General features: G+C 45.3%; 2 protein-coding genes across 11 annotated transcripts in view; both read left to right on the top strand.

Annotated features, from left to right (window-relative positions):
* ZW10 (zw10 kinetochore protein) overlaps positions 1-13123 on the top strand; it is a 20008-nt gene extending 6885 nt beyond the window's left edge. The window contains exons 3-8 of one of the 2 annotated variants that reach the window (XM_040483051.1): positions 1092-1193; positions 1387-1464; positions 1618-1777; positions 3587-3739; positions 4211-4402; positions 9950-13123. In XM_040483051.1, the coding sequence (XP_040338985.1) occupies positions 1092-1193; positions 1387-1464; positions 1618-1777; positions 3587-3739; positions 4211-4402; positions 9950-10026 (762 nt within the window). In that variant the 3' untranslated portion in view covers positions 10027-13123. Of the gene's footprint in view, positions 1-1091; positions 1194-1386; positions 1465-1617; positions 1794-3586; positions 3740-4210; positions 4403-9949 lie in introns of those variants that run through there. The other variant, XM_040483052.1, reaches the window with a different exon arrangement.
* Positions 13124-24580: 11457 nt separating this feature from the next.
* On the top strand, positions 24581-117154 carry TMPRSS5 (transmembrane serine protease 5). Of its 9 annotated transcripts, none has more exons than XM_040483041.1 (17): positions 24581-24751; positions 46990-47113; positions 47442-47540; positions 48034-48120; positions 48520-48655; positions 48964-49122; positions 49836-49879; positions 50582-50744; positions 51924-52102; positions 54125-54223; positions 54663-54805; positions 55080-55232; positions 56170-56646; positions 57916-58136; positions 63987-64110; positions 67361-67495; positions 116767-117154. In XM_040483041.1, the coding sequence occupies exons 1-15, from the start codon at positions 24689-24691 to the stop codon at positions 64066-64068; spliced, it is 2229 nt and encodes a 742-aa protein (XP_040338975.1). In that variant the 5' UTR covers positions 24581-24688; the 3' UTR covers positions 64069-64110; positions 67361-67495; positions 116767-117154. The 9 variants fall into 9 exon arrangements, with proteins under 9 accessions (XP_040338975.1, XP_040338984.1, XP_040338983.1 ...); XM_040483042.1 differs by lacking the exon at positions 24581-24751 and adding an exon at positions 43458-45256 and having other exon boundaries at positions 48034-48156; XM_040483048.1 differs by lacking the exons at positions 24581-24751; positions 47442-47540 and adding an exon at positions 43457-45256 and having other exon boundaries at positions 47941-48120.
* Positions 117155-143315: the final 26161 nt, after the last annotated feature.

Raw genomic sequence — 143315 nt, 5'->3', positions numbered from 1 at the left:
GCCAGTAGAATTCCTTCATTTGTTACGACCCAAAACGTCTCCAAATATTGTCAAATGTCCTCGAATGGGAGTGGGGCAAAAAAAATAAAAATAAAAAAAAGATTATTTTTTGAGAACCACTGGTTCAGAGTAGGAAGAGGGCCAGGGAGAAAGGAATATCAATATGTGTGAAGTAGTCAGAGGGCAAATGAAGTGACCCAAAGAAAATGAATGGCCAGAATGGCCAGAGAACTAGTGGAGAATAATTTCAGGGAATTAAGAGAAAGAAGTTAACTGTACTGATAGATAGTTAAACACTGATGACGTATGCTTTGGATTTAGCCACAAGGAGTTGATTGGTGTTTGGACATATCTTGCAATAGTTTTGATGGAAACCAGATCTCAGCGAGTTACAGAATGAACGATAGGTGAGAAACTAGACTGTGAGTATGGCTCACTTTTGAAAGAAGGTTGGTTTTATGAGAGGGAGGAGACAAATAAGGTAGCTAGTGAGAAATATACATGGTTGCTGAGGTAGAGGAAATTTTTTCTCAAAGAGGGGGGAGATTTCAGCATATTTAAACCTGAAGGAAGGAGCCTTGCTCTAGTGGGTATTCAATCAGTGTATATTTTATAAATGAAGAATGAATTAGGAAGAGGTAAAGGTACAGAAGAGAGGAAATAATTAACAGTGCAAAGTCCCTGAAAAGGCAGGACAGGATGGGAGGTGGATTCTGATTTAACATAAAGTCCTTCTAATAGAGCTATCAGCTGTGGAATGAGTTGTCACTTGGCAACGGGGATACTGCTCTAGTCATCCAGGTAGATGAGCTCTCTGATGAAAAATACTGCTTAACTTAAGGATAGATGGTGACCTGAGCGTATTAGGTTGCCGGGAATAGGTATTGCTGCAGAGGGTAATGGTTTGGACTAAGTGGATGCTTAAGATCTCTTCCTCATACATTCTGTGTTTTTTTTTTATTCCGCGCTTAACCAGCATTTAAATTTCAACGTGAATTATGTTCGCCTACGAAAGCTTATGAGTTAGCCACAAACGTCTTGTTTCTTAGATACCGTATAGCCTGAAAGTACTTTTCTTTGATGTGGATTAGGTCCGCCGGGATCTTCATGTGTCAACTGCTGAATTTACAGATTTGAAGCAACAGTTGGAAAGAGACTCGGTAGTTCTGAATTTGCTTAAACAGCTGCAAGAGGTCAGTAAAACTCAACTCAAACTTCAGTGTTTCAGGGGCGAGAAAATTATTTGTTTTCAGTTGGTCTCATTTTTAAATGTGTATCCCCTGGTTCTTAGGGTTTTTTTTTCATATTTTAAAAACAAAAGCAGACAGACTTGAAATAATAGGATGTATAAAATGAAATACCTAATAACCATGCTTATCTTTTCAGTTTTCTTCTGCTATTGAAGAATATAACTGCGCATTAACAGAGAAGAAGTATGTTACTGCTGCTCGGTGTCTGGAAGAGGTATTAAACTCTTTCTCCACAGTATAAGCAATTAGTACTCTTCTTGTTTTCAGTAAATTTTGTGTTCTGTGTGTTCCTTATCATTATACAAATAGATTCTAATTGCCCTGAGTCCAGATGGAATGTCTAACGATGATTCCATTTCACTGCCAGGCACAGAAATGCTTGAAGTTACTAAAATCCAGAAAATGCTTTGATTTAAAAATGTTGAAATCTCTCAGCATGGAGCTCGCAATACAGAAACAGAACATACTCTATCACCTTGGAGAAGAGTGGCAGAAGCTGATTGTATGGAAGTTCCCGCCATCAAAAGGTGCTGCTGACCTCAGGTGGACTGCTTTGCTTAATCTGCCTGAACCAGTTTGGCCTCTGAATATATTCTAAATATTTTATTTTGGTGGATGAGGAGGTTTCATTTATCATTATTCAAGTCTGCACTGAATTCTCATATCAAGCAGAATGCTGGTTACGACTCACTCCTCTGGATTCCTGAAGTGTCCTCATTTTACTTCCCTTACATCCTTCTCTCTGTCGCCATTATGAGGAAGGAGCACAGAAGAGGAGGATGATTGGGTGGGTGGGATTCACGTGATGATGGTGTGGTAGAGGAGGTCCCAGCGGTTTAAAACCACACCGAGGGGCGCCTGGGTGGCGCAGTCGGTTAAGCGTCCGACTTCAGCCAGGTCACGATCTCGCGGTCCGTAGGTTCGGGCCCCGCGTCAGGCTCTGGGCTGATGGCTCGGAGCCTGGAGCCTGTTTCCGATTCTGTGTCTCCCTCTCTCTCTGCCCCTCCCCCGTTCATGCTCTGTCTCTCTCTGTCCCAAAAATAAATAAAAAAAGTTGAAAAAAAAAAAAATTTAAAAACCACACCGAGTTTCCACTGCATTGTAGGTACACCCATTCCCAGCAGCCCTACTCCCAACAGTTTACCTTGACTAGAAAGCTTTGAAAGGCTGTTCTACCATTTTCTCTCTTGGTGAGGAAAGAAGACAGGGGGTCAGTGGGACAGGGGTCTGGCTTAATTTTTTTCAGTCCTTGGGGAAAAAATAGTGGCAAAATCTTGCTATAGGGGATGCTTTATAAGATGAAGAAATAGGATTACTTGGCCCTGGCTTTGACTTATGTTGTTTGGCTCTCAGTCTCTCTGCTCACTTGTAGGTGTGAGCCTTCTTGGAAGTCTTGTTTACACAAAGTAAAACCTCGGAGAGTAGATGTAAGCGACATGCCATTACCCCTAGTATGTTTTTCTAGTATTGAATCTTGAAAATTTTAGTTTGTTTCAGGGGAAAGGTCACAGTCTCTCCCATCCCCTGGCCCATGTCCATGTGGGGCCTCCAAATTCACTGTATATGTATGTGTGTACATAGACATACACACAAACATACACATATGTATTTTATACAAACAAAATATTTCATATTTTGAAGGAAGTAATCGAGAAAATTTTGGATTCTATTTCCGAGCAGAATGTAAAATTAAGAGAAGATAGCAGGCGTGTTAATACTTTGTTATAATACAACCTTCTTGTTAAACTTGTTAGGCTGTTCTCTATACTCGGTAAGAAAGAACATTAAAGAAGATATCTTGAGACCAGGACCTCACTTTTCATTCCTTACCTTCACTCCATTCATATTTAATAAGCATTTATTAGGCACATCATGTTGCTTTTGCACTTAGTTTGATTCTTTGAATATCCCAAAAACAGTCATTTTCTGTTTTAAAGTGATGCCAAGGACATGTATGTCATAATTAAAATTTGGTCACAGGGGCGCCTGGGTGGCTCAGTCGGTTAAGCGTCCAAAGTCGGCTCAGGTCATGATCTCACGGTTCATGAGTTCCAGCCCCACATCAGGCTCTTTGCTGACAGCATGGAGCCTGGAGCCTGCTTTGGATTCTGTGTCCCCTCTCTCTCTGCCCCTCCCCTGCTCATGCTCTGTCTCTCTCTCTCTCTCTCTCTCTCAAAAATAAACATTAAAAAAATTAAATAAAATTTGGTTACATTAGAAGTGTATTATAATAAAACCACATATTGAGGAATCTCAGTAGTGAATGAGCTCTGAGGAACAGAAGTGGGAATATATTGTATTGCTGAGATAGCTGATGTTTTTCCCCTTTCTCTTAGATACCAGCAACTTGGAATCTTGCCTACAAACAGAACTTCATTTATGCATTGAACAATCTCAGAAAGAAGAGAAGACCCCTGGGCCACCAATCAGTTCGGTGCTCTTGGCATTTTCTATTCTTGGGGAGCTACAAATGAAGCTTAAATCATTTGGTAAAACATACTACTTTGTTTCATTTACATGAAATCTTAGAAGGTTCTGTGTTTAAGGAATAGCAAAGAAGTCTAGAGAAGAAGTCTAGAGAAGTCTGTTCTCTAGATAATATTGATGATAGATGTAGGGTTTGGCCTCATGATTTATCAAATGGAATTCTCATAAATATAACCCTTTTTATTAAGGGGTTGGATCCTTTCTTGTCTTTCCTTTTTTCCTTGTTTTAAACTAGCTACTGCTATTTATTTTACTGGACTGTTTTGAATAATTTAAATAAAGACCTGTAGACAGTCTGGGAAACTTCAGTGGTAAAACCTGCCATGCATAATGAGTGGTGTGTGATGTCACATTATATGTATTTTTATTGTTAGGTTCAAAGATTTTTTTTTTTTTTTTTGGGTGGTGTGGTATGCTTGCTTTTTAAAGGTTTCTTCCAGTGATTTCTGATGAACGTTCATAAAATTTTTCAGGTCAGATGCTGCTGAAGTATATCCTTAGGCCTCTGGCATCTTGCCCATCCCTTTATGCTGTGGTAGAAAGCCAGCCTAACATCATTAGTATTCGTTTTGAATCTGTGATGACTGACTTGGAACATCCATCACCTTCTGAAGTTTTTGCAAAGATCAGACTAGTACTGGAAGTGCTCCAGAAACACCTTCTAGGTATGTGTCCCCAAGGTAGTGCTCTCATATTTTTACGTTTGGGAAAAAGTCAATATTATTTTTAAAAGTAAATAGTATTTTAAGGTAGATAAACATGCCCCCAAGTTGAATGTATAGAGGATTGGAGGTGAGTAAATTATGCCATAGGAGTAAAGTCATTACCTTCTTGTTTCCTGCTCTGCTTTACGATCATTTTCCTCCCCATATGGAAAGTAGGGTCACCAAGGGTACCCCAGATTCTGTACTTGTAATAGTTACTTAAATTCTGGGATATGCTTCTCTCACTAGACTTGTAGCATCACATATTGGGACTCTTGCTTTAATTATGGGCGAAGCAGAGATGAACCAAGTACTGCTTTACATATTTCATTGGGAAGATCCCATTCATCTGGTAGAAACAAACTAAATTTAAGAAATAAAGTACATTCCATCTCAACCAGTTGGGTAGATCTTTATATATTCACGATCGAGATAGCCATTTTCTGTATTGCTCTGAATAATTATTTTTAGTTGTAATACTGTGAAAAATAACATGTTCTTCTGGTGTATTAATACTGTTGCTTTTTAGTTATTTGACTTCTTTATGCTGTTTTCAGTTGTCTGGCTTAATAGTCAAATCAAACAATCTTGATGTGGACAAAATAAAAAAAAAATGCTGGTGTTGTTTGAATGCCTTCCTGGCAGTCCTTTAGTTTATTAATGTAAAATAATTTCTGTGTAAAGCAAGGAAGGAATTGGTTCTAGTTTTAACAGTAGCAGAGAAGAAAAGTCTTAAGACTTGTATAAACTGCAGAAATCCAAGGTAGTTCTTTTGTTCCTTCACTTAGGGAGATAATACATAGCAATAAACAAAGTTGTAAACTAAGTATCGAAGGATTGGGAAGAACCAGAGATCTCTGATGCTTGAGTCTCCTCTCTCACACTCCCATCCATGGATCACATAGCCACTCTGAGCACTGGTAGTGAGAGCGAGGTCACTTCCTCTTGATGCATTCTGTTCTGTCTCTGGGCAACTCTTGAGTTTTATGGAGTTTTTGTTTGTTTTTTAAAAATCATATCTTCTATGTCTATGGTAAATACTACTGGCAAAGCCTCCATTTTGCAGATTAAATCTTTAAGGTAGTCATTTAAAAAATTTGTTCAAAATACATTGCTCTGTAATGTCTGCTTCATGGATGCCATTTCTACTGTGTGGAATTACATATAACATGTCTAACTCCTGTTACACATGATGGACTTCTAAGTTCTTTACAGTAGCTGTTATTTCCCCTGTATCTTACCACCAATATAGACATCCTTAGGTTTTTTGAATCACATAGTTTTAAGTTCCTATTTTTATTGCTCTTCTGTGAATGTATTCCATTTCTTCTATAGTCTTATTCAAAGTATGGTATTCAAAACAGAGCAAAGTATTATAGGTATAGTGTGAAACACTTCAGAGTAGTTTGCCAGTACTCGTGCTCTCATTCTCAGTTCCATGCTTCTATGAAGACAGGCTTTTTGTTTTTATTTTTTAATTTTTAAGAAATTAATTTTATTTAAATTCTAGTGAGCATACAGTGCAATATTAGTTTCAGGAGTAGAATTCCCTGATTCATCCCTTACATATAACATCTAGTGCTCATCACAAGTGTCCTCCTTAGTACCCATCACCCATCTAGCCCATCCCCCACCCGACTCCATCCATCAGCCCTCAGATTGTTCTCTATTTTTACTAGTCTCTTATGGTTTGTTTTCCCTCTCTTCCCACCCCCTAACATGTGTTCATCTGTTTTGTTTCTTAAATTCCACATATGAGTGAAATCATATGATATTTATCTTTCTCTGACTGACTTATTTCACTTAGCATAATACACTCTAGCTCCATCCACATTGTTGCAGATGGCAAGATTTCATTCTTCTTGAATATTCTGAGTGATATTTCATTGTGTATGTGTATGTGTGTGCACATATTCCATTGTGTGTGTATATATATATATATACACATATATACATATACATATATGTATACGTGTACATGTGTATGTATATATATACACACACACATACATATGTACATACATACATATATACACATACATACACACACACACCACATCTTCTTTATTTATCAATGGGTGGAAATGTGGGTTCTCTCCATAGTTTGACTGTTGCTGATAATGCTCCTATAAACATCAGGGTGTAGGTATCCCTTCAAATCTGTATTTTTGTATCCTTTGGGTAAATACCCAGCAGTGCAGTTGCTGGATCTTAGGGTAGTTCTATTTTTAACTTTTTGAGGAACCTCCATACTGTTTTCCAGGGTGGCAACACCAGTTTGCATTCCCACCAACAGTGCAAGAGGGTTCTCCTTTCTATGCATCCTTGCCAACATCTTTGTTTCCTGAGTTATTAATTTTAGCCATTCTGACAGATGTGAGGTGGTACCTCATCATGGTTTTGGTTTGTATTTCCCTGATGATGAGTGATGTTGAGCATCTTTTCGTGTGTCTGTTAGGCATCTGGATGTCTTCTTTGGAGAAGTATCCATTCATGTCTTCTGCCCCTTTTTTCACTGGATTATTTGTTTTTTGGGTGTTGAGTTTGATAAGTTCCTTATAGATTTTAGATACTAACCCTTTATCTGATAGGTCATTTGCAAATATCTTCTCCCATTCCATCGGTTGCCTTTTAGTTTTGTTGATTGTTTTCTTTGCTGTGCAGAAGCTTTTTATTTTGATGAGGTCCCAGTAGTTCATTTTTGCTTTTGTTTTCCTTGCCTCTGGTGACGTGTCTAGTAAGATGTTGCTCAGCTGATTTCAGAGAGTTGTTGCTTGTTTTCTTCTCTAGGATTTCAATGGTTTCCTATCTTGTATTTAGGTCTTTTCATCCATTTTGAGTTGATTTTTGTGTATGCTGTAAGAAAGTGGTCCAGGTACATTCTTCTGCATGTTGCTGTCCAGTTTTCCCAGCACCATTTGCTGAAGAGACTGTCTTTTTTCCATTGGATATTCTTTCCTGCTTTGTCAAAGATTAGTTGGCTATACTTTTGTGGGTCCATTTCTGGGGTTCTCTGTTCTGTTCCATTTATCAAAAAGAAAAAGGACCCAAATAAATAAAGTCATGAATGAAAGAGGACAGATCACAGTCAACACCACAGAAACACAAACCATAATAAGAGAATATTATGAGTAATTATGTGCCAACAAATCAGGCAATCCAGAAGAAATGGATAAATTCCTAGAAATATATAAATTACCAAAGCTGAAACAGGAAGAAATAGAAAATTTGAACAGACCCATAACCAGTAAAGAAATTGAATCAATACAAACAAGAATCCAGGGCCAGATGGCTTCCCAGGGGGGATTCTGCCAAACATTTAAAGAAGAGTTAATATCTGGGGTGCCTGGGTGGCTCAGTCAGTTGGGCGGCCGACTTCAGCTCAGGTCATGATCTCTTGGTCTGTGAGTTCGAGCCCCACGTCGGGCTCTGTGCTGACAGCTCAGAGCCTGGAGCCTGTTTCAGATTCTTTGTCTCCCTCTCTCTGACCCTCCCCTGTTCATGCTCTGTCTCTCCCTGTCTCAAAAATAAATAAAAACGTTAAAAAAAAAAATTTAAGAAGAGTTAATACCTATTCTTTTGAAGCTGTTCCAAAAAATAGAAATGGAAGGAAAACTTCCAAACTCATTTTGTGAGGCCAGCATTACCTTCAAAACCAAAGACCCCACTAAAAAGGAGAATTACAGACCAATTTCCCTGACCAACATGGATGCAAAAATTCTCAACAAGATACTAGCAGATCAAATCCAACAATACCTTAAAAGAATTATTCACCATGATCAAGTGGGATTTATTTCAGGGCTATAGGGATGGTTCAATATCCTCAAATCAATCAGTGTGATACATCACATTAATAAAAGAAAAAAGGGGCGCCTGGGTGGCTCAGTCGGTTAAGCAACCGACTTCGGCTCAGGTCATGATCTCGCAGTTCGTGAGTTTGAGCCCCACGTCGGCCTCTACAGCTCAGAGCTAACAGCTCAGAGCCTGAAGCCTGCTTCGGATTCTCTGTCTCCCTCTCTCTCTGCCCTTCCCCTGCTCATGCTCTCTCTCTTTCTCTCTTTCTCTCTCTTTCTCAAAAATAAATAAACATTAAAAAAATTAAAAAATAAATAGATTTGGGGGCGCCTGGGTGGCTCAGTCGGTTAAGCATCTGACTTTGGCTCAGGTCACCGTCTCATGGTTTGTGAGTTTGAGCCCCACATCAAGGTACTCTCCTGTCAGCATGGAGCCTGCTTCGGATCCTCTGTCTCCCTCTCTCTGTATCTCCCCTGCTTGTGCACACTCTTTCTGTCTCTCTCTCTCTCAAAAAGAAATAAACATTAAAACAAAAATAGTTTGGAGGATTGCCAATAAAGATTTAAAAAACATTAGTGGGAGAAATTTAAAATTAAAACTGTGTTCTTGGTACAAGGAAATCAGTGGAATAAAAAAGAGTCCAGAAGTAGAGCCAAGAATAAATGAGAACTTGCTGTTTGATCAAAGTCACGTTTCAGTTTTGTGGGACTATAGATAGTTCATTTAATAATGGTGCTAGCAAAATTGGCTATCTTTGCAGTAAAACAAAGTTAGATTCCTGCTTCATACTCCGCACAGATGTAAATTCCAGATGAATTAAAGCCCTTTATGAAAAAAACCAAAACCGGGGCGCCTGGGTGGCGCAGTCGGTTAAGCGTCCGACTTCAGCCAGGTCACGATCTCGCGGTCCGTGAGTTCGAGCCCCGCGTCAGGCTCTGGGCTGATGGCTCAGAGCCTGGAGCCTGTTTCCGATTCTGTGTCTCCCTCTCTCTCTGCCCCTCGCCCGTTCATGCTCTGTCTCTCTCTGTCCCAAAGATAAATAAACGTTGAAAAAAAAAATAATAACTACTTTAAAAAAAAAAAAAGAAAGAAAGAAAAAAACCAAAACCAATAAAAACGTTGGAAGAAAAGTTAGGAGATGTGAATAGTCTGAGGACGCTCAGAATGCATAAAGGAAAGGATGGACGAATTTGACTACATACAAATGTTAAGTTCTGTGTGGTAAACAATACCATAAACAAAGTCAAAAGACAGTAGTGGGTTGGGGGAAAGTCCTTGCAATAGCTTTGGCAGACAAGGTGTTAGTATAAGGACTTTTATCCAGAGAAAAAGAAAACATAATAATAGAAAAATAGGCAAAAAATATGAATAGGCAATTCATGGAAGAAAAGGTGCAATTTGATAATAAACACAAAAAAATGTGTTGCTTGATCTCCCTAGTGGGGGGACGGAAATCACACCACCAAGGTAGAACTTTCATCCGTAGGGCTGACATTAAAAGGTCTGTGTAAAACACTTCTGACAAGAAAGTGGAAAAGTAGTCTCCTTCATTGCTTTTTGGAGTACTTTGTAAAATATTACGAAGCTCTATTATAGTATATGTATAGTAAAATCCAAAAAATGCATCCCCTGTATTTCAATTTTTAATTCTTTATGGAAGTGATATCAATCGGTTATATCTTTGTGTGTGTGAGTAGTAGTATATACTTCCAGACTGGACTGTGCACCCATCGTTTGAGGAATGGTTGAGCCATACTATGGTGCATTATGTAGCCATGAAAAAGAAATGAAGGAGACCTAGATATGTTGACTTAAGAGATGGCCATGGTCTACTTTGAAGTCATAAAAAAGTTAAGTGTAAAATCTATGGCATGAATCCTTTTTTGTTGTTGTTGGCATGAACCCAATTTATAAAAAAGAAAGCAGTCCCTTATGTGAGGATTGTGTTAGTTTGCTAACACAATGCCACAGGCTGTGTGGCTTGAACAACAGAAATTAATTTTCTTCCAGTTTTGGAGGCCAGAAGTTCCAAGATCAAGGTATTAGCAGATTTGGTTTCTCCTGAGCCCTGTCTCCCTACCTTGCAGACAGCCTCTTACCGGTCTGTCCTGTGTAAGTGTGTATCCTGGTGTTTCTTCCTCTTCTTATAAGGCCACTAGTCATACTGGATGAGGACCCCTCCCTTATGACCTCATTTAACCTTAATTACCTCTTTAAGGCCAGACCCTATCTCCAAATCCAGTCACATTGGGGGTTAAGGCTTCAACATATGAATTATCAGCGGGGAGAGTATACAGTTCTGTACAATTCAGTCCATTTCAAGTGTGTGTGTGCATTTGGCAATTCAGATGTGTGTGTGTGTGTGTGTGTGTGTGTGTGTGTGTGTGTGTGTATGATTCATATATATGTGTGTGTATTTGGCAACTCATATATAAATATATGTAATATGAATGTAAGGGAGGAAGAAGGCAAATCAAACTTAACGTTGGTCACTTGGGCGTGGAGAGAGAAGCTTATGGATATGGAGAGGGAAGATTTGGCTTTTTCTTTATAAACCTTGGTGGTTTGGGGCTTGTCATAATAAGCAAGTTTTGCTTTTGATGTAATGATTTTCTAGAAAATGTCAACTACAGATTTCTACCAAGGAGCGGAAACTCTGAACATACAAATAACTATAGAAGAAGTTTGAAAGATTGTTAAAGACTTGCCACTAAAAAGGCTACCATCAGGCACAGAAAGTTTATGGCTAAAAATTCTGTGGATTCTTCAAATTATAGATAATGCCTGTGTTAATCAAGCCCTTTTGGTCAATAGAAAAAGATGATTATGTCCTACTTAATTTTTTAAAAGCCAGCATAAATGTAGTACGAAAATGTACATTTTGTGATAGTTTACACATAGAGAAAACACTATAAAATGATTTTACTTTTGACTTATAAATGCAAACATTTACAAAATATAGTAAGTTAAAGCCAACAGTACTGTTAAAAAGGACACATTGTTTATTCTAGGAGTACAAAGGTAGTTTAGCATAAGAAACCTATCAACCAGTTTATTATATCAGCATATTAAAAGGGATTATATCATTAGATATGGAAAACATTATGATATGTTCATTCAGTACCCTTTCCTAATAAAAAACTAAGTAAAGTAAGAAAAGAGTACTTTTTAATAGTGTGGTGAAATATTTATGATATTTGCTGAAAATGTCTCTTGTCTGTTTTATTATCTTCAAAAAAAAGCAGGTTCGTTTGTTTTGCTTTGTGTTAGTGAATTGCAGTTACCATTTATTGTGAAATTTGTGACGTATTTTCTCCAGTCTCCTGTTCCAATGATTCTATTGGCTTTTGCATCTTCACTTAATCCTGCATCGGTAGTATATCTTGTCCATAGTTATCTCCTTTAAACTTAGAGAAATAATTATGTCATAATTAAAATAGTTATTTTGACTTAATTGCCTTTTACAATTTATATAGGTATCATTGCAACTTGTGCTGTATGCATAAATATTCAGATAAACATTACTGTGTTACATTGGTGCATAGTCAACAAATAATTGGAATGGAATGAATCTGTTTACACCAAGTGGATTGGTCATGTGTGTGTGCAGTGCTGGAGGGGATCCATGTGCCCGCCACAGACACAGCAAGTGTGACAATAGCTGACGCGGCGCAGTGGTTCAAGTGAAATGAAGTCTTAGCAAAACAACGAAGTTGTGTTTAATAGAAAACTACACTTTTTTTTTTTAACTTTAAAATTTTTGTTCAAACAATGTTCAGAGGTCCCATGTCCCCTTCTGCCATCTTCCCCGGTGTTAACATCTTGTATACCTGTAGTACAATATCAAAACCAGCAAATTGACTGTGGTCCGATTCACAGAGCTGATTCACATTTCACTGGTTTTACCTGCAGTCATTTGTATGTGTGGATAATTCTGTGCAGTCTTATCACGTGTGGATCCACGTAGCCACGCCCACAATCAAGATACGGTACTTTGCTCTTGCCACAGGCTGCTCTGGGTGACCCCTTTATAATGACACACCCTTGCTTCCATTTTTAAGCTGAAATTGAAATCAATTAAAAAAAAATTATTTCCTCAGTCACACCACCATTCAAGTGCTCAGCAGCAAAGTGTGGCTGGTGGCTATCATATTGGGCAGTACAGGCCTAGACTTTAGACATTGTAAGGTTCTCAAGGCTCTAAGATAATATGCTCACTTTCTTTTAAGGTTCTTATCCCCTAAGGTCTTCCTTGGTGAATCAGAACTAGGTTAAAAATAGCTGGTCTCTTTTCTGGTTCCTCTTCTCTCTACATTGGTTCCTGATTCTTCACTAGTATTTAATTAATCAATAGTTTATTTTAAATATAACCCCATTAAAACCCCCCACGATACACTTCAGAGAGGTATTGAGGTATTCTGTTTGCTAGGCTAGATAGTATGCTGTAATGTAAGGGATTTGCTGATATTTTACTTAGGACAAACACGCAGATCCTAGGCAGAGATGACAGAGGATGTTTATTCATTATTAAAGGCCTGGGATTTTATTCTAAATGAGTTTCAACTTGATATGCAGAACTTCTCAGTGCTTGTCATGTAATCAGATCAGTAGATTAGCAGTAGGTGGTTACTGTATAATGTAGATGGCTGAATACTTTACTGTTGTGGAGTACGGGCAGTAATACAGTGCAGACTGTCCAGTTGAGCAGTGAAAGTAAAGTAATAATTGTATGCCATGCTGTGTCCCACGTAGGCAGTTGAGATGGCTGTAGGATTATCTGTGCTGTTTTCTTCCCCCTCATCCTAAAATGAAAGAATTCTAGAAAACGAGGGAACTTGAGAATAATCTGGACTGTGAGTGGCTTCTTGTTTAAAACTTTTTCTTATGATGCAGATTTACCTCTTGATACTGATCTAGAAAATGAAAAACCATCTGAGATCATATTGGCTGAGCTGCTCGGTGACATGATCTGGGAAGACTTGTCTGAGTGCCTCATTAAAAACTGTTTGGTTTATTCTATCCCAACTAATAGCAGCAAGTTACAGCAGTACGAAGAGGTAAGTACAGAGACGTCACACAAGGTTTTCAGAGACTGTAGGTGCCTGTCGGTGTCTTTTGTAATTCCTTAGAGACTTTTGCTCTTCAGAGACATCTTTAAGGAAATTATAATAGGAGGTGGAAGCAGCTTTTCCTGTTACTTCATTTCTCTCCGGGCTTTCTACCTTTCGACTGGGAAGTAGGTTTTCTTTTTAGGTATATTTTCTTTAGTGAGATACTTTTGAAAAACAATTGTTCTTTTATACTTGTATCAGCTCTAGTATCTCTTATGCGACACTGTACCTTTTTGCTTCTTTTTAGTGTTTCCATGAACACTAAAATAAATGTATTTGTTTTAGAGATCTTTGCTCTTTTACTAAGTAGTGTAAGAAATTTATATTGAAGGTACTATTCTTAGTGAATTTAAGGCTGGAAAAATATATAATATATGTATACCTGCTAAGTGCTGGTCTGCTCTAAAACTTAAATGACCAGCCTGGGGGCGCCTGGGTGGCGCAGTCGGTTAAGCTTCCGACTTCAGCCAGGTCACGATCTCGCGGTCCGTGAGTTCGAGCCCCGCGTCAGGCTCTGGGCTGATGGCTCAGAGCCTGGAGCCTGTTTCCGATTCTGTGTCTCCCTCTCTCTCTGCCCCTCCCCCGTTCATGCTCTGTCTCTGTCCCAAAAATAAATAAACGTTGAAAAAAAAAAAAATTAAAAAAAAAAAAAATGACCAGCCTGTCCTTGTTACTTTTTGCACATTGGATTTGAAATTTTAATATTGGAATGGAATATATGTATATAATTCTTTTTTCCCCCATGTCTCTCTTTCTCAGATCATACAGTCCACTGAAGAATTTGAAAATGCCCTAAAGGAGATGAGGTTTTTAAAAGGAGATACTACTGATTTGCTGAAATATGCCCGTAACATCAATTCTCATTTTGCTAACAAGAAATGTCAGGATGTGATCGTGGCAGCTAGAAATCTAATGACCTCTGAAATTCACAACACTGTGAAGGTACTGGGGCTATCTTGTATTACACTGTATTTAGGAAGCCGCTCATTTTTGAGAGAAATTTGGCAGAGTGGAACAGAGCACGACAGTTGCTGAGCTCCCTGGGAGAAGTTACTCATCTTCTGACATTAGTTCTCATCTTTCAAGTGGTCCTGCTCTCTGCCCCTCTCATGGAATGCTGTGAGGCCCAAATAAGTAGTGCACCCGAAAGCATTGTATACATGGGAAAGCCCGTGTAGATTAATTACCTTTGTTGAAATTAGACAGTATACCAACCTATGTAGATTTTTCTTAACTTTATTACTTGAGATTTTAGTACACAATTTTGTGACACATGTAATTGGGCTTCATTATGTCCAGAGATTATACTCTATTGTGAACATGTTGACTTCATCTGTGAGGCTACTAGCGGCCCTAGTTTTGAAGTCAAGATAATAAAACAAACAAAAAAGATAGAATCTTTTTAGGGCATCGACAATTATCCGCAGTCAGTGGACTCTTTAATTTGCATAAAGGGGTAATTTTGTGTATTTTCTTTTCTGGTTTTTTTTTTCATATTTTACACATATAAAATAATATTTGGTAATTGGAAGGTGTTACTTAGATTAAAGTAAAACATAAATGAAAGTAGTCCCTTAATGTAAAATTCCTCAGCCAGTTTTCTCCTGTCCCATTGTTAGGGATTAGGCTCTCCCTCCCTCTGTTTCTCCCTTTACCATCCTCCCTTTTCCTTGGGGGTAGTCCATTCCTTGTGTCCACTGAGAAAAACAGTTAATTAGCCATTAGAGGTGCACAGATTTTCACACACTTTGAGGTATTTTGGATTGTTAAGGAGCTGCAATTCACTCGGTCCCAGGAACTGTGCTGTGGGGTCTTATTTACTTTTTTACATAAATATCACTTATTATGTAACTCCTGCCCCAAACCAAGTGGCTTCCCATCTCCTATAGAATGAGACCCTATAGTCTGACAGCCGCCTGCAAGATTGTACAGGGTTTGCCCTGACATTGCCTCTCTCTCCCCGTCTCCTGTTATTTTTCAGTCACCACAGCATACGACTGCTGGACTCCTTGCTGTTACCTGGATGTGTTGGGCCCACTTGTGGCAGAGCCTTTGAATCTCTTGTTCCCTCTGCTGGGGACATTTTTTAAATCTTTTTTTTAATGTTTATTTTTGAGAGAAATAGAGAGAGAAGGAGACAGAAGCAGGCTCTAGGCTCTGAGCTGTCAGCACAGAGCCTGACGCGGGGCTCGAACTCACGGACTGCCAGATCACGACCTGAGCTTAACCTACTTACGATCACTTAACCGACTGAGCCACCCAGGTACCCCTGGGAACATTTTTACCATAGATACCTACATGACTTGTTGCGTTTCCTGGCAAGTCTTAAAATTGTAACTTCCTCCTATTCCTACACCCTTTCCTTCTTTATTTTTCTTCGTATTTCTTATTATCAACAAACATTCTGTATGAATTATGTATTGTTTTTTTTCTCTCTAGAAAATTAGCTCCATGTGGACTTTTTTTTCCCCTCCCCCCTCTTCTGACTACTGCTGTATCTCCAACATCAAGAAGATACCCGTACATGGTACTGTGTACTTAGTGCTCAGTAAATATTTGGCAAATGTGTTAATATGTGTCCCACTTTCCTGTCTCCTAACTCCTTGATGTAAATAGGATTGTCAGTGGATTGCTCTGTGACTCCAGGCTAAATCTTTTAACCTTGTTGGACCTCATTTTCCTCTTCTGTCATGTGACAGAAGTGAACCAGCTGATCTCTGACCTCCCTACTCAGCTCGTTCTGACATCCCGTAAGACTGCATTATCTTCAGGGCACCTGGGTGGCTTAGTTGGTTAAGCAGCCAACTTCGGCTCAGGTATCTCACGGTTTGTGAGTTTGAGCCCCGCGTCGGTCTCTCTACTCACAGCTCAGAGCCTGGAGCCTGCTTCGGATTCTGTGCCTCCTTCTCTCTCTCTGCCCCTCCCCCACTCATACTCTGAATCTCTCTCTCTCTCTCTCTCTCTCTCTCTCTCTCTCTCTCTCTCTCTCTCTCAAAAATAAATAAACATTTAAAAAATTTTTAAAAAGATTGCATTATCTTCAGGAACTCAAATCCTAGTGGTGGCTTCCTCTAGGTCAGGGTTTCTCAGTAGTGGCACTGTTGACATTTGGGACCAGGCCATTCTTTGCTGTGGGGGGCTCTTTTGTAGGATGCTTAGTAGTAGCCTCTGCCCACTAGATGCCTGTCTCCCCGTTGTGACTCGAAAAATGTCTCCAGACATTGCCGGATGTTCCCCTGAGGGCAAAATTGTCCCTACCTGTGAACCACTGGTCTAGACTCTATCCTGGTTCTTTCCCTGGGCATCTAGGCCGTGGGATTAGATCTTCTAAGCTGCCCAACTTTAAAAAGATCCTCTTTCTTTCTCTAAAAACCATTTTCAGCTTAATTGCCTTTCATGGGCTTCATCTAAATTGTCTCTAGACAACTGCTTGTGTGTACCCACTATTTTCCCCAAAGATGTATTTTGTTGCTGACGTCGGTTCTGTTTGAACATTTTGACCTGACCATTTACCAGATTAGATCTTCCATACTTCCGTCTGGGGTTCTCTCACTCTCCTCAAGAAGTCAGCGTTTTTTTGAGTCCTGTGTATTTTGGGCCCATTATTTTTCAGAAAAACATCAGCATTTTTAAATCATCTTTATAATTATATTTTTCTTCTACTTTCTGATCTTAGTCATAAATTTGACTGCGAGTTCCCTGACATTTGTATTCTCGTTTAAACTTCATTATCGCCCTCTGAGGTAGATATTATTATCTACCGGTGTATAGATTAGGAGGGCACAATTGGTGTTTAAACGTTTGTATGAGACTCAGAGCTTTTCCTGTGAGCAGCGCGGTGTGGAAACCCAGCGTGTGTGGAGCAGGACCACTGCTCTTGCCGTGGAACTTCATTATGTTTTGGCCCCTGTGGCATCTTTGGGAAGCAGGGTTTGAAGACCATTATTGAGTATAATTCCTTCATTTTACAATGAGAAAATTGAGGTCCAAAGAGGTTAAATGACTTTGTTAAAAGTTAGGGTAAAAAAATGGTACTGATGTTTCCAGACTAGCAGCCTAGTGCTCTTTCATTTAGTCTTGATGAGACTAGGAATTTTCATTCTGTATAAATGTTAGGGAAGCTTTGTTTTGTTTTGTTTACTGGAGGATATGCTAGCCTGAATGGGTTATTTCTTTGACTAAGCCAACACGTGTTCTTGGTGGAAATGATTTCAGACAACGGAACACAAAATTATACAGGTCTGCAATAATCTAATAGTTTAGTCTGAGAAAGATGATTTTTAAAAAAAAAATATTTATTTTTATTTTTGGGGGGGAGAGAGAGAGAGAGAGAGAGTGAGCGAGAGTGAGGGAGGGGCAAGAGAGAGGGGGACAGAGGATCCAAAGCAGGCTCTGTGCTGACAGCAGCGAGCCTGATGTGGAGCTCGAACTGATGAACTGTAAAATCATGACCTGAGCCGGGTCGGATACTTAACAGACTGAGCCACCCCGGTGCCTCTGAGAAAGATGACTTAAAAAAAATTTTTTTTAAATGTTTTTACTTATTTTTGTGACAGAGAGAGACAGAGCATGAGCAGGGGAGGGGCAGAGAGAAAGAGAGATAGAATCCGAAGCAAGCTGCAGGCTCTGAGCGGTCAGCACAGAGCCGAATGCGGGGCCCGAACTCATGGACTGTGAGATCACAGCCTGAGCCAAAGTCAGATGCCCAACAGACTGAGCCACCCAGGTGCCCCTGAGATAGATGATTTTTTAAGGTCCTTTGATTTACCTGAAATCTTGGGCCAGTTTCAGAGCTTTGCTCTTTCCACCAAGATTAAGAATACACAGAAGAAATGGAAGAATTGCACAGGAAAGGAGATTATTTCTTATGACATGCTCTCACCCAAGATTGAGTAGTCATTAAAATACTGCTGTATTGGGGCACCTGGGTGGCTCAGTTGGTTAAGCGGCCGACTTCGGCTCAGGTCGTGATCTCACGGTCTGTGAGTTCAAGCCCCGCGTCGGGCTCTGTGCTACCAGCTCAGAGCCTGGAGCCTGTTTCGGATTCTGTGACTCCCTCTCTCTGACCCTCCCCCATTCATGCTCTGTCTCTCTCTGTCTCAAAAATAAATAAACGTTAAAAAAAAAAATTATAAAAAAAAATACTGCTGTATTTCCTCAAATCCTTTGATTACTGTAGAGCCACAGCTTTATTATTATTATTTTTTAAAATGTTTATTTATTTATTTTGAGAGAGAGAGAGAGAGAGAGTGCCCAAACGGGAGGGGCAGAGAGAGAAGGAGAGAGATCATCCCAAGCAGGCTGTGCACTGTCAGCATAGAGCCTGATGTGGGAATTGATCCCACAAACCTTGAGATCATGACCTGAGCGGAAACCAACATTGGATGCTTAACCGACTGAGCCACCCGGGAGCCCCTGTAGAGCTACAACTCTATCATCGTGCAGGCAACCACGTTGCCCTTCTCTGATGCTTTCGTTTGAATTGTTCTGAGGACAGTGCTTTTTCTGTGTTTTATGTTTCAATCTTAGATTACTGCTGATTCTAAGATAAGTGTGCCAGACTTACCCAGTCCTCAGAAGGATGACAAGTCAGCAGTACAGAAAATGTCCACAACTCAGTACAACGAGGTGGTGAATTTAGAGCCTGAAAATACATTGGACCAACATTCCTTTTCTTTGCCCACGTGCCGCATCAGTGAGTCTGTGAAGCAGTTAATGGAACTCGCCTATCAGACTTTACTAGAGGCCACAACCAGCAGTGATCAGTGGTAAGATTTCTGAAAATGGCAGTGACTTGGTTAAATGCGTATCTAAACTAGACGTTTATTAAGAAAATTATCTTTGGGTTTTCCTATCCCATTAGCTTTTTTTTTTTTTCCTGGAAAAAACAGTGTAACACAGAGACCTATATCGATAATTAACTTTTATTTGTAATGACGCATGCTTCTTACAGCATATCTAGGAAATGGAAGCATGTGCATGGATGGACGAATGGAGTTTCTTTGACATTAAAGTTGTTAATCACTTTTTTACAAAAAACTCTTTAACTTCTGTTTAATTTGTTACTTTTTATTTGAGTTGAATGATGTTACGTGAGGAAGCACTTGCAGGGAACTTCGAATACTATCTGAAAAATCATCAATACTCAAACGTCTGTTATTACCGACGGTGGTGGTAGCAGTGGTAGTTATGCCTTCTGCTCCAGCCTGCCCTGGCCTTTTAGCTGAACATTCGTTTTGCCTTTTGTGAAATCCAGGCCCTAATTATAATTAATTTACACTTTAAATGTTTGTTTTTAGCGCAGTAGTAGTTTGTTGGAAGGCCAAGGTAGAAGGAAAAGCATGGAATGTTCGAAGATCTCATTTTACCCTTTGTAGGTGATTTCCCTTAACATACACCATATTCGGGGTGCCTCACCCTCGAGTCCGCATCTCATACCGAACTCTTTCTGCTCCGCGAGCTCCTCTCTTACTAAATGGAGGAGGATGCGGCATGCTGGAGCCCGAGCTGCGGAGCAGACTGGCAGAAGCCTCCTAGTGTGTCTGTGGGTAGCGGTGCCTTATCTCCTCCTCACGGGAGAGAACAGTCCTGGTTAGGGCCTGCCTCAGCCACACCGTATCTCAGGTGGGCTTCCAGAGTTTTCCTTCTTATCTCCACGTGCAAATAGACCCTTTGATTTTATTCTGCTCTAGAAAGAACATGTTGACTAAGATATTTCCATGACTTCAATGAATTACGATGTTCACAGGTCCATCCTGTTCTAAATATAAGTAGGAAGAAAAATACAAACGAAAAGTACATACTCTTTTGGCAAAATAAATTTTGGAGTAACTATTTTGTCACATGGCTGTCACATGAATGAAATATACTAACCAGAAGTTAGAGCTGCAAGGCAGTGTTTCCTAAGTTTTTTGATAATACAGAACACTGTAAACAATGAGTGTCTGTGTACACACTGCTTCCTCTAAAAGAAATGGTTTTAAACAGGACATACAGAAACACAACTCCATTACAACTCACTTCCCCATTACCAAACCTTGAATAGCAACACGTGGGGCAAAACTGAAATGACATAACTTCATCAGGTCATTGTAGTAATCGAGTAGTAACCGTGTTTTGGGGTGTAGGAACCATGACTTGTTTTTCTAAATATTTGTGGAATTCCTTTGTATTCAAGGTACATAGTTTAAGGTATTCTTATGTGGAAGTAAGCCGTACAGACTTTATATTTGCTCAAGTGCATTTTAATAGTAATCTTTAGGTATTCTAAGGCCAGATTCAAAGGGCAAAAAAAATTTGAGGTTGGATTCTGTCCTAGAAATGTTGATTCATCTCCTTGCATTGGAGTAAGAAGGAGAAAAGGTGAAAGCTGACAGTCAGACTGATTCTAAGAGAACAAGTGAATGCCTTTATGGACACCTTGCCCTTTGCAGAGTGCGTCCGTGAGTAGGTGACATTTGCTTGAGGCTTAGCTCCATTTGTTACTGAAGGGATGGTCTGGGTACCGGCAGATTGATAATGGGAAAGAGGCTTTGGGTTAATGCTGTTCTTCTTGAAATTATTAGCAGATCAAGGTTTTTACAACTGCAATCTAGTTAGTAAACACTGGTTGAGAATATATTTGCATCTAGATTAATGGTGTGTTCAGCAGTGACCAAGGCAGGTGTTTAGGTGATGACTAATGTGCACTTGACCTGAATTTTCTTTCTCATTGCCACTATCCTTATGCATTTCTATTGAAACTGTTTTTTATTAGTGCTGTTCAGCTTTTCTACTCAGTGAGGAATATCTTCCATTTGTTCCATGATGTCGTGCCAACATATCACAAGTAAGTGCCCCCGTAAGTTGGACTAAGACCAGTCATTTTATATTTCCACCAAAAATATTTTGGTTACTAAAATTCACAATTAAATGCAGTAAGCCATTAAAAAAAAAAACAAACATGTTTAAAGAATATTGGTCATTTGTTAATAAAAGTCTAAACATCTATATATTTAAAAATTTCCCAGGTGACTCTAAACTGTAGCCAATTTGAAAGCTAGAGCATTAGAAAAGAGTTTAGTGCTTCATTACATAGATGAAAAAGGAATTTGGAGGAAGGGCAGGTGAGTCCTTCAAGGGAATTATTATATACAGCTGTGCTAGGTTTACATACAGAGTCGACACAGGTCAACACTGGGTTCCCTGGCTCGCTCTTTTTTGTTACTCCCTGGGATAGTCTTACTGGATCAGGCTGCACTCAGGCGGGACGCTGTCACTCTGAACAGGGTCAGGGTGATGAGGCCGCATCTTGTTATGCATTTGTACAGGAGACAGTTATTAAAGCCTAGAAGTACCTTAAAAGAGAAGTAACATTTCCTCCACCTCAATCCCAGTAACTTGTGATTTCTTTCTTTTTCTACCCCTCCTCCTGGCATAGGGAGAACCTTCAAAAACTGCCCCAGTTGGCCGCCATTCACCACAACAACTGTATGTACATTGCTCACCACCTGCTGACCCTCGGACATCAGTTCAGACTGCGTCTCGCCCCCATTCTTTGTGATGGCACTACCACTTTCGTGGATCTGGTCCCTGGCTTCAGGAGGCTTGGTAACGGAATCCTTAACTTCAGGAAATCGTATTGATTATGCAGTCCCTCAGCCTAGTGTCTTTGTAATTAATGAACAAGGCAGCTAGAAATTAGGTGGTGGTCCTAGCTGTATTGGAAAGTGGGAGAGCATTTCGTTAGCAGTCGTTCCCCGTCACTTAATTTGCTAAAGTGAATGCAGTCTTTGTGTAAGTGTGTTACTTTTCCATGACACGACTTCATGGTACATCAGAGTTCCAAACTGCATTGCTGGTGTGCGGTGAATTTGCCAAATCAGAGTCATGTCAGTAGAGTGACACATAATAAGATTTGTATTGTGATAATTCTGTTAGCATTGTCGGTTAAGAGCTTACTAGCGTAAGTGCCTGTTCTTTTGCAAAACCTCAAGATAGCTCCCTGCTCTTCCACCTAGCTTTACTTGGGGTTATGAAAAATGAAAAGAAATGAAATGTGGAAGAAGTCAATATGTTTACCATAATGATAGCCTAAGAAAAGCAGAGGACCCATATGATTCACTTAGTTTTTTACTTCCTGACTTTCCCCTTAGGTGGTGTTGATGTAGTCAAAAAATAAGTAGCTGCTGCTTTTGAGTAAGTGACGTTTCTTATCTGACCCTGGACAGACTATGGGGAAAGACATTATCCTGAGATTGGGTTTGCCGGAACTGGCTGATGTATTAGAAGCTATCATTTCTGGTGACCTCACAGCAGCTTTATGATGTTATCTTGCAAGCAGTTGTTTTCAAATGAGCAGGCTGATGCGTGATTCATGCTTGTCTCTCTCCTTCCACCCTGGCTTTGTACTGTGTAACCTGACAACAGTGGCAATTCTCTATTCTGTTTTTCCACCCCAGGGACAGAGTGTTTCCTGGCCCAGATGCGGGCACAGAAAGGAGAACTTCTGGAAAGATTATCTAGTGCTAGAAACTTTTCCAACATGGATGACGAAGAGAATTATTCTGCAGCAAGTAAAGCAGTCCGGCAGGTGGGCAGCTGCTCCTGGCGCTGCGATTTGTACTCCTTTTGTACATGAGCCCCCCATCCCTGCTCCCCCACAACCAAAGAACGTGTAGCAGTTAGCTCTATTAATCCCCACGCCCCCCCAGTGGAAAATATGGATACCTTCAACAGGAATGTTTACAGACTTGCCCTTTCCTTGCTCCACCAAGCCAGCAGCAGGCTATCTTTCCATCCACCCAGTAAGGTGACTAGTTATTGATAAGTCTGTCATGGCAAGGTTTTGACCCATGAACTTGAGTTTGGGAAATTTGAAATACTAGCTTTTACCTCAGTGCCCCTCTCTCCTACATGATTTATCCTTTTTTTTAAATGAGCAAATGGTTTTTATGTATTTATTTTATTTATTGAAGTAAAAATGAACATGCAGTGTTATATCAGTTTCAGGTGTACAATATATTATAATTCCACAATTTTGTACATTTCTCCGTGCTCCTGGTTTAGCTTCTCACACTGGTTTTCCCATCCTCAGCTTAAGTTCTGCTTTTCATCGAGCAGGGATATCCACTAGGGTTTAATAGTCAAGAAGCTGATATTTGTGATCACTTTACCTCCCCTTCTCATAATGCCTCTTCTCCCAAACACACACAAATGATGCACGTGAGTGTAGAAAATAGGAGTTGCGATAGTCTCTCTTTCGTGTCAACAGCTGTATCCTCCTGACAGGTTCTACACCAGCTGAAGAGACTTGGAATTGTGTGGCAGGATGTCCTGCCAGTGAATATATATTGTAAGGCTATGGGGACTTTACTCAATACAGCAGTTTCTGAGATCATTGGCCGAATCACTGCTCTCGAGGTAAGGACCATTAGATGCCTCACCAGGCCTGGGATGGCAATTCGTGTCTCCGATTATTGCTCTTCTGAGCAAATGATGTTGGTATCTCATTTTCAGTCAACATAGTTGCTAGAAGAAATTGTTCATGTTTCCTGTCTAACTCATTGTAGGGTTATTTTTTTTTTTAGTTTTGCCTTCATTCTGTTTTGCCGGTGACTAGCTAATGTCTCTCCTTTACGCGTACCTAAGAGTAGGACGATCCTGCTTCTCCATGTAGCATCTGTGTAGATTATGAACGAAGAGGCCGGAAACTGGGTAGCCCTTAGATGTATTGTAAAGTATGAAGTTACGTATTTTATTTAATTTGCAAGTGAGCTCAGTAACTTAGTAAAGAGAAACGCAGCCTTCCGCAGGAGCCCCTTTTCCAGCGCACTGTGGTAGTAGAGATTACATACGTGAGTTTACAGGCAAGGGGCCCAGGCTCTGCCAGCTGATGTCTCCAAAGCATTGATTGACTGAATCCTTGTTTATAAAAATTTCCCCTGCTTTTCAGCAAGCGGTACAACATTCTTCTGGATAAATGGGCTCTTTCATGCAGGCACACTAAATTATTGACAATGTGTTGAAACATACTTTGTGTCATTCTAGCTTCAGGAGTATTGTCAGAGCTGATGAAATCTCATGTCTAATAAGGTGTGCTAAATTGCTTGGAAAACAACTTGCTGCAGCTGACCGCTTAAACAGCATTCACTAAAGATTTGCCCTTTCCTTACTACTAAGGTGGCCCAATTCTATTTTGTGTTCCCTCTGTGCAAAACCAGGACATCTCTACTGAAGATGGTGATAGATTGTATTCCTTATGCAAAACGGTGGTGGACGAGGGACCCCAAGTGTTTGCACCTCTCTCTGAAGAAAGCAAGAACAAGAAATACCAAGAAGAGGTTCCAGTCTATGTGCCCAAATGGATGCCATTCAAGGAATTGATGATGATGTTACAAGCCAGCCTGCAAGAAATTGGGGATCGGTAGGTATTACCCTTTTACAGAGGAATGTGTCTCTCTAAAGATAGCTACAGAGTGCGAGTGCCACTGAGAGCAGTGCTTTTCTCTGTTTCTTAACCAGTTGCTCAGGAAAGAGTTTCATGTTGAGTAACAGTAGTTGGAGCCTTGCCATGATCTCTAATCGTGTGGGTCCCCATTACCACTTTTCTCCTGTTTGATAACATAAAGACTTCTTGTTTCATACTATTTTAGTCTTCAGCATGTTGTTTGGCATGCTGTGCAGATGGTCTTTCATTTGTAAGAAGTACAACCTTCTGATACCTGGATGGGAAGTGTTGCCTGTTTTAACCCACGGTGGATACATTTTACGACTGGCTTTGATTCGCTAACAGAAATTGACTTTTATTTGTATGGAATATTCCACATCAACCACTGTTTGATGGACCAGCAATTTTTCTGCAGGGAGTACAGTGGTTTTAGAGATTAAGCATCATACACATAGAGAGGATTCCTCTTGTCTTAAATGTAGCAGATGATGGTTTTCCCACCCCCTGACACCGAACACCATTAGTTAACATTGCTGTGTGGGGTAACTGTATGCTTTATTGTATCATACTTAGTATGCAGAGGTCATTGATGCCGCACAAAAAAGGATAGACACAGGTTAGTTACACATTCATGGATGCTTTTATTATTGTCTTGGTAGATATTAATAATCAGAGTATGCATACCTTGCATAGGGAATCCCTGAATAGGCCTCAAGGTCTCTCCCCATCCTTATAGCTACTTGTCTGCCTATTTTAGCCTGGTTCTTTAGTGAATTACAGGTGCCCCGTTGTATTAGACCAGTCACCCCAGATGTGTCTGAGTTTTTCTCAGCATATATTGTTCATTCTAAAACAAAGAAAATGACATTTCTGCCTGAAAAAAGTCACATCAAAATACTTCCAACCTCATTATTACGAGATTTAATGTATTTGTTATTTATAAGTCCTTAGTGGATAATAAGATGTCTTTAGGTAAGACTCCAGAGGACAGCAGATAAGAAAGTTTCTTTCTGCTGCTGCAGCCTAATAATAATTCTTTGTGTTGAGAACAGTCACAATACTGGTGTATCTTCTTTTTTTTTCTGCCTAGGAAGAATTTTTCTCCTAGAGGTTTCAGTAAACATGAGGATAGTAGTTAATTGGGAACATTTTTTACTGAAGAATCTACCTCCGATGGTATAGTTTAAATGCTTTAAAATCATAAAACAGACATACAAAGGAATACAACATGTAACGTATTTACACTTAAAAGGAAACAAGTAAAATGTTCATGTACCTGTTACCTAATATAAGAAAAATATTACCGATCCTGCGAAGACTCCTGTGTTTCCCCTCTCCAAATGTTTGTCCCCGCAGGCAGCCACTGTCTCGAATTTTGTGTTCCTTCCTTATTTCCTTTGCTTTCCTTCATAGTTTTGCCACTTTTGCATGTGTCTCTGAACAGTATAAAGTTTAGGCCTGCTCGTGTTTGAACTTTCTGTAAACGGAAGCGTCTGTAAGTTGCTTCTTTCGGTCAATATTGGGTTTTTTTGAAGTTGACTCATGACTGTGTAAAGGGCTGCGTGCATGTTTGTCTTCAGAGCTGTAGCGTGTTCTGTTTTACAGATATTTCATTATTGAGTCCTGCCGCTTCATGGTTTCACCAGTATTTGGTATCGTCAGACTTCAGAATTTTTGCTACTGTAGTTAGTGTGAAATGGTAGTTCGTTGTCACTGTAACTTACATTTCCCTGAATTCTAATGATGTTGAGCATCTTTTTATGGATCATTTGTTTTTCTTTTGTTGTAGCAAATGACCTGTTCACATTTTGCCCTTTATTCTACGAGGTTGTTTGTGATTTCATTATTGACTCATGGGAGTTCACTGTGTATTTTTTACGCCAATCCTTTGTTGGTTAAAATTTGTTGCCTGTGGCTCATTTTTTAAAATAGTCACAGATCCCCAGACTCCATGTAACCATGTAAGGATGTGGCCATAATTCTCAAGTTCAAACAGGACTTAGTATAGAATAATGGGGAAGAGTCTTACCTTCCTAACTTGGTCTCTTCATCTGACTGTGCTGATAGCAAAATGCAGCCAAGAAGCAGGAGTTAAAGAGATTGAGTGGAGGATCCAGAAAGAAGGGGAAGGATGCCAGCCTTTGTTTTACTTCCATTTAAAACCAACTAGCATGTGGGATCCAGTAAGCAGTTTTAAAATCTTGCTTATCCAGAGACATAACAGGAAATAGAATTTTATCTTTTATTTTGCAGGTGGGCAGATGGAAAGGGGCCCCTGGCAGCTGCATTCTCTTCCTCTGAAGTAAAAGCTTTAATCCGTGCCTTGTTCCAGAACACAGAAAGAAGAGCAGCTGCCCTTGCTAAGATTAAATAGCTGTATCTTCCCAAGAAAGCCATGTTTTGACTACTTGGATTCCTCTCTTGGCATAATGACTCCTTTAAAGACTTCTTGGAATCATCTGTTAGTTTTGGTGAACCAAGTATATCGTGGAAGTCTGATTTCACCTAAGAACGCCTTACCTCCTGGCTTGTATGAGGCTTTGTTGAAGAACTGGATGTTAAGATAAGCTGTCAAGTGAAGCACCTCAACTTGTTGGCTTCCTAGCCATCCTCCTTTGATAAGACGCTGTAGGGTAGCACTAATCCATGTTGCTTCTGGGCCTTCTGGGGACTGTGTCTGTTGTGAATGTAAGGCCTGGTCTTGGGTCAGGGAATCCAGGGGATTCCATGAGTCAGGGTAAAGAACTCGTGAGCAAATGGTACGTATGTTTTGGGAGACGGGAACTGTGTTTGTCCTCGGAGGAATTAAGGAGACTTCCTTTAATAGTTCTTTCCAATAAATAATGCTTTTCAGAGTTCAGGATGAGTGTCTTTAATAACATGGTGAGCTTTGACAAAAGACACCAACAAGTTTTCTTGTCTTCCACACCATTCTTTTTATTGACAATTATGATCCTCGCAGAGGACTCCCTGATGTATCATCTTCTTGCTTCTTTCTTGGAAGGCCTAGAAATCCTAGGACTTCCTTTCAGTATAAGTTTTTGACCCTTTCTGCTATTTCAACTAAATTCTATTTTCTTGGTTGGATTTTTTTTTTCCCCCACCTTCTTAAGCTCCACTGTTTCTGTACCCTACCAAATGACAGAAGTTTTCAATTGATAATGTTCCTTTGGCATGTATATATGCCCTGAGATCTAACTCTGGGCTCTGGAGCCCAGCCCTTTATTTGCTGGACATAGGTAATTCTTCAGTTCGGCTTCATCTGTTTCTAACTCTTTTCAGCCATCGGACGGAGGTATCCTATCAAAGTTATCCTCGGCCTCTGCAGTCCTTGTTATTCTTCATACTGAAATACTGTTTCCTCTCATGAAAAGAGGGCGAAGGGTGTGATTTTTAGGTGCTGCTGAAGCAGATGCTGCCTGGAAGAAGTTTTCAGTCCATTGGGCATGGTTCCTGAGGCCTTAAGCCCTTGATTCCTGGCACACAAGAACAATTATTTTTTCCTCCTGTCTTCAAGTGTTCTGCCTTCACCCCCTCTCTTCTGGTGCAGCTCCTCGTCATTCTGGTTGCGTAGTGTTTCTTTTACCTACTAGAAGAGTCACAGGATAATGAATAAGAAAGAAGCCTGTTTCTGTTCTTAATAAGAGAAATCGGCTGGTTAGTGATAAGCTGTTTGTCTATGCTGAGCAGGTCCTACTATGAGAGCTCACAGGAAAAAGAATGGCCTGAACCCATGTTAGTTTTTTTGAGAACAAAGGAGTTGTCTCTCCTGAGAGAGGAGGGAGCCATTTTCACAGGTGAAAAAAATACCTGCTTTGGAAACTTTGTACAATTTCAGGGAGCAGTCTTTTTTCTCCTCAGTCGAGAGAATGGGGAACTAAGGACAGAACTGAAATAAATGCATCCCAGGACTATTACACAGAATAGCAGATTTCTTTTGTTCGTAGAAGCTATTACGGTCGCTTGACAGGTACTGCAATTTGGGGGTGGGATCTCTTGTAACTGAAAAGCACTTCTCACTCTTTCCCTCTCCTCAATAACACAGAAAATTGCATTATAGTTCTCCTGAGGCTGTGTAGACGGTGTCAGGACTGTGTCCCCTCATGAATAGTTTGAAGACCGTGGCACACAGAGCAGGCACAGTCCATCTTCCTCCCTGGCCAGGGCTGGGGTTGGTGGATGATGAAGTGCATGTCCATTTTGGTGAGAGCCGAGCCATTTGATCAGGCACGTGGGAGCTGGGGTTGTCTGGCAGCTCTTGCAGGGACCTTGAAGGTACCTGTTCTGATTGGGAACCTGAGCTGGAAGTGAGTAGAACCTTCTTTTGGAGAGAGCACGCAGGTGATGGGAGGAAGGGAACTTGAGGACTCGTTTAATGGGCTCCATGGGCCACCCAGAAGGAACCTCTTCCCACATAACAATCAGAACTATACAAATGACTCCTAAGAATGAAACTCATAAAAGGGTCCCCAGGCTTTTAGGAAAAAGGAAAGTTTTTGTTAAAAAGGCAAGACTGCAGACAGCTTGAATCCACTTGATAGTGGCTTCTGTCCCCACATGGATCCTGAATTGTTGGGAACTTGTTCCATGTCAGTTTTGCACAAGGTTTCTCTTTAAAAGGGAGATCCTCCAGATGGCACTCTCACCTCATTGCTGCGAGCATTACAAGGCAGCTAGGTCTGGTCTGTGGAAATTTTGCCCTGCCCCTGTATCCTGACCTGGGTTAGCCCACGAAGGTCATCCAGACTGTGAACAACATCTGTCCTGCAAGCTGCAAAATGTCGCCAAGCGATCACTTGTGAATAGATCAAACGGTATTTTCTTTGATCAATACCATTGTTAAGGAAGATGTGGATAATTGACTTCCCATGCTGGTGGATACTTACGCTGTCACTTAAGGCCATGATTCCCAGCCTTTTTTAGGGTTTCATTCTGTTGCTTATTTGATTTCCCAAGATTTTGTCCAGCTGAAAGTTATGACGTGTACACACACACACACACACACACACACACACACACACACACACACCATAGTTTTGTCATAAGAAAACCAGCCCAAAGATATTTGCCCCAGCTCCACAGCTACTTTGTGCCATGGATGTGTGAAGCTGTGTATAGGAGTAACTGCCTTGTAAGGGGAGATAGTTCTACATGCAGGAAGTGGATAAAGCTATTGGAGATTATCAAAGCACTCTTCCTTTAAAATTGGGTTTTGGTGCCCACATTCTTCCTAATCATAGACTTGATTTTTGAACATTTGTTTTGTGATGACTCCCTCCTAAAAATACTCATCATGCTAATAGCCTAAAATCTCCTGAAAGCTACAAAGCCCCAATTTTGAGTTGTTCAATGATCATACGGTTTAGACCGAATTCCTCACTTTGTCATGAGAAGTTTGGTTAAGGATTTTGCGATGGCACGTGATACAACCCGGGAATAGCCTTAGAAACCAAGTTATGAAACATCTGCCTGGAGGTTGGGAGGAGGGCAATAAACCTGATGAGCTATGTATGAGTTCTTCACTCCTCCTCAGAAATCAGGTGCCCTAGATTTCTTGTTTGGTGGGGAAGAGCACCATGGGGGACTGGTACCAAGACCAGAGAGAGACACCTGCCCCCTCCCTGGTCTCAGCCCTCTGTGCAGTTCTAAAACTCCCCGCGTTTATTCCACTTACATTTATTGGGTGTCGAGCATCGCCCTAGTCACTGAACAACCTCCCCCCACCAAACAAAAATGCCCTGTCCCTCTGGCGATTTAAATTCTAGTGACAAAGACGGGTAAGAAACAAAGTAAATTAGGCAATATGTCTGAAGATTTTAAGTGCTGTGTAAAGAATACATGTAGAGTGAAAAATGTGAACTCCACTGGAGATCCAGAGAAGGGGGAAAAGGGGAGTGAGCTGCCATTCCAAATAGAGTGGTCAGAGTACGTCTCCTTGAGACGGTAAGTAAGCTGTGTGGCTACAAGATGCAGGTAGTTCTAAGCAGAGAGAGCAGCCCTTGCAGAGCCCTAAGGTGGGAGAAGCGTGCCTGGTGAACTCAAGGAATAGCAGAGAGGGGGGAGAGAGTAGGAGGCGGGGAGGTTAGCAAAGTAACAAGAGAAGGTAAGATTGTGTTGGCCATTATTATAAGGATTTGGGTGGTTCCCCTCCCCCTTTTTAACTTAGTAAATGGAAAAGTTTTAGTAGCTTCCAAAAAAAAAAGATAGGGGGGGAAACATATTATAAAAGTATAGAAAATATTACACCCCTAGGTACCCATCACCCATCTTCAACAATTATGATCACCCAGGCAACGCAACAGCTCTGATCATCTGTACCCCTCCGTCCTCCCTGCTCCCACAAACACACTGAATGTGGAAGCAAATGCCAGGCAGCCTCTCATTTCAAACCCAGGGCTCATTTCTATGTAAAGTCTGACTCTTGTTTCCTTTGAAGCTTTTTCTTGTTTGCATCCTTTGCCTCTCCTCACTCCCCCTCTCCTCTGCCGGCAGGCGGATCCCCCACCTGCCTGCCACCCTCCCTGCTTCCCCAACCATACTTCTCCACTCAGGCTCCTCCTGTTCCCTGAACATTGGCTGTGAGGTAAACACCTAACTGCGCCTGATGGCTGACTCATGCCATCACTTCCCTTTTGAGCCTCCTCTCTGCCCTGGCCGCTTGCTCCAGCTAACCCAATCCTGTAGTTTCTGGGTTCTAAGGGTGCCCAGCAAAGACCTTCTACTTGTTGATTGTTTCATCAGAGAGGATATCCTCTGATGAACCAGATTTTAGAACCCTCTTAGAACCAGATTTTCCTGGTTTTTTTCCACAGAGGTTGTCTTCACAGACATGGTGACACAGCTCCAGCTATTGGGTCCAAGGTCGGGGTATTGGCTGGAGTCTGCAACTGGTTTGGTTTAAGGCAGGGCAACCCTCTTCCCTAAGGTCTGCCTGGTGGAGTGTGGGGTGTAGAGTGGCCACTGCCAGGTTTCTGTCTCCCATTCCCATTCTCTGACTTTAAAAGAATAGTAACTGTTTTCGTTTGCACGAAGGGCTCCATTTATGCTTGATTAACATGGAAGATGATAAAAATGATGCATGACATTAAGTATGTCAGATTAACTTTGTTATAAATTTCATTTCATTTCAGCACCAAGCTGTGTTCCTAAATGTAAAGCCTAAATAGTTTGCCACATCTGTATCTGCATTATTATTACTTAAAATGAAAAAATTAGGACTTCTTGCTCACCAACTATCTATTTAGTAAGGTGTCCTGGGATCTTCTGTAAAATTAACTTCGATGGCATTGGTCCAAAGTAGCAGTAGATCTTTTGCCTCCTTTTTCAAAGTTGGGGCCCTTGCTGTTGCTCACAAATAATAGCATGGGTTTGGGATTACATGTGCACTTTCATTTTTAAGTCCTGTGGGGTAGAATTCATCCGAGTCTGAAATTATGAGCTCATTGGAAACCCAGCTTTGCTTTTTCTGTCTTTTCACCTATCTTTGGCTTCATTTTCCTTTCAACGATGTCTGTTCTATCCTTTCCAGGCCGAAGATCATTCTCCTTGATAGGGAATATGGAAGCATAACAGTGTTGGAATAGTTCAGTGTTCTCTTGGTTTTCAACATCACACCATCAGCTCCCAGTGGAGCTGAGCTCTTTCGATTCTTTCCTTTCACGGACTATACTCCCTCCCCCCCCCCAACTCCCCCCCACCCCTGCAAGCTCCTTGAAATAATGTTTCTTATAAACTTCAGCACATTCTGGGCTTTGATCTTTCTGAAGCTGTTTTTCTGTGTCCAGGCCATTTTGAGACTTTTGCTTATGAGGGGACTGTTTGTTGTTGTTTTGTAGAACTCATTGCTGGTTTCCATTTGCAGCCAAACTGCTGCTTTTGTGTGTGTGTGTGTGTGTGTGTGTGTGTGTGTGTGTGTGTGTGTGATATCATCATATTTTATTATATTGTCAGATTTTCACTTTCGAACTCCCTCCCCCTCCCCTTTCATCCATAGTGTGATGTCTTTCTTTTAAAGTCTTTGGCTGTGAGATCATTTCTGGCAACTGTCTGTGATCTCTGAAATACGCTTCCCTAAAGCCAGGGCCCTTGCCTAGACCACATCGTTTCTTCCTTGCTTGTTGTGAAATTTGCAATTGTCCTCTATCTGACGTTTTGGATAAAAAGTGCCTGTTTGCCTCTTTGACTTTCTGAAAAGCAATTATTAGCAAGGCTAATAGTTAAAAAAAAAACAAAAAAACAAACACTGGGCATTCTGGGTTTTAGCAGAGTGGGGCTTCTGGGAGTCTTACGGGAGAGTTGAAATCCCCTACCGCCTGGTGTCAACTTCTTGTTCATTTTAGAAAAATATCAGCCACCTCTTCCATCTGGCTGGGAGGAGGCAATGTTACTTATTCTTTTTCTGCTTCCCTTTACCTCACGTGCCTCGTTGCTTAACGTTCACTTTATCAACCTATGATAATTTAACTTGGGGTCCCTGAGAACTCCACAGAATCTTAACTTGTGGCTGTTGTTTGTCTCTTACCAATTTCCGCCAGCAAAACAGTAAGAAGGAAAGAATAGTTCAGTTAGAGGAGAAGCAGACCTATATGACAGCTTTCTTTTCATAAAGGCAAAGCCACAGTCTCATTAGGAAAGCAATGCTATTCTAACACGAAGTGAAGACAAGTAAACACCTTTGAAAATTTGTATTCAAGTGTGTTTTGCCTTGGAGTTTGCTTTAGAGTAAAAGAAAGGGGCTCCTGAGAAAGCCTCCAGGCTGAGATTTCTGGTTTTTGGTTTCATCATCTTATCTTGGGAAAGACTAGCAGGAGCTATGGGGACAAAAAGGGCAGGGAAGAAAGACTGAAAGGGACTCCATTCTGGTCCTTTGGAAGATCTTCTCGGTGGCCAGCTGGGCCGGCTGGCCTTGGGAGGAAGGAAGGGTGGAAGGGGCCTGGTTGGAGGGTGGAGGGCTAGCACAGGCTGCGGGGTCACAGGGACCCAAGGCTGCACTTTCTCAGCTCTGTGACCTTGCATGAATTATGTATTTTCTCTGACTCAGAATTTGTAAAGTGGGGACAATCGTGTGACTGAGCTCACGGGCTTGCGAAAAAGATGAAGTGACTTAATCTATGCTAAGTACACAGCACAGGACCTGGCCCCGAATAGTGATCACAGACCTGTTAATTCCAGTGTCCAGTGCTTCAAACTCAATGCACCCAATTTAGGATTTAATTTTGTAGGCAGTTCCCCAACTAAACTGGAACTCCTTTGAGGGCAGGAATGGTGTCTAATGCTTTTCTTGATATAGAGCTGGGCAGAGTAAGCCTGAATATTCACTGAGTGGTTTGAAGTCAACCCCACACGATGTGTGACATTGTAAGCCACCTAAAGAGAGTAGCGGGGGGTGGGGGGGGTGGGGAGGCACCTTTGCTGTGTGAGCTGGAGTGTCATTTTTTTTCTTTAAAGTTTTTATTTTATTTATTTTTGAGAGAGAGAGAAGGAACAAACGAAAGAGGGGCAGAGAGAGGGAGACGCAGAATCCAAAGAAGGTTCTAGGCTCCAAGCTGTAGCAGAGTCCAACATGGGGTTTGCTCCCACAAACTGAGAGATCATGACCTGAGCCAAAGTCAGGATGCTTAACCAACTGAGCCACCCATACACCCACTGGAGTGTCCTTGTAAGTAACCTGTGAGGCCTCTAACATGGGAAGGAATTGATCTGGGGACCCAGGGGAACTTCTTCCCTTGGCTATGTGTGGATATTTGTATTTATGTATATGTTTAAAACATGTTTACAATTTATATAACCTAGAGACACAAATTATCTTCAGTTCTTCTTATCAAGAGTCTTCAGCACCAACTATAGCCCTGACAGAGTCCCTGAAACACTGCCAAATTCTGTAAGACTTTCAAACTGGTGAGGATCAAACCATCCCAATGTACTTGGAGTTTAGCATACATGATTGACATCTAATTCTTCATAGGGTGACTTTTAAATAGCATAGGCAGTTAACCAAAATAGCCAATTTGCCAATAATTCTGTACAGCTAGGGCTTTATTATATGAAATGCTACTGGAAGTGGTTTTCCATTTGGTTTTGTTATGATGATTATTTTTGGGTGGAGGTGGGATGATTTAAGTAAGAAGCTTTTTTTTTTTCCCCCAAAGTCTATATGGCTGTCTCCAGGAGTGAGCATGAGAGGGAGGCGATGAGAGAGAGGGAGACCTTGGGGGCTGAATACACTCCCCTTCTGTTCCAAGGCTGCCAGCAGAAATGCAGGAGGGGACTTTTTTTTTTTTTTTTAATTTTTTTTTCAACGTTTATTTATTTTTGGGACAGAGAGAGACAGAGCATGAACGGGGGAGGGGCAGAGAGAGAGGGAGACACAGAATCGGAAACAGGCTCCAGGTTCTGAGCCATCAGCCCAGAGCCCGACGCGGGGCTCGAACTCCCGGACCGCGAGATCGTGACCTGGCTGAAGTCGGATGCTTAACCGACTGTGCCACCCAGGCGCCCCAGGAGGGGACTTTTAAGCAGAGAGCTGAAGTCCCTGGTTGGAGAGACAAAGAGCAAGTGTGCAATAAATTCAGTGGGGCAGAAGGAACCGAGTGAAGGGAAACATTCATCATAATGTTCACAGAATCCCACAGACGGTGTGGTAATAATCAGGTGAACGTGCACTTTGCAGTTACTTTACAAAAGCGCCTTGTGATCATCACCGTCAGTATTTGCTGGATGGTCAGAAGTTCCACTGACGGCTCTGCCTACTTGTTGAGGGGCTGGATCTGTGCAGCCTGGACCTGGATAAGCCAAAGAGTGTGTTTCCACATTTACTCCTAAAACCGCTCCTTTGAAGAAGATATGTGTCCCTTTTGCAGACGAGGAGTCAAGGCACGGACAGGTCAACTGTCTTGCCTAAATACACACAGTGAGTAATACAAAGTCAGGGTCCCAACCCAGGTTTGTTTTGAGTCCAGAGCTGGTGTTGTTTTTACTGTTCTCATGAAAAGTCCTTTCCCCCAGGGGTCTTCCTGCCTCTCATATGTGTCCAGAGGTATTAGTTGGCCAGAGCTGCTAAAACAGAGTACCTCAAACTGGGGGGCTTCAACAGCACAGATGTATTGTCTCAGTTTTGGAGGCTGGAAGTCCAAGATCAGGTCTGTTCCAGTCCTGTCTCCTTGGCTTGTAGACGGCTGTCTTCTCTTTGTCTCTTTGTATCATCTTTTCTCTCTGCATCTCTGTCCAGATTTCCCCTATTTTCAAGGATACCAGTCATATTGGATTAGGGCCCATCCTAATGACCTTCTTTGAACTTGAATACCTCCATGAAGACCCTGTCTCTAAATACAGTCACTTTTATTTTATTTTATTTTTTATTTTAATTTAATTTAATTTTATTTTATTTAAAAAAATTTTTAAAGTTTATTCATTTCGAGAGAGACAGAGAGAACAAGGTAGGTAGGTACAGAGAGAGAGGGAGAGAGAGAGAATCCCAAGTAGGCTCTGCACCGTTGGCACAGAGCCCAATGCGGGGATTGAACTCATGAAACGTGAGACCACGACCTGAACCGAAACCAAGAGTCAGACACTTAACTGACTGAGCCACCCAGGCACCCCCATAAATACGGTCACATTCTGAGTTAAGGCTTCAACATATGTATCTGGGTAGAGGGAATACACAACTCTCCCCATAGCAGGTCACACACTCTAGCAGCTGTGCTTTAGACGCTTTGTTTACAGGAACAGGACTTTTCCTATTGCCCATCATTGTCTTTGTCTATTTTATTTAATCTGTTAACTAACAGCCATGAACATAGTCACCTTTGAAGTGGGCCTGCTCACTGGAGTGAGTCTCAGGTCAATAAAGCATTCAGTGGGCTCTAATTTAATTAGTCAAGTTACTGTGACAGCTGCTTTGTAACCCTGGTTCACAGACTGGCAGAGGACAGAGACAAGACTGGCAGAGCTCATTGTTGATTCCAGGCATCCCTGATGCGGCCCCAGGGCCCTCGGAACTTTGCTTCTGTTCCGGCAGGAAAAGAGAGGGGAGCTGAAGTGGCATTAGCATTTTTCTAGCCTGGGTATATCTTTTAAAACTGAACGGGAACCAGAATAAAAGGAAAGACCGTTGTGGTTTTGTGCCCCTCCTTCCTCATCTTGCCACATACCAAGTCAGTTCTCCCATAATTTGGAGGGTTTCCGAAAATCACCGCCGCGGAAACTTCACGGGCTCATGCTGGTTTTGTCAGCTGCTTCCACCCCACCTGTCCGAGCTGGCATGGTTCCTCAAACCTCTCCCTGTCTCCCCCACCTCAACCCCGGTCTTCGGCTTGCCTCTCGCTCCAGGGACCACTGACCTTGGCAGTCTCTCACTGGTCTTCCCAGATCTGCAGGGGGCAGCCCTGGAGGGGTGGGGGTGGGCAGAGAGCGCTGATGTAAAATCAGAAGACATGATTTTCTCCTTGCTCCTGTCACTTGGCCTAGCCGTGTGAACTTGGGCAAAACAGTTAGCTCCTCTGCTCTCTATGCCTGGTCACTTACCAGAGATAGAAATTCCTGTGTTGCTCACCTTCTGGGATGGTCGTGAAGACAGAATAAACATCAAAGACGCTGCCCCTACACAAGCTGATGTGAAAACAAAACTCTCACTTTGCTTATGTTGATTTTATCATCCGCCATATTACCGGGGTCATCGTGTGGTCTCTGTGTTCTGCATGTGTGTGTCTGAGCTGGACTGAGTTCCCAGAAAGCAGAGCACCTTGTGCAGTGCCCGACCCTGCACCATATACTGGCAGGCATGAATGGGCTTTGGGTGACTGATGAGAGCAAGTCTTGGAGAAGAAAGGAAAGACCAGTGGGTGACAAAGTGGGTATCCGAGAAGGTTGCACATGGAGAGAGTGACTTATTTTCTCTGAGTCACAAAGGTTTTACAGTCATATCAGTTGTTAGATACTGATTTAAAATGTCAGGTGGCTATTGCTGAACTAGAGCAGATGTTTGGGAAGTTATTTTTAATCAACCACATGATTGATATCTTTTGCTACTCCTTTTTGTCTTAATTAAAGCAGGTGAAAAATGCCCTTTGTGTCCAATAGTGACACCACTGATTCACCATGTGGGGAAATCTCCTCGTAGTCCATGTTTGACTGAGTATTCCACAAACTTGTCTTTAGACAGAAATTTGAATGACTCCCAAAGTTGACCTTTTATTTATTTATTTATTTATTTTTTGAGACAGAGCGCAAGCAGGGGAGGGGTAGAGAGAGAGGGAGACACAGAGTCCGATGCAGGCTCCAGGCTCCGAGCTGTCAGCACAGAGCCCGACGAGGGGCTCGAACAGGTGAACTACAGGATCATGGTCTGAGCCAAAGTTGGATGCTTACCCGAATGAGCCACCTAGGCGCCCCCAAAGTAAACGGCTTTTAAACAAAGTTAAAAAAGGAAAACGTAGTCGCTTAACAAAATGAACAATTGTTTGAACAATTTGACTATAGTTGGTATTTTTATTTATGGTATGTAAATTATAAACTTCATATTTTATCCCTGAGCTTGAGAAGTCCTCCAGAAACCATGGATAGTTCCTTCCTTGTAGGCTTAGAAATCATTTCCTAGAATACAACTTGGGTAAGTTTTTGTCTGAATATTTGAACAAGGGAGGCCTTGTTTCCCTATCCTCTTGGGAATGCATGCTCCTGCGTGGGGACAAGAGAGTTGTTTTTGTTTTTGTTTTTTTGTCCTTCCCACTTTTTATGGCTGCCTTAGTGGCTGATGCAACAGGAGTGCAGGGCAGGACAGAATGGAGCTAATTTTTTTTTTTTTTTCTAATTTGGGGACTATGATGTGCTGCTTACTGGGCAAAGTGCTAGGAGTAACTCTATGCAGACAGACATACCTTGTTTTATTGCACTTCGCTTTATTGTGATTTGCAGACTGTGTTTTTTGTTTTGTTTTGTTTTGTTTACAAATTAAAGATTTGTGGTAACCTTGCATCAAGCAAGTCTGTGACACCATTTTTCCAACAACATTTGTTCACTTCATGTTTGTAATGTCACATTTTGGTAATTCTTGCAATATTTCTAACTTCTTCATTATGATTGTATTTGTTAGGGGGACCTGTGATCAGTGATTGCAGCTTGCTGAAATCTCAGTTGATTGTTAGCATATTTTAGCAATACAGTATTTTTTAAATGTTTATTTAGTTGAGAGAGAGAAACAGGGAGAGACCGAGCATGAATGGGGGGGGGGGGAGGGGCAGAAAGAGAGGGAGACACAGAATCTGAAGCAGGCTCCAGGGTCCGAGCCGTCAGCACAAAGCCTGAAGTGGGGCTCAAACCCATGAGCAGTGAGATCATGACCTGAGCTGAAGTCAGAGGCTTAGCCGACTGAGCCACCCAGGTGCCCTGCGCAATACAGTATTTTAAAATGAAGGCATATGTATTGCCTCTTTAGACATAATGCTGTCATTGCACACTTACTAGACTACAGTATAGTGTGAACATAACTCTTATATACCCTAGGAAACCAAAAGATTCATCTGACTCACTTTATTGTAATATTTACTTTATTGCTGTGGCCTAGGACTGAACTAGCAATGCCTCCCGGGTGCGCCTGTATAAAAAGAAGCCAGTAATTTTGGATTTAGGGGATGCAGTGAGAAGTTTTGCGATGGGTTGACAGCTGAGCCATATCTTGAAGCATCAGAAGCTTTCTAATTATGAAAACATGAGGGAAGGACATTCTAGCCTGAGAGCACAGCCTAAGTGAAGAGTGGAAATGGCATCCACTTGAGGAATATTCTAGAAATTTGACTATAGTTGGAATATAGTTTACGGGGTATGTGTATGGAGGGGGAGGATGCAATGAAACATGAGGCCAAAAAGAGGAGGAATCCTGATAGCCATGTGGAGGATGTGCTATGTGGGGCTGAGAAGAAAGGCAGGGAGATTGTTTAGAAAGCAAGAGATGATAGGAGTCTGAACTAAGGCAGGGGGGTGAAACGTCCCTGACTGGACAGGATGGTAGAAGAGAGGAAATAAAACAGACTGGCAAGTGCACATGTTGATTGATTACATCAACAGACTTTACTGAGCACTTGCCACATGCCAATCACTGTGTGCAACTGAAAAGACGAAGATGAAGAGACAGTGTCCCTGGTCTTGGGGGCTTACCACCAATTAGCCCTCAGCCATGTCCCATATGCATGTGATGCATGAACTACAAGAGGAGGCTCTCCAATGTGGAGGCTGTTGGAGGAGGTGGAGGGACATTTAACTTAGGTCTTTTTCTTTTAACTTTATTTATTTGTTTTGAGAGAGAAAGAGAGAGCAGCAGAGAGAGAGAGAGAGAGAGAGACAGAAAATCCCAAGCAGACTCTGTACTGTCAGTGCAGAACCCAATGTGGGGCTCGAACTCACAAACTGTGAGATCATGATCTGAGCCAAAATCAAGAATCAGACGTTTAACAGACTGAGTCACCCAGGTGCCCCAGGCATCCCTTACTTTAGATTTTGGTCAGAGTAACAAGATGTAAGAGAGTACACAGAAAGCAGTGTGCTAATGAATAAACAACCGATTACTATATGAGATCACATAGCTATTCTTTTCCTTCTAAATACACTTTCATCCATTTCTTTGTATTCAATGCAAGCAAAATGGCAACAGTCAAGGTTTCTTGGCTGCCTATTAATACGCAGTAATGGTCTAGAATAAGTTAACTGGATCTCGCATTTTCCCAATTTTCACTCACTAAAGCTTTCTTTTATTAGATTTAGGTATCATTAATTTCTTCATTGAGAAAATTACTCTGCAGAGGGTTGGGTGGAAGGAGGTATGCCGTTGGGCCTCGTTAGACTGTGGGATGGCATTAGAGGGTCCGATGGCTTGAACTAACCCCAGTGGAATGAGCCAAACTGAACTGGGAGGGGGTGGGAGTTATTTGAGGGGACCTGGGGATATTGTAGATACAGATGGATGATGAACAGATAGAGGCTGGATGAGAGCGAGAGAGGCATTCCTGGTACAGATGAAGCCACAGAAGGGCATGAGATGGAACTGAAGGGGACGTACAGAGCCTCTCGAAATCTTGATCCTGCATTTCCCCCCACGTGTGCTCTCATGACCTACACTGGGAGTGCCAGACTTTCTTCCTCTGGGAAAGAAAGAGAGAGTGATTATGGGGGCCATCTCAGCAAGTCTGAAATCGGTAGGGCAGGCAGTCGGGAACAGAAGATCGTGGGCAGGCTTAAATCCACAAACAAGAGCTGAAGCTGTCACCCACCGGTAGACAGGAAGGGGACATCAGGAGCAGGATAGAACTCCATAGGCGCTGGCCAGAGCTGTGGTCCACAGGGGGACCTTCTTCTCGCTGAGCCCACATGTTCTGTGAAGACATGACGTGTGGGGCATGTATGTGGTAGGAGTGGGGGGAAACCCTGGACCAGACATCAGGAGACCTGGGCTTGGACCACCTCCAGTTTCCTGTAGCATTAATGGTAGATTCAATGGTAGATCCTTTCAACAAAGTTTGTAAGTCCGAGAATTCTGTATAACTTGAACTTAGGTATTTTTTCTCTGTCTGAAAGTGCCAGGGCCCCTCTGAAGGACAGCTGATATTTTTGAGAATAGTCACTGTAGAAGGAGAGAAAGCAAAATTTCAAGGTTCATGAGTTGAGGCTTATCCATAGACATGGTCCTGGGAGTCAGGGAGTTGTCAGGGGGAAGAAAGTAGAGGAGCAGGGTCAGAACTAGGATGAGGCTGTATTTGAATCACCATGGTAAAAATAGAGATCCCAGGGCCTTCGTGCAGAGGGGTCATGCTTCAGCTGGTTTTCAGATGGCACACCCTATGGCACAAAATTTAAGGAGGCATCACTCTTAGAGTAGTCAGGTACTAACACTCCACTTGCTAGTGACTACCTCCTTACACTTTGCACCGTAGGCTCCTGCTGCCTTACCCTGGTGGTGGTATTCTGTCCAAACCAGGGAAACAGCCAGGGCCCTCAGAATAGCTCATCTGGGATGGAAGGAGTAGCAGAGAGAAAGAGAAGGGAGCCTTCTTAGGTAGCAGAGCAGAGAAGGATGGCCAGGAAGAGGCCGGTCTCAGTGTAATCTAAAACCCACGCTTTTTTTTTTCAGTTTTATGGAGGCTTATGATTGATAAACTTGTGATTGTAAAATTAAAGTGTGCATCTTAATGATGTTGATGTCTATGTGCATTATGAAAGGGTTCCTCTCATCGAGTTTATTAACACATCTATCACCTGTTTTAGACATATTTGTTTACTTACTTGTAGACATATTTGTTTACTTACTTTTTGGTGAGAACATTTAAGTTATATACTCTTAGCAAAATCTAATCATACGTTGCAGTGTTATAAACTACAGTCACCGTTTTATAACTTACATGAGTTGTAAGGTGAACAGGATGCTCAGGCCTTCCATGGAAGGAACTTGGAAGCGAGCTCCATTGCTCTGTGTGTAGCTGTAGGTTTGCTGTGTCTGTGGAAAGAAGTGAGTTCAGGAGCTTTTTGTATATCATCATCTTGAACCAGAACCCCTTTATTGATTGCTTCCCTACCCCCTGAATATGGGCCATACTTTCTTATTGTGTGTGTGTGTGTGTGTGTGTGTGTGTGTGTGCCTCACCATTTGTTGTTGGAAACTGGATTTTAAATGATATAATACATCAACTCTGGAAATCAGATTCTCCCTCTTCCCTGGTGTTTATTGTTGTTGATGTTGTTTGTTTAGTGACTTTTCTGAACGAATTCTGTAATGCCTATGTATTCTTTGTCATGTGTGGCCACTGAAGTCTCTGCTCAGTCAGCTTAGTGGTCAGCTAAAGATTGGACAGAGATTTGCTTTAGATGCCTAGAACCAATAAGTCTCTCAGTCTGTGCAGAGGCTCTAGGGGCATGTTGGGGCAGGCCTTCAACAATCAGCCAGGAAGTTTACAACTCTGCCTTAGCCTTCACTTCCTACTTTTTTAGAGCATCAAGGTTAGCCAGAGATGAAAGCTTAGGACCTTCCTGAAGTCTTTCCTAAATAAGTACACAGACCTGGGTATGTGCACATTCCTATGCATATGCATGCTTTCTAGATTCTCTGGAATATTTCAAAATCCCCTTATGGACACCTTATTCCCCAGCTTTTTATTTTAAGGTTTTTGATTAGCTTATTGTTTGCCCCAACTGTTATCCATTGCCTCAGGCAGCCATAAAGGCCCACAATTGTCTTTGCTTGTTTTCAACAGACCTCCTTAGGGAAAAAGCTCTTCATCCTGGGCAAGCTCAGAGGCCAGTCAAAGTAAGATGGCCTTGCAAAAGGGATCTTCCAGACAGTTCAAATAATGACTGCTCTCTGGAAATGAGGCTTTTTGAAGGAGCTCCAACCCTCTTCTACCTCTGACTACCAAGCTGCTGATTTTCCCTGTGATCATGGGATGTTGGTTCCTAAGGCTACTTCAGCGCTGGAGAGAGGGTGATGGAATTAGAGCAAATTAAAATGCCATAAAGCAGGGCGCCTGGGCGGCTCAGTCGGTTAAGCGTCCGACTTTGGCTCAGGTCATGATCTCACGTTTTGTGGGTTCGAACGCCACGTCGGGCTCTGTGCTGACAACTCAGAGCCTGGAGCCTGCGTTGGATTCTGTGTCTCCATCTCTCCCTGCCCCTCCCCTGCTCACACTCTGTCTCTCTCTGTCTTTCTGTCTCTCTGTCTCAAAAGTAAATAAACATTAAAATGCCATAAAGGCTCACTGTTCTTACCAAGATTGTGTCCTTTTTCTTGAATAAACACTTTCCATATTAAGCCCTTGGTTAATTTCCAGACTTTTGAGGAAGTTGATTCTGATAATTTTTTGTCCGTTTTCTCCTTGCTTTTGTGAAGAAGAGAATTTTCAGAGGGCTTTACTCTGGCATTTTCACTGACATCACCTGTAACATATTTGAAATGCCCTTCTCTGTGATTGCCTTCTCATTTCTTAAAACACAGCTCAAATGTCTCCTCTATTATAAAGCCTTTTCTGTGTCCTCTGGGCAAAGGACTCGGTTATTTCTTTATCTTCCTATACATCTATGTTGATGCCCCTGTTATTTCACTTTTCACAAATAACAATTATTTATACCTGTTCCTGTGTCTTCCCTCAGCCTGCAGTTTCCTAGTTTGTGACGTATTCATTCTCCATGCCCAAACTAATTCCAGACACAGTAACTATTCATCTATGTAGGCAGAGGGGTATTTGTTTTAGGGGATCTCAGAGCCTAGCCAGGGAATTCTCAGCTCCCGCCAACAGTTCTTTCCTCCTCCTTCTGTGATTCATAGCTGACCTCTGTCTCTTCATTGTATTAGAAGTGTGGGGTGCTGTGTGTGATTACCATAAGCTCAGAGTTGACACACTGAATGTAAGAGGAAAATAGCAAAAATAAAGGCTGTGTGGATGAGGTTCAACAGTAATAATCATAATAGTGATAGCAGCTAATAGTTACTGAGTAGGTTCTATGCTAGATATCAGGCTAGGAGCTTTACATTCAGTATCTCCTTCATTTCCAACATCAGTCCCATGAGGTGGGTACTGTTTCCTTATTTTACAGGTGAGACAGTAAGGGAAGTGGCAGATCTGGGGTTAGGTGAAAGCCCGTATTCCTAACTGTTCTATCTGAGGGGTCCGTGGGAAGCATTTGGAACAGGGGAAGCCACACAAGTCTTTTTTCTTCCTTGGGACCTGTTCTGCCTCTCTGAAGAGCTGTGGTTCCCAGGCGTGCTCAGCTCAGCCGGGCCGCTTTGTGCTTTGAAGCAAGATAGCACTGGGGGCTCCTGTAGTAACTGGTCCCCAGGGCAGCTGGGGGGAGAGGCCCCATTTCCTCAGCATTGGGGCGACAGGTGTAGCCCTGAGGAGAGAAACGACTAAGATTCCTCATTATCATCCCAATTCCAACATGGTGACAGCCCCACACTGCTGGGAAAGCCAACCCACACAGAGATGAGATGTAATCCAGAGGGCTCAGAAACATTTCAACAAATGCTAATATCAGTCTTTCCAATACAGCCCTGTCAGCAGGAAGGGGGAATGTGCTAGCATGCATGGGGCACACTGTTTGGCGCAAGGGACCTGGTTGCTAAGCAACAGTAGCTGGCCTCCCCTCCTCCCTATAACCTTTTTCTCTGTTTCTAAGCTTCTAGTTAGCAGATGGGAGGGCCTGAGGCTGCCCAGCCCAGCCCAGCCCTTGGCCCCTTTCCCTGCAACAAGGGGTCTATTCATGGTTTCTGAGCAGATTCATTGTCTCTTTGGCACGCGCGTGCGCGCACGTGTGTGTGTGTGTGTGTGTGTGTGTGTGTGTGTGTGTAGTGGGGGGAGGATAAAGGGAGGGGCCCTATGTGAACTAGGGAAACCTCACCCTCCAGCCAAGCTGGCTGGGCTATTTAATCAATGCTGATCCAAGAACAGGAGCAGAACCCTGACTAGCAGACCCTGAGGCTTTACATTGGTGCCACTGACCCAAATGGTAAGGCTGTACCTACATCTGTGCTATCCCTGACCTGGCCTCTCTCTCTCTCTCTCTCTCTCTGTCTCTCTCTCTCTCTCCCCCCCACGGGGCATCTAGGGATGCCTAGACCAGTGAGGAAAGGCAGAGAGAGAGAGAGAGAGAGAGAGAGAGAGAGGTAAATGAGCACAATATAGGGCCAAAACAGGTGCCTTATGGGTTGAAGGAAACTTCTTAGAGCAGTGATGTCTAGCTATGTCTTAAAGGGTCCTAGGAGTCAGCTACATGGGAGAAAGGACAGCAAGTGCAAAGTCTGTGTGGTGTGAGAGCACGTGAAGGCCTGGAGGACTGGCATGTGTGTTAGTATGATCCTGAATTCCACTGAGGAGGGACTCATGCTGGCAGCTGGGGATGGAGAGGTGAGGAAGGGTGAGATCACAGGGGATTTTCTGAACCATGTCTTAGGACTTTGGATTTATCAGACTACAGAGATTCATTTGGTACTTTATTATTATTATTATTATTATTATTATTATTATTATTTTAGAGGGTGGGGGGAGAGGGGCAGAGGGAGAGAGAGAGAATCTTAAGCAGGCCCCACACTCAGGGAGGAGCCCATGATTGAGCAGGGCTCGATCCCATGACCTGGAATCATGACCTGAGCTGAAATCAAGAGTCGGACGTTCAGCCAACAGAGCCACTCAGACGCCTCTCATTGGGTCCTTTAAAGATGAGATTAACTTGCTCATGTTTGAATTTTAGGATTGCTCTGACACGGAGAATGAATGGAGACAAGAACTAGAGGAGGGAGATTACTTGTTGGGTAGTAATGGTGATCACTCTTATTTTACAAATGAGAAAACTGAAGTTTGGAGAGGTGTTAGGCTGCAGACCTAGCTTTGAACTGCTCTTCCAGTGTTTCCCCCAAGATCGTATTTTCCATTACTCTTCTTCACGGCACATGAACTTCAGGCAAACATATAACTTACTCTGCTCTGTGCTTTTCCACCCCCATGCTTTTGCCTCTTCAGTCGCCTAGAACACCCAATGCCCATATATGTCCATGTAGGCCCCGTGCGTCTCAGAGGGCCTGTCTCAGGCTGCCTTTTCTGGGAAGCCTTTTTTGATCTCCCCGGTGAGAAGTAAGCCCTGCTTCTGAATGCCATTGGTGGTGAAACTGAACTTCCCTTCTGTCACTTAACATATTCTGCTTTTTTTACATGACCTATTGTCAGGACTCCACTGCAGATTCTTTGGGGGCAGCTGGGGAGTGTTCCATGTTGGTTTATTTTGAATTCCCTACAGTGTCCCCCATTGTGGCCTATCCACCTGGGCTAAATATGGTGCATTGTGCAGGGGCACTTCCTACTCTGACACAGGAGGGGAAGAAGAAGGCTGGGGTCTGGAGGCCTGAGGAGGGATGTGGAGAGGCTCAGTGGATGCCCTTGATAGCTGTGGGAGGCAAGGGGAGTGGGTGGTGAGGAGTGTGGGTTTCAGAGTCAGCCCAGTCTGGGTTTGAATACCCGCTCTGATGCTTACTGGCCTTGTAAGAATAAGGTGGGTGAGGTTAGGGGATCCAGGGGAGCGGAGAAGGCCTGGAGGGGCATGGGCATCAGTGGGAAGACAGAGAGAGTGTCTAAGATGAAGAAGAGGCAGTGAGTGCACAGCCGAGGTTAGAGAGTGGGGGCTCGTAGTGGGCTGTGACTTCTCACCGTGGTGTGGGGATCCTGAGTGACCAACAGTTATTTTCCCAGAGCCTGATGCCGGATGGCCAAGCCCACATGGAGCCTCAGTATGCAGAGGAGGGTCCAGGACCTGGGATCTTCAGAGCAGAGCCAGGAGACCCACTGAGGAGGCCTGAGGCCCAGCAGCAGCCCAGTAGGCGAGATTGGGCTATAGGGGAATGATAAGGTGGAGACAGTGAGTGGATAAGCCGTCCACATTCCCCAGACCCTTCATGGGCCAGTCCCAAATTACCGATGGCGAGAGGCAGCCTCACTGCTCCTCCCGGAACCGCTTTGGCCGTTTCCCAGTTTGGGGACTGAGTGGGCTCTGTGGTGATGGGGCAGGGGGAGGTGGGCAGGGACAGTGGGAGCAAACTCCCGCCACAGCCCAGTGGCTGCTGTGCCCCATGGAGGTGCCTCAGGGCAGAGTGAGGCTGGCAGGCAGGAGCGGGGCACCCAGACTCCTCTGCCCTCTCCCACAGCCTCTCAGGCGGGGCGCTGGTGCTCAAGGCGGCGCGGCTGCGTGGGGCTGGGCGCCCTGGCGCTGCTGGCTGGTGCGAGCGTCGGCTCATGGCTTCTTGGTCAGTGCTGGGGCCCGTCGGTGCTCTGGGGAGGGCTGGAGAACAGGATCTGGGGGGTCCTTGTTGCCAGACACAAGCGGGTGTAAAGGGCAGTCGGGAAGAGCGTCTTTCTGATCTACCCCGAGCTGACAGCAGGGGAGAAGGGATGGATTCGCAGCTGGAGGGATTTAGGCTCCGCGTAAAGAATGTTTTAGTCCTACAGTGATAAGTGTAAGGTACTTGAATGGATGCCCCGGGGAGGCCCAGGGCAGACGTTTTCTAGAAATCATTCCCAGTCAGAGAGAGACGGAGACAGGGACAGACAGAGTGTGCTCTCCTCGGGGTGTTAGTTGGGGGACCCGCCTAAGGCTGGGTGGTGCGTGAGTCCCCAGGCAGCTGCTTTTGTCTCCCTCTGTTGCAGGGGTCTTGTTCTGCCCCTTGGCCCTCTCCTTGGGAATCCCTCCCTTCTCCTAGCCTCTTCTCTGTGACCTCTCCCTGTCCTTGTCCTCTGAAGTGCTGTATCTGTGGCCAGCCGCATCTCAGCCATCTCCCGGGAACTTGCAGGATGAGGAGATGCCTTTGAGCTGCTCAGAGGCCAGTGGTGAGGAAGCCCTGCTCCCTTCGCTTCCCAGAACAGGTGGGCCACACCCCCAAGGCAGCAAGACTGCCCTCCCCCCAGCCCTGAGCCCCGTCAGAGCTCTGGGCTCCCCACTTCTGGCCAGGGGCAAAGAGGACCAAAATGGAAGGCCATGAATCCACTGCCTGCATCCGGGTCTCCTCCTCTGGTGGGAAGGGAGTGACATGGTCCAGCCTCAAAAAGTGGATCTCTGGTTCGGAGCATCCAGCACACCCTGGGGACTGTTTTGATCTCTAGCTGAGGCACGGACAGGGGTCATTAAGGCCTCTTTGGGTCCCCGCACGGCCAGGTCCAGCTCCCCCTGGCCACTCTGCCTCTCTACCCCTCAGCAGGTAGGATGTGACTTTTATGCTGTGCCTTCAGTATCTTTCAGAATCCACCCTGAGGGCTTCTTGCTGGCAGTACAGGTGAGGGCTCGGCCAGACTGGCTCCTGGTCTGCCACGAGGGCTGGAGCTCTGCCCTGGGGCTGCGGATCTGCCAGAGCCTGGGACATCTCAGGTAACTGGGGCCAGGCTAGGGGCCCGGGGAGGGTGGCAGGCTGGTGGTAGGAAAGGGGGAGTTGGAGACCTCTATCTGCCCGTCCCCATCAAAGTGCTCAGGAACTGGCAAGAGGTCACTTTGGCCATCTCCTGGCCTCCGGACATGATGGTACCCCAGCCTGTTTCTCTCCTTTGAGCAATACTGCTTTTTAACAAATATAAATCCCAGAAGTCATTGTCAAAGTCTTGCTCAGTGAGGGTACTGTTGGGTGGATTGTATATCACGTATATCCCGGTCATGATTAACTGCCATCTCCTGTGCTACAGTGCAAACCGATTTCCTCCCCCGTTCTGTTCCCCTCTTCTGCCAAGACTCACTCACTACAAGGGAGTGAACCTGTCTGACATCCAGCTCAACAGCTCCCAGGGGTTTGCTCAGCTCTCTCCAGGACTGGGAGGCTTCCTGGAGGACGTGTGGCAGCCCAGGTAGGGCTTCTGAGGAGATTGAGTGGGGTCCCTTACTTCCTGGTGAACAGTCCGGCAGAAATCTTCCTGTCATGGGAGGCTGGTAGCAAAGACATTGGCCGTGTGATATAGGACACAGAGGAACATTTCCCAGTCTGAAATCACAAACTCCGTTCCCATGAGTGGGGATTCACTCTGCCAGGAGAGCCGGGATGCTGTGGGTTTGAGACACTAGAACGATCGAGGCATTAGGCTGCTGGGGCCAGTAAGCAGGTGAGTGAAGAGGGCTTTGGTCCAGCAGGAATGGAGGTTTGCTAAGAAGGAGGAGGGGGAGAGGAGAGCAAAGGGCGGGGGATAGAGAAGAGAGAGTAAGCCCAGGAGGGGCATGGGACAAAGCTCCCTGTTCTTCCTTCAGTCCCTTATCCACTCATCCACCGAAAACACGTCCATTTGGGGGCTCTTAGTGGGCACAGTTGGACTTTCTTGTCTGTAACTTGGGGCCCTGTCTAGGACAACCCTCAAGGGCCACGACCTCCGCTGGTACCCTGGGGTGGGGCAGTGGGCCAGGGTAGCAGTGCTGTCCTGGGGGCCTGTGAATGAGGAGGGGCCTGGAGCTTGGGGCGGGGGTGGGAAACAGAGGGGGGCTGCACCGGAGGCCTCCTCTGTCTCCACCTGGCCTCCATGCCCTCGGGTGGGCCCCTGTCCAGCTTCTTGCTGCGATCTCCATTTTGCAGGGACAGCTGCGCTTCTGGTCAAATCGTTTCCCTCAGATGCTCTGGTGAGTCATGTGTCCAGTCCAGGAAGGCGGCAGTGGGAGGAAAGGGTCTCCCCACTGTCCTGAGTGTGGAGAGCCACACAGCGTGGGTGTGGGATGGGGTTCCTTGCCCACCTTCCCCTCTGCCTGCCGGTCACCTTCTTGCAGACACAGTTCCATCTCAACAGAGCCCCGTCCACTCCTCTGTCGTGTCCCCCACCAGCCACCGATCTGGTTGGATAATCTTGCTTCTCTTCCTAGCACTATCTGTCTTGACTTCTGAGGCTCCTTCCCGCTTTCCTCTGGAGAGCCCCCAGGGGGATTACTGTAGGCCGTTAACCGGTGAGCAACTTCAGGAGACTAAGGCAGGTGGTAAACCAGGGGCTGCATGGGAGACAGTCTGCAGAGCTCCTTGCATGTGACCCCAATCATCCGTCTGTGTCTTCACCTCTCCTTTTGCATGTATCCCTCTACACACCAACATTCTGACCCCTCCTGTGGGACAGGCATTTGGTTAGGTGTCGGGGCTCTGCACACAACACAGGCCTAGGTGTGGGCCTCCGTGAGCTCGCAGACTGATTTCTGCCTTCTCATACCCCCAATTCAGGGTCGGGAGAAATAAATCAGAGCCGTCCACACTGGACCGTGCTCCCCGAGAGTTAGGACCAATCTATCACCCACCTCTCTTCCCTAGTCACCATCTCACTCATGCTTTCCTGTTTGCAGAGTGTGGGACGAGGCCCCTGGCTTCCCGGATAGTTGGTGGGCAGGCCGTGGCTCCCGGGCGCTGGCCCTGGCAGGCCAGTGTGGCCCTGGGCTCCCGGCACACGTGTGGGGGCTCTGTGCTGGCCCCACGCTGGGTGATGACGGCCGCGCACTGCATGCACAGGCAAGTCTCGGGGGCTGCTGGGGAGGACACGGCCTCAGTTTCCTTTTCCGTTTGGCCGTTGGTATGTCCATGTCGAGGGCGCCTGGGTGGCCCAGGTCATGATCTCACGGTTCTTGGGTTCGAGCCTCTCGTCGGGCTCTGTGCTGACAGCTCGGAGCCCGGAGCCTGCTTCGGATTCTGTGTCTCCCTCTCTCTTTGCCCCTCCCCACTCGCACTCTGTCTTTCTCTCTCTCAAAAATAAATACAAACATAAAAATTAAAAAAAAAAGTCCACGTCGAACAGTCTGCCTCCCCATGTGCGTCCTCAGGGGCACGGATTGCGAAGTGCTCTCCCCGTTCAGTGCCAAGAACAATTTGCATGAGTAGCAGCAGTAAGACAAAGACTGGTCCTCTGTGCTGGCTCAGTTTTGAAGTTTTCAAAATACTTTCATATTCACAGTGCTCTGTGCTTCTTAATGTTTATCACAAGTGTCATTAAATCACCTTCCGGGTAATTATTTGTTTAATGTCTCTCCTCCCCTTTAGACTGGAAGCTCCCCAGGAACGGGGGCTCTCAGTCTTGTTTACCCCTGGGTCCCTTTCTTGATTTGTCCACGGCCATGTCCCCATGGCCTAGAACAGTCCTGAAATACAATAGGTGCTTAATAAATACTGGTTGGAGCAAGGAAGGGATGAATGACGAGCAAATGAGCTCTTTGGACCTCTTCTTTTGGTGGCGGGCAGGGCAGTAGCACACTTCTCACTTCACAATGAGGAAACTGAGGCTGGGAGAGGTGAGGTGTCTTCTCCATGGTCACAGGTAGTAAGTGGAGAGGCAGGACTCCCAGAACTTTTTCTGACTCAGAGTTAGGAGGTCACACAAGCCCCTTTGATGTTCGTCACAAAGTGTGGAGGGGGCTCATTCAGGACAGAGGGGCTGGGGGGTTGCAGATGACCCCCAGTGTCTCATGTCTCTGGCCGTTCTGCAGCATTTATTAAGCACCTACTGTGTGCCCAGTATCTTGCCAGCTGCTGCAACGATACTAAGAGGCCTGGCCCCTGGGTCCTGCGAGTGCCCAGCCTGGTGATGGGGGCTTCCATTAATGGTTTCTCTGGCCAGCTTCCTCCATCCGCCGGCATGCTTATGTCAGCCTCTTCTGCCCCTCCCTTCCCTGGGCTCAGCACGGCTCCTGTGTGTAGTTTTAGGCTGTCCCGGCTGTCCAGCTGGCGGGTGTACACGGGGCTGGTGAGCCACAGTGCCGTCAGGCCGCACCAAGGGGCTGTGGTGGAGAGGATCATCCCTCACCCCCTCTACAGCACCCAGAATCACGACTACGATGTCGCCCTCCTCCAGCTCCGGACACCGCTCAACTTCTCAGGTGAGGCACCAGCCAGGAACCAACAGGCTGCGGGCCGTGGCGGGAGCGGGGCAGGCCCTGGGATGCCTGAGAGGTGAGCTCCCTTCTGAGTTCTCGCCCAGCGCTGTAAACCTTAACACACTCAGTTCATCGGATGAGCTCTGCCATCTCCTGGACCTCAGCTTCACCCAGGCTTGCGCAGGCTCTTTTGGGGACAAAGGTTCTGGCCCTTTTTGCAGCTGGACTGCAAGCGGGTCTTGCCTCCAAGTCCCCAGCGGAGCTCCTGGCTGCTCTGTCTACCAACAGACCGCCCCTCCCCCGTCCCCATGCCACGGCGTGACATGCTACACAGTTTTCCAGATGTCTTTCCTTCACCTCTCATAACAACCCTGACAGGTAGATGAGACAGGTATATACAGACAAGGACAGTGACACTTAGTGAGGAGAGGGACGCTCTACAAGGTCACACGGCACATGGTTCCCGAGCCTGGTGTCTGGGCTCCAGGGCTGCTTCTCCACAGCACCTGCCCTCGAAGAGCAAGCCCCCCCAGCATGCACGTGCATGTGCGTGCTCACCAGCACACACACACACACACACACACACATGCACACACACACACACACACACACAGAAACACGCACACGCACTCACCCAGTGGTCACGCAAATACCCACGTGCATGCTCTCTCACACACGCACACACTCACATACACTCAGCGCTCCTCTCTCCCACCTCCACCCATGGCCTTGGGTTTCCCAAATCCCAGTGTTGCTACATACCCTTGGGCCTACGTGACTCTGAACTTTTGCTCAACAGTTCATATTTCTAAATTGACTTAAGTACATTTATTTTTCCTAATGTTTATTTTTGAGAGAGAGGGGGAGAGAGAGACAGAGCGTGAGCAGGGGAGGGGCAGAGAGAGAGGGAGACACAGAATCCGAAGCAGGCTCCAGGCTCTGAGCTGTCCGCACAGAGCCCGACACGGGGCTTGAACCCACAAGCAGCGAGATCATGACCTGAGCCAAAGTCGGATGCTTAACCGACTGAGCCACCCAGGCGCCCCTAAATTGACTTAAGTACCTTTAAAAGGCGAACTTCAAGCTACTGCCTAACTGGAGAGCCCACATTACTTGTAGCAAATAGGTAACAACCATGAAAACACAGAGCGAAAACGAGCCAGGGTTCAAGTCCTCTGCAGAATTTGGCGTCTGGGCCTGCTGTCTCCGTATTTAGGGGGAAGTTGACAGGCACTGGGAGAGCCACACAGGGGCACCCCATGGAATCTTTCTCCATGATGTAGTTCGAGGGACTGAAGGAGAACCCAGAAGAAAACCCTTCCTCCCCTCACGCATCAGCGATTATTATTATTTTTTTTTTAATTTTTTTTTTCAACGTTTATTTATTTTTGGGATAGAGAGAGACAGAGCATGAACGGGGGAGGGGCAGAAAGAGAGGGAGACACAGAATCAGAAACAGGCTCCAGGCTCTGAGCCATCAGCCCAGAGCCTGACGTGGGGCTCGAACTCACGGACCGCAAGATCGTGACCTGGCTGAAGTCGGACGCTTAACCGACTGCGCCACCCAGGCGCCCCCATCAGCGATTATTTAATGGCATGTCTACGTGCCACCTGACAAGTGTGGGCCCCAACCATAGAACTTGCCACACTTTTGGAAACAATTCCGGAAGAGGGATCCAACACCCCAAGTGAAGTCCCAAAGGAGTACAGATGCTCAGAAGGAATTCTCGTTCTCCCTCAGTCCCCGGGTTGGAGGTGTGCACTGCCCAGCCTAGAAGGCACCCTGCACACTGCAGTTTATACATTGTCCTCTGTGCGAATGGTGCCCCCCCCTGCAATGTGGTACGGTGCACGACCTGCACAACCTTACAGGAGACCTGGTTGGTGGAGGCCGGGAACCAGGGTTGTTTGAGAAGGGGGTGAGGAGGAACTGCCAGGCCTGGTTCTTCCCCGAGGCTGAGGGTGAGGTGGTGGGGAAGGGAAGCTGAGCCTGAGTGGAGCCCAGAACCAACTGCTTCTCTACAGACACTGTGGGTGCTGTGTGCCTGCCAGCTGAGAAGCAAGATTTCCCAAGGGGCTCACAGTGCTGGGTGTCTGGCTGGGGCCACACCGACCCCAGCCACAGTGAGTCAGCTCCCAGGGCCCTGGGTACAAAAGGGGTGGGGGAGTGGGGGAGCATCCTCCCCCAAGGTGACGCACCTCTACCTCCCATGTCCACCTCCCCCCCTGGGCCAAATGGCAGTGCCAACCCCCTTTTTCTCTGGTGTCATCGTTGGCCTCAGTCTCCCCTGCCTGGGTCTTCCTGGGAGAACACCCCCTGAGTTTCCCCTGAAGCCAGGCCTTTTATACCCCTGCCCTTTTTCTGGCCTTCTTCACTCTTAAGTCTGACAGACCCCTGCCTCCTTCCCGGGGTCCACAGCTCCCACCCTGGGCTCTGCTCTTTGGGTCTCGTGTCTCCGGGGCCTCTAACCACCTTCCCTCCAGCTGCTGTGTCTTCCTGGCCTTGCTTTGTGCCCCACGGCCCGGCTCTGTATCCCTCCATCTCCATGTCTGCCTCCCGCAGCCCACAGCTCAGACACGCTGCAGGACACGGTGGTGCCCCTGCTGGGCACCCGGCTCTGCAACAGCTCCTGCATGTACAGCGGGGCCCTTACCCCCCGCATGCTGTGTGCCGGCTACGTGGACGGGAGGGCCGACGCGTGCCAGGTGCAGCAGTGAGCGGGACCGTGGTTGGGGGCGGGGATGAGGGGTTTCCTGCTGGGGCTTGGCCCCTAGTCTGAGCAGCCTCTCTAGGAGGATGGGTGTCTAGGCGAGTTGAGTAGTGCAGCTAAGGATTAATGGAGGGACGAGGCGAGCGGAGATCCATGCTGGAAGCAGAAGGGGCCTAGCGTAGAGGGTGTGCTTTGGGGAGTTCTGGTGCGCCTCCACCAGGAAGGACTAACTGCCCGCTTCTCTGTGTCTCTACGTCCGGATCCCTCAGGGTGACAGCGGGGGCCCCCTGGTGTGCCTGGACGGGGGCACGTGGCACTTGGTGGGGGTGGTCAGCTGGGGCCACGGCTGCGCGGAGCCCAATCACCCTGGCGTCTATGCCAAGGTTGCCGAGTTCCTGGACTGGATCCATGACACTGCGAGGGTGAGTGTGGGGGCAGGGGTGGGCGGGCAGCTTTATAAAGGACCCAACCCTTGGGTGATGCTCAGCTCTTAGGTCTGGGCGCTGCTCGGGGCTGAAGAATGGTCCCTAGATGGGGAGGAGGAAGTGATGCTTATAGCACCGAATGCATTGGATTTCTATCAATTTAAGTATTAGCTAGGGAAGAGTGGACCTGAGTTTGTAGCCCAGATCTGCCATTTACTGGGGGAGCTTTGGCCCGTCCCTAACCTTGGCAAGCCCCAGTTTCTTGGTAGTAGCTCACGGCTACCTCGAATGCTCCTGCGGCGATGTAGTGAGGTAAGATTACCACGAGACAGCCATGCAGCCCTAGGCTTGTGGTGGGTGGTCCTCATGTTGTTCGGGGGCGTATTTCCGACCATCATTCGTTCCTGCTTTCTAAGGCAGTTGTGAGTGCCTGCACTCCCTGCACTTTGGAGAGAGCTCGGCATTTTGCAGTGTGGGTTCAGCAGGGGATTAATTCTTGTGTGACATCAGGCAAGCCACTTGGCTTCATCTGTTCAGTGGGAGGGCCCAGGAGGATAATGTGCATGAAGACAGGTCCTCTGTGTAAAGTACTTAACAGATGCAGGGCGTGATGATGAGAAGCATCTCTCCCCAGGGTTGGGCACAGGGGCAGGTGGCCGGTAGTACATTTTAGAGTTTCAGGGGACACATAAACCCCTGTTCTCATTCAAGCCTTACAGAAAACCTAGAGAAATAGTTTTAGCTGCATTTGATAGAAGTGGAAACCAAGGTTCTGAACGGTGGTTTCCTCAAATGGAAATTTCTCGGCTGGTAGGTATTGGGGCCATCATGGGTCTGGCTCCTTCCTCCGTCACCCCAGGCCCCCCTCTCCCAGCCCTGTTCCTCCTCCACCGCACCACACGCAGCCTCACACTTCTTCCTGGGTCTCTGGCAGGCCCGCCAGGTGGAGGAGGAGCTGCAGACCCAGGTGCAGAAGGCACGGACCTCCTTTCACACAAGACAGTCATCGCCCACAGGCCAGCCTCCGGGTCCGGGCCTCTCCTCTCGGGCCCTGGTTTTGAGTCCCTCTTTCTCACCAGGGAGCCTCAGTAACAGGAGAGCCGATGGGGCTGGGCTGGAAAAGTGGGGGGAGGGGCGGGGGAGGAAGATGCTGCTGGCGGCAGCTGGGCACCCGCCCTCCCCCCTCTGCCCTTCCCTGCACGCATCTTTTGGGAGGATGCTCGGGGATGCCCTGGGACCGCTTTCTCCATGTCTCTCAGGCAAGGAAAGTGCCTCCTTAGAGGAGCCCCTGGCCCCGAGGCTTCTGGGCAGATGGGGTCAAGGCTGGGCAAGCCCATGCAGTCAGGATCCTCCCCACTCTGCGTGTTCTCAAGTGGCTGTGGCTGACCCGACCGGGCAGGGTCGGGGACATGTAAGAATGCTCTGGTTGGCCTTCAGTTAGGACTTTGCTTTTATAACGACAGTTCTGTGAACTGGTTCAAGGACTCCTGTCTTGGAGTGAAGTGATATAGGGTCTCAGTCCCTCATTTTCTCTTGCTCTCTGTGTCTCTCTCTCTCGTACACACACACTCTCTATCTGTGTCTCTGTCTCTGTCGGTCTCTCTTTCACACACACACTCTTTGTCTCTGTCTCTCTTTCTCTCTCTCTCACACACACACACACACACACACGCTAAAAGGATAGAATTACAGTTTTCCTCCCATACGTGTTTCTTAAATCTCCGGATCTGACTCCTGCTCCTCTCTCTAGAATCTGGGCATTCACTTATTCAGTTCTTTACATTTCTTGAATCTACATGTCATAACCTGCAGCAAAGAGCGCCCGCCGTCCAGATGGGCTGATGCACAGGTTTGAGGACCTTCCCCCCCACCCCAAGTCAGTGCTGTCTTGGGAGACCTCTGTCTCCTTGGCTCCTGTTCCAGCACTGGGCCTTCTGTCTCGGGGAGATTTCTTTCTGAGTTTATGCCCAGTTAGCATTTTCCTGGTTAAGCTTCTCCCCGACTCTCTTCTCTCTAGCAATTAAAATGCACTTGGCATCTTGTTTCTAAAAAGTGCAATGAATTTTTTTATGGTGCTTACCCAAGGAAATGCAATTAGCGTTTAGCAATAACAACTTTTTCATGAATTTATCAGCATTTTTTTGGAGGGGTAGTACAAATGAATATTCATTCCTGGAGGGTCTGCTCACTTTTGGTGAAGTGCACTAAAAAATAAGGACCTCGATTTACTGTCGCTGTATTACCTGGGAGGGGTTGCTGGGAGTTGGCTCTCACATTGGAGAAGTGGTGGGGGAGAGACTCTGGCAGGTGACAGACAGCCTCATCCCCCCCCTCCCCCCACCACCCAGCTCTTAGATCTCCAGCCTCTTCCCTGAGCTCGAACATTTACCACCTGACTCTGGTGAGTCCCCATCTCAAGAGGCAGGTTCAGGGCAGCTGATCCCCCTGGGCAGGAAAGAGTTACCTGCAAATCCATCAACTATAATCTTTTCAGTGTTTCTCATGACCCTGTGAGTGTTTGCTTATTTAAAGGGAGGTTTTCCTTTATCATAGTCATGGTAGCCGGTTAATAATCAGTAACATGGGGCTATTACACTTTATCAACACAGCTCACGTGTACCTCATTGAGATCTCACACTAGCTATGCGGTGAAGATATTATTATTGTGCCCACTTTATAGGCAAGAAAATTAGTTCAGAAAGATGAAGCATCTCCCCAAGACCAGCCACTAGTAAGCGCCAGTGAACCCTGGATCTTTTTATTCCACACCCACATCACCGTTTGGCACATGGATGAACGAGATGGTCCAGTGTTGCACAGCAGTGTAGACGTGAAAGGTTCTTTATCACCTAGTGGAGTCACCTGCCTACACAAATGCATCACCATCCCTGCTTTTTATAGGTGAGGCAACCAAAACCTGGGAAGAAGTTAAGTGGCTCCTGCCAGAGACCCTTCTTAGGCAATATTCTGACAGATTTCCAGTTCTCCGTGAGATTGATGGCCTGACTTAAACGTTACAAATGAGTATCTTCCACAGGAGGACGATAAAGAGAACCCTAATTAGAGAATTTGCTAAAAGTGATTCCCTGTTTACCTACAGAAGATCCCAGGATCTTTCATCAAGCTACCAGTCAGATCTGCAGACTCAGAGGCTCCCACCTGCTCTTCCTTTGTTGGCTGGCACCCGCCAATCCAACTCTTAGGAAAATGAGGAGAAAGAGTGCCTGGGCTCTTTCTCCTGGGCCAGCTGCTGGAGTGCAGCAGTGGGGATGGGGGCAAGGAAGGGTGGGAAAATTCAGGTCCAGAAGGATTTTAAAGAGGACCAGCTGGGTGCCCAGCTGTGTTAAGCTCTGTAGGGAATTCAGAGGTTGAGAAACTGACTGCCTTATTGGAGCGAGGAGACTTATTTGTAATAAATTATTAGTGGCCAGCCAGGCACAAAGCTGCGTGGTGAGGCAATAATTACGAAGGGAGCTCTAGGGGACTATCGTGGAATAAGTCAGGGCATTTCCGTGCAGGAAACTTGTCTGTCCCTTCCAAGGATTCAGCATCCCACCTGCCTGGGCAGAGCTTGTGAGCCCCAGGAGACTTCATAAGCAGGTTGCTCCTGGCTGCCATGCCCAGGGTGGAAACGTTCTCCTTTTCTGTGCTTTTGGGGTCTGGAAGGTATAGTGGGATGCAGGCTCTCTCTACTTGTTAGAACTTCCGTGCTTTTCCTAGAAGGGCTGCTATGAATGAGGGGGCAGGCCTGCCATTCCTGAGGAACATTTCTCAAGCTCTTTCCTACATTTTATTTTTGGAAGTGCTGGGCTCACCCACAGTAGGACAAAACTGGAAATGCTATAAATGCTAAAAGCTGGTACAGCAGCTGTCAGGGGATGGTTTTCCCCAGTCTCTCTATTGCCTTCTGTGCTCTGCCCTCTCCTGGCCATGCACTTAGGACCCTCCAGGCTAGTGAAGAGAGAACCCAGCTACACTATTCAGCCTCTCTCAGCATATCTGGTCCGGATCCCCCCACCCCTCTACTCAGACACATCAGAATGCACTCTTGGGGTACACTTCACCCTTGGGGCTCTGCCTCCTGCTGACCCATTGGAGCCCAGGGTTGCTCATGGCTGTTTAAACTGTCTTGAATACCATTGCCTCTAGAAGAGTTCCTAGCAGGAGGCCTGGAGTAGCTTCCTACTCCTGAGGACAAGGCTGATCTTTCTTACACATTCCATTACCTGGACAGGAAGACGCGGGGCAGGCGGGCACACTTCTCGTGCGCTGGAGGCCCCGGGTCAGAGCAGCCCAGGGGAAGCCACTGGAGGGTTTATACCTGGGGTTGGTGCTGGAGCAGACCAAGCTGGGGACTCAGACAAAACAGAAAGAGGAGTCCTGGCTCCAGAAGGCGCCGGTCTCGCCCTTGTGTGCCTCTCCCAGGGCGGGGTGAGGGCTGCAGGAAGGCAGCGGGGCTCACAGGGCCCGGCTCATCTCCTGAGCCTCCTCCCTCCCCAGGAATCTTTGGCTGTGGCCTCTGAGGGTGTAGAGTCCCAATCTAGGTCTCCAACCACTTGGGAGTTTGCTTTCCTGAGCTAACGACTCAGCCTCCCTCAAACTTGGGCTCTCACCTGTCAAATAGGGAGTCTGGGCCAGGTGGTCTCCATGGCATCTGCCTTGTCAGGTTTCACGCAAACCTCTGTCACCCCCGGAGACATCTGCCCCACACCCTGTAGTTGGGACACAATGGGCAGCTGCCTGTTCCCTGGGACAGATCTAAAGGACCAAGACTGTTCTGGCTCCTCGGGCCCATAAGAGGAGGGCACTCACAGCTGCTCTCCCTTGAGGCTCGCCCTCTGGGTCCTGGGGGAAAGGGGAGAGATAGCACCGGGCAATTTGAAAAGCCGTCTTTCCCCATGTCCGTCTGTCCAGCGTTTGTATAGGGGTGAAGGGTTCCAGGACAGGCTGAGCCCCGTGACTGGAACTGTTTCAGCTGCTCCTCAGCTCCTTCCCGACACCCTGGGCTCTGTGTGGGGCCTCATGGGCTGCAGACTCCTAAAGACACTGAGGGAATTTCCTCCTTACCTCAAAGACCCACGGACACTTCCCTTTTGCCCATTTTCTCTTGACAGCTCCTGAGCTGGCCGCAGGACCCCCTCTGCTCCCCAGCCTCTCCCCGTGCATGAGGACGAGTAGTGAGGAAAAGTTTTGGCTACCAGAACCATTAACAGGCAGCTTTGGTTCAAGCTGTCCCCGTTCCTGGCCATGTTACCAGCCTCACAGAGGGAGAATCCTTTCCCATGGCCCTTCAGTCAGGGTGACCCTATCTTCCCAATTTGCCTAGGATTGACCTGGTTTTATTTATTTATTTAATTTATTTATTTAATTTTTTTTTTAACGTTTATTATTTTTGGGACAGAGAGAGACAGAGCATGAATGGGGGAGGGGCAGAGAGAGAGGGAGACACAGAATCGGAAACAGGCTCCAGGCTCCGAGCCATCAGCCCAGAGCCTGACGCGGGGCTCGAACTCATGGAGCGCGAGATCGTGACCTGGCTGAAGTCGGACGCTTAACCGACTGCGCCACCCAGGCGCCCCTGATTGACCTCGTTTTAACACTGAAACTACCATCCGGGCAAACCAATGGGTCACGCTAAGTCTGCTGCCTCCCTTCTGTATAAAAGGCATTTCTGTAAACTCTAGTGCCCCTCGGCCTCCTCCAGTCCAATCGGGCTTAAAAGAAAGCTTCCCTGGTGACCCAGAGTTGGAGGAAGAGAAGGTTCCCTGGAATTCTCGAGGTCTGGATGGTTTTGTCAAGGCTGCAACGTTAGCAGATAGTGCCTTGGCCCTGAGGCCCTCGGAGCAAGTCTCCCACAGACCTGGCTGTCCGTCCTTCCCTACGGTGGTCCCTCAGATGGCAGCCAGGACAGCTGTCGCTTCACCTAATGTTCTGGGCACATAGCCTGATCCTTCCAGGCCCAGAAGCCCTCCTGCAATTTGGGGGAGGCAAGGAGGGTGATGTACATGTAGCACTGCTCCCGGAAGCCATGAACATCGCTTTCCCACTTTGCCCAGGTCTCACTCATGTCTGGTCCCCAGATCCTGGTCTGGGGCTTGGCATGAGGTGCTCACTGAGCCCCCTTGGGAGGAGGATAAGAGGGGGCTATCGCCCTCCTGGGAGGCGGGTGGGTCTCTTCTCCAGCCTCTGCCCTCCGGAGGGGAGCAGAGAAGAGCAAAGAAGAGACTGCCAGACTGCTGGAGCCCACAGGGATTTTGTGGGGTTTATTTTGCCTCGGCACTGTCTGCAGAGGTGAGGGCATGAATAAAAGAGCGAGGCAAGATTTACTGTTCCCACACTTGGCGGTGGCCCTGTATTTGCACAGCGGATCCTGTCTGGGAGGGGCTGGAGCAGGTGGAGGCCAGGCTGGGACTCAGGGAGAAAGCCAGACTCCAGGCAGTCTTTTTGAAGGGACCCTGGGGAGGAGCGGAAGGTGAGGCTGTGAGGAGGCTACTTAGGCCATCTCTGTGACCCCCCCAGAGGCCAGAGCGTCCCCTCCACTCTTCTGCTCTGTCCCTTACATGAACCAGTAGCCAACAGCTTGGGTCCAAGAACCTCTTAAACCCAGGGGCATGTGGTGGGCCTGGTAGGGTGCACTGCCAATGAGGACCCCAAAAGAAAGGGCCCCAGGCTGCACTCATTTGTATTCATGGCCCTGGTAATGGGCACAATCATGAAGTGACATTAGTCGTGGCCTAGCCTAGCCTGGGGCTGGGACCTGGAACCTTTCAGCTGAGAGTGACCTTGGACAGGGTCCAGTGTCACCTCTGCATGCACGTCCAAGACAGTACAGCATCGTAGTGTCCTGGGGCCAACAAAAGACGGACCACTTTTTGTACACTCAATCCTAATGGGTCAAAGCTGGTGGCGGGAGGTAACAGAAAAGAGGAGAGTCTGAGGGACTGGTAGCGGCTTCTGGGAAGTGATAGGATCCATACTGTGTGTGTGTCTATGTATCTGTGTGTCTGCCTGTGTATGTGTATCTTTGTGTGTCTGCATATGTCTGTGTGTGTGTGTGTGTGTGTGTGTGGTCTCTGTGTGTTTTTGGGCACATGTCTGTGTGTATACTGGTATGTATATTCTATGAAACTTGAAGGTCTGGAGGGAAGAGGAGACATAAAGGGAGTCTGCGATAAGGCTCTACAGAATTTCTCCCCTAACCTTGAAGAGGCAGATCGAACTCTGGCCAGTTTCCATGTACAGGGCCCCCCCCACCTTTAGCTTCTCCCTCCCCATGACACACACACACACACACACACACACACACCACCTCAACACTACCCTGGCAGATGTGATCATAAATAACTAGGAAGAATCACAGTGGTCACATATAAGAAACACAGACCTCTGGTACTAGCTTGTTTGTATATATGCGCATGTGCACGTGTGCATATATGTGTGTGTGCACGTATGTGTGGTCATGTCCTCATGGGAGCTTCTGAATCTTAAGTCAGCCTCTCAAGACTGCTTCCCCCAGGTCCACTTGAACATTTGTGGGGCTTGGGCAGGAGCATGGATGGAATATACCATATGTCTAAAGAGTTAAAAGTAACACATCAAACTAGCAGATCATTCAATTGAAAATGTCTTGCCATGACAAATATACCTCCTTAAAGATGTGGAATACCAGCTTCAAATTTAGAATCCTAGAATCCTTGGATTCTTTCCTGGGGCATGGCAGGATGGGGAGAACTGGCGTGTGGCTACCTTTTCTTCCCACCTCCTGATCCCTGCCCTCCTGCACAGGGCCTCGTAGGCAGCCAGGAGGGCATTCCTCCTGCCTAGGGCTGTGCCCACCAGTGGGGTCTGCCCTCAGGGAAAGAGGCGAATGCAGCCTTGGGGCCACTTGAATTCCAGGGTCTAGAAGGGGGCACATGGGCTCTGAGTGGTCATGTGACCTCAGCCCTGCGAGCTCCTCCTTTGAGGGAGGGTACGATCAAAAAGGTCCAGGACAGCAGGGTCAGGCCTAGGGTGAGGTTAAGTGAGGCATGGCTCTCAGGATCTCACAGGGTGGGCTGGCTCCTGCCTCATCCTGGTCCTGGCCCTATTGGACAGGGTCTTATTAAGTAAGAAGACCAGAACGAGGCTGGCTTCTCTTTCTGGTCTCTGTGGGGGCTGATATTTACTGTAGCCCATCATGTGAGACAGAGGTGAGATGACAAAAGTAGACCCCCACCCACTCTTCCAGATGCTATAAAGTGCCCCTGGCTACATTTCAAGGGGCTCCACTTTACATCAGCCACCCCCCCCCCCCCCCCCCCCGCCCCTCATGGCAGTCCCCAGACTCATGCTCAGTGGAAAAATAGAGTGATTCATGATTCCCACTCACTGGCCCTCAGAAATTAACTGAGATAAACACAGGGACAAAACTCTAGTGAACAAATGAACTATATTCCAGAACTCTCTCACAGACAGAATTCGCTAAAACAAAGGCAAGCCAAAGCTAATTAGAAAAATGGATGTGTAGGGTCAGGGGAGGTCTGTGGGAGAGGAGCCAGGATACAATCTGTATGCATTTTGGAGAAATCTGGATTGAACTTGTTATGGACAGAATTATGTCTTCCCCAAATGCATGTGTCGAAACCCCAACCCCCAATGTGACTGTATCTGGAGATAGGACCTTTGGGAGGTAATTAAGGTTGAATGAGGTCTTCACTGGTGTCCTTATAAGAAAAGGAAGAGACACCAGCACTCTCTCTCTTTCCTCACAAGCACAGAGAAGAGGCTATATAGGAGGACACAGTCAGAAGGTGGTCATCAGCAAGCCAAGAGGGGAATTCTCACGAGAACCTGACCGTGATGGCACCTTGATCTTGGACTTCCAGGCTCCAGAACTGTGAGAAATAGATTTCTGTTCTTTAAACCATGCAGTCTGTAGTATTCTGTTAGGGCAGCCCACAGCAATTAATATACAATTAAATCACTGTAGGGACGCCTGGGTGGCTCAGTCGGTTAAGCCTCTGACTCTTGATTTCGGCTCAGGTCACGATCTCATTGTGAGATCGAGCCCCAAGACAGGCTCTGCACTAGCAGTGTGGAGCCTGCTTGGGATTCTCTCTCTCTCCCTCTCTCTCTGCCCCTTCCCGTCCTTGCACACATGTGCGTGTGTGCTGTCCCTCACTCTCAAAATAAACAAACTTAAAAAAATAAAAGAGAATCACTGTTGAAGATGCTCATAAAACAGGAGAATAAATAGAAGAGGACGTCCAGGGTGTTGCAGCCTGATGCTGGAGCCCGTGGTTTGGGTTTCCATCACATGATACATGGGAGGCATTTAGGGGAGGCCAGGTCCAGGACCCCTGGAGCTTGGGTTCCGAACTGGCCTTCATCCCTTGTGATTGAGCCCAGCTGTCTCTGACTTTGCGAAGTTCCTATTTTCTCCTCTATGTAACGGGACTAATAACATATGTTCTACATAACTCACAGAGTAGATGGGGAGACCAAGTCAAATGAAATAACCAGAAGGCCTCGGAGATTGTGTGGAGCTAGGCAAAAGTAACAGGTTATTGCTTCTAATCTCTATTGGTACATCTGCCACTTGTCACATTTATTGTCACCATTTATTGAATGTCTCCTTGCTATCGTGCCCCATCTTGAGCCTGGAATACCCAGAACTGAATAGAAGAATAGCACTGTCTTCGAGGGGTTCATGGGCTAGGTGCAGGCAAACACTAAAACACGGCTATTATTATTTGCTGAAAGAGCACAAATATGAAATACTTTGAAAGAGTTTGCTACAATTACTGTACAACCATTTACAGATAGTTGCTTGTTGCCAAGAAAGAACTGATGTGGCAAATGTAGAAATTTCCCACCTACTATCAGCATGTAAGGTTTTAAGAAAACCAATGGAGGCAAATGGTGTTTCGATCATAACCTCAGAAATGTGGTTTCCATACCAACGTATTTGTGCAGAATAAAAAGCCCAAAACAAAATGCTGCCTCTGATTCACAATAAGGCGAGCCTTAGTTGAATCATGTTTTTAGTAGAAAAGACTAAGCCCCCAGCCCCCACAGTGCCTTGCCAAATTGTCTGTGCTCCCGTACACATACGTGCAAGCACACAATGGGAGGTAAACTGGGGCCCTTAGAGGGATCAGATCAGGCTCTCTGTGGAATCCTGGGTTCTAACCCTGGCCTATCACTTTACATGTCTGGGTCTCAGTTTCCTTGTCTGTATAGGAGGAGTGATTCTGTCTCATTACTTTTATTGTCATGGAACTGAAATTACACCAAAGGTACTAGTATCTTGAAAGAGCAAGTAACAAGAGTAGTCACATAGGTAGTCCAGCCACAGCTTAATCTGGAAGGTCTTTTATGTTCCTAGGAGGTGAGCAGTGTGGCATGAGAAGCCGTGTTTAGTTTTGTGAGGATGATCACTGTGGAGGATCAGGTCCTCCCCAATCTGTCCTGCTAACCCCTGACCATCCCTTCCTCCCTCCCTCTGTCCTCCCTTTTCCTGTCTCCTCTTTCCTCCTTCCCTCCCTTTCCCCTCCATACTCATTCCCTTCATTTTTATTGAATGCTTGTCATATACCAGAATGTGGAGATAAGTATCTCACTATTTCAGCAGAAACTCATAATCATGTGGGGGAGATTAGAGATGTGCACCAATCATTTCAATAAGGGCCAGGTGCAAGGTGCTTCATTCTGGAGCATGAATAAGGTGTGTGGCTGGGTAAGGAGACTGCTTGAGCTGGGCCTTGACTGATGAATGTCAGCAATGAGCTGGGGCAGGGGCGTGGATATGGCCAGGAGGGGAAGAGAGAACAAGGCCATTTGGGACCAAGGGAACAGCATGAAACACCTGATATTTCCTGGGAAGCAAGTAGTTTTGTGATTGTGGACCTAGAACAGGGTCTGACACCTGTGAATAAGTGGCAGCCAAGCCAAGAAGTCCTCCTTTGTCTGATGAGAAGTGTGGGGGGAGCTTCTGAGACCGTTAAAGCAGGAGAGAGTCACAGTTGTGTATAATGGAGAGATTACCCTGGAGGAGATACGCAGGTGGGCTTTGAGGGGAACTGCGGCATACTAATATAACCATTAGTGTAGGGTCTCAAACTCCTTTTAAAGATAAAATCTTTATTTGGAGCCCTTAAATATTTGAGACAAAGCAGTGTTTTATTAGCATGCATTCATTTTATAATTCCACATTGCCGATACCTATGTAGGATAAAATCAGTCAGTGTGAACAGTGATGCCATTTTGATGAGCATCAGCAGTTGAAGTCAGGAACCATGCATCAAATTACAGAGTTATATTCATTTCACGACCCAGCTTAATTCCAGATTTTGGTTTCAGTTGCATAGCACCAAGGAATCCTGACTTAACACAGTTAAGTCATTGCTAATAGCAATGGGGTTTGCACAGCTTGACTTTTAGTCTCAGGGCATGCTTTAATTAAAAGAGGAAAACTTCATTCAGAGGTCTGTATAAAAATGAGTTAATCTCGTATCCTAAGTTAATGGGGTGGTGGTCTCCAAGTACCAAAATTGGGCATGTTACACATTTTCGTAATGGTCTAGATGGCTAAAATATGTTTTAAACGAAATGTAAATCAAATATTTGAGAACCCCTATGCCACTTGCAGAAGGTGAAGGCATGAGTGAAGGGTATTATGTGGTTTGTTTGTGTTGATCCTGCCATGGCCGAAGTTGGGCAATTAGGGTTACGTTAATACATGCTTCTTCAGTTGGATGTTGATGGGGACTTCTCTCAAAACTGGCAGGAGCAGTGCAGTGGGGTAGCTACATTGGGTTCATCTTCCCTATAGACAGCGTGTGGCACTTCTATAATCTTGGTACCTTTGTGACCTATGATTTGTGGGAGTTGGGAGAACCCAAGCAAAACATCAGGGTATTGAGAGACCTTATATTCATTTGCAAACTTCTACCTGTGTATGCTCAGGGAACTCACCAAGTACAAAAGCACCCCCCTCTACCCTCCAAGAAGAAACTGATAACAAATCCTTTTACTGAATACCTGCTATGTGCTGCGCACTGTTTTATGCAGTTTATATGTACCAACACTGTTAACATTTGCAGCAGTCCTATGAGATGATTGCTCTTATTTTCTCCATTTTAAAGACGAGGAAATTGAGGCACAAAGAGGTTAAGCGTCTTGCCCAAGATCACACAGTTAGGAAGTGACAGAGCTGGGATTTGAATCCGTAGCCTGGAGCCTGCGTACCTAATCACTATGCTGTCTTGTGCCTCTTCAAGGTAAGAATTTACATTAGACCTCTGAGGTCACATATCTTTTCATTGGAATGAGCATTGCATTTGTCCCTTAATTTTCCCCAGGAATATCCTCAGTGCCGGTCATAGCACGTAGGTTCTTCTGCTGATGTTGAGGATGGGCTTTCAGTGGAAATTGTGCAATGGGCAGTGTAGGTGGGGAAAGGGACTTCACACATATGTGAACTTTTTGGAAAAGTATTCTTTGGAGGTGGGCTTGGGCCCTCCATGGTCTGGATTCATGATGCTAATATGAAGCATCAGGTATCGTGAAGTCAGGAAATAATGCTAGGGGGTCTGTGAGCCACACAGCCTCTGTTTCTCTGTCAACTGCAGGATCCAAGGTACCAAGAGGGTGGGACAGACCCAGTACAGAGAGGGTGGTGGGAAGCTGAGGCTTGGGGTGACCTGTGTTCCCGGCTCCCAGGTCTGCCTCAGATCCACCCTTTTCTGGCATTGGTCCTTCCAAGTGAAGAGAAGCAGCCGGTTAAGCCTGCACTGAATGTAGGAGGTTGAAAAGCTTAAGAGGAGACTGTAATGAGAGTAAGTTGGCAAAGCAGCTAAATTGATAGGAAACAGCAGGGTGGGATCAGCCATCGCAAAACCAGTCTATTAAGAGAAGGTCCCAAGAGGCCAGGATGGCTTTTTCTCCAGAATAAATGCTGAGCTGAGCAGACTGAATAAATGAAGGCACATCAGTCAGGGCTGCACGGATGGGCAGGAGCAGCACCCTCTAGAGTCAGGTCATGGTCAGGGTGGCCTCTGACCTGTTTGCCGGATCTCAAAGTTGAAGTTGGAAAGAGTTTATTTCAGCATCAACAAAAGGAATCTCCTGTTGGGAGAGCTTGTAATCTGTGGTGTGAGCACCAGGGAATGGATATACCATCAAGGAAGGATTTAATGAGTTCTTGGAGTGTGCAGAGCAGAAGGCCTGGGGAGGGGTATAGAGAGGTTCAGGGAAGCTGCTTGACCTTGTGGAATGGCCACCGGGAAGTTCAGCCTCCCCGGGCTCCTGGTGGCACTGTGCAGCCAAGTGAACACAGACCATGATTGCTACCTGACCTTTGAGGGCCTCTGCTCAGGTATCCGTGGGCTGTCCCCACCCCTGGGTTAGTCTGAGCACCGTGCTCAGAGATCTCACAGGCCTGCTCACAGCCCACAAACCTCAGGGTGTCAACTCCTGGGGATCACACCGAGCTCAGGTCTCTCCGTGAGCAGGGAGCTGGTTCCAACGCAACCACAGCTCTGAGAACAAGTGTGTGGTCTCTTTCCATGTGGCCAAACCACTGCTCCTGGCTGAAAAGAGCAGGGAGGGAACCACTGCTTGTGGGACACCGCCTTTGTATCAAGTACTGAGCCATGCTAAGTACCTTGGTTCACAGAATTTGTACAAAACTGCTTCGAGGAGGTAGCCTGTTCTTTGTGTAAACGAAACTGAGGCTCAGCTATGTTAACACACACAAGTTCACACACCTGGAGAAGGTGGGGATGGGGTTCAACTACACATTTTTTTGGGTTCCAAAAATCTGTGGTCTTTGCACTAGCCCTGCCTCCTGAGCAAAAGACAAGAAACTCACCGCTTTCAGTGACGCCCAGGAGTGGCCACCATGGTGTCTCCCGGCAGGGCTCGAGCCAAAATGTTCCCCATGGGACTCGCAGACTCTCAGCTTTTGCCCTTGGGCAAGTTATTTGACTTTTTTGAGCCTCAGTGTCCAACTCGGGTACGACAGAAATAATATGCTCCCCTTCCCCTTGGAGGGTTGTGAGATAGATGAAAGCAAGTATGCAGAAGCCGTCGTCACGGTCAAGGACACATTTGGTGACAGAACAATCAGCACTCAAGTGTCCAGTGAGTTCACTCTCCTCTTCCCCATTATGTGCCCCTGGGGATCTCTGGCACAGCACTGATCTCCAAACATTCTGGGCTTGAACGGATGAAGATCTCACTGTTCAGCCAAGAAGTCATTTATAATTCCTCTCGGGGTCTGGTCACTGTGGGGCAGAATTGGGGGACAATCCATCTAAAGGCAAAACTTTCTTTTGTGCTGGCACCAGAAAGGAAGTAAGTCATCTTTGGATTCGAGGCCTGGGTAGCCAGCCAAGTCCAGGGAAGGGTGGAAGATGCCCAGGCCGGAGGGGAGGGCAGGCCCGGAGTCGTTACCTGGGATGAGGATGGTGGCTCCTGCCAGAACCCCAGGCGCTTCAGGTCCTTTAAGACTTGGGTGGGAGCAGAAGGGCAGTGCTGGTAAATGCGAGAGGGCACTTCCGGGAAGGCCTACGGGGCTCGGCTTAGCTCTGCAATGGAGGCCGGGTGGTTTTGGGGCCCTGGCTCCCCAGCTGTCCCATTTCTGTCCTCCTTGCAGGACCCCACTGACATTGCCCCTCTCTTCAAACACTTCCTGCTCTGAAGAGCCCTCATGCATCCTTAGAACATCCCTCTCCTGCCACCTGTCTCTCAGGCCTGTTCCTCACTGCCTGTCAGGGATAGGACACCATCTGATCAGGCCCTCCCACACCCACCTTGGGTGCCTTCAGAGACAGAAATGCTTCTCCTATGCTGCTTGTCTCTTCCGTGAGCATCCACTGAACATCTGCTGTGTGCCAGGCACATGGGAGCGTGCTACATGAATTGGCACTTGTGCTAATCATACCTTTTTATTTTCTGATGCTTTGATGCCTTAGGCCTCAGTGACTCTGGAGGGACTGGCCCTCCCAGGGCTCGCTAGTTCTTATGGAGAGTAAAGGACTCCCCTGCAAGGGCACCTTCCATATGCAGACCAACCAATCCAGAGCCCAGACTCCCAGCCACCTGCTTTATTGGGCTCTCAGGGGGCCACTAATCACCCCTGGGTTGGGCGCCACGCAGCTAGGGCAGCCCCTATACCCAGCTCAGTGAATGGAATCATCCTGCAGCCAGCGCCTAAGCCAGAAACCCAGGGTTATCCCTGGTCCTCCCTCATCAATCCACACAGAGTTCCGTGAACCCGGCCTCCTCCACATCGTCTTCCTCTTCTTCCTCCTCCATGCCCCTTCCTTCACACTCTCAGCATCTCCCCTCAGGCTTTCGGCTCCAGTCCTCCACACCTGGTCCTCCCACTGCATCACCACCACACTGTGACTTTTCCAGATGTACACGGTGCCATCTCAGGTCTGTCTGTGGCTGTCCAGCGTCCTCAGGATGGTGTCGGAACCCCTGGGTCGGGCACACACACCCTCTAGCAGAATGCAGGTCCACCTTCTTCCCTCACTCCATCTCTTGACCCTTTGAGATTCCCATCACCCCAGGGTGCTCCTTCTATGGGGCAGGAGGATGGGATTCACAAGGAAACTGCAGTCATCACTGGTTCTCCACACTGGATGTGTGTTAGAGTTGCCATGGCAATCACCCTAAAAATACCAACCCATTCCAGAAATTCTGATTCAGTTGCTCCCAGGCTCAGGGTCAGACTTAAAAAAATTTTTTTTGAAAGTTCTCTTATTGATTCTAATGTTGAGGATCAATAAACTCTGTGGTCAAAGCTGCTGAAGGCTGAGGAATGAGCTGGCTTTGCACCAAGGCCTACCATTGAGGTAGGAGTACAGGTAGAACCATCTCAGAATTGACCAAGTCAGTCCTGAACATTCTAGTCCCAGATTAAGGGGATAAGAGACATAACCTGGGGGAGGACGATCACTCTTCTACTTCTACAATATTGAGTTTATGTTGAAGTCAGCACAGTGTAGCTCTAATCAGCTGGAAAACTAAAGTGGGAACCTAAAATGCTAAGATAAGTCTGGATCTAGGATATTCTGGATTCCTCCAGTCACTGAAGTGGCTCAAGTTTACTGCCCTTAGCACATGCAATACTCCCCTCTGTCTCCTTCCTCCACACTTCCACCCCAAACCACTGATGGGGATGCAGATTCCTGTGACCAGAAGTGAGGCCTCCTCAGTCCTGGCCACATGAAGGGCTCATGAAACGTGAATGTTTCTCTTCGTCAAGTTCTGTGTACATGTGTTTCTCTAATTCTACTTGGGCTTCTCCTTCCTGGGTCCATAGACCTCTCTCAGCTCACAGACCTGTAGTTCTTTAGCATGTATCCGAATCACCTGGAGGGATTGTTAAATGCAGACTGTTAGGCCCCACCACCAGAGTTTCTGATTCTGTAGGATTAGGGTGCGGCTTGAGAACTTGTATTTCTAGCAAATTCCTGCGTGGTGCTGATGCTGCTGGTCCTGGCAGCATGTTTTGAGAATTTCTGCTTGAAAGGACAGGCCCTCTTTGGTCTGGATTCTCTGGGTATTAACCCAACTTAGGGAGAACCAAACCCTGGAATATTCCTGGAAATAAAAGATATAAAGCTGTGCACTGCCCTCTCCTCATGGAAACTGTAGCAGACATTTTCCAGGTTTCTTTAGCATCAACTTTAACCACCACAAAATGCAATCCTTGTCCTCCTGACTGTTTCTTTTCTCCTGCTTCTCAGCCTTTTCCTCTTTTCTGGCTCTCATTTTCATCTTTTCAAACATTCCAGGCTGTTTTATGACTTGGCTGTGCCATCACATATGCTGAGTTCTGAGCCTGGAATTTCCTTCCCTTCTCTCTGCCTGTTTTATTTGCCTCTTTTGGTTTGAAGGAACAGGTACTCTCTCAAATTACTTCATTTTATAGGAACTTTATTTTAAAGATCCCAAGAGAGGCAGACCAGATCTCAGGAAGAGCAGGAACAGATGGGCGGTTCTGATTTCAAGGTGTCTGAAGGGATATCAGCCACAGAAATTTGTGTGCATTTCCTCCAATGTTTGGCCACTAAGTGACTCAGCAACTCTGGGCATCTGCTCTTAACTCTGCTCTCTTCCAACTAATATATGCTTCCCCAATATGTTTTGGTTTTTTTTTCCATCCAGTTTATAGCTTCTGCTTGCTCTTCCTCATCTTATGTAGTTTCTGTTTCCTTATAACTATGGCTTGAGCCATGGCTCAAATTCTGCCTCATTGACAATCTTTCAGATAGGGCTACTGGGAGGGTGTTCAGGGCCCTTGTGTATGTAAACAATTTAAAGCACTTATAACAATGGTGGAAGAGGGTCCTCCAAAAATCTTCTTCATTAAAACAATGAGAACACTGGCAAAAATAGTCAAAATCAACTTTCCTAGAATGCTGGAATTTGACCACAATATACAACAATTTGAGGATCATTTACTCAAGAAATGGCCAAATGTCAGCAAGAACATCATGTTTTCATAGTATTTTAGCTTGCCCTATTCCCATTCCCCTCTCCCTTGCTCCACAGCAACCTTGGAAACGAGCAGCCTCACAACTATGGTTTATGTGAAAATTAGCAGCTTAATAGCTGCCAAAAAGGGAAGAATAGGCTTGGACTCTCCAAAAAACCCTATACTCAGAGAAGAGCTTTATTTGAGTTGTATGGATGCTCCCTGGAAGAGAGCCATTCTCAAGGCTTGCCTTTGTTTGACCCAACTCAGGGCTCAGACATGTAGGACACCATCAAGTTACCAACATATAAATAATGGGAGTCCCAGAAGGAAAGGAGTTAGAGAAAAGGACAGAGAGAAAATCTGAAGGAATACTGGCTAAAAACTTAACAAATTTGATTAAAAACACTAATGTATACATACAAAAGCTTGACAAACTCCAAGGAAGACAAACTCAAAGAGATTCACTCCAAGACACATTATAGTCAAAATAACAAAAGCCAAAGGCAGAGAATTTTGAAAGCAGCAAGAGAGAAGTAACTCATCATTTACAAAGGATCCTCCAATAAAAAAAGAATAAATAAATAAAAATACAAAGGATCCTCCACGAGGTTAACAGCTGACTTCTCATGAGAACCCATGGAGGCCAGGAGGAAGTGGGATTACATGTTCAAAGTTCTGATAGAAAGACTGTCAACCAAGAAGTTTATATCCAGCAAAAGTATCCTTAAAAAAAAAAAATGAAGGTGAATTTAAGACATTCCTAATTAAATCTTGTTTTGACTTTTTCGGACACTTTAGAATATGATTTCTTTCAATGTTGACTCCACTGTAGTACTCTATACACTGCCATCTGCAGGGAGGATAGATGAAGGACACACAGGTGGAGGAAGAAGGAAAGTCCCTTGTTTTAGACAGTTAAAGACTAACCTGGAAGAATATGATGCCATCACATCTATTGGAATCAAGAGAAGACATTGATCATAAGGGCCTATTGGCATTGTGGAACCATGATCTCTAAAGTCCTTGGAGGAGATGGCCTGACCATCCCCAGAGGATCATCTGACATGTGGCATGGAGCCCACAGAAAGCAGAAGTACTACAGATGGTGGGGGAGCATGGGTGTTTCCACTGTCCTTGGGTGCTGTAGACTGAAGGGAGCACCATGGATGAACACCTGATACATGAGCCCAAAGATTGATAGTGAACCTTTGGTAGCCCAAAGTCCTGAATTCATCTTGTGTCTGACATGAGTGAGTGTCACCAAAAGAAATGTGACAATACCATCCTGGTTTCCTGACCTTGTGTAATCCCTTGAAAGAAATACTTTGCATTGGCCAGCAGAAGCAGTCCTCTTGCCAAGCTGCCCTCCTAGAATCAGGACCCACCTATGAGGGCCTGTGACAACCACATTGCTGTGAGCCCTAGGGCTCTCAGGGAATCTGGTTAATCCCACATATGAGGTAGAGGGTCTGTGAGCTCCCCAAAGGAAAGAAATAAAACAGGGCCTTTGCAGGTCCTCATCCAGGCTTGGGGTGCCCCTTCTAGATGATACTGATAGTCTCCTTCATCACAGGTATTAGGCATCGGAGAGAAAGTACTGGCCTCCCCTGAGGTGGGAGACCAATCCAGGACAGGGTCCCTGCTGGTTCTGATCTAAGGGTGTTACCTTCTCAAGTTCACTTTTCCCTACTAGCCACCTGGTTGGTTAAGTGTTTCTTGGTTTAGAAAATTTCTGAGAGGGAATCTGATTCCCTAGCTGATCATTTTTGCTCTAGGCCAGTAGTACTCAGGGTATTGTCTGAGGACCCCTGGGGTCTGAGACTCCTTCAGGATATCTGTATGGTTAAAACTCTTTTCATGATAATACTAAGATTTCATTTGCCCCTTTCTTAGTGTTGACACTTCGAAAATGATGGTGGGCAAAACTGCTGGTGCCTTGGCACAGATGAAGGCAATGCCACCAAACTGTTCTAGTGGTTTTCCACCATATTTTTCACTACCACAGACATTTAAAAAAATCCAGTTTCACTAAAGAGTATATTTGATGAAGCAATAGAGTACTAGTTTTATTAAATCTTGGCTTTTGGGACAAGACATGCATGTTTTTTTTTAAGTCTGTGTGGAGCCCCCCTACAGCCCTTCTGCTGCATACTGAAATACAGAGGATGTCTTTAGGAAAAGCACTCATATGACCGAGTTGCAAGCTGAACTAGCCGCTTTTTCCCTAGAATGTCATTTTACTTGTGAGATATATTGATAGAAAAACTATGATTATTCAGATTTGATATTTTGCAGACATTTAAAAATGAACAGAGGGAGTCTGCCAGTTCAAGGAAAACAACTGATGGGTTGACAACGATGGCATTTGAAGTTTCAAGTGAACAGTAGGGTTTTGGAAAGCTTGTACCCACCAGAATCTGGATAGCTTCCCACTTCTTCAAGACTTTCTGATACTGGTGGTGATATTAATGAACGTGTGCAGATAGAGGGGAAGATCAAACATTCTGATTCCGGCTTGCTAGGAATTATAGAAAGCAGCCTCAGGGAAGGGGCTGGAAGTCAGACTCTGAGAGCCCCAATAGGTAGGGCTCTGGGGTGGACATTGCCTGAGTTGACACTGGTGGTCTGTATCCTTTGTGGGGGCATGTGGCCCACTTCCTCATGTGGACTGAGAGTTTCTCTAGAAGTTTACTTGTATCATCAAACAACTCTAGAGCTCCTATGGCAAAGGCTTAGGAGAGGGTAGCACTTGAGGCTGGGCTCAACTCCCTCCCCTTAATCTTACTACACTTGTCTTGAAGGCTCTAGGCATCCTGGGAAGTGACCTCTGAGACCCAAAGGGGAGAAGGGGGTTTGGATGGGCCCACTTAACCCTGACCATAACAATGCTAAAAATAAATGGCTCAGTATCTCAAGCTCTGCCTAGAAGTGGGCTAGACAGCTCCAGTCTTCTATAGCATATCAGATACTGTGTTTTTCAGAAATTCCAACTGAATCCTGAGTATTGCTGCACAAACACTTTGAGCCAAAATGCAAGGGAAGACAAACAAGTCTGAAGCCCTTGCAGAATGACTGAAACCAATGGAGCAAGAGGGAGAGAGCTGGAAAAACATCAAAGCAAAGCCAGTTTTCTTCCAGAGACTCCAGGCTAGTTACAAATGCAGTAATCAAATATCTGGAGGAGCAGAGGATTTGTCCTGGGCTAGGGTTGTGGTGAAAGGTCCCCTCTGATAGAGATGCTCATGTTTAGCACTTTTCTACATGTTTCTGCCACTAAGAAGGTGATGCATAGCGTAGGCTGGTGGTCACAACCCCCATACCCACACTAGTCCCACAGAGGTGGCTGTGGTGTATGTGGAGGCGGGTGGGGAGATTGGAGTTGGGCATGGAGGGATTTTAGCTGAAACAGAGATGCTGGTCCTGGGTGCTCTGAAATCTTTAAGGGAGATCTTTCACTTGTAAATAGGTTTTATTTGTCTCTGTATATTCAGTCTAGTGCTGGCCAGCACAGACAGCTGGTGCTTGGTAAATACTTGGGGCATTGTACTGTGAATTGCTTTGTAGAAATAATATAAATGGGATAAAACAGTCATCATGGGGCCAGCAGCAGAGGAGGCTGGAATTTCCCTAGTGGGCTTATAGAGGAAGGTGAAGCTGTTGGAGGAAAAAAGGTGGGGGCTGGCAGAATGGGAGCATGAGGGCTGACAGAGGAGAGCAGGGAGAGGGCTGGAAGATCTCTGATGGAGGTAAAAATGCCGGGGTGGATGGATGTCTTGGCAGGTCTTCTGTTGGCTGGAAGGAGAAGTAGAGAGACCAGTTTCCAGGCCTAGGCTCCCTTGCCTGCCAAGCCCCTGATCAGAGGCATTAGAAACTAGAGTGGAGATTGCACACTAAGATGGCAATTTTGCCAGCAGGGCCCTTCGGCAAACCACGGTTCTACAGACTTTTCTCAGCAAACCTCCCCAAATATTTCCAATGTCCTAACGTTCACCAACCGTATGGCCCCCCAGTACTCATAGCTGTAGGTCTCTCACCTTTATCCATTCATATGATACTTACTCATTAATTAATCAATTAAAAAAATATTTATTGGGGCACCTGGATGGATCAGTCAGTTGAGCATTGGACTGGCTCAGGTTATGATCTCACAGTTCGTGAGTTTGCACCCTGCATTGGGCTCATTGCTGTTGGCACAGAGCCCCTTTGGATCCTCTGTTCCCCCCACCCCACCCCGCCCTGTATCCTACTTGCATTCTCTCTCTTGCTCAAAAATAAACATTAAAAAAACACATTTATTAAGTGCAACCTGTGTGCCAGGCACATGCTAGGTACAAAGGTTAAAATAGCACAGCCATTCTCTAAGTGTGGTCTCTGGGCCAGCCGCATCCGCACCATCTGGTGTATTAGTTACCTATGGATGCCTAACAAATGATTCCAAAACTTAGTGGCCTAAATCAATAATAACCATCTCTTATCCCTCCTAGTTTCTGGAGCTTCTGGCTTAGGATCTATCATGGAGCTGCTGGGAGTGCAGTCAGGAGGCTTGAAGTAGGACTGGAGGACCTGCCTCCGAGGTGGCCCATTCACATCGCTGGCACGTTGGTGTTGGTTGCTGGCTGGAGGCTTCAGTTCCAACCCCTGTGCACCTCTCCTCAGCGTTGCTTGAGTGTCCTCACAACATGGTGGCTGGAGCAGCCTAAGAGAAAAAGCGACAAGCTGCAATTTCTTTTGTAATCTCATCTCAGAAGCCACACACCTTCACTCCCACAATAGCCCGTTGGTCCCACAAGTCAGATCTACTCAGTGTGGGAGGAAAGCCCACAGGGGATTGACCAGGAAGCAAGCATCAGGAGGGCCATTTGTGAGACTGGGAACTTGTTTGCATAACCCCTCCTGGTGCCTCAGATGCATGCTACAGTCTGAGAACCACTGCAGTGAGATACGAAATCTTCTCTGCTCTTAAGCTGCTCATGGCTTAGCTGATGTTACTGAACAATCATGACGCAGTGTTGTAACAAGGCCATGGGGAAGTCAGGGATGTGTTCCCAGCCCAGCATGCCAGGTCCTCCTTAACCTGAGCTCCTCTGCCCCCACCTCTCATTCCTTATTCATTCCCCTCCTACTTGGGCCCTCTGCTGTAGTCTGGTCTCTTCCCATCCCCGTTCCCTCATGTTGTGCTTACTCTCTCTTCTGTGGAATGAGCTGTTAATGGATGTGACGGCATCTGGCATGGTGCCAGACACATAACAATCGCTCCATAAATGCATCCTTGCTTTCCTTTCCCTGTTCTGGATTTCACATTGGGAAGACCCAGCTCCTGCACCCTTCACTTAAGCAGATTCTAAGCTTTCTTAAGGCCCTCCACTTCCATGAAGCGTCTCAGACACTGTTTACCCTAGTTTCTCCCTTCCCTGAGTCTCTGAGCACTTAGCATGTGACTCATACAGCCCAGTCCTTGAGTCCACTGATGCATTTGGTCCTGTATTTTTCCCCTAAAATTCCCCATTTGTGACCATCTTTGCAGCTCTTGTGACTATCTGAGATTGCTTTATTATTCTGTGTTCTTGCCCCTTCCTATCATCACCACCTATGTGGCAGCGCCTACCTCCACCACTAGGCTTAGGTCACCTCCCCCCTCCCCCCCCACCCCCCCCAAGCAGGCTCCTGTGAGAGAATAGCCTCCAAGTTTGGTTTGTCTTAGCTAATGAGCTCTGGCAATGTGCATGGCCCCAAGGTAGGTCCTGGGCTGTGGGCGCGGGGGTTCTCTTTTAAATGCTAATACCTGTGGAACAACTCTGGGCAGACAAGGTTCCTCACGTGGCAGAAAGAGTACAGGGCGCAAGGCCTACTGGCTTCCCGGCTTCTCTGGCTACCTGGTAATCCTGGGCAGGTCCTCCTCACTGGCTCAAACTCCAGTTTTCCATCTGTGAAATGGTGCTCATAGCCACCTACATCTGAAAGGTAATAAATACCTAAGTGAAGGACGGATATGATAGAATTAAACTATAATGTTGTGAGGAAATGAATGCTGACGCTTGAAGGTTATCGGTTATTTAACACTTATTTAATACGTGCTTACTGCACACCAGGACCTGTATCAGGCTCTGGATATAAAATGATGAGGGTCCCTCACTTGTCACTTGAGACTTTGCAATGGTTATCAGGGAGAACGAGGCAGAGTGAAGAAGGAGTGGACTGTGTGTGAGGGCAGGGGGAGGGAATGGGACCCTGAGTGGGTGGGCAGGCAGGGGCTCGGTCCACAGGGAGCTCCCAGGCCCTTCAACGTCCTTTTCTCCATGGCCCCCAGCCTGTCCACTTCCACTGATGCACATTGCTCTCCTGTGTCTTCCTGGTGGACCAGGGCTGGGAAGAGAGGGCAGATGGGGTCTCCGCGGATTTTCCTGAGTTTGGTTTCATGTGGAAGAGGGCCTTTGAAGAGCCTGGCCCAGCAGCCATTATCCCTACCTTAGGGCCATCCCTCAGGCTCATCCTGCTTTTTCTCCCCCCAAATGTGACAACTGAACTGTGACTAACTTAAATATCCTCAGATTGTTTTCGTTATTAAAAGCAGGTGTCTGTTCTAATTGCGTCCAGGATGAAAGTCCCCTGAACAGCTGGCTTAGTAGCAGATGTAAACTTGCTTACCAACATCCGTCTCTTCAAAAGCAGGGTAGAGGGTGGTGGTTGGGGGGCAAAGAAGAACCGGGATCTGTTTGAGCATGGCTACATCACCACATTGCCTTCTTTCTTACCAAGAACTGTGTTTGGCTCTCTTGCTAAGTGATGCTCTTGTGGTCCCTCTGGCCTGCTTGGGAAGGAAAGCAGTCATCTGCTTGTCTCTGATGATTTCTTGTTCAGGGAACATGACAGACAAGTGTAGTGGGAAGATCATGGAAGTGGAGTCAGGAGACTACACTTTGTCTCAGCCCTGTCACTAGCTGGCCAGTGGCCTTGGCCAACTCTTGGAGCCACCTGGGACCATCTGTCAGATGAGCAGGAAGAATGAGGGTGATTTCTTAAGTTCCTCCTGCCCTCTTGGTCTTGTATTATGGGAGGAGTTTCCAGATTTGTGTCATGCCCTATGATTTTATGAATTCTGCCTGGACCCCCTCAAACCTCTCTCTCCCTCTTCACAAACTAAAATTGCTTTGCATATTAGCATCACTGATGGGAGGAAGGGTTAAATATTATACAAAGCATAAGAGGTGAATGTTGTAATGCTAATTCCTGGCAGCCTATATGTAATGTTTTATGTCCTATTTCTTTAAGAAAAATTCAAATGAAACATCATGAAGGCAAACTCTGGAGACTGTTCGGGCCTAGATTTCATGACTGGTCTAAATTTGGGTCTGTGTCATTGCCCCAACTTAAATGGCCACCTCTCCAGCCCAATGGTCCTATATGAGGTAATAATATTCTCTATGACAAGCCGCTGAAATGGTTCATCCTTGGTCATTAAGGAATTTAACTCCATTTCTCAAATAGCTTCTGAATTCCTATTATGTGTAAAACCTTATCAGGCATGCCGTAGGTAATGAAAAGGACAGAATACTCTTTTCCTTAGGGATGTAATTTTATATAGTGTATTTTATGCACTGATTTTCCAAGGAGATAATCATGTGTTGAACATCTCAGGGTGTTAGCATATTGCCTTCATAATAACAGCAATGACTAATTTTTTTAGTACACACAAAACTATGTGCCTGCCATCACGTTAAGCACTTTGTGGGTACTGCCTCATTAACCTTCACAACAATCCTGTTCTAGAGATGTAGGAACTGAGGCCCAGGGACTTCAGTAACTTACCAGTGTCTTAAAGCCAGTAACGACAGAACAGAGACTCAACCCAGGTCTGTCTGCCCCTAAAACCTGTGACATTTATCATATGAATAGTCTGCTCTGTGTAAAGTTGTCAGTCCAGAAATATTAGTTGAGTAATTGAGTAAGCAAAGAGTGAGAACTTGAAAGAATAAATAAATGGAAAGACTTTGGGGTAGACCCTGAGGGGCTTCAGGGAGTCACAGGCCACCTCCTTCACCTCACTGAAGGGGCCCCAGATCCTGTAGTTGGGAACTGTCTTCTGGGGTTCCTTTCCATTCTAGTCTGTGCTCTCACCTCATAAATGCCCAGCACACATTCACCCGTATCTACTTTTTTGAGTGAAGCATCTGCTTTGAGTGAACCGGGTTTTTTTTGTGTTTTTTTGTTTGTTTTTTTGGTTTCGTTTTGTCTTCACTCTACCTCTTCCCCAAGCCTACTTCCAGGTAGGCTATTATGCATCCATTTTCTGGACTCAGATTCTGAGATACCCTGGGATGTGTCCTCAGAGTTATTCACTTATCTCCTTTCCAGATGCCCAGAGTGGAGACCAGTCAGAGGAGCAGGGGACAGCCTGATTTATTGCCCTCAGCCCCATCCTGGCACCCTCATCCACACTCAGAGGCTCTGCCAAGCTAAGGAGAGACCCAGGAACTGAGAGGCTCCAGCCAGGGACAGCTCTGCCATTGAGTCCTCCAAATTCATGAGGAAGGGAGAAGCCTGGCTAGATGCCTCCAGGCATCAGCCTCTGAAGATTCAATGAGGGGGGCATGCCTCTGAGGGCTGACCAGGAAGTCTGTGAACTCACCACAGACCATGCTAGAAAATCGAGGGCCTGGTCTTGGTCTTCACAGCCCTGCTTCAAGAAAGGCTGCCTTGTGCTACCTTTGTGTTCATATCGGGAGCCCAGTTTCTTCCACCCTCCTCAGCCGCTCTGCAATCTCAGCCCTGCCTCAAGAAAGGCTGAAAGACCCATTCCCCCTGAAATGCTGAGGCTGTCCTAGAGATGTTGATGGGTTTTGGAGTCGTGGGGGTCCAGAGCTGTCGGCCAAGAAAGAATTCTTGAGATGTCTTTGGAGCAAAATGGTGATTTTATTGAAGCACAGCGATAGAATGCATGGGCAGAAAGAGCTGCACTGGGGTTGTGAAGAGTGGCTGGTTATGTACTGTGGAGTTGGGGGAGGTAAAGGCAGAAGGGAGGCCTCCAGAAGGATTTTCATGTGCTAAAGAGGACTCATAAGATGCCAGGGGCCTTGCTATTGTCAAGCTAAGGCTGTTTTCCCTCTAGTAAGGCATTAATATTAGGACAGCAGGGGGTTCCTGGAGACCTGTTATACTCTGTATTTGCCTCAAGTATTTGTCAATGGGCTGCAGGTTATAAGGAAATTTAATTTTACTTGCCATTTCCTTCTCGCCTTTGTTTCCCTTATCACTATTGAGGGATGATTGTTGGGGCTCCAGGAAACTGAGTCTATGGGTTTCTGGAGATTAGGCTGTGGACAAGATGGCCTTTTTCTTATAATTTACTAAGATATTTGTAAACTGACAGAGACTCCTGTCCTGCAGGACTTTGATCTCTATCAGTTAACCATTTGTTTCCTTTCCTTTGTTCTTGTTCCGACAGGAGTGCCTGAGGGATATCACACAAGTCCCACCTGGTGGGAGGCAGGGGGGCTGTATTTGCTGGCTATCAGCTTGCCCTATGCTCCCTCATCAATGGGAAGGGCAGGAATGGGCCCAGTGCAAGCTGGAGAGCAGTGAGGAATCAGGGCACCTCTCAGAGGGTGAGTGCCTCCTGGACCTCTATAATTGTGAGTTGACCCCGCAAGCCTGACCTTCATTGCCAACTGAGGGGAGAAGGGCAAGAGGGAATGTGATTTGTTGAGAGCTTGCTACCATGTCCAGGGCTGAACGGGGACCTCCATACATGGTTCCTTTGACTATTACAATTATCTTCTGAGTTGGGTTTGACTGTTCCCATCTTACAGATGAGGAAGCTGAGGCTCAGGAAGGTAAAATAATTCAACTATATTCTCACAGCAAGTGGTGGAGCTTGAATTTGAACCCAGATGTGTCTGATTTCAAAGCCCATGCTGCTCATCCCTGGGTGCTTCTCACCTGGCTCCATTCCTAATGTGGACTCCATGGTTTCCCTCCTGCTTCCTGGCAGCTTCCTGCAGCTGGCTCAGACTGGTGCTTCTAGGGTTAGAAGGTGAATCCTATGCTGTGTGTGCACGTGTGTGCTCATGTACAGCATACATGTACATTGTAGGAAGTATGGACAGGAGGAGGAAGGTCTGGGGTCTGCAGAGATGCTTCCTCCCCACCACACCTGCCCCACTTCAGGCTGTCCCCAGGCTGCCCTGGGGCTTTGGGGTGGGGGTTTGTTATGGTGTTGTAGGCTCTTGTATCTTTCCCCAAGGTGGGTAATTGCAGATGACTCACCTGTGGAACAGGATCAAAACCAATTTTATTTTACTGAATTCCCCCTTCCTCTATGTGCTAAGAAGCCTTAGGGGTGGGGGTGCGAAGGCTTTCCCAGAAAATTACACCCTGCATTTCCCTTTCTGCTGCTTCTAGGACGTCATTTAAGATGGAAATTAGAGCCCATTATTGCACATTTAATTACCCACCAAATGAATGGCATATTTAATGGAAATGGCAAAATCTTCCAACTTGTGTAAGATTTCTAGTTCATGCATCTCCAGACGTGTTGCAAAATAATTCATTAACTAGAGATGTGAGCTGTTGGGCTGCCTCAGGGGAAAAGCAGGGCCAAGGAATGGGGCCAAGGATGTGTGAACTAATTAGCTGACATCCCTGCCCTCGGGAACTGAGGTAATGGAGAATTTGCTTCTACTGTGCTTGAAGGTGCAGCCCCCACGCCTTACTAGGGGTGGGGCAGGGAGGCCAGCACTGGGGCCTCTGGGGCTGAGTGGGGAGAAGGTTGGGGTGGCCCATCTCTTGTCATCTTCCCAGCCCCAGGTTCCCATAGCAACACACTGCAGCCTAGGCAATATATACAAGTAGCTGTGGGATGGGGGAGAGCTTCAGAGATGGCAGGCACAAGGGAACAATCTCTGAGGCAGTTAGTGGGGGGCAGCCTCTATCACCCCTCTCCCCCTCCAATGTTCTAGCTGTGGCCTCTCTGGCTTTGGCTCGAGGCTGTTGTTATATTTTAGGGATATTTGTTCATTCACTCAACCAGCCAACATTTATGGAACATCTGCTATTTGTGGAAAATCTGTTTGTTAATTCAATCATGCAAACAGCCAACCTTCTTATTAAATACTTATTATTCATTTCCTTGTTCATTCATTTGTTTTAAGCAGTGAACTAACCAGCCAACATGTATTGAATAGCTACTGATTTACTTACTCATGCAACCAATCAGTAACAAAGTGCCTACTCTTTGACCACCCATCCCTCCATCCATCCATCCATCCATCCAATCAACCAACCCACCAACCCACCAACTAACCAACAACCAACCAGCAATCAATAAATTAATTCAGTATTTATTGAATATTAAAGGCGTATTCATTCATGCAGCTCACAAACATATTGAGCACCCACTATATACCAGGCATTGTATAGACACTAGGGAAACAAAGATCAAGACACAAGTCCTGTGTTCAAGGGGCTCAGAGTGAAGTAATGATATTAAGCTAAAATTTATTCAGTACTGAATATATATGTCCAGCAATGTGCTAAATCCGCGCTTTACATATATTAACTCATTTGCTATGAAAGGTGCCGTGAAGAAACAGGCGTAGAGAGGTTAAATAAATTCCTCAGTGTTACACAGTTTTTGAGTTGATAGAGTTTTGGGGTTTGAACTCAGATTTGAAAGTGTGTGCTCCTAACTATGGTGTTGTCTCCCTAGGTGGGGTAAGGGGCCAAGTATACAGTGCACAGAGGATATGTGGGGTTAGCATTTAATGGTACCTTAAAGAAGGAATAGGAGCCTGTGAGCTAGGGGAAGGAAGGAGAGACACCTTGAGCAGGACAATGTTGAGAACGAGGGAATGTAGACATACAAGATATGGTTTCTACCCTCCAGGAGCTTTTAATCAAACAGGGGAAGTGGTAGACACAGATAACTTCACTACAAGGAATAGTGAGGATGGCTGACAGGTGTAGGTGTAGGATGTGCTGAATCATACAAAAGGCACAAATGAAATTCGTAGTAATAGAAGGAAAGAAGAATCCTTTCAGCTGGAGGTGATCAGAGATATCATGATGGAAGGGACAGAGCTCAAGACCCACTCTAAATTAAGGCTGAGTGGAATCTCCTAAAACAGAGGGGGCTGGGCAGAACATTCCAGCAGGTGGACTGGCTTGAGAAGATGGGCTAGAAAACAAGTGGTGCTGGCTGATTTTCATTTCAGACTCAAGTATGTGAGCGGTGAGTGGAAGAAGAGTCTTTCCAGGCTCTTTCTGTAGGTATGAAGGGACTGGGGTGTTCAGTTGGGGAGATTAGGCTTAGTTTAGTAGGGAGTAGGCAGCCACTGAAGGTTTTGAGAAGGGGAGAGTGTGAATTATTCTGTGTTTGTACCCTTGTTTGTATGTGCTAGGAGAAAGACTCCCACAAGCTGCCTTACCCACCCTCCATGGTGGCCCGCTTCTGGCAAGATTCAGTCAACAAGAGCCCTGGAAGTACCTCCAACCTGTCAAGAAACATGTTCCCTGCTCTGCCCTTGCTAGTCAGAGCTGTGTCCCTCCAGAAACTGTATTTTTAGCCTTTATTGTAGGTAATTGTAGTACTCAGGTAGGCCTGGGAATCATTGACCTGTATGCTGTTTATCAATCGCTTTTTCCTTTAATCTTAGAATCCAAACCAATATTCTTAATCCATATTTTACAGTTGAGAAAACCACGGTTCAGGAAGGTTGTGATGTGTCCAATGTCACCAACTTTTAAGCAGAGTAGCTGGGCTTAAAATCCACATTTCTGACTCCAATTTAAGCTTCTTGGGAGAACCAGAACCAAGATAGAAGATCTTCGCAATAACTGAGTCCTCATAGATTTTCCTCAAACTTGTTTCCTCCAGTCTTTGCATTGCTAAATATTGCCCATCTGAACTAGTATTTGCTACACACAGTCCTCTATGGTCCCCCAGCTGATAATAACCTCATAATCTTGTGGCTGCACCTGGTTTGTATTTGCATGTCTTCTTTCTCCAGTTGTCTCTAAACTTTTAAAGACCGGCGGTATGAAATAGCATGGCTTTTGGAATCTTTGATCTCTTGTACTCCATAATCTCACTCACCCCATCACTCAACCCTTGTATCTCATTCTCTATGAGATGATGAATGGCTTCATTTATGAGATTCTAGGACATCATTCCCTGATCACTCCCCCCATCCCTCCAGGTTTATCACTCACCATTTATGGATTCTTTGTTAGTAATTGCTCAATAAATACTAGCCATTTTCTTATTAGGGTGAGTACGAGGGAGATGAGCTAGCCAGCTAGACAGAGATAATTTCTAGGGCAAGGAAGGAGCCCCGAGGGCAGGGTATATTATATTTTGTGTCACGCGGAGCCCAGGAAAGACCATTATTGCATACCTATTCTGTGCCAGGTACTTAAAGACACTATCTGATTTAATCTTCCCAATAGTCTTATGCTTTGTGCATCTATTTTTATTTTACTGAAATAAACTAAAGTTCAGGAGATAAAGTTAAATTCTCTATGTCCCTCTACTTTCAGTGGCAAAGCCAGGACTTGAATTCACACACATCTGTATGACTCGGGACTCCAAGCCCTATCTGCCACAGCCATGGCCTCTGAATTAGGGGTGCTGAGATGAATAACCCAAGGCAGAGGACCACAACTAGATGACAGGGTCTCAGGCCACAAGCTATGTCCAAGGATCTCAGCTCTGTTTTCAGGTTGCTTGTGATTCCCTCTGTCCCATCGGCTCCTACCCCCCACCCTACCCCCACCCCCACCCCCCTACCAATTTCACCAGAGAAGCCCTGGGTAATGACTCAGCTGGGAGCTGTCCAGCTTCATCTTCCAGACCTATTGGGAAAGACTTCTGAAGTAGATAATGGCTTTCAAAATGTAATTTAACTTAATACACTGCTGTATTGTTACTAATGTAAGTCCCAATGTGTGTGTCTCTGAGGCAGCCAATTATAGAAACTTTGATAAAGAATATGTCTAAGCCAAGGCAAATGTTACTTTTCTGAACAAATGGGATGAGATTTAAGCCATCTGTCTAGGACTGGCATTTGAGGCCTCACTATAGTTGAGATTCCAGGCTTCCAAGAAAATGTAAGGAAGAAGGTCCTTATTATCCCCTCAAGAGTAGCACTGGAATCTGTGCTGGGCGATCCCTCTGTTCTCATGTTTTATCCCCAGCCTTTCAGCACAGCATGGTGGAAGAAGGCCACCAACATCAGCTTGGGGATTTCTGTGTGCCCATGGGCTGAATTCTTCATGTTAATAAAAAGACATCTCAGAAGACAGAAAAAAAGGACTTGTAAGAAGTATTCTTCAGTTTCAGTGATTAGAGTGGGTCTTATAACAGATTGCTGGCATCTGGGGACACTGAGTCAAGTCACAATTCAACCCTCATCTGACTGGTATACGGAGAAAGTGCTTAAAATACACACAAGTAGGGGCTCCACTTACCTTCTTTCCAGTTTCTGACATTAATCTCCCCTCCTCTTCCCTCCTACACCAAAGCTGTCACCAAGGGGTTCCACTAGGTTCCCTGCAGAGAGCCACCCTCCCTCCTCCTCTCTGTCACTCAAGCCACACTTCAACAGGCCCTGCACTCTGGAGATGAGTGTGTGATCCACTTCCTAGGAAAGTGTCCGCCTTGTCCATCTGGCTGTAGAGCCAGGCACCTTTGAGATTTCTGAGGATCATCCACTGAACCTCATAGCAACTTGCTTGAAATTCTCATTTTTTTAATATGATGACAAAAAAAATCAATCTGTGTATCTGGTATTAAATTCTCTGTTTAAGAATGTCGGCTCAGGGGCACCTGGATGGCTCAGTTGGTCAAGCGTCCGACTTCGGCTCGGGTCATGATCTCACAGCTTGTGAGTTTGAGCCCCGCATCGAGCTCTGTGCTGACAGCTCAGAGCCTGGAGCCTGCTTTGGATTCTCTGTCTCCCTCTCTCTCTGCCCCTAACCCATTCATATTCTGTCTCTGTCTCTCTCAAAAATAAACAAACATTAAAAAAAAAAAAAAAAAATGTCGGCTCGGAGGGGTCCTTCCTCTGGGACTTGGAGGTCAAGGGACTTTAGTGCTGTTGGGTGGGGGCACTTGGTGTGTGTGTGTGTGTGTGTGTGTGTGTGTGTGTGTGTGTGTTTACATGAAGTGACTAGAGCAGGTGAGGAGTATTGGGTGGATGACACAACCTTCTCTATGTCGTCAAGATGAGCACACAGAGGGGAGAGAGCACTGGGCCTAATGGTGTAGCCTTTGCTTTGCCACTGGCCTTGTAGGATTAGGCGACCAGAAGAAGAATGAAAAACCTCAGCCTTGATGGAGCCCAGCTGTGCTTTTAGGCTTGGCTGTGATATCCAAGATCTTCCCATCTGCCATCACTCCATCAGTCCATCCATTTGTCCATCTTTTCATCCTTGAGGCCAAATTAGTCAGAAACATTATCTTCAGGAGGGTCCAAACTTTAATGAAGGTTCCAAGGCTCTTCAGCCCAGCCTGTCTCCTCTCCAGCCTTTCTCTCTTGACCCTCTCCTTCATGTTCTACACCCCGTTGAAATGGCCACACTCTCACCTCCCAGCTGTGGTGCATGTTGTCTCCCCTACATCACACCCTGTCCACTCTGACTCCTCTACCGGGTTCATCTTCCACTCAGCCTTCAGGCTTGAACTGAGATGTCATTTCCTCCAGGAAGCCTGTTCTCAAATCCTCCCCATTGCCTGTTGGTGCTCCTTATCTGTGCTTCTTTAGCTTTAGAATTTACTCCATGAGGACACCTGTCACCCTATAGGGGAAGACATGAGTGTCATCTCGCGTTGGCTGGGTTGTTCATGGTCTGTGCCCCTGGTGGCTGTGGCTCAGGCTGGTTCTCTGCCTCCCTCTTGGGGCCGTCCAGGTGGCTGAAATCTCTCCCAGAGTCATCCTGGTTAGTGGACCTCCCTAAAGGGGCAGTTTCTACCCATGAATGAAATCTCACATAATTGATCTGTGGTTGGTTTGGGGCATCACAGGGGTTAGGAGGTCAGGGGTTAGGGGATGTGTGATGATTCATTTTATATGGCAACTTCACTGGGCTAAGGAATGCCCAGACAGCTGGTAAAACATTTTTTTCTGGGTGTGTCTGTGAGGATGCCTACCGGAGAGATTAGCATTTGAATTGGTAGACTGAGCGAGGAAAATTACCCTCACCGATGTGGGTGGACATCATCCCATCTGTTGAGGGCTCGAATAGAACATGAAAGGTGGAGGAAGGGTAGATTCACTCTCTTTACTTGAACTAAGACGTGAATCTTCTCCTGCCCTTGGGCATCAAGGCTCCTGGTTCTCAGGCTTTCAGACTCAGACCAGGACTTTAACTTTCAGCTCCTGATGCACAGGCCTTCAGATCTGCCCTGAATGACACCATTGACGTTCCTACTTCTCCAGGTTGTAGGAGACTGTGGGACTTCAGGGTCTCCGTAACCACATTAACTAATTCCTAGAATAAATCTCCTCTTAAACATGTCTCTGTAGATCCTACTGGTACTGTTCCTCTGGGGAACACTGACTAATATGGGGGAGGGGGGATATATATTCTAACTTTTGTGCATTTCTAGGGACTAGTATCATGGCCAGTCTAGCCCTCTCTGAGCTCTGCATTCAGCCAGGGGAGGGAGAGTTGTCAGAGAGCGCATATTTAGATGTTCTGAAAGTCTAGTCTTCCCGCTGGGGAAGAGTGTGAAGATGGGAAATCCCAGAGAGGAATTTGGGGCATTTATGATTGTGTGGAGGGAGGCAACCTCACTGCTCAATGGCCCATGTTTCTTGGTAAATGTACTGTTTCCTTACGTGTTTCCTGGGTCCTGGATCTTATCTCTCCCGTCCAGGTGGAATTTCAAAGCCCATTGCAACAGAGACTCCTGGGAAAGAAGCAGCACCATGTACAGGTTTTTATGGCAGAGTCATCCCTGGAATTTTAATTACCTATCTTCACACTATTATGTATTTACATATCCTAATGACGAGATTACACATTTCAATTAGCATGTAATTATGAGTTCTATTACTTAAAGAAAAAATACTTGGGGGTAATCACACAATTACGAAGTACAATTAGAAAATGACATATAATTAAATTTAGAAAAGCTTTTGAAACACTCCTCCTACCCTCCCATCCCGCCGCCTGTACAAGAGATTTCTTGTATTTATTCTTTCTCTCTTTTTCTTCTTCTAGTACAAGCGCAGTCCAGTCTAGTGTGAACAAAGGGTCCAGGGACACTGTAACTTGGGGATGTAAGCCCTCATGACCTCTTGGGGGTTTCGAGGCATCTCTTGACTTTGGAAGCTCTACCTGAGGTTTTGGAATCATGCGGGCATTTTTTTGGGGGGGTTGTAGGGAGTAGTTGTCCAAACCTTCCTGGCTATTCCATCTGCTGGGAGTGCAGAAAGTCAGGGAGCAGGGTGGGACTGCTGGGAATGTTGCAGGCCGGCTGGGCTCCTGATGGTGGTAGGAAACCGATAGGGTATCCGAAGTGACATCTTCCATGGCTGCCACAGCTCACCATTTTCTTTTTTTTCTTTTTTATTTTTTTTAACGTTTATTTATTTTTGAGACAGAGAGGGACAGAGCATGAACGGGGGAGGGTCAGAGAGAGGGAGACACAGAATCTGAAACAGGCTCCAGGCTCTGAGCTGTCAGCACAGAGCCCGACGCAGGGCTCGAACTCACGGACTGCGAGATCATGACCTGAGCCGAAGCCGGCTGCTCGACCGACTGCACAGCTCACCATTTTCAAAGCACTTCATTTCCCCAGCTCATTCAACCCTCCACACCATCTGATGAGGAAAAAAAAAAGGTTAAGTGTTCTCATTTCCCTCGTTGGGATGCCTTTCTTTGAGCTCAGTGTGTCCACATTTCTGGTTTTTGTCTTCAGTCCTTGGATTTCCATTCTTAGTTTTCTTCATTTGCTTCTTTTTCTACTTGGCTGACAGATGACATGTTCTTTTCCTCCAGTGTTCTGTCCCATCTTCTGTTCCTTTCTGTCTCTTTGGCAATTGCAGTGGGGTGAGGGGAGCAGCTGGGGGAAGGTTGGATGGGAGCAGGGAACGTAGCCAGGGAATGCTAAGAAGCCTCTGTGGCACAGACTGGCTACTGTTTACACACGCATTTCCCCTCCCTCTGGGGCGTGTGGTTGGAACATCTTCCCCAGACTTCCCTGAAGTTATGTTGTGTGTGTGTGTGGCATGTAACCGTGGATGGGGGTAAGGTACCTCACTTCCAGGCGTGGCCCATAGAACTTCCCTCTTGATCCTTTACTTCTCTTCCACCGTTTTCTGGCTGAATGCTGATGTCCAGGATTACCTTCGAAGCCCCTTTGAAGGAGGCAGGGACCCCGCCATCTCTAGAGCAGAGCACTCCTATCACTGTTGCCACTAATTAGAGTTTGGACAAGAAAAACTTTTACTTGGATGCCTAGGTAGCTCAGTCAGTTAAGCATCTGAGCATCAGATGCTCAGGTCATGATCTCACCATTTGTGAGTTTGAGCCTCATGTCAGGCTCTGTGCTGACAGCTCAGAGCCTGGAGCCTGCTTCGGATTCTGTGTCTCCTTCTCTCTCTGCCCCTCCTCTGTTCATGCTCTGTCTGTCTCTCAAAAATAAATAAACATTAAAAAATTTTTTAAAAAGGAAGAGAAACTTTTACTCTATGGAACCATTGAGATCTCTGGGTTTATCTGTTGAAAGCGAAATGGCTTGAAAATGAAAACAACCTTACTAATATGAAATACAGCTTGGGCCCGGATATTTGCACGGGCTGTGTCTTTATTCTCTCCTCAGGTAGGTCTGAATGGGAAGCCAGCTTGTATTCAGTGTTGGTGAAGTTGGTTAGTCTAGCGGATGTCTCAGGCCCCTCCCTGAAACCCATTTCCCTTACCTGTGGCAGCTATCTCAGTTTTGTTCAGGTCCCCTGCCCTTGTCCGCCCCCACCCTCAGCTCCAAGGTTTGGCCTGTTGGGCTTAAGAGTAACTACATTTTCTTGGCATTAGGGATCCAGGCCGCTGTGAATCAGTCATGGCCTCAGGATTCTTTCAGGGAAGGTTGTGACCCACTTGGTCCAGTGAGACGGGGGGCCAGGTTTACTGGGGTCTGTTTGGAAAGATCCTTCTTCACTCTTTTTTTTTTTTTTAATTAGAAAACCATATAGAGAACACTTTATTACCTTGGTGTAAAAAGTAGTTTTTAGACAAAATACAAAAAAAAATCACAAAGGAAAATATTGGCAATTTAAAATTGGTAATTAAAGTTGTGAACTTTTTTTTTGCTTCATCACTGCAAACGCATATAAACTCCTTTTTTAAATTTCTAGTAGGTCCTAATTTTCTTTTTTTTAAATTTTTTTAATTTTTAAAAATTTACATCCAAATTAGTAAGCATGTAGTGCAACAATGATTTCAAGAGTAGATTCTTTAGTGCCCCTCACTCATTTATCCCATCCCCCCTCCCACAACCCCTCTAGTAACCTTCTGTTCTCCATATTTTTTTTAAAAATTTTTTTAACGTTTATTTATTTTTGAGGCAGAGAGAGATACAGCATGAACGGGGGAGGGGCAGAGAGAGAGGGAGACACAGAATCGGAAACAGGCTCTAGGCTCTGAGCCATCAGCCCAGAGCCCGACGCGGGGCTCGAACTCGCGGACCACGAGATCGTGACCTGAGCTGAAGTCGGACGCTTAACCGATTGAGCCACCCAGGCGCCCCTGTTTGTTCTCCATATTTATGAGTCTCTTCTGTTTTGCCCTCCTCCCTGTTTTTATATTATTTTTATTTCCCTTCCCTTAGGTTCATCTGTTTTGTCTCTTAAAGTCCTCACATGAGTGAAGTCATATGATATTTGTCTTTCTCTGACTAATTTCACTTAGCATAATACCCTGTAGTTCCATCCATGTAGTTGCAAATGGCAAGATTTCATTCTTTTTGATTGCCGAGTAATACTCCATTGTATCTATATATCACATCTTCTTTATCCATTCATCCATCGATGGACATTTGGGCTCTTTCCATACTTTGGCTATTGTGGATAGTGCTGCTATAAACATGGGGGTGCATGTGTCCCTTCAAAACAGCACACCTGTATCCCTTGGATAAATGCCTCGTAGTGCAGTTGCTGGGTCATAGGGTAGTACTATTTTTAGTTTTTTGAGGAACCTCCATCCTGTTTTCCAGAGTGGCTGCACCAGCTTGCATTCCCAGATGCTTCTTCACTCTTAAGAGCCACAGACGGCCGCCTGGGTGGCTCAGTCGGCTGAGCATCTGACTTCAGCTCGAGATATGATCTTGCGGTCTGTGAGTTTGAGCCCCGCGTCAGGCTCTGTGCCGACAGTTCGGTGCCTAGAGCCTGCTTCGGATTCTGTGTCTCTCTTTCTCTCTCTTCCCCTCCCCTGCTTGTGCTCTGTCTCTCTCTGTCTCAAAAATAAATAAGCGTTAAACAAATTTTGTTTTAAGAAAGAGCCACAGAAATTGTATCCCTGATGACTCTGGAGTTCTGAAAACAGGGAGCCAAGATCTAGACCCCATGCAAGCAGTGATCCTGGGAAGCCTGGTCCGTCCCTTAGACTTGAGTCCCCTGGTTCCCAGACAGCTGTGTCCTACTGGGACTCATTCATTACCTCCTCTTGCCATGCTTCCAGGCTCACTGGGGATACCAGCTTGGGATGCTTTTTTTTTTTTTTAACTTATTTTTGAGAGAGAGAGAGAGAGAGAGAGAGAGAGAGGGCAGGGGAGGGGCAGAGAGAGGTGGGGACAGAGGATCTGAAGCAGGCTCTGTGCAGACCACAGAGAGCCTGACTCAGTACTCAAACTCATGAACTGTGAAATCATGACCTGAGCCGAAGTCAGACACTTAACTGACTGAGTCACCCAGGCGCCCCCAGCTTAGGATTCTTTTAACCGAAACTATCAGGAAACACAATTCAAATAAGCCAAAAGCAGTAAAAGAGATTGGTTGGATCATGTAACTGAAAAAGGCCAGGCGTGGAGCATGGTTCAAACATGGCTCATGCTCGCTTTCTTTGAGATGCTCTTGGCACTCTGACCTTTCTTCAGGCTGGTACCCTGCACTGAGCCCAGGCCTCACAGCTATAAACGAGGTCCAAGCAAAGGAGGTTACACCAGGCTGTTCTGATTGGTGTTTTAGGCCTTTTCAATTCATGGGGCCCTTGGCTACAGACATCTTGGTTGACTCCCACCGTTAGCTCCTCGCATCCGCTGTTTATTACTGTTTCATTCTTAGAAGAGTGTCTGTATTTCCTCATCTCCAAGTTCTTAGGCAGAATGAGCATGTGGCCGTGGCTCCCAGGCATGGCCGGTGCAGGTTACCTCCTCTCCCATGGCTGAGCCGTTGCCTGTCCACTGACAACCCCAAGCCTATGGCTCCAGGGTGGACTTCCCTGCAGACTCTTCACAGACTCTTCTGGTTCTGGGCACCCACTGCACAGCTCTGTACACACTGGGCAAGCATCTAGATGGGAAACCCTCCTGTGCTCTCAGGCCGGTGTCCTCTAACTCAGTGAGTGGTGCCTCGATTTACTCAGTCACTCAAGTTTGAGACATCACCACTATCACTGCCTCCTCCTTCTTCTTCCCTGGTGCATCCAAGGGATCCAACCTGATGTTGGGATCCAACCTTAGTTGAGACCCTTCTTCTCTTTTTCCTGGAGTGCGAAGGGAGTTTTCCTGACTAGTCCCCTCTGCTTCTGGTCTCACGCCTTTCAAGTCCATCCTGCCTACGATCCCTAGAGCAGCCTTTCTGTAATACAAACATTCACTTATTGGCTTCAAAGAGGAGCCTTCACTGGCTCTCCGTTATTGCTCGACAACAAGATCCAAATTTCTTAGCCTGGCGTTCGAAGCTCTTCATGTCTGGCTCTGATCCCCAGCTCTACCAACATCTTCTACCATGATTTCCCCCACACTCTACTTTCCAGTCATACCGAATTGTTTGTTCTTCTCCCTCTTCCTTGAAACCCTACCTTGTGGGTCACCTACTCAGGGCACCATCCCTCACCTTTCTGCCCACAGCCAGCAGCTCCGTCTCGCACTCCCCGCCACCACATGCTCATCATGCCTTCCATGGCACTCATCAGTGCATTTGCCATCGTGTGTATATATGTCTGTCTCCTTCACTGGACGATGAAGGCCTTTCATTCATGCCCTCAGCCTTTATGGAGTGTTCGGCATGTGTCAGACCCTGTGCTGGGAGTTGGGGACAGAGAGATAAACGATAGTAGCTAACGTACCTATACGACTTGCTGCAGACCAGGCTCTCCTCAAAGCACTTGGCGCACATTAACTGAAAGAGCAGTAATCTGTTGGGAGCCATGGAGAGAATGTGAGCTGTGTTGGCCATGCATGGGGGCAGCAGTGAGGTGCCCGTCCCCTCCCCAGGAACATGGAAATAAGAGAAATGCAGCCATTTTTGTAAGAGTTAATCCACAAACACAGTTATTCTTACAGCTTTGGTTGGTGGAGAGGCAGGGCTTGGATCCCGATTTTTCAGGCCCAGAGCTCACGTCCTTTCTGCCACGCCTGTTTCGCTTCACCTCCTCGCAGCGTCCTCATCTGTCAAGTGGTGAATATACCTTCCTTTTCTACTTCATCTGATTTGTGAGAAAGATCCAATATGATGGTGGTAGAATTTTGCAAACTCTAAAGCTCTATTACAAATGTGAGTTCTCACTGCATCTATACGTGTGTCTCAGGGACTGTACTGAGCATCCATTGCACCTAAAATAAGGCACCTCTTAAAGCTGTCGTCTTCTAGCATCTCTGGGTTGCACAAGAAAACACTGTTGCCCTGATGGGGTCACGGATCTCTGGTCGCTTCTGGATCCTCCTTGGCGCCTGACAACAGGTTGTTTCTAAGTAAGTGACCCATTTGCCTTCGTTGGAAGAGTTTGAATCCACTCTTTACTCTTCCCTCATTACCGTATGCGCCTCCAAACTCTTCTGTCTCTTCTTCGGGCTACACAATCCCAAACCCCCCACTTCCAGGTTCTCGCCATGAGAGTGGGAAACCCTGCCAGAACTGAGAGCTGGTGCAGGTTGCCCAGAAGGTCCTGTCCTGGAGTGGCGTTCTCACAATGTCCACTTATAGTCAGCCTCAGGGTAGAAACCCCTCTGGGCTCAGAGGCAGGACTCTGCCTTCCCCGGTTAGCAGAGCAAGCAGCAGGCAGGCCCCTCGGGAAAGGCATCCACTGCGCTGACAGCTGCTCAGCGTTCAGGCCACTTGCTCCCCAGGGATGTCCTAGAGCACCCCCAGCAGCTTCACTCGGGAAATGTGCTGACTGTGGGCAGGAGAGAGGGGCTGGTCTCTTGGGGTTGTGGTGATGGCCTCAGAAGCATCTGAGTGTGAGTGTGGAGGGGGTCTCTGGGCATCTTTTATAAACACAGACTCAGCCTGATGTGATGGGGCGCAGTTGGCTAAAAGGCAATGGAGAGCTTACCGAAGACCCCGTCTGTGTGCAGGAAAGGCTGGGGCCCCTCTCCTGTTCCGGGCATTGGAGGGACCTGGGGCATTCCCTTCAGATGTGGGTTCAAGAGAGCCTTGGACCTTGCAGGCTTATGCTGGTTCTGTAAGGGGATTATTAAGGGACTCCTCCCATCTTCTGTCTCCTATCTTCTGCCTTTTTTTTTTTTTTAACTTTTATTTGTTTTTACCAATTGCTGTGACACCAGTGCTGAGCATGTCAAAGATAACAAAGAGCCCAAGGTCAAGGTGCTGCTTCTAAGAGAAACGATTCTAAATTGCAGATCTAATTATGTCATTTGCTCCCCATCTGCATGCTGTCCCTCTACCCTACTCACTTAAGACTATCCAGAAATGCTTAGGACAATGTCCAGAGTCCTTAAAGTGCCTATAATCCACTACCCAGGCTCGCCTCCCACCAACGAGCCTCCCCCTTCCTTTCTGCTCCAGCTACACTGATCTTTCTGAGGCCTAGAATTTGGCTGCTCTCTCTGTCCGCAGCAACTTGTCTCCCCTTCCTCCTTGTACAGTCCTCAGGTCAGACATGACTTCCTCTAGGACTCCCTCCTGCCTTGGGCTTTAGACTTTCCTCCTCTGTGCCCCTCAACACCTCAATTTGCATGCCTCCGAGAAAACAGATCAGATGTTTTATAATCACAAATACTATTTTCTCTTCCCATGATAAGAGTTCTTTTTTTTTTTAAGATTTAAAAAAAATATTTATTTATTGGGCGAGCACAAGTGGGGGAGGGGCAGAGAGAGGGGGACAGATGATCTGAAGTGGGCTCTGCATTAACTTGCTGACAGCAGCAAGCCCGACGCGGGGCCCGAACTCACAAACCGCGAGATCATGATGGGAGCTGAAGTTGCTGCTTAACCGACTGTACCACCTGGGCGCCCCGCGTGAAAACAGTTCTAGTAGGACAAGGACTGCTGTGACCCCTAACACTTGTTAGGTCCTTAGTGAATGAATGAATGAACGAACGAATGAATGAGTGGCAACCTGTCCAGTCTGGAGCTGTCTGGGTTTTTGAGAGACACGAACAGTGATGTCCACCGACATCTGTCCTTCCCCCTGGGGTGGTTCCTACATTTCACGTCCCTTGCTTCTGCCAGTGGCCTCAGACCTCTCCTCATGCACAGAACCACCGTGCGGCTGCAGGGGGCCCCCGGCCTCATCAGGGGTTCCTCGACGCTCTGAAACGGAGTGTTTTTGTCTGGCCTCTCAGTATCTGTGAGAGCAGGGCACCCCTGGGGAAGGCATTGCCTCTAGGCTTCAGAATAATGGCTTGTAGAGACTCCTCAGAGCAGGCTTATCACAGAACAACTCACTGGATTCCCCCCCCCCTTATTTGATATTTTTCTGCTTCCTACAGTTGGTGAAACCTTTTGAATCCTAGCTGCCAGCTCCTGCGGTAGAGTGGCCTGGGGCCTCCCCAGGGTTGCCCTGCTGGCCGGGTTTTGAGCAGGGAGGATGACTCTGGGCTGCCTCTGCAGCTCACAGACCTGGATGAGAAGGGGTGGGTCACCCACTCCCCTGAGCACGGCTGGAAGATAAAACTCTGTTGATGCTCTGGTGAAGGCTAAGGTGATTAAATTTCAAAGCCAGCCCAAGAGGGAGGTAGGGAAGGTAGTCATAGGATGACAGCTATTTAAAGCAATTGATCCCTGGAATCCACAGTGCTGGCCTTGTCCCTGGACTTGTTCTTGAGGGTATCACACTGGCTCTGTTTTGGCCCCAGGCCCCTGCAGGCAGTGGGATTACCGTGTGCTTGGTTTTGAACTAAACCGTCTAGTGTTTGAGCTTGATGTCTGCTGGAAAAAATACCGCACGCAGGTTTCTCTCTCTCTCTCTCTTTCTCTCTCTTTTGTTTTTTTCAAATCCATTATGGATTTTATTGTGGCATGATGTGATTTGAATGCACACGAACCAGTGCCTTTGAATGAAAAATATAAGCTATCGTAGTGAAGGCTGTTGATTTGCGCTCTGTCTCTGTCCTTTCGGTTTGGTGTGCACACTGTACGTATATATATATATTTTTAATCAAGCATGATTAAGTATTTATTTTTGGTTGGGAACCATCTGCCACCTCTAACAGGGAAGCCATAGAAACCCACAGAAAGTTCTTTCTCATCATACTCACTTTCTGGCTTGTAATGGGATGTGATGGGTAAATAACAACATTTGCAGGCTTTTGTGGGGCTTTTCTAAGAATACTGAAGTACTCTGTGTGCCTTCGTGAAACGATCAGAAGGTTACTTACTGGTGAGGAAGTAGGAGCTGGATTAAGGAGTTGAGAATTCTGCTCTGATTCCTTCAGAGGGGAGGGGAGAACTCAGGGGTGGACGTAAGCCTAGCCTTTCGAGGGTCCTTTCAGGGCAGGAGAACAGGACGAGCGGGCTTGGGGTGAGAGGAGAAGCTGAGATGTCCCTGAGCAGGACAGTGAGGCTGAATGGGGGTCTTGCAAGAGAGACGGTGGTTTCTGGGCTGAACAACTTCAACTCTGTGGTTCGAATGTAGAGACCTTCAAGATCAAACTGTCTGCCTTTGCCCCCTTCATACCGAGGAGAAAACGGGACTGGAGAGTGGAAGTGAGAAGCAGGAAGTCATGCAGCTATGTAGTGAAGGGCAACAGGAAGCTGACCGAAACTCTGCCTGGTTGTGAGAGGGGTGGATGAGGGGTGGTTTCAGGGAAGCCTCAAAGAGTAGCATGGGTTTGGGGGAGAACGGCCAGGCAGGCGGAGGGGAGTAAAGCTTTCAGGATGAGGAAGTGTGTTGCTTCCTGTCAATATCCGAGCTTCTTAAGTTCTGAGGTTCTCTAGAAACGATAAAGACGCCTTTCTGCTGGTGGTAACGTGGAAAGTTAAGGAACTTTGCAGGGAAGAATAAAATGACTTCTCAAGATGGACTCAAAGGGATACATTTAGAGCTAGGTTTGTACAGATGACAGAAGGGGCGTCTCTTATTTTCATAATGTATGTCAGGAGGCTTAGGCGGTCGAATGGTGCCCCCCTCCCACCAAATACATCCATGTTCTAATCCCTGGAACCTGTGAGTTTGACCTTAGTTGGAAAAATGGCCTTTGCGGGTATAATTAAGTTGCCCCTGCTTTTCCACTGGTCTTTTTCTCTCCAAGAAGTGCTCAGAGAGCTCCGAGTGTGGGAAGGTAAGTACCTGTTGATGGCTCCTCCAGGCCCCAGATCCCTTTTCAAAATGAATGTAAAAAGACTCTAATAAATTTAACTTTAAGGTTTCATTTTAACATGCCAAAATTTTGATTCTGACAGGGAGTGACTCACTGAATTCTTCAAAGTGTTTGAGCCGTTTTCCATATTCAGTGGGTCCAGATGCTGGATGGCTGTTTCAGTAAAACGAGCTGACATCCTAAGAGCAAAGGCCCATGGGTCCCTACCTTCCTTGTCGAAGCCCCCTTACAACGACCGCTGGGAAATGCAGTGATTTTGCAAAATGGAGCTTATTCAACATGCTGAGAAAGGGGATTATCATTCAACATGCTGAGAAAGGGGATTATCAGGTTGGCAGCATCTCAGTAGTAGCTGAAAAGGGGGAAGTTCCTGAGCTCTTGTGATAGGGTGGTTTTAGGGGAGAAGTTAGTAAGTGAGGTCCGGACAAAGATTGGTCAGAATTTGCAAACGGGTGAATGGTCGGTGGTCTTGTCTCTAGAACCTGAGTTCATATGGAATTACTGTTAAATCATTTTCATCATGGAGCCCATGGGTGTGTAGGAGCTGGCGGTTACATTATTTTGATCTTAGGTTGTATAGCAAAGCATGGTTTCATACAATTGATCTCTTTTGCAAATTCTAGTACAGTTTTGCTATTCATGGATTCAGTTTTATTTTTGCCCTCTGAAGACAGGAGAATATGATTTCTTCAGAGCTGCTACTTCTTTGATTCAGTCCAGGAGGAGATCCCTGATGGAGGCTAGAAGGGATACATGTTCCCAATGGAAGCTTCCCCATTTTCTGCCTCCTCAGGCTCTACCTGAGATCGTCTGAATCTTCTTGCTGAATTAGGGACCTCCAAGGACCTGGCTCCCACCACTCACCAGCCACTGCCATCACTCCCCTCTTCCAGGGCCACCACCTACCCTCTCTCACCATCACCCATCACTCCCCCCCCACCCCCACTCCCCTCCCACCTACATCACCATCTCACCATCACAACCAGAGCCACTTTTTAAGCAAACACTGGATTCCAGGACCTGGGCTGCATGGGGTTGGTAACCATCATTCTGTTCAATCGCCACTGCGGCTTTTATTATGGATTTGTGGTTCTTGAGCAGAAAGATATTGATGGATCCCAGCCTAGAAGTACTGAGATGGAAGCTCTTGGATGAGAGCTCAGGAATCTGTATTTTAAAAATATTCCATAGATGATTTTGGTGCATACACAGCATTCAAGAACCACAGTTGTAAACAATACTTTCCCTGGGCCGATGGACAGGGGATGAAGAGACGATTTCCCCTGTGATCCCAGGAATTGCTATATCTGAGATGAGTTTGGGAAGTAGTCTTACAGGTCAAGGAAAAAGAATGGCTTCTGTTTAGCCACCTATTGTTTATCTCATTTTATGGAGGAGGAAACTCAAGTCCAGAAAGGTTAAGTAAATTGCCTAAGCTCACACAGCTCTCAAGGGCTGAGCTAGGATTCAGAGGCCGATCTGCCTGATGCCTGGTGCTGGGCTCTTTCCTGAACACTTTCCAGTTGTCTTCAGGAAGCTTCTCTCAGCCTGGCCTAGGCACTCGTCTAACAGACAAGCCCCTCACGTTCCCGCTTCTCCACCAGTGGAAACGTAGCTTCCCAACCCAAAACGACATCTCTGCTGCCCTACCCTTTATGAACAAAGCATCTCACCATCGACACCTTCCTTCCTCTTCTGCGGCCCCTTGCAATACTCTGTCCTTCTGCCTGGAACCCAGGTTTGAGACTTTAATATTTTGTCTCCTTGTTTACCTCTCTCCAGCTATCACTTCCTGTCTATCTTTCTTCCAACATATTCCTTGCCTGTCTTTCTTTAATTCCACTGCTATTGTACTTGTCCTCATGCTGTCTGAAACCTTGTACATCTCTGAAAGTGGCCTTAGTGACACCTCTAGTTTCTTTTCCATGCCATCTACTGTAAGATCATAGAAAATATACATGTTGATCTCTGCCTCTGGTTCCTGATATAGAGCCCCCCAAGCCATGTAAATTCCTATGTGATAAGAGAAATAGGAACATCTTTTGCTGTAATGAGGTGGCTCTGGGAGGCTGCTGGATGACTCCTGATCCTAAAATGCATCCAGCCCAAATTGCTCATCCCAGGCCCTCGTGAAGGGGGCTCGACCGAGTCTGCACGTTTATTAAAAAATCACAAATGATAACAAACCTGTTTTTGTTTTAAAATTACTGTACAAACAGGGGCACCTGGGCGGCTCAGTTGGTTAAGCATCTGACTTCGGCTCGGGTCATGATCTAGTGGTTCGTGAGTTTGAGCCCTGCATCAGCCCCTGTGCTGGCAGCTTGGAGCCTGGAGCCTGCTTCAGATTCTGTAACTCCCTCTCTCTCTGACCCTCCCCCACTCGTGCTCTCTCTCTCCCCCTCTCAAAACTAAATAAACATTAAAAATTTTTTTAATTATTGTACAAACAGCTAAACAATTTTGACATCCACTTAATTTTACTCTTACTGAAACATTAACAGATTGCCTTCAACATAATGCCAGTGTTGATAAAAATCAAGTGAATTTGGACACAAACACTTGCTCTAATTTCATATAACATGAACATTTCTAATATTTATTTAGTTTCCTTTCTTAGAAATAGATTTCTTTCTACATAATTATGATTTTTGTAATGTTCAATATCCAACTCTCAAAAGTATCCTTTTATATGCGCTTTCTGCAATTTCAAAAATGGTTGCTTTTTACTTTATATTCCACTTGAGATAAGATTTCTAACTTAGCACAATCATCTCCAGTTAAGTATATAAAATAGGCCCATTAATTCTAGCAACAAATGTATAATCAGCTTTTAGGAAAAAAAGAATCTTTGGCTGTTTCAGGAAGCATATTACTACCCTCCCCCCAACCCTCGCAAATAATAACTTGTGTTACATTGACAATTCTGTAAATTTAGATGTGATTTTCATCTCCACTATAATTCAGAACTTTAATTTGCCAGTAGTGAAACTAGTTTATACACACAGTACGACTTTAAATATTATTTTCTGGCAAAAGGCCATTCTGTGTGTTAGAGTAACCCTGACTAATATATAAGCAATTACTTTTACTTACTCTTGTCTCAGATGTTCGGAAAAATCTCGCCTTTTTGGCTTCTTGGGCTGGATCCCAGATGGCGTGATAGGTTAGTAGCACTCTCTAGCCACCCTAAGTAACGCTAGCCATTATATCAACCCTCAAATATCAGTGGCCCATCAACATAAAATTTTATGTTGATGGGGTTGGGTTATGCTGTCGGATGTCTCCTTCCAAGTGGTGACTCAGGGGCCCGGCCAGTCTCCTTCTCTTTTGTGGTTCTGCCAGGCTCTCTGATGGAATTTGGTGTGGGATTTGCTGGGGGCCTGGAAGTGGCACACATCACTTTCTCCCACACCCTATTGACCAAAACTCCATCACGTGGCCAGTCTATGACAAGGGGTCTGGGAAATGGTGAGGCACACACAGATTTGGGTGAGGTCCACCAGCTTCTAAAATGGGGCTGCCACACACTATCAACAGTAGCTAAAGTATGGGAAGAACCCAAGTGTCCATCAACTGATGATAAAGAAGACGTGGTACATATATACAGTGGAATATTACTCAGCAATTAAAAAGAAAGAAACCTTGCCATTCTCTTATCGGAGAAAGACAAATATCACACAATTTCACTCATATGTGGAACTTAAGATACAAAACAGATGAACATAGGGGAAGGGAAGCAAAAATAAGATGAAAACAGGGAGACAAACCGTAAGAGACTGTTAAATACAGAGGTTGCTGGAGGGGTTATGGGTTGGGGGGTGGGCTAAATGGGTGATGGGCATTAAGGAGGACGCTTGTTGGGATGAGCACTGGGTGCTATATTTAAGTGATGAATCACTAAATTCTATTCCTGAAATCATTATCACACTATATGTTAACTAACTTGGATTTAAAATTTTAAAAATGTGAAAAAAATAAAAATGGGGCTGCTACATTCACCCTCATAGAATCTGGATGCCTTGGGAACTAGGGTGGGAAGGTTTCACTTTCTGAGTCTTCATTAGAATATAGAACTCCCTGGAGATTCAAATAGGAGTCAGGAACCCTGAATTGCCTCTCTGGTCTGCAGCCCATGGTCCCAGATGAGGTCTACCTATAGGTTTTTGCAAACTTAAAAACATTTTAATTTCCTAATGCAAAACTCATGAACAGGAAGAATGGGAAGAACCGTAGGGCAAACATTTATGCTAAGAGACTTGGATCAATTAATAAATTTACATTTAATTGTTTACAGTTGACTGAATCAGTTATGTCATTTTGAACTCTTCAGGTTTAAACGCACTGAAGCTGTTCTCCAACTTCAGTGTGCGTAAGACTCACCTGTGTACCTTGTCCAAGCGGATCCCAATTTAGTTGGGTTGAGATCCTGTGTTTTTAGTAAGCTTCTAGGTCGTGCCCATGGTGCTGGTCTGAGGGGAACCCTGAGCAGTGAGGCACCGAAGTAGCACATAAAACCGGGCATTATCCCAACTCACTTTTGTGTCATGTTCAATATTAGTCCGTATGTGTGTGCTAAAAGATACAACATAACCTAACATATAAAAATAAGTGCTCTGGAGTTAGTAAGACATAGGTGCGAATCCTGCCACTGTCATCTGTTGGCTTTGTGAACTTGAGTGAATGATTGAAGGCTCCAAGTCTTTGATTCCTCCTCTATGAAGAGCCGTGAACAATACCTGCATCCAGTGATGCGAGGTTTAAAGGGAAGTCTTGGGTGAGTCTCTGGCACAGAGTTGGCAGTGAATGAGAGGAGGTTATTACTCTCCCCTCCCTTTTGGTATCAGCGAAGCAATCATGTGGCTGGCTTGCAGAAGAATTTCTGGTCCTGGCCCCAGATTAAAAAATAAAAACCCATTACATTGCTGAGCCCGGTGTGGCCTGGTCCTTTCAGACTTAGGCAACTGACTCGACTTCTCCCAACACCAGAACCCAGGATTCTGTCTTGAGTTCTGGGACTGATTTCAGTTGAAGCATCCAGAACCTTTGTGCTTTGTCTCTTTCAATCTGGGAGTCACATTTATCTTTCATGCACTGTATTTGACTGACCTCTGTGTCTCTGGGCACAGTCACTGGAGTCCCCAGTCTCTGGGACCACATGAAATAAGCTTACTGCTTTGTTTGCAAGATTCCACATGCTAACCCTGTGGGTTTATAATCTACTTGTCCAACTTTTTAAAAAGTCATTTAAAAATTTTTATTTATTTCATTTTTTATTGAAATATTTTTTTAGTGTTTATTTTTGAGACAGAGACAGAGTGTGAGCAGGGGAGGGGCAGAGAGAGAGGGAGACACAGAATCTGAAGCAGGCTCCAGGCTCTGAGCTGTCAGCACAGAGCCTGACGTGGGGCTCCAGCCCACAACCACAAGACCATGACCTGAGCTGAAGTCGGACACTTAACCGATCGAGCTGTCCAGGTGCCCCTATTTATTTTTTTTTAGTTTACTTATTTATTTTTAGAGAGAGCATGAGCAGGGGAAGGGTAGAGAGAGGGGGAGAGAGAGAATCCCAAGTAGGCTACACTCTGTCAGCATAGAAGCCAATGCAGAGCTCGTTCTCATGAACTGTGAGATCGTGACCTGAGCTGAAATCAAGAGTCGGACACTTAACTAACTGAGCCACCCAGGTGCCCCTGTGATTTTCCACTTTTAATAATGAATACTATTACATATAACGCATTCCATTTACATTTACTATGGGAAATTTCAAACACGTACAAAAGTGCAAGAGTGTAACAAGTAGCCACGTCCTCATCATCCTGCTTTACCAACAATTTACTTACAGCCCGTCTCGTTTCATACCATCCCCACTCTTATCTCTCCATCCCTACGTTGTTTCCAGGCAAATCCTAGAGATCCTACCATGTTATTCATAAATATTCTGTCTGCATCTTTAAATGATGAGCGACCTATAAAAAACTGTAATACCATTACCTAAATTATGAATAATTCCTTAATATGACCAGGTATCCAGTTAGTGTTCAAATCAATCCTATTGTATCCTAATTTACTTATTTATTTTTATGGTTCTTTCAAATCAAGATCCAAATAAGGTCCATACCTCACAACTAGTTGATGTTTTTAAATCTCTCTTCACTGCTAGCTTTCTTCTTCCCGTTTTTCCCTTCTTTGCAATTTATCTGTTGCACTAACAGGGTGATTTGTTTGTGGAATTAGTTTCCTATTTTCATGATTTTGCTCATTGTGTGCTCATGGTATCATTTACCTTATCTCTTCCACCTGTATCTACTGAATTTAGTAGCTAAATATAAAGTTTCAGATTATATATATGTGTATACACACACACACACACACACACACACACACACACACACACACATATTTTAAAGTAGGTTCCACACCCATTGTGGGGCTTGAACTCATGACCCTGAGATCAAGAGTCCCATGATCTACTGACTGAGCCAGCCATGTGCCCCCAGTGTCGATATTTTAAGAAAAAATCCATCCTAGGCAATGTTGTATACTTTTATCGAGAGGCATATAACATTTGTTAGCTGTTGTCTTGTATTGTTAGTGCTTATTGTATTGGTGGGTATTGCTTCGATCTGTCCTACAAAATAGAAGCATAATTCAAGCCATATAAGTAATTTAAAATTTTCTAGTAGTTATATTTAGAAAAAGTAAAAAGAAACAGGTAATATTAATCTTAATAGTATATTATATTTAGTCTAATATGTTTCAAATATTATCATTTCAACATGAAATCAATAGAAACATTACTAATGGATTATTTTACATTCTTTTTTTATATGAAGTCTTTGAAATTCAGTGTGGATCTTACACTTAAAGCACATCTCAATTCGAACTTGCCGCATTTCAAGTGCTTGGTAGCCACATGTGGCTACTGGTTACCATACTGGACAGAACTACTATGGGCTGGATCCGTTCTCCACTGGAGGATGCATATTCATGATATTCTAATTCTAGCATGCTGCCTTCATTTTTTAGCTGCCAGACACCTGAAAAAGAAAGTTACTCTCATCAATTATTTGCTTTTCTTGAGATAGTTCACAAAAAAAGGGGCAAGATAGATCTTGATTTTTTTGTTGTTGTTATTTGCCAGTTTTCAGGTAATGGTTCCCTAGAATTCTCCAAAGATAACCATCCAATGAAGTTTTTAAAAAAATGTAACATTACAAACTCATGGATTTAAACATATTTGATGTGTTTAAATAATTGTATTTATTCTTACTGATGCTCAAAGTGTTCCATCTTTCACCCATAGGAGCCTCTTCAAGTTGGCTCCTGCATGTCCTAGACATGGCCCTGGTTGTCTTTGATAGGTCTCTGGTAAGATAAGATCTTCTAAGCTGCTATTGCAAATTTCCTGTCTAAGACCTAGAATCAGCCATTTCTCCTTAGAGCCCTGGTTCATTTTAGGGGGAAATGACTATAAAGGTCATAGTCTAGTGCTAGGATTTGCTCATTGCTCTAGGTTTAGCCATTGCTTTTGGTCTTTTCAATGGTCAAAGCTAAAAAATACATATTAAAAAATATCATTAGTTAATACTGATACTTCCAGTGCAAATTCAGGACTGCAGGGGTTTTAATCTTTTTAAGACTTCGTGTTTTTTTTAGAGCAGTTTTAGGTTCACAGCAAAATTGAGGGCAAGGTGTAGAGATTTCCCATATACCACTTACCCCATACATGCATAGCCTCCCCCATTATCAATATCCCTGACCAGAGAGTCACTTTGTTATAGTTGATTAACCTACAGTGATATATCAAAATTGGTGTTGTACCTTCTGTGGATTTGGACAAATGTATAATGACATATATCCATTATTCTAGTATCATGTGGAGCATTTTCACTGCCCTGAAAAGTCTTCTGTACTCTGTCCCTGTCCCAACTTCTGGGTACCAGTGATTTTTTTTTTAAACATATCCATAGTTTTGTCTTTTCCAGAACGTCATATAGTTGGAATCACACAGTATGTAACCTTGAGAATGGAGACTCCATCTGATTTTTGAACTTCTTTTCTAGACTTCCTGCCTTTCCCTACACTGTTGCCAGTTTCTGGACTAAGAAACAAGAGCCAGCTTTCTGGTATAGAGCTAATGTCTCTGTTTATTCCTGCTACTCTAATTTTACTGTGAGGATCCTGGCTTTGGAAGCATCTTGCTTTGGCCCCTGGCCATTATCTGCTGAGGTCACCTGAGAGGCCAGTGCTGTCATCACGGCCACCAGTCTATAAGGGTCTATCCTGGGGCTCGTCCAAGCCCCAGCTCCAGGAGGCAAACTGCAGATGGTTCTTCTATTTTTAGATCCTGGGATGTTGCCCATGAATGAGCCAGTGACCTGGAAGAGCCAATTCTCCCTCCAGTCTATGTTTCTGACTCCCTCATTTCCCTTATTGTTTTACTAGAATTTCCTTCTGTCTGTGGGACTGGGATGAAATGACCCAGAGTTAACTGAGCTGCACCTTAGTGCGGGGACACACACCTTAAAATCCCAGGCACCTGCCAAGACTGTTCCTACCAAGACTGGTTTTAAGTATAACAGATCACACTTCTTGTTACATCAGGGATCCACAATTTTTGATCATGTTTTCCTTTGAGCACACACTCCAGTTTTTGCTTATGTTTTTATTCATAAGTTCTCTACCTGTACATTTGTACTAATGTATATGTTATAAAGCCTATGGGAAATTTATAGGCTGAGAAAGTTGTGAAGAATGAGAAGGTCTCATATTCTTTTTTCATACTTCATAGATCTTCTGGCATATCCCATGGTGGAAATCACTGCTGCATGGGGAAAGTCACCACATAGTGGAATGAGGAAATGTTCTAGGGAGACTTTGTTTTGAGCTGTAATGCCAGCTATTGTTGGCATTATGAGGAATAATGGAAACGTTTTTGCTGGCCAAAGTATTTTCTCTTCCCCAATAGATAGCAATATCTTAAAACCCTCTATTAGAGAAGTGATAACCTTTGGGTTAAGCATTGCCTTCTCTCTGAGGGCTCTTAAAACACAAATCCTCATGAGAGAAGTTGGCAGAAGGAGCATTTTACATCTCCAGGTCTTTGGGTTGGTGCCTAAATCCTTGCTTTCCTCAGAGTCCTGGATGCCAGACATTGTGCCTGGCACATAGGAAGAGCTCAAGAAGTATTTGTTGTGTGAGTGAATGAGTGAGGAAAGGGCACAGCAAGGAAAGACCAAAAAGGGCAAGAAGGAAAAAGGGTACTGGGAGATAGAGCACAGTTGAGTTTCCTCCTCTTCCTAATTTTGCTCCGGCTGGAGCCGTCATTCAGCACAGAGTGGTTCCTCTCAGTACAGGGCTTCTCTCTCCCCAAGATTCTGTTTATCAGGGTGGCAGGGGAGCCTGGGTCCCTTCAGGTTTGAGAATGGACCCTCCACCATACAGACATCTGGAAAGAGGTCCCTTCTGCCTTTCCAATAAGCTTAGCAAAGTCTCTGTTCCATTTCTTACCACTTCAGTCTGTTCTGAGAGCATCTGTCTGTCTACAGACTCAGGGGGTATGTGTGGAACCAAAGAGGGATCTGCCCACTTTGGTATCTCGAGGACATTTCTTTTGGGTAAAAGAAGGAGGCTTCTTTCTCCAGAGAAGAGATGCATGGTGAAATGACTTCTACTCATCTAGTTAGCCTTTTGTTTGTTTCTTTTTTAACTCCTTCCCCCCAAACCAGAAGAGGCTTTTGACAGATTGGATTAAGATGATAGAGGGGAGCCTGGGTGGCTCAGTCGGTTAAGCGTCTGACTTCAACTCAGGTCATGAGCTCAGGGTCCGTGAGTTTGAGCCCCGGGTTGGACTCTGTGCTGACAGCTCTGAAGCAGGAGCCTGCTCCAGATTCTGTGTCTCCGTCTCTTTCTGCCCCTCCCTGCTCATGCTCATGCTCTGTCTCTCTCTCTCAAAAATAAACATTTTAAAAAATTTAAAAAATGACAGACTGAGCCAGAGTATCTTTTCCCTTTGTTCTCTAGAGTTTCAGTGCACACCTAGTTTCAAAGGTGCATGTGATGTGTAAGTATAGGTATACATCAGTGCGTCTCCAGAAACAGCACAATTTTTGAACTTCGATAAATTTATAGATCTACTTGGCAAAAATGGACGTATTTGCCATATCGAACTTCCACATTCAGGAAAATGGTATGGTCTTCTTTAACATCTTCCAGCCATGTTGTACACTTATCATCATGTAGACCAGCTGAATTTTTATTTGTCTAATCCTAGGGATTTTATATTTTCTTTTACTGTTGTGTATTGGCTATTTTTTCTGCTGTATTTTTTATGGTACTAAAATATACATAATGTAAAATTTACCATTTTAACAATTTTTAAGTGTACAATTCGGTGGCATGAAGTCCATTCGTAAGGCTGTGTAATCATCACCACTGTCCATTTCCAGAAACTTTTCATCATCCCAAACAGGCACTGTGTATCCGTTAAACAGTAATTCCCCAACCCCTCCTCCCCCTCACCCCTGATAACCTCTAGTCTACTTTCTCTCTCTCTCTGTTTGCCTATTTCAGGAACCTCCTATGAGTGGAATCGTACAGTATTTGTCATTTTGTGACTGACTTATTTCATTTAAGCATAATGCCTTCAGGATTCATCCATGCTGTAGCATGTTTCAGGATTTCCTTCCATTTTATGGCTGAGCAATATTCCATTGTATGTATGTATCATATTTATTTAGTCATATGTGATATATGTTTGGGTTGTTTCTACCTTTTTTTTTTTTAAAAAAGCTTATTTATTTATTTTCAGATAGAAAGAGAACATAAGCAGAGGAGGGGCAGAGGGAGAGGAAGAGAGGGAGAATCCCAAGCAGGCTCTACACTGTCAGTAAAGATCCCAATGCAGGGCTCGAACCCGCGAACTGTGAGATCATGACTTGAGCCAAAATCAAGAGTCAGACACTCGACTGACTGAACTACCCAGGAACATGTGATTGTTTCTACCTCTTGACTGTTGTGAATAATTCTGCAGTAAACATGGGTGTACAAGTATCTGTTTGCTCAGTTCTCTTGGGTAAATACCTAGAAGTGGAATGGTTGGATCAGATGGTAATACTATATTTTACTTTTTTGAAGAAGTGCCAAAACGTTTTCCACAGTGGCTGCACCATTTTACATTTCCAACAGCAATGCATCAGGGCTCCAGTCCTCCACATTCCTGCCAACACACCTTGTTTTCTGGTGTTTCTATGATAGACATCCTAGTAGGTGACAAGTGACATCTCTTTGTGGTTTCGTTTGCTCTTCCCTAATGACCAGTGGTTTGGAGTACTGTATTTTTAAGTTGATTTTTGCTAGTTTACATCCTTATTTTTCCAAATAAATTGTAGAAGTATTTGTCAAGTTCCTCCAAAAATTTAGCTTACGTTCTAATTGGATTGCATTGATTTTATAGATTAATTTGGGGAAAAAAGAGCTCTCCATTTAGTTGTCTTCTTTATATCTTTTAAAAAAGCTTTAAACACTAATAGTATTTTAAATTTATGCCTTTAGAAGAATGTGCATTCTTTATTAGCTTATTTCCTGATTATGTTATCGATTTTGTCACTGTTGTGAATCATGTCTTTTTTTGTTTCTATTTCTAGATAGTTATTATAAATCCGTAGAAATGCTTCTGATCTTTGGAGACTGTTTTTGTATCCAGCCTCCTTGCTGAATTTTACAGTTTGGCATTCCTCATAGATGAGCATATAATTTGCAAATGATAGCAGTTTCATCACTTCCCATTGGGTTCTTACAACTTCTTTTTTTTTAATTAAAAAAATTTTTCATGTTTATTTATTTTTGAGAGAGGGAGAGAGGCAGAGAGGGAGGGAGACACAGAATCCGAAGCAGGCTCCAGTCTTTGAGCTGTCAGCACACAGCCTGATGCAGCTCTCGAACTCACAAACTGTGAGATCATGACCTGAGCCAAAGTCAGACACTTAACCGACCGAGTCACTCAGGCATCCCTGAATTCTTACAACTTCTTGTTGTTGTGCTGTTGTTATTAGTATGACAAGTCTTGGCCAGGATACCCAGAAGTGGTGATAATGAACACCATGTCTAATCTAATCTTCTCTATTCAGTATGATATGTGCTGTGTATGTGAGGCATAAGTCCTTTATTAAGTTAAGGGAATTCCCTTTTATTTATTCTGAGGGTTTCTATCATAAGTATATGTGGAATTCTGATCAAATTAAAAAAATATTTTGAAATCATTTAGTGTTTTTCCTTTAGTCTAGGATATGGATCATATCCAGTGATTTCTGGTGTCAAATGATCTTTACATTACTGGGATAAACCTAATTTAATTATGACCTATTACTTTTTTATATTTTGTTGACTTTGGTTGGCTTATATTTTATTTAAGATCTGGGGGATCTGTAAGTGAAAAAGCCATTCTCTTATTTCTTCCTTTTTTATTAGGGTTTGGAATTAATCTAATACTAGTCTAATAGAACGAGCTGGGTAGCTTTTTCTTTTTCTCTACTTTCTGAAGCAAATTGTTCCAGATGTTTTTTGAGCTCTCATCTGTAAAACCAACTGCCTGAGGCCATGTTTCCCCCTTGTGATAGGGGTATGTATCCCTTTTTTGTTGTTATTAATCATTTCAGTTTCTTTTCTTTTTTTTTTTTTATTTTTTTTCAACGTTTTTTATTTATTTTTGGGACAGAGAGAGACAGAGCATGAACAGGGGAGGGGCAGAGAGAGAGGGAGACAGAGAATCGGAAACAGGCTCCAGGCTCCGAGCCATCAGCCCAGAGCCTGATGCGGGGCTCGAACTCACGGACCGCGAGATCGTGACCTGGCTGAAGTCGGACGCTTAACCGACTGCGCCACCCAGGCGCCCCTCTTTCTTTTTCTTTTCTTTTCTTTTTTTTTTTAATGTTTATTCAGTTTTGAGAAACAGAGAGCAAGCAGGGGTGGGGCAGAGAGAGAGAGGGAGACACACAATCCGAAGCAGGCCCCAGGCTCTGAGCTTTCAGCACAGAGCCTGACACGGGGCTCGAACTCATAAGCTGTGAGATCATGACCTGAGCCGAAGACACCTAACTGACTGAGCCACCCAGGCACCCCAGTCATTTCAATTTCTTTATTGGTTGCCAATTTGTTCAAATTTCCTAATTTTTCTTGGGTCAGTTTTATATTTTATACTTTTTCTATACATTTTAAATATTTTAATGTTTTAAATATATTTTAATCTTTGCTTTTATTTTACTAGCGAATAGCTATCCGTAATGCTCTTTTATATGATTATTTTGATCTCTTTGGTGTCTATAAGTATTTTCCCTTTTTTGATTCTGAATTTTGTATATCTGCATCTTTTTTCACGTTTATCAGTTCTTGATGGAGGTTAGTACATCTTAGCAATCTTTCCAAAAGTCCAGATTCTGGCTTGGTTTTTACTTACTTTGTAGTTGCTGCTGCTTTGGTCCAGTTGTTTATCGAATGCTGCCCTTACTTTTTCTCTTTCTTCTTCTTCTTTTTTTTAATATTTGTTCTATTGTTCATTCCCTAAATTCTTGAGTTAAAACCTTAGCTCCTCAGGGGCGCCTGGGTGGCGCAGTCGGTTAAGCGTCCGACTTCAGCCAGGTCACGATCTCGCGGTCTCGCGGTCCGTGAGTTCGAGCCCCGCGTCGGGCTCTGGGCTGATGGCTCAGAGCCTGGAGCCTGTTTCCGATTCTGTGTCTCCCTCTCTCTCTGCCCCTCCCCCGTTCATGCTCTCTCTCTGTCCCAAAAATAAATAAACGTTGAAAAAAAAAATTAAAAAAAAAAAACAACCTTAGCTCCTTAGAGCGCTGGGTGTCATATGTAAGTGATTAATAACTAAATTTTACTCCTGAAACCAATACTACACCATATGTTAATTAATCTTGGAAGGAAAAAAGCCTACAACCTTAGCTCATTTTTAATTGTTATCTTTTTCTGATAAATACGTTCAGAGCCATAAATTTTATTCTTCAGGCTGTTTTAGCTGTCTCTTAAATTCTGTCATGTACTTTTCCCATTATCATTCATTTCCAAGTATTTTATAATTTCCTCTATATTTTCTTATTAACCCAAGGGTTATTGAGTATCATGCCATTTACTCTCCAGATGTAAAGGCCTTAAAGGTATTAAAGTGATAGCTTATCACTTTAATCCATTGTGCTCAGATAATAATGTGTATAATGTTGATTTTTGGTACCTGTGTTGAGTCTCTCTTTCTGATCTACTAAATGGTAAATTGTTTAAATGTTCAGTGTGTGCTCAAAAAAAAAATGTGTTTTTCCCACTTGTTAGTCAGTTTTTTTAAGTTATTCTCCCTTCCCATATAATTATTATTTCAAGTGTGTGAATCATGTCATTTGAATATCCTCTGTCATCCCTTATTATTTGTCTGCTCATTTTCTTAGTTTCTTAGATGGTTGTACAAAAGTTTCTAATACAGGGGTGCCTGGGTGACTCAGTAGGTTGGGCACCTGACTTTGACTCAGGTCATGATCTCACAGTTTGTGAGTTCGAGCTGTGCACTGGGCTGGACACTGTCAGCATGGAGCCTGCTTGGGATCCTCTGTAGCTCTCTCTGCCCCTCCCCCACTGACGATCTCTGTCTTTCTCAAAAATAAATAAACATTTTTAAAAGTTTCTGAAATAATTTCTATGTTTCTGTAGTTACGCTATTGCGTCTTACATCTTGAAGCTATTCTTTAAAGGCATGTATGTTCAAAATTGTTACAGCTTTCTGATTTTGTTTTCCTTAAAAAACATCCCTCTATGATTTATTTTTGCTTTGAATTCAGTTTTATTTGACACTCAATTCACTCTCCTGCTTTATTTGGCTCAAAATTACTGCATATCCCCTTTCCATCCTTTTATTTGTAGCTTTCCTGTCACCTTGTGTTTTATGAATATTCCTTTGAGAAAACATTGCCGATTATTATTTTTCAAAAGAGAAAAACCTTCCAGTCTGTGAATCTCTGTCTTCTGATTGGCGAGTTTCATCCATTACAAATTGTATTCGTTTCCTAGGGTTGCCATTTACAAAGTACCACAAACTGGGTTCTTAAAACAACAGAAACCCGGGTGCGAGGGTGGCTCAGTCAGTTAAGCCTCGACTCTTGGTTTTGGCTCAGGTCATGATCTCCTGGTTTCCTGAGGTCAAGTCCCGCACCGGGCTCTGCTCTGAGGCTGTGGAGACTGCTTGGGATTCTCTGTCTCCCTCTCTCTCTCTGTCCCTCCCCAACTCACACTCTCACTGTCTCTCTCAAAATAAATAAATAAACTTAAAAAAAAACAACCACTTTATAAAAAGAAATGTACTGTTTTGTGGTTCTGGTGGCCAGAGGCCTGGAATCAAGGTGTCAGGAGAGCCATGCTCCCTCTGAAAACTGCAGGAGAATCCTTTTCCATCTCTTCCTAGGCATTTCTTGGCTTGCTGCTGGATAATTCCAATCTCTGCCTTTGTTGTCACATGGCCTTCTCCCTGCGTCTCTGTCTTCTTGTGGCCATCTTTTTCTTAGGACACCAGTTATATTGAGTTAGGGTCCCACCCTGCTCCAGTATGACCTCATCTTAATTTGGCTGATTACGTCTGAGACAACCCTATTTCCAAATAAGGTTACATTCTGAGGTACTGGGGTTTAAAAGTCCAATGTGTCTTTTTTGTGGGGACACAATTCAATCCAGAACACAAATTATGTAGTTGATTTTATATTAGTGTTTATTTCACTCCTCTTATTTCTAATTTATACTTACTGTATTTTACTTTTCTTTGCTTTTTTTCCCTTTCATGTCTTTCCTCAGATACAGTTTTCTTCTGCCTGTTCGAAAACCTTGACTTCTATTTTTACTCATTTTGATGGTTATATTAAGCTTATTAAAAATCATATATGTGTTTATTTTTTCTCATAGGTTCTCTATCAGTGTTTATATGTTTCTCTATAACAAAATAAGTATATGCTCACTTTGCACTTGGCTCCCTTTGCAAAGAACTATTTTTCATCCACTGCTCATTTGTTGTGTTAGTGTTGCCCAGAGTTTATTTCCGGGTGGTTATGAATACTTTTGATATTCTCTCTTTCTCCCTCAGTCTCACTCTTTTTCTCTCTCCATCTCTTTATTTTTAGCTCTAGCTCTCCTTCTCCCTCTACTTTTTAATACAGCATTAACTTTTTTAAGTTATTTATTGATTCTCATTTCATTTTTATCTCATAGTAGTGTTATGGATTCATTTCTTTTCCAATTAGAACACATTTGCTAAGAGAGAATTTTGTTTGAAAGAGACTTTCATGTATTAGCTTCTTTGGGCCTTTTATGCCCGAGATTATTTTTATGGCATATTTAAATCTTTGTTTTTGTTCAAGGTAGATCCTTGGTTTGAAGTTCATTAACACTTTGAAAAGAATACATGTCTGTCTTTTGGCCTGTGTTTTAACTATTGAACAGAAATTGGATGTCTATCAGATTCTCATTCCTTCATGAAGGACCATCTCCTTTTCTTTGGCAGCCTTTAGAGTTTTGCCTTTGTCTCCATGTTTTTAAATGTTCTTGTAATGTGTCTAGGCATGAGTTTTCTCATGTCTTTCTGATTAGACACCCCATGAGCCCATGTAGCTTTTCATCTTTTTTTTTAATCTTGGAAAATGCTTAGCTATTTTTTTCTTTGACACATTCCTTTTTAAAATTTCTTTCTTTCTTTTCTTCAAGACTTCCTAGTATACAGGTGATAACACCTACATTTTATTAGCTTATTTTTCTATTTATTAGCTTCTAATTCTATATATTTCTTTTTTTTAATTATTTTTAATGTTTATTCTTGACAGAGAGAGAACCAGAGCATGAGTAGGGGAGAGGCAGAGAGAGAGAGGGAGACACAGAATCCGAAGCAGGCTCCAGGCTCCAAGCTGTCAGCACAGAGCCCAACGCAGGGCTTGAACCCATGGACCGCGAGATCATGACCTGAGCCGAAGTCGGCTTAACCGAATCAGCCACCCAGGCGCCCCTCTGTTATATCTTTTTTATTCCCGGTGTCATTCTGGAGAAGACATCAACCTGATCACCTTGCTCACTTGTCTATGTTCCAGTGGAATCCATTTTTATTATTTACATCATCTATTGAATGCTTTGTTTCAATGATTAAATTTTTTGTATCTGGTGTTTCTATTTGATTCTTTTTAATAACTGCTTTGTTTTGCTTCATCTTACCATTGCCTTCTCTTATTTATTATACCTATTTTGCATTATTGATCAGTTTGTGCCATTGGTTCTAATTTATCCTGTGTTGATTGTGCAGTTTGTTGTCTTTCTTTTTACAGTGATGCTTCTCAGGTGGCTGGTGGATTTTGCCCGTGAGTTCATTTTCCCCTGGGATGTCAGAATCTTGGCTTGAACTGTGACAGGGGAGGAGACCTAGACCCACACCTCACTGTGAGCTGCTCCATTCTGAGTGAAGAAGGGAGCCGGACAACGAGAGGCGCACACAGCCTGGGCTTGCTCTCCCCACATTTGCCTCTAGACATAGCAATCCTGCCTGAGTTTCTAGCTGGCCTGTCCTATGGTTTTGGGACTTGAGACTACAACATCACCTCTTAGCTGAATTTCCACCCTGCCAGCTTTTGGCTGCTCCACAGAGTTTGGACTCACCCGCCCCCATAATTGCTTGAGCCAATTTACAAAAAATAAATCAATCTCTCTCTCTCTCTCTTTCTCCATTTCATTGTATAAAATATAATGTTATACATGTATATATTTGGTTCTGTTTCCCTGGAGAACCCTGACTGATACTGTGATCTTATTTGGAAATAGAGTTTTGCAGATGTAACCAAGTTAAGACAAAGTCATTAATGTGCGCCCTAATCCAATATGCTTGGTGTCCTTATAAAAAGAGGAAACTGCCACAGCCTGTGAAGACAGAGACACACAGGGAGATGTCACACACAGTGACGGTGGAAGCAGAGAGTAGAGATATGGGGCTGCCGGCCAAGGACACCAAGGTGGCCATTCACCAACATAAGCTGGAAGAGGCAAGGAAGGATTCCACCCAGAGTCTCAGAGGGAGCTTGGCCTTGCTGACACCTTCATTTCGGACTTCCGTCTTCCAGAACTGTGAGAGAATGCATACTGGTTCTTTTAAGCCACCCAGTTTGTGGTACTCATCCCAGCGTCCTAAGGAAATGACCACCTCCACACATAAACATTCATTCCAGAGGAATTAAACAGATAACCCATACACTTATTTTAACGACAGAGACTAATATCTAAAATGTAGATTACTGTCTAGATGCAGGCTAACTGGCTCACTTGGCAGATATCATCACTGTCTCTGTGTTGCATGGAGCCAGCCAGAGTCAGAGTCAAGATGTAAACCCATGAAGTCAACAGGAGAAAGAAAATGTTGGCAAAGGGAGGGGCTCTTCTCTGAAAGATACAAACCCAAGAGCCAAAAGCAAGAGAGGTCTGTTGCTTAACTACATGAAGACTCAACAGTTCAGTATGTCCAAGGCATCATAAACAAAGTTAGGACAAAGGACAGGTAAAAAGTACTTTCAGTATGTTTAATAGACAAAGCTGCTCTTTGTTTTGTTAACGAGGTGACTTTTGAAAGGCACCCAAAGCGGGGTATGGGGGTGTATGGGGGTGGTGAGAGGGGGTAGGAGATGGAGGGGCTTGCTGCCAGGAGAACCAACAATGTGATTAGAGGGAAGGAACTTTAAGTTCCACCTCCTGACCTCCGGGAGCGGAGGGAGGGGGGAGCAGCTGGAGGTTGACTCAGTTGCCAATGGCCAAAGATTTAACCAATTTTGCCTGTGTAATAAAGCCTCCATTGAAAACCTGAAAGGACAGGGTTCAGAGAGCTTCTGGATGGTGAAAAGGCAGAGATTCAGGGAGAAGAGTGCACTCAGAGAGCATGGAAGCTCCACCCCCTTTCCCCATGCCTTTCCCTAAGCATCTCTTCCGTCTGGCTGTTCCTGAGTTATACCCTTTTATAATAAACTGGTAATCTAGTAAGTAAAATGTTTCTCTCAGTTTGTGAGCTGCTCTAAAAGCTAATTGAATCCTAGAAGGGGGTCATGGGACCTCTGATTTATAGCCGATTGATCAGAAGCACAGGCGACAGACAGCCTGCACTTGCAGAAGATGTCTGAAGTTGGGGTGTGTGTGTGCAGCCTTGTAGGACTGAGCCCTTAGCCTATAAACCAAGAAGGGGGTTGTTAGAACCTCTATTTTGTAGCCTGCTTATCACCTGCAGCAGAGGGCTGACCTGTGGGACCGAGCTCTTAACCTATGGGACCTGATGCCATCTCTGGGTAGATAGTATCAGAATTGAGTTGAAAGGTAGGGAGCCCCACTGGGGTCAGAGAAATTGCCAGGTGTCTGGGGTGCTCCTCAATTCTGAATTAATGAACAGAATTTACTGAATGCATATATTTTGTTTTCTGGAGAGCTGGTTGTAAAAAATTTGCCAGCACGTTTTAGGACAGCATGCCTATCGATTTAATTATAATGTTAACTACCAACAGGACATTATTATGAATGAATCTTTCGCATATAAGTGAAAGACTTAAATCCCAAAAGATTAGATATAAGATGATAGTCTTTTTATAAAATTAAAAGTAACTTTAGGGGCACCTGGGTGACTCAGTCAGTTGGGCGTGCGACTTCGGCTCAGGTCATGATCTCACGGTTCATGACTTTGAGACGCGCTACAGGCTCTGTGCTGACAGCTCAGAGCCTGGAGCCTGCTTCGTATTCTGGCTCTCCCTCTCTCTCTGCTTTTCCCTCACTCATGCTCTGTCTCTCTCTCTCTAAAAATAAATAAACATTAAAATTTTTTTTTAATTAAAAGTAATTTTCTTTTCTTTCTTTTTCTTTTAATTTAATTTAATTTAATTTAATTTTTAAAATTTACGTAAATATCCAAGTTAGTTAGCATATAGTGCAACAATGATTTCAGGAGTAGATTCCTTAACGCTGCTTACCCATTTAGCCCAACCCCCACCCACAACCCCTCCAGTAACCCTCTGTTTGTTCTCCATAGTTAAGAGTCTCTTATGTTTTGTCCCCCTTCCTGTTTTTATATTATTTTTGCTTCCCTTCCCTTGTGTTCATCTCTTCTGTGTCTTAAAGTCCTCGTGAGCGAAGTCCTATGATATTTGTCTTTCTCTGACTAATTCTGCTTAGTATAATACCCTTCTGTTCCATCCATGTAGTTGCAAATGGCAAGATTTCATTCTTTTTGATTGCTGAGTAATACTCCATTGTATATATATACCACATCTTCCTTATCCATTCATCCATCGATGGACATTTGGGCTCTTTCCATACTTTGGCTATTGTCTATAGTGCTGCTATAAACATGGGGGTACATGTGCCCCTTCGAAACAGCATACGTGCATACCTTGGATAAATACCTAGTAGTGCAATTGCTGGGTCATAGGGTAGTTCTATTTTTAATTTTTTCAAGAACCTCCATACTGTTTTCTAGAGTGGATGCACCAGTTTACATTCCCATCAACAGTGCAGAAGTGTTCCCCTTTCTCCACATCCTCATCAACATCTGTTGCCTTAGTTGTTAATGTTAGCCATCTGACAGGTGTGAGGAGTTACCTAATTGTGATTGTGGTTTGTATTTCTCTGATGATGAGTGATGTTGAACATGTTTTCATGTGTTGTTTGGCCATCTGGATGTCTTCTTTGGAGAAGCGTCTATTCATGTCTTTTGCCCATTTCTTCACTGGATTATTTGTTTTTTGGGTGTTGAATTTGATAAGCTCTGTATAGATTTTGGATACTAACCCTTTATCTAATATGGTGTTTGCAAATATCTTCTCATATTGTGTCGGTTGCCTTTTAGTTTTGCTGATTGTTTCCTTCACTGTGCAGAAGCTCTTTATTTTGATGAGGTTCCAATAGTTCATTTCTGCTTTTGTTTCCCTTGCTTCTGGAGACATGTTGGGTAAGAAGTTTCTGCGGCCAAGGTCAAAGAGGATTTTGCCTGCTTTCTCCTCAAGGATTTTGATGGCTTCCTGTCTTACATTGAGGTCTTCCATCCATTTTGAGTTTATTTTTGTGTATGGTGTAAGAAAGTGGTCCAGGTTCATTCTTCTGCATGTTGCTGTCCAGTTTTCCCAGCACAATTTGCTGAAGAGACTGTCTTTATTCCATTGAATATCCCTTCTTGGTTTGTCAAAGATAAGTTGGCCATACGTTTGTGGGTCCATTTCTGGGTTCTCTATTCTGTTCCATTGCTCTGAGTGTCTGTTCTTGTGCTAGTACCATACTGTCTTTATGATTATAGCTTTGTAATATAGCTTGAAGTCCAGGATTGTGATGCCTCCTGCTTTGGTTTTCTTTTTCAAGATTCCTTTGGCTATTTGGGGACTTTTCTGGTTCCATACAAATTGTAGGACTGTTTGTTCTAGCACTGTGGAGAATGCTGGTGTTATTTTGATAGGTATTGCATTGAATATGTGGATTACTTTGGGTAGTATTGACATTTTAACAATATTTGTTCTTCCTATCCAGGAGCATGGAATATTTTTCCAATTTTGTGTCTTCTTCAATTTCTTTCACAAGCTTTCTATAGTTTTCAGTGTATAGATTTTTCACCTCTTTGGTTAGATTTATTCCTGGGTATTTTATGGTTTTTGGTGCAATTGTAAATGGGATCACTTCCTTGATTTCTCTTTCTGTTGCTTCATTGTTGGTGTATAGGAATGCAACTGGTTTAGGTGCTTTGATTTTATATCCTGCCACTTTGCTGAATTCATGAATCAGTTCTCGCAGTTTTGTGGTGGAATCTTTTGGGTTTTCCATATAGAGTATCATGTCATCTGTGAAGAGTGAAAGTTTGACCTCCTCCTGGCTGATTTGGATGCCTTTATTTCTTTGTGTTGTCTCATTGCTGAGGCTAAGACTTTCAATACTGTGTTGAATAACAGTGGCGAGAGTGGACATCCCTGTCTTGTTCTTGACCTTAGGGGGAAGCTCTCAGTTTTTCTCCATTGAGAATTATATTAGCGTTGGGTCTTTCATATATGGCTTTTACCATCTCAAGGTATGATCCTTCTGTCCCTACTTTCTTGAGGGTTTTTTATCAATAAAGGATGCTGTATTTTCTTAAATCCTTTCTCTGCATCTCTTGAGAGGATCATGTAGTTCTTGTCCTTTGTTTTGTTGATGTGATGGATCACATTGATTGTTTTGTGGATATTGAACCAGCCCTGCATCCCAGGTATAAATCCCACTTGGTCGTGGTGAATAATTTTTTTAATGTATTGTTGGATCCGGTTGGCTAATATCTTGTTGAGGATTTTTGCATACATGTTCATCAGGGAAATTGGCTATAGTTCTCCTTTTTAGTGGGGTCTCTGTTTTTGGAATCAAGGTAATGCTGCTTCATAGAAAAAGTGGGAGTTTTCCTTCTATTTCTCTTTTTTGGAACAGCTTCAAGAGAATAGGTGTTAACTCTTCCTTAAATGTTTGGTAGAATTCTCCTGGAATGCCATCTGGCCCTGGACTCTTGTTTTTTGGGAGATATTTAAAAAATTTTTTTTAAATGTTTATTTATTTTTGAGAGAGACAGAGACAGAGCTTGGGCAGGGGTTGGGGCAGAGAGAGAGGGAGACAAAGAATCCCAAGCAGGCTCCAGGCTCTAAGCTGTCAGCACAGACGGGGCTCAACACGGAGCTCAAACCCACAAACCGTGAGATTGTGACCTGAGCCTAAGTTGGACGCCCAACCTACTGAGCCACCCTGGCGCCCCTTTTTGGGAGATTTTTGATTACTAACTCAATTTCTTTACTGGTTATGGGTTTGTTCAAATTTTCTGTTTCTTCATGTTTCAGTTTTGGTAGTGTATATGTTTCTAGGAATTTGTCCGTTTCTTCCAGATTGCCCATTTTGTTGGCATATAATTGCTCATAATATTCTCCTATTATTGTTTGTGTTTCTGCTGTGTTGGTTGTGATCTCTCCTCTTTCATTCTTGATTTTATTTATTTGGGTCCTTTCCTTTTTCTTTTTTATCCAACTGGCTAGTGGTTTATCAATTTTGTTAACTCTTTCAAAGAACCAGCTTCTGGTTTCATTGATCTGTTCTACTGTTTTTGGTTACAATAGCATTGATTTCTGCTCTAATCTTTATTATTTCCTGTCTTTTTTTTTTAATTTTTTTTCAACGTTTATTTATTTTTGGGACAGAGAGAGACAGAGCATGAACGGGGGAGGGGCAGAGAGAGAGGGAGACACAGAATCGGAAACAGGCTCCAGGCTCTGAGCCATCAGCCCAGAGCCTGACGCGGGGCTCGAACTCACGGACCGTGAGATCGTGACCTGGCTGAAGTCGGACGCTTAACCGACTGCGCCACCCAGGCGCCCCATATTATTTCCTGTCTTCTGCTGGTTTTGTGTTTTAGCTGCTGTTCTTTTTTCAGCTTTTAAAGGTGTAACGTTAGGTTGTGTATTGGAGATGTTTCTTCCTTCTATAGGAAGACCTGGATTGCTGCGTCCAGCAGCAATGGACTACCTTTGCTGAGTCCCAGAGGTTTTAGACTGTGGTGTTATCATTTTCATTTCCAAGTACTTTTTAATTTCCTCTTTAACTTCTTGGTTAGCCCATTCATTCTTTACTAGGATGCTCTTTGGTCTCCAGGTATTTGTTACCTTTCCAAATTTTTTCTTGTGGTTGATTTTGAGTTTCATAGTGTTGTGGTCTGAAAATATGCACGATATGGTCTCGATCTTTTTGTACTTCTTGAGGGCTGATTTGTGTCCCAGCATGTGGCCAATTCTGGAGAACGTTCCATGTGCACTGGAGAAGAATGTATATTATGCTGCTTTAGGATGAAATGTTCTGAATATATCTGTTAAGTCAATCTGGTCTGGTGTGTCATTCAAAGCCATTGTTTCCTTGTTGATTTTCTGTTTAGATAATCTGTGCATTGTTGTAAGTGGGGTGTTGAAGTCCCCTACTAACATGGTATTATTATCAATGAGTTTCTTTATGTCTGTGATTAATTGACTTATATATTTGGGTGCTCTCACATTTGGAACATAAATGTTTACAATTGTTAGGTGTTCTTGGTGGATAGACCCCTTAATTATGATATAATGCCCTTCTTCATCTCTTGTTACAGACTTTATTTTAAAGTCTAGATTTTCTGATTTAAGTATGGCTACTCCAGCTTTCTTTTGGTGACCATTAGCATGACAGAAGGTTCTCCATCCCCTTACTTTCAGTCAGAAGGTGGTGTCCTTATGTCTAAAGTGGGTCTCTTGTAAACAGCATATAGATGGATCTTGTTTTCTTTTTTTAAAATTTTTTTAATATTTTTATTTTTGATACGGAGACAGAGCATGAGCAGTGGAGGGGTAGAGAGAGAGAGAGACAAAGAATCTGAAGCAGGCTCCAGGCTCTGAGCTGTCAGCACAGAGCCCGACGTGGGGCTCAAACTCACGGACTGTGAGATCATGACCTGAGTGAAGTTGGATGCTTAACCGACTGAGCCATCCAGGCGCCCCAGATGGATCTTTTCTTCTTATCCATTCTGTTACCCTATGGCTTTTGATTAGAGTATTTAGTCCATTGACATTTAGAGTGAGTACTGAAAGATAATGAATTTATTGACAACTCTACTTGTAGAGTTGGAGTTTCTGGTGGTGTTCTCTGGTCCTTTCTAGTCTTTGCTGCTTTTGGTATTTATTTATTCATTCATTCATTCATTCATTCATTCATTCATTCATTCATTCTTTTCTCCCCTTAGAGAGTCCCCCTTAAAATTTCTTGCAGGGCTGGTTTGGTTGGTCACAAATTCCTTTAATTTTTGTTTATCTGGGAAACTTTTAATCTTTCCTTCTATTTTGAATGACACCTTGATGGATAAAGAATTCTTGGCTGCATATTTTTCAGATTCAGCACATTGAATATATACTGCTCCTCCTTTCTGGCCTGGCAAGTTTCTGTGGATAGTTCTGCTGCAAGCCTGGTCTGTCTTCCCTTGTAGGTTAAGGACTTTTTTTCCCTTGTTGCTTTCAGATTCTCTCATTGCCTGAGTATTTTGTGAATTTGACTATGATATGCCTTATTGATGTTGGTTTTTGTTGAATCTAATGGGAGTCCTCTGTGCTTCCTGGATTTTGATGTCTGTGTCTTTGCTCAGGTTAGGGAAGTTTTCTGCTATGATATGTTGACATACTGTTCTACCCCTTTTTCTCTCTCTTCATCTTCTGGGACCCCATGATTCTGATGTTCCTTTTTAATGAGTCACTGATTTCTCCAATTGTTAAATTGTACTCTTTTGCCTTAGTCTGCCTGTTTTTTTCTGCTTCATTATTCTCCATAAGTTTGTCCTCTGTATCACTGTTTCTCTGCTCGGCCTCATCCTTCCTTGCTGCCATGGCATGCATTTGAGATTGCAGCTCAGTTATGGCATTTTTTAATTTCATCCTGTCTAGATTTTATTTCTTTTATCTCTACATGGAGGGATTTTAATCCATTTTCAAATCCAGCTATTATTCTTATTATCTTGATTCTAAAGTCTGGCCAGACATCTTGCTTGTATCTATGTTGGTTAAGTCTCTAGCTGTCATTTCTTCCTGCTCTTTCTTTTGGGGTGAATTCCTTCGTTTCATCATTTTGAAGGGAGAAAAGGAATTAGTGAGGTAAAAAAAGAGAAATTAAAATGAAAAAAATTAAAATTTAAAAATTAAAAACAACATACACACACAAATCAAATAAATGATGATAGATTCTAGGTGTATTTTGGTCTGGGTGTTGAAAGGGTCTTGATTATAGAAAATAGGGGAAAGAAAAAAAAAAGGAAATCATTTGAAAATTTGGAAAAATGAATACATTGAAATAAAATAAAGTGAAATGATGGAAGTAAAATAGAATTTGAAATAATTTACACAAAAGTAAAAAATATACTAGAAAATGATTTAAAAATATTTTTAATAAAAATAATTTTTTTATCTTTCTGTATTCAAGAAAAATGAAGAAGAGAGGAAAAAAAGAAAATTGAATAGATGGGCCACTGAACAGACTGAAATAAGATTGAAATTTCTTCGTTTTCCCCTAGAAGTCAAAGTCTGTAAACTAAGCAGGCAGAGAGATTTATGTTCCTGAAGAGTGAGGTTGGCCCAGTTAGGCTGGGCTTTGTGTAATGGCTCCGTTCTCCACTAGATGGCGCTGCTTAGAGTACTGGGGCGGATTGTTGCTGCTCTCCTAGGTGCGTATGCGTATGCGCATGCACCGGATCGGTGAAAATGGCGTCACCCGGCTACCCCTTTTCTAGTACCAGAATTCTGTTCTCTCTGATCAGCCATCGCACGCCAGTACTTTGTCTCCGGCTTCCGTCCACTCCCCACTTTTACAATGTCTGTGACCAAGCCGTCAGGTTGCCAGGTGGCACCTCCCTCCTGGGTTTTATCTCAGATGCGGCTGTGTGTCCCGACGTCTCACCTCTGAGGGACTGCAGCTTTGACCCGTTCTGTCCCTCTGCAGGAGGGTCTCACGAGCAATGGCCGGGTGCCGCCTGCACCCAGGAGCCTTCGCGGACTGTGCTTCTGGTGATGCCCAGAGATTGGGGCCGGGTGCTAACCGGCCCCAGAAAGAGTTCACGTGATCGTGTAGCAGCAGTATTTCAGGGATTATGGAAACTCACAACGCATACCTGGCACCAGGCTTCAGTCCCAACAACCTTGTTTCAGTGAATGTGGTTGTTCTCCCGGGTCCATTGGGGCCTTTGCCTGCGGGCACACAGCCTCTACCCGATGTCCTCCGAGCAGGGAAACCACCTTTCCCTATGTGGCCTGAAGACCCCGGACTTCACTCTGCTCCTGGGGATTCGCCCTTCTCACCAGAGCACCACCAGGTATGGAGCTTCTGAGGCTCACACTCTGCGCTCCTTATTTATAGCGTCTTCATGGAACTCAAACCCTCTCCTTTCTCCTTTCTCTCTTTTTAGTTCAGTCCCTGCAGCTGTTTCCACGTTTCTACTTTCTCTCCAGCTGCTTTGAGGGGGAGGGGGGCGCTGCTTTTCCCCGTCCTCTCTCTGCAAGCAAAAACAGCTCCCTGCCCTCCGCCGCTTCTGTTTCCCCCAGCTCACCTCTTCAAGCCGCGTACTTGCTGAATTCTGTGGTTCGCGTTGTGCAGATTGTTGTGTTCATCCTCAGGTCAGTTTTCTAGGTGTGCAGGATGGTTTAGTGTTGATCTAGCTGCATTTCATGGACGCGAGACACACAAAAAAAACTTCCATGCTGTTCTACCATCTTGGCTCCTCCCCTAAATTAAAAGCAATTTTACAACACTTCTTAAATTTAAAAAACATTTTTAAAAATGATTATTTATTTTTGAGAGAGACAGAGCAAGAGAGGGAGAGGGGCAGAGAGAGAGGGAGACACAGAATCTGAAACAGTCTCCAGGCTCTGAGCTGTCAGCATAGAGTCTGATGTGGGGTTCGAACTCATAAACTATGAGATAATGACTGAGCCAAAGTCGGCCGCTCAATTGACTGAGCCACCCAGGCACCCCTTAAAACACTTTCTAAAGAAAACATGTACTAATGTCTATTTACATTCTTTCCTCATTAAAAAAAAAATTTTTTTTTAATTGTTGAGTTGTAAGAGTTCTTTATATGTTCAGGATACTAACCTTTTAACAGATTCGCAAATATCTTCTCCCATCCGGGACCGCCTTTTTACTTTTTTGACTCCTTGACATTTTGTCTTGTCCTCTTTGAAGCTTTAACTAGGAGTCTCCCTGGGAGGAGATTTACTCTTTAGTGCTAGTTTCAGGGCTCAGGGGAAGCTAAGAGTCTCAGAAAGGGAAACAGTTAATCACTTGGTCTGAGGAAAGCAGTAGTTTTCAGATGAATGATAACTAATTAAACACAAATTCTGAATTCAATCGGGAGCCACTTTGGGCATCTGCGGAGATTGGGTTAGCGACGCTTACAGCAAGAGACTGGAAATGTGGGGCCGTCAGGCACCTGTGCCCCCTACACATTAGGGCCCAAGTGCAGCGCCGGAGCACCTGATGTGGGCAGGGGCCTTTCCAGAAGTGGCACTGTCTGTCCCAGGAGCAGCAGACGCCCCAGTGCCACAGCAGGGATGCTGGAGGCTGTATTTCAACCCTGGAAAGGGGGCCCGTTTCCTCTGCCTAAGCCTAGATAAGTCTCTGAAAGATCTGTGGCCAAGGTCGTTTCTCCTGTTAAGAGGAGTCATTGTACTTCCCTTTGGCAGATGGGGCATTTCAGTGCCTGCCAGCTTCTGAACAGGCAGGAGTGTCTGCAGGGCCTCCTCCTACGGGATTATCTTGAAAACACCCGGAAAGGGCAGGGCTGAGCTGGAGGAGGGTGGAATGCTGGAGCCGACAGCCCTGGGCGGGATGCCGGAGGGCCTTTTTCCTGGCTGTGCTTCTGTTTGTTAAACATGCATCAAGCATCACGTGCCCTGGAATCTCATAGAATAGACACACTTTGGTTAAACACAGGACCAACTCCTGGGGTGGACATCGGTATAGCCCCTGTTTTATACATGAGGATGCTGAGGCTCGGAAAGGTTAAAATCACATAAGCACCAAGCAGAGGAACTAGGACAGGGTGACTTTTGATCCCAAGCTTTTTCCATAAAAAAGCCTCAATTGAGAATAAGGTTAGTGAGCTTGTGAGGCTCAAATGGGAAGCACAAAACTGCTCGCCAAAAATTAGTCCCCTTCCCTCTTGCGTGCTCTCCCTGAGAGTCCAGTCCAGACTCAATCTTCTGTAAGTGAAGGCAACCTTCTCACTTAACCTGGAACAGTTTTTCTCCTTACCTCTTACCTGCTACCCATCAGCTCATCTCCCTCACCCTACCCCCCTTCAAGGCTTTTAGGAGCACCTGGGTGACTCCTTCTGTTAAGCGTCAGACTCTTGATCTCTGCTCAGGACGTGATCTCACATCTAGTCCTCCGTTGGGCTCAGCACTGACATTGTGGATCCTTCTTGAGATTTTGTCTCCCTCTCTCTCTGCCCCTCCCCTTCTCTCTCTCACAATAAATAAATAAACACGTAAACAAGCAAACAAAAAACAAGACTGTTAAATGCAGCTCAAAAGTTGCCTCTTCCAGGTAGTCTTCCGAGACTGAGCCTGCCAAACTCCCCTGTGCCCCAGCAGCTGTCAGTCCTACTGCTCTTGTGGCAGGGCTGGAATCTAGGCATTAGGGTCTCTGTCGTATGTGCTCCTCTGTATGCCAAAGCTCGAATGTTCGTCGTGGTGTTATAGAATAGGCAAAAGGTGGGAATGACCCAAATATCCATTAGTTGGTGAATGGATAAACAAAATGTGGAATATCTATACAATGGGATGCTATTCAGCCCCAAATAAAAGGAATGAGGGGCTCCTGGGTGGCGCAGTCGGTTAAGCGTCCGACTTCGGCTCAGGTCACGGTCTCGCAGTCCGTGAGTTCGAGCCCCGCGTCAGGCTCTGGGCTGACGGCTCAGAGCCTGGAGCCTGTTTCCGATTCTGTGTCTCCCTCTCTCTCTGCCCCTCCCCCGTTCATGCTCTGTCTCTCTCTGTCCCAAAAATAAATAAACCTTTAAAAAAAAAAAAAAAAAAAAAAAAAAAAAAAAAAAAAAAAAAAAAGGAATGAAATACCGATGCACGTGTGGGAATCTTGTGCTCTGTCCCTCCAGTGGGTGCCACAAGAGCAGGGCCTGGCACCTCTTCATCTGGGTTTCCCTTCTGTTATCAGCTCTGCTGCCCTAGGGGTCTGGGGGACAAGAGCCAACCACCACGGAGGTCTTTCCTGATGCAGCCACCTTCAAGGTCCACCACAACATGGTGGATAAACAAGAGAGGGCTTCCCCCTAAAACAGAACCTACATCCCCAAAGAGGTCTAGCAATTGTGCCCACAAAGTAAGTCGGCAAGGGGAAGCCCTGGACCAGCTTGTGTGGGAAAACTTCCCACCATTGCCTCGTCACAGATAAAAGTCAAGACAGCATGCGTTCACTTCATCCTCTTCCTGTCTTCCTACCTTTTGCCTCCTGGTCAACATCCAGTTCAGATGCAGCTCCTGAAACCTGGCCATCTAAAGAGGCAACTGTGTGGGGAGGGGATACGAGACAAGGCTCTGCTTCCCACTGTGTCACTTCCCATCTGTGTGCCCTTTGGGCAAGGGACTTCTGCTTCTTCATCTACAAAGTACTAGAGTGTCAGATCCTTCAGGGCCCGTCTCACATCCCCCCCGAACCCCAACACGTAACACGGTGCCTGAACATAGCAGGCGGCCAGCATGTCGTCATGCGTTTCAGTGGTGCCTAAAACCTACCTCACCTATAACCAGCACACCAGGGTTGTGTTGAATATCTAATGAGCTCATGCAGGTGAAAGACCTTAAGAAATTTAAAGCCTCAAAGACACCATCCCTGCCCTGGCCAAACAGTAGTCAAAGATGGGCTTGCTTTTATACACTCTGGTGCATATTCGTAGCAGCGTGACGGTGGATTTTCAGAGTTGCCCCACGGTGAAAACAACCCAGATGGACATGGGTAGGTGAATGGATAAGCACATAGTGGTGTATCCACACAGTGGAACGCTTCTCAGTGATACCGGGACCAAGATACTGTTGCAGAGTATGGACTGTATCATCCCATTCCTATAAAATTCTAGGAAAAGCAAACTAATCTCTAGAGACAGAAAGTACATGAGTGGTTGCCTGAAGATGGGGTGAAGGGAAGGATGGATTACACAGGGGCACAAGGAAACCTTCAGGTGTGATGGAAGTGTTTGTTGTCTTGATAACGGGGTGTTGAAATGTATCCACTTGTGCACTTGATGTATGTGCAGGTTGTCATACTTCCACTGGACCCCAACAAAGCTGTTAAAAAGAAAGATTAGCCTGGGATGCTCGTCCTCTTAGACTCTTTCCCCTGCCTCTCTCTCGTTCCAGAGAAAAGGCTCTGGGAGGTGGGCATGTGATTATTCTTTGGTGTGGAAGGGGCGGGCAAAGTCGAGTTTGACTGTTTCTTCCTGATGTTCTCCCCTTGTCTGACAGCAAGGAAACAAGCTTCTTCCTAGTTTCCTGTTCTCCCTGTGCCTTCTCCTTTCCAAAGGGTTTGCTTGATGGCCTTGGTGGATTTTTGGATGGAGAACAGAATTGTACGGTGCCTGCCTCTCAAGCTGGTCTCGGACCAGGCTTTAGGACTGTAAATTCTCCAACACCCAACCCTCCACTCTTCCTGCACACCAGCCTGACGTTACTCCATCACCTCTATCCCATCCAAGGGGGACATCACCGAGAACATGGTGTCTCGATGACAATTTTCCCTAAAAACAGTGCCAAAATGATTGTTTTCACCAGAGACTAGTCCAGATAAAACCTCTGGCTTCGCCAAAAACTCTGGGCTGCTTGGAGATGGGAGCCAGGGAGGAGCAGATGGCTATAAAATCTCTTGGCTCTGTAGACCCCCTCCACCCACCCAGAGTCAGTCTCCAGGCCCTGGCCACCAACTTGAACTTCATTTAATGCCTGCCCAGTCTCTCTAGGCCACAAGTCCCTGCGTCCTTTCTCTGCTTGCTGCTTGGTTTTGCTAGCGTTCTTCTGGTTTTCTGACCACGTATTCCTGCAGAGAGCGATAACAGTTTCCATAATCTTTAGCAACCCGGAGACCTTGGGAGCTCTCTGGATGCAATTGCAGAGATAAGATCATGCTTACCCTCGCACCATGCTGAGAAGGCAGGGATGAGTACCTTATTTAGTAGATAAGAACAGAGGGTCAGGGGACTCCATCGTATCATATCATATAGAAGAGACCAGACAAGCATTCGGATTATCTGCCTTCCCAATGTGGAGGTTTTTGCTCTAGTCTCCTCACTTTTGTGGTGCATGGGGCCTGGGAGAGGAGGGAGCAGACAGTAATAAGACCTCTGCTCTGAGACCCTAGTTGGTCTGAGCAAGATAAGACAGGCTGGAGGCCACCCTTCTCTGATCAGCCTCATTGGATGTCTGGTGCCTCAGGATGGACCACCCGTCTGCTGCAGTGCTGTTTCAGTTCCTAGGAGCTGACCCTGCACCTCCCTTATCTATGAGATGCCGATCGATCTCCTGTGTTCGGTTTTCCACAGTCGTCTCTCCACCCGATACAACTCCCTCAGGAGCCCTGGAGTTTTTTGTGTAAAGGGCAGGGCAAGATAAGTAAAGGGGGAGGGGACTCATAATAGCAAGCGGGCTGGTGTCTCAACCACACCAGGCCTTCCACAAGTCATTCTCTTCACAAGCTCACTGCTCTTGTCAGCTGGGGCCGCTGTAACAAAGCACCACAGACTCTGGGGCTTAAACAACAGACGTTTATCTTCTTACAGCTCTGGAGGCTGGAAGTCCAAGGTCAACTTGTTGGCAGTGTTGGTTTCTCCTGGGGCCTCCCTCCTTGGCTTGCAGGTGGCTGCCTTCTCGCCGTGCCTTCGCGTGGTGGACTCTATGTGCGTGCACAAGTCTGGTGTCTCTGTGTGCTAATCTCATAAGGACACCAGCCATGTTGGATTAAGGCCCACCCTTATGACCCCATCTTAACTTACTTGTCACTTTAGAGGCCTATCTCCAAATATAGTCACATTCTGAGGCACCCAGGGTTAGGGTTTCTACATATGAGTTTGGGAGGGACACATTCCAGCCTGTGCCAGGCACAAAGTCCCAGCAGGGTGCATGAGGGTCTGGCTGCCTGCACTGGACTTCCTGCTGCCCTCGGTGAGATCACCGCCTCCAGACTGTGGCCCTAGGCTCAGTGGATGTGATGGTAGGCTGGTGAGCACAAGCCGGCTGTCCCATTGGGGCCACTCTTGCTCAGAGAGCTTCTGGTCCAGTGTTGCACATAGGCCTTACCTCTAAACACTTGCCAATTTTCCTCTTCTCTAAGATTGGCTCCCACATAATAAAATGATAATATAATTGCTAACATTTATTGAAGCTTACTATGTGTTAGATCCTATGGCTATACATATTATTGATGTGTATTATACCCATTACACAGATGAAGAAACTGGACTTGGAGAGTCACTTGTCCACAGCTGGGGGAAGGGACCTTAGAAATCATGTCCTTCACTGTACAGATGAGGACATGTGGGGCTCAGAGGGCCTGTGCAGAGGATCCTGGATGCTGATGGAAGGGACTCCAGAGGAGTGTTGTACTTGAAGATCTGTGGTTTCTCAGCATGTCCGTTGAGCTTACCCACAGAGGGACTAGATCCAGGGCTCAGGGCTCCCAGGGGCAGAGAGCATGTGTGAGATTAATGGCCAGCTCTCCCAGACAGAGAGTCTAATTGGAATTCAGGCCACTGCATCCTAAAAAAGTATCCCAGAGATAGCAAGGAGGCAGAGGAAGACCTCCAAGATATTCAGAGATAGGAGGGTCTTATGTCAGAATGGAGCCTGAGACGGTAGAGATTTGATCAAAGGCTTTGAAGGCGCACTTTGAAGCTCAACGAAGAGACAGCAGAAAAAATGCTGTTTTACACAGAGGCTCAAAACAGGGGGGACTGGTCATTGTGCTTTTGTGCAGACTGAAAATAGTCAAAGCCTCACAATCTCAGGCCTGGATAGACCTTCTGGACTTAATAAGAGGTCAGGTGAATTGTTCTGGGGGAGCGATGTAATCAAAGGAAGAGAGGTCTGAATGGGGTGGCAGGGGAGTGACCCCATTTATTCAAAAAAATGGCCAGATCCAGGTACCAAATCCTGCTCCAGCTTTAACCAACTGTGTGATCTTGGATAAGTAGCCTAAACCCCTCTGAGCCTCTGTTTTATTCTACGCAAACTGAGGATGTTAACTGCATAATGTGTAAGGGCTGCCCCAGCTCTCACACTCCCAGATTCTGTGGTCCGTGGACTTGAAGAGATCGGAATGGCTGATGAGTGGTGGGTGGAGCCACAATGGCCTCCATGCATTTTACTTAGAGAATACCTTTCCTGAGAGTACTTTCCCCAGAGAATAGCCGTTGGGGTGGTCATCAGAGACCTGAAACCATTTGGGAAGGACCTGGGAGCAACCCATTATGTTATTCTGCCATAGGCCTATTTAGTGGTACAGATTAGAAGGCAAAATGGAGTAAATGAACTTGGAATGAGGCAAACCTGGGTTTGAAGCCACCTCTGCCATTTACTCATGATGTATCTTTGGGAAAATTATGTAATCTTTCTGTGCTCAGATTCCTCACCAGTAAAATTGGGATAATAATACATTCCTCCCAGAGTTGATGCAAGAAATAAATTAGATCATGTATATAAAGCACTCAGCATAGCTCCTGGTAAGTTGTGAACCCTCGTTACATGGTTATTTTATATTATGATTGCTATTTGTTCATAGCAGGTATGGTGGAAAGAGGAGACAGTCCAGTTCAGCCGGGACAGGATTGTAATGCTCTGTCTCTGGGCCTGGCCTGTCTTCCCAGAAGTTGAAAGTTTCCTTGAAACTAGAATTTGAAGCCTGTCAAGTATTAAGATGGTTATTTGGCTAATTAATGGTCTAAGAAAGAGCTGAGAAGCTGAGCATAGGAGAACTTCCTGACTCATGCAAATACATCCACAGAGCAGTTGAAGTATAATTACATTTTTTACTGCAATATTTATGGAGATCTTTTATTCTTCAATGGAGTCACATTTGAGCTCAAATGACTTCAAAGGAACAGTTGGAGGAATATTCAGTGTTCTAATTGATTAATTAATGCAGCCAATTCTAATTATGCAGTTGACATCCATTGAGCTACAGAAGACGTGGCTTGCAGAAAAAAAAAACACAGCCCAACAATTAATGTGGTTAAGTGCTGATGCTGTTTTTGATTTCCTTAATAGAGCCGGACCATTTGTAAAAAGTAAGTGAATGTCAATAATAAATGATCTTGTCTGAGCGAAAGCTAGCTCTGAAAAATGTTGAAAGATACTGCAGTTGTACATCCTGAAGGTTTTGTTTGTGTCTCTGGAAAGAAGAGTTTCATTGCTAAACCACTACATAAGAATTTAACACTCACCTGTGCCAGTGGGCCCCTGACCCCTCCCAGTTCTCCTGGCTCCTGGTCTCCCTTTCTGCCTCAGGCTGTCCTTTTGTTATCTTTTAAACTCTCTGAGCTGATTTTGGAAATCTTTTTTTTTTTTTTTTTGCCAAAAAATTTTAAACGTTTATTCGTTTTTGAGAGATAGGGAGAGACAGAGCGTGAGTGAGGGAGGGGCAGAGAGAAAGGGAGACACAGAGTCCTATGCAGGCTCCAGGCTCTGAGCTGTCAGCACAGAGCCCGACACGGGGCTTGAACCCACAGACTGCAAGATCATGACCTGAGCCACCCGGGTGCCCCTGACTTTGCAAATCTTTTAAGCTTTGGGAGATAGAAGGACAGGAGTAGACATGAGGTCAGGTAGTGCCCACTTTCCCACACAGGCATCGCTTTCTGCACAAAGCATGCATCTGGTGAGGCTGAGTGACCCTTGGCTCCAGGAGCCTTCAGTGCAGGAATTCCCCTACTCCCCAGGAGGGGGGCTGTGATATGGAATTGACCTCCAGTAAACCCCCATGACCTGTATGTCTAGAGGGGCAGAAGAAAGCCTCCAGGAGGCTGCAGTCATCAGCAGCCCGCCAACCTGAGATTTTTGGAGGCTGTGACCTGTAACTCGTATATTGGTGATCTGCCGTATGGATAAGAACACAGGTTTGGTTCACATTCTACCTGAGTTTGAATCCTGCTGGTCAAATGACTTAAATTCTCTAAGGCTCTGTGTCTTCATGTGTAAGACAGAGATAGCACCTCCTTCCAGGATTGTGGGAGGAGGTAATGGGATGATCTATATGCAGGGCCTGGCTCCTAAGAAGCGCTCTGCATCTGGTACCGATCACTACTAGCATTCATCCAATCTGCCTGCACAGTACTTTGCATGGGGATCCTGGGGATCCAGAGTGGATCATGGCCAGAAGGACGGTGGGGGAGGGGTGGGCTCCCTCTGAACCGTTAAAGGGTCCATCCCTGCCTGCAGCTGTTGGCTACATGGAGCTAGCAGTCTTAATGGATCTGGATAGAACCTTCACTGAGAAAAGAGAACATCATAGCTGGAAGGGAGTTTGTCAGTATCCTCATTTTGCAATTGACAAAATGAAGGCTCTGAGAGGTCCCTTAGTGGGGACACATAGCAAGTAAATGATGATTTCAGATCTAGGTTCCCGCTCAGCCCAGGGCCCACAATGATGTGGCTCATTAAGACGTCCAGCAGCCCTTGAACCTGACTGAGGTCTGATGGCTCCAGTCTGGACAAGCCACGTCCCTAATCTGGACAAGCCAGATTGAGGCTGGCTGTGATTGAGCCATGTGAGGCTGGCTGCCTTCATCCCGAAGGCCTCCGGAGAAGGGCTCTCTGGCGATTCTTCCCAGCATCATTCCAGAACTGCCAAACTCTGTGAGTGAGGCACGTGGCCTTCCTTAGCTCTGACAGAACCTTTCATGCTACAGTAGACCCCACAGGAGTACCCGTCTACCCTGGGCCCTGTGTATACCTTCCTGGGATGTGCTCGCTTGCCCTTCCTCAGCCCCCCGGTTTGGGCTGTTCCGGCATGTCTGGCTCAGAGTATGAGGCGCCGCTGAGGCTTCGATGCGAGTTCTTTAAAGTTCACTTTTGAAACAAGGACAAAAAGTTGCCTGGAACTTGGGCTCCCAGCTTGCTGAGCTCTGCAGCTCTCTGGGGGACTGCCTGCTGCCATCAAAAAGAATAGAGCCGTCATTCTGCAGGAGGTTTTATATGATAATAGGCTTTTTGCCTCCCAGTAATTGGAAAGGTGCTAATCTAGTGACTCATGAGCTACATATAAGAAAAAAAAAAAGAAAGAAAGAAAACCCACCCTGGAAATGAAACTGTGTCTGTCTGTTGAGCACTTTATCTCATTTCAGAGGGGAGGGCGAATTGGGGGTTTGCAGTTTGGGGCAGAGCTCTGTCGTCCTGGCAATGCTGCCGGAGTGACCACATCCCCTGCCCCGCCTCTAAGTGGCCAGTGATACAGAAAGCAGGGAAGGATGGACATCAGCCATGTTTGGGGAAGCAAACCCAGTCCCAGGCCATTGGAAAGAGGGGCTGGTGTGTGGATGGGTTTGCAAAGGAGATGGTTATCACCGAGTTAGTGTTAGAACCTCCAACGGTCGGGTGAGAGTCCAAGTGTGAGTGCACATGCATGCGTCTGTGCATTTGGGTCTGTGTCACGTGTGGGTTGGTGACCATGTGAGCTTACAGTGCGCATGTGTGAGGTCGTGCCCCCACCTGAATGCCCGTTCTCTTTCTGTTGGCTTGGGCTGTACTTATTTTTCATTTTCTCCATCCGTGTTGTGACTTCTGACCTTAGGGACTGGAACTGAGTCCCCAGACCTCACCCTCTGTGGATATGGACCTGGGCAGACCACTGACTGGGTCTTGCTACCAGGGAGCAGGTGGAGATTTAGTCGGTCCCCCTTTGGAGAAACACAGCCCTCTCTCTACCCCTACAGGAGTGGACAACTGGGCTTTGACTCTGCCTGGAGGGCGCCTGGGGCTGCTCAGTACCTGGACCCCTCGTCCCTGAGCTCAGGGGTGAAGCACGGCCATACCCATGCTTGCATCCCTGCTGTCTCTCTGCTGTGCTCCCTTTGCTAGGCGAAAACCCTCCCCCCTGTCCCAACTCCTGTCTTCTCATAGGATCCTGCTTCCCACAGAACCCCCAACCTTGGTGCAACCCCAGGACCCTGAAGCCCGGACAAGCAGAGTTTTACTGCCTCCCCAGCCTGGTCCTGCCGCAGCACCCAGGTTGAGTCACTGTCCCCCTGAGGCCCTCCCCTCTTCCCTCCTCCCCTACTCCTTTCATTAACTTCATTGAAGCTAATAATCCTGCGGCAATTCCATTGTCTCCTCTTAATTCCAATTTCCTTTTGTCTCCAGGGGCAAATCAGCAGAGTACCCTGTGAAGTGGCAGGCTGGCAGGCTCACGCATTAATGGGGTGGGGAGGGGAGCATTGGTGAGGTGATTCAGACGCACCTGCAGCATCAGGGTGCTGCTTCAGCCGCCCTCTCCTTTACCTTCGCCCTTCTTCTTCCTTTCCCAAGTTCCAGCCACACCTGGGAGATGCCTGGGCTGGAAACCTGCCACTTGTCCCACCTCCACTCACTACAAATCAGTCACCGAGTCACATAATTCACCCCCTGAGTGTGCCTAACATCCTTCCACAGGCCTTCTCTCCCCTAGGTCACTACCTTGGGGCACACCACCATCGGCTTCCACCCAGGTGGTGGTGGCAGCCTCCTAGCTGGCCTCTCTGCCTCTAGATTGCCCTTGTCAGATCCTTTCTCCATCCTACAGCCAGACGCAGCACATGCCACTCTTTCCAGGTACCCTTCCTGAGTGGGTACTGCACAGCCATGCCATGTCCCAGGCACATCCTCATTATCATGGGCTGCACTCCTGCTCCCACTCTGGTTTCTTGGGCATCTTTTCCTTCTGGAAGCCTTCCCTGGCCTGCAGGACTGGGCTGGGTGAGCCTTCTGATGATTCCCAAGCAGTGAGTGCATGCATAGATACGTGCAGGCTGGTCCCTAACATCGCATTGACCATGCTGGATGATATCACCATGGCTGGTCTGGCTTTCCCACCAGCCTGTGTTCCTGGAGGATGAAGGCTTTGGGAAATGCGGGTGGGGGAGGGAGGAGGGACTGGAAAGGGAGTGCCAACAATTCCTTCCCTCTGGCTGTGAGTTTTGAATTAGGAAATAAGCACAAGAGTCAGATGGGCTCTTTATTATTATTAGTCTTTTTATGATTGCTAATAAAGCTGGGTTGCAGAGAGTGACTTGGCCTGAAGACAAAACAAGTTCCCTTATGCCTTCCTTCCCAGGCTGAGTTTGCCCCCCACTCCCAGCAGCACGACAGGCCACCACTGATGTCAAGGGCAGGGGGGTGGCTGCAGAGATCTTACTCAGTGCAAGGAGGGATGGTCGCACATCCACTTGGCCCTTAGCCCAATCTCAACACATAGTCACTGTTTCTTCCGAGAGCAAGTGGGAGGGAAGCAGCTGTTTCTGCCCGGTATTAAAAGGTAAACTGAGGCATATTAAACATTGTAAGAGTTTATATGAACCATAATTGATTGGAATTGGGTGGCACCCAGTGGGAAGTGGTTAGGAGGGCTCCTGAGCTGGGGCAAGACTTTTATAAAGAAGAAGCAGAAGCCGAGCAAGGACATCGTTTGAGTGGCTGTAGCTTCAGTGGCTGCATTATTTGGGGAAGTCTAGGTGGCTGTTTGTGGCTGACTGTCCATAGGTTTCCATTCCTCACCCTTGAGGCGTACGTTTGGGTTTGTTTGTGTAGGCCACTAAGGCATTAAAGCCACATTACTTGAATGGCTTTCTCGTTTGAGTAATTTAACACCAGTACCAGAAGTGTGGGTACATTTTTCTGGGGAGAGATAAAGGATGTTTCTCCCCCATTGAACTGTCTGGTTTGCTATCCAATCCCAGCACCCAGTCCACACGACATATGATCAATGATAGTTTGTCAGGTGGAGGAAGGGTCTTCTACTGATTGGTTTCACCAAAACTTAGAGCTTGAAAGCATCTTATTATGAGGAAACAGAGTCCCAAGGGCCAGGGTGACTCACCGAAGGTCAAGGTTCGGCCTTCTTGCTGTGTGGTCACGTCTCCTGACCCCCCAGCTTTCCCCAAGGGTGGAGGTCCCTAGGTGGGTTGGCCATGGAAGGCTGTACACAGAGGGAACTAGGACCGTAGCAGGTGACTTCTCGGGATGATGAGGCATGAACAGCCCGTTGCCAACTTGTGAGCCTCCCAAGTACAAAGAGGACAGCTCTGGAGATGACCTTTTCTGCTCTCCTCGCTTAAAACCCAGTTGTAGCCCACTTGGTGTGCCAATGTCCTAATAGTGTTTTCCTGACAGTTTGAATCCTGCCTTCTTCCATCTGATCTCCTCTTCCTCTCTAAATTCTCTGATGGTCCATTTCTGTCTTTATGACCCTGCTCTGTTCTGATCTTCTCTCATGAGGGATTGCCATCCAAGACCCATTCTTCTCTGGGGACCAGGAAGCCAGAAGCTGACATACACACCTCTGAGATTCTGGAATTCAGAGAGAAAAAGGACGCTCTTGCCTTCCAGATACCAAAGGCCAGGAGCCTTGATGACAGGCCCGCCCCATGCCCCCCTGACCTGGCCTGCCCTGGCCCTAACCCACACACCCACCCAGACTGAATACCTTCTTGAATTCCCTGGGCTACACTATCATTGACCTCCAATCCTTTGCTGAGATTGATGAAAAGAAGCACACTATAATTGCCACCTATTGGTGGTATTCTGCAGTTAATATGCTTTCAAATGCATTTTTACCTAGTGATTTTTTTTGTAGGTTTTCTTTCTTTTCCTTTTTTTATTTAAAAAAATTTTTTTAATGTTTATTTTTGAGAGAGAAACAGAGCAAGAGCCGGGGAGGGGCAGAGAGAGAGAGAGAGAGAGAGAGAGAGAGAGAATCTGAAGTCAACTCCAGGCTCTGAGCTGTCAGCACAGAGCACCCAATGTGAGGCTCGAACTCATGAACCGTGAGATCATGACCTGATCTGAAGCCAGACACTTAACTGACTGAGCCACCCAGGTGCCCCTATTTCTTTTCCTTTTTAAAAAAAGTTTATTTATTTTGAGAGAGAGAGAGAGCGAGTGAGCGAGCATAAGCCGGGGAGGGGCAGAGAGAGAGAGGAAGATACAGAATCCCAAACAGGCTCTATGCTGTCAACACAGAGCCTGACATGGGGCTCGATCCCACAAACTGTGAGATCATGATCTGAACCGAAACCAAGAGAGGGATGCTTACCCGACTGAGCCACCCAGGCGCCCCTTTCCCCAGTGATTTTAACAACTTCTAAGTAAGAAAAGGAAGTTCTATTTTTCCCTTTTACAGACGAATAAACTGAGGCTCCTTGAGTTTCTTGACTGAGAAGCCACTCAGACACTTAAATCTAGATCTGAATGCTTCAAGGAAAGTTTCAGTCTAATTCAACCATTTTAAACTCTACAGGTTATATTTTAGTGCCTTGCCTTATTTTTTTTAGAGTATCAGCTAATTTATATAGCTGTTCTAGAAGGGCCCCTTTGAGAAGATCCCAGGTTTGGTGGTTAAAAGAAATGACCACACAAAAACCCGCACGTGGATGTTTATAGCATCTTTATTCATAATTGCTCAAACTTGGAAGCAACCAAGATACCCTTCAGTAGGTGAATGGATAACTAAACTGTAGTCCGTCCAGACAATGAAATATTTATTTTTCAGTGCTAAATAGAAATGAGCTACCAAGCCATGAAAAGATAAGAAGGAACCCTAATTGCATATTACTATGTGCAAGAAGCCAATCAGAAAAGGCCACATACCGTGTGATTCCAATTATATGACATTCTGGAAAAGCATAGCTGGGGAGATAGTAGAAAGATCAGTGGTTGCCAGGGGAGAGGGGCAGGGGTGGGATGAATAGGTGGAGCACGGGGGAAAAACACTCTGTATGATACTGTCACGGTGGGTGCATGTCATTGTACATCTGCACAGACCCAGGGTATATACAACACCCAGTGAGCCCTTGTAAACTATGGACTTTGGTGATTATGGTGTGTCTGTGCAGGCTCATCCTTGGTCACGGATGTGCCATCCTGGTGGGGGATGTTTTTAATGGGGAGACTACGCATGTGAGGGGCAGAGTATATATGGGAAATCTCTGAATCTTCCAACGGTGGTGTCTCTGTCCCCTCCCCTTGAATCTGTGTGGGGTTGTGACTGCTTGGGCCCATTGAATACAGAGGGAGAGATCCTCTGAGGCTTCTGAGACTAGGTCACAAGAGGGCACACAGCTTCTGCCTGGTTCTCTTGGAACATTCAGTCTCTGGATACTCCCATAGGGACATCCCTCTTGGATCCCAGCTAGCACGCTGTGGGAAGCCTGTGTCAGATGAAGGAGCCCCACATGGGCACCTGGTTGGTAGTCCTAGCTCAGCCCAGGTACCAGACACGAAAGTGAAGAAGCCTCCAGTGATTTCCCCTCCAGCTGTTCCTGTCAACCATACCTGGCTGAGTTTCTCAGACACGGCCCCCTGTCCAGATTCTTCACCCATGGAATCTGTGAGGGGAATGAAATAGTGTTTGCTTTACGCCACTTAGTTTGGACTGGTTTGTTATGTGGCAACAGATAACTGGGACATTGTGCCAGATCCAAATGCTACAGGAACTCACTTTCTCAGACCCCCAATGTTAGGTTTCTTGTCACTCACAGGCAGGTGCGATGTGGGCTGCTGGGGAATGGGCACAGATTTGTGCATGGGATCGATTGCCAGGCCTGGATGTGATGGCTGGGCCACTTTACCTTTCCTACCTACCAGTCGCTTCGCTCAAAGGGGAAGCGAATGGTGACGTTAATCACCTGTTACCCTCCTTCCATCTGCAGGGGGCTGCTCACAGCTTCAGAGCTCAGCCCTGGAGCCGAAGGGGGAGGGAGGGCCCTGGCCCCAGGGGTCTAATCAATATCTGCCTCTGAGCCGGCTCTTAGGGGCTGTTAGTGCGTCATTTACAAAATGACTATTGACCACAGGAGCAGATAATTGCAAGTGACAAATGCCCACTTTGACACACAGCTTTCTCTAGGGCTCCGGCAGGGCCTGACTGAGCCTCCCATGGGGTGTGTTTGGTGTGGGGTGCGGCCGGTAAAACCATAGTCTGAGACTGGTCGAGGGCAGAGGGTGGGATGTTCAGAGGGGTGTGTGTGTGTGTGAGTGAGTGAGTGAGTGAAAGAGAGAGAGAGAGAGAGAGAGAGAGACAGACAGACAGACAGAGGATGGGTTTGGAAAGGGTTCTGACCTATCTGCCATCCCACCTCTGAGTCCTACATGGGTGTCAGACAAGCTTGTGAAAAATGGACAAGGTCAGGGCTGGTTTGGGCTGCTGTTTCTTTTTTAAAAATTTGTTGTGTTGTTTTTTTCCACGGGGCCTAGGGATGATGGAGATACTGCCTTCCAGTTCCCGTCTTTAACCATCTCCTCCAGGAGCTGAGTAAGATGAAAATGAATGGTCATTGCTGACCATTGATCCCATGATCGCCAGGGATTGAGAAGGAGGAAAAATACTGACCTAACTGGGACAAGAGGAGACTCTGGGTGACCAATTAGGTCACCATTTAGGTTGTAGCTGCACAATACATTTTAAAATAATTTTTCCCATACAAATGGTAGCATAGGACACTGCTTTTCTGTCCCATGTACCACCCCCCACCACCATTTTACAGTGTATGTTATAGACTGCTCTCTCTCAGCACTTCGTAAGAGAGGTCCCATATTTTCTAACAATTGTGTATAAAATTTCATTTTATGGATGTGCTATATAGTTTATCCAATCAGCTTCCTGTTGACGGATGTTCAGACAAGTGTTTCTCAAACTTTAAATCGTCTGGTGATCTTGTTGAAATGCAGATTCTGACTCAGTAGTTCTGGGTTGAGACCTGACATTCTGCATTAAAAATAGATATATTTATTTATTTTTGAGGGAGAGAGAGAGAGACGACAAGCTGGGAAGTGGCAGAGAGAGAGAGGGAGACACAGAATCCAAAGCAGGCTCCAGGCTCTGAGCTGTCAGCACAGAGCCTGACGCAGGGCTCGAACTCACAAACCGTGAGAATATGACCTGAGCTGAAGTCGGACGTTTAACCGACTGAGCCACCCAGGCGCCCCGAGATTCTGCATTTTTGACAAGCTCCCAGGTAATACTGATACTTCTGGCCCATTGACTACCATTTGAGCAGACAGGATTCAGATTATTTTCAGTATTTTGTCATTATAAACAGGCTCCCCTAGATTAAAAAAAA

The sequence above is a fragment of the Herpailurus yagouaroundi genome, unplaced genomic scaffold (assembly GCF_014898765.1).
Source record: "Herpailurus yagouaroundi ecotype Mexico unplaced genomic scaffold, PumYag 161, whole genome shotgun sequence".
NCBI classification, from domain to species: domain Eukaryota; kingdom Metazoa; phylum Chordata; class Mammalia; order Carnivora; family Felidae; genus Herpailurus; species Herpailurus yagouaroundi.
The sequence above is the reverse complement of the archived record's forward strand: the minus strand, read 5'-3'. Positions and strand labels throughout refer to the sequence as shown.

Coding starts and splice junctions, on each gene's coding strand:
- TMPRSS5 (XM_040483041.1), top strand. CDS start 24,689: ATGGATGCCATTCAAGGAATTGATGATGATGTTACAAGCCAGCCTGCA. Junction 52,103..54,124: donor GACACCGCTCAACTTCTCAG/GTGAGGCACCAG, acceptor GCTTCTCTACAG/ACACTGTGGGTGCTGTGTGC. Junction 55,233..56,169: donor GGATCCATGACACTGCGAGG/GTGAGTGTGGGG, acceptor GGTCTCTGGCAG/GCCCGCCAGGTGGAGGAGGA.